The sequence below is a fragment of the Chlorocebus sabaeus genome, chromosome X (genome assembly GCF_047675955.1).
Source record: "Chlorocebus sabaeus isolate Y175 chromosome X, mChlSab1.0.hap1, whole genome shotgun sequence".
NCBI lineage: Eukaryota > Metazoa > Chordata > Mammalia > Primates > Cercopithecidae > Chlorocebus > Chlorocebus sabaeus.
Window position 1 is genome coordinate 15,480,752 of NC_132933.1, and position 144,179 is coordinate 15,624,930.

Consider the following 144,179-nt stretch of genomic DNA (forward strand, 5'->3'; position numbering starts at 1 on the left):
CTGGATTACCAGCAAGAGACTCTTGTCCTCTTACCTTTCTTTGTCTCAAAGAAATGGAGTCTCTCTCTCTATTCTGAGCCACTTAAAGTTGGAGGTGGAGTGGACATGCCACCACCATGGCCACCACTGCTAGGACCGCACTGGGTCAGACCTGAAGTCAGCACAGTACTGGGTCTTACCCAAGGCCTGCTGTAACCACTCCCTGAATATGGCTTATGTTCAGTCAAGGCCCTGGGGCTAGGCAATCAGCAGGTGGCAGAGCCAGCCAGTTCTGTGTCTCTCCCTTCAGGGTGGCAAGCTTCCTCAGGCCCTGGGTGGGTCCAGAGGTGCTATCTGGGAGTCATGGACTAGTCAAAAACCTTAGAAGTCTACCTGGTGTTCTGTTGTACTGTAGCTGAGCTGGCACTCAAACCATAAGACACAATCCTTCTCACTCTTCCTTCTCCTTTCCAAAGGCAGAGGAGCCTCACCCCATAGCCACCACAGGCCACATGGGGTACTGCCAGACTACCACTGATGTTCCCTTAAGGCCAAAGGGCTTTTAAGTCAGCTTCTGGTAAATGCTGCCTGGCCTAGGACTCACCCTTCAGGACAGTGAGCTCCCTTCTGGCCCAGGGCAGGTCCAGAAATGCCGTGCAAGAGTCAAGGCTTGGAATCAGGGACCCCAAGAGCCCACTACATGTCTTATCTCCCTGTAGCCATGTGGTATCTAAAACCAGCAAGTCTCAGATGCTTACCTAAGGCCCTCGACACAGTACCTTGGTACTGCTGTTGGTTATTCAGGGACCAATGGCCCTTCAAATAGCAGGTGATAAATGCTGCCAGGATTGGGTTCTTCCCTTCAAGGCAGTGGGTTCCCTTGTGACCCACAGTGTGTCTAGAAATGTCATCCCAGAGGCAGGGCCTGGAACGGGGGCCTCATGACTCTGACTGCTGCCCTATCCTGCTGTGCTGAGCTAGTATCTAAAATGCAAGATAAAGTCCTCCCCTCTCTTTCATCTCCTCTCATTATTTGGAAGGAAGGGGTCTCCTTTGGAGCCACAAGCTATGCAGCCTGGGGTTAGGGAAGGGCGATGATAACACTCTCATAGCCACCCCGGCTGGTGTCTCAATAGGTTGTGTGCCCCACACCCCCAGTCCATTGTCTCTGGGCCCAGTTTAGCACCGGGACTCACCTAGGAGTCACAGTCCCTGTGGCCTGGACTGCCTTTCAAGTTTACTTAGAGACCCAGAGCCCTTTGGCCCTCAGTGGCAAGGTTTGTGGAAAACTCAAGTTCCTACCACTGGGGCACTGGGAATGGAGATTCCCCTCTGGCTAGGGCTGGTTTAAAAGCTCCCTCCATGGGTAGATGTCATCTAAGTTTGGTCAGATTTTCCTTTCTGCTCGAACAAGACAGCACTGAGCTCAATGCCTCACGATTTCTGTGCTCTCTTTCCCCTAGTACCTAGAGATGTGTCCCTACCAGGCTGCCACTCTTGGGGTGGGGGGTATTGTTGGTGATTCATGACTATTTTTTCTATTTCTTTAGTGCCTCTTTCAGTGATACAAAGTTAACATCAGGTCCTATAAGGGTTCCCCTAATTTTTGTTCTTATGAAGGTGTTTTTTCCTGTGTATGTAAGTATTAAGTTGGTGTACTTGCAGGGTGAATGATCCATGGAGCCTTCTATTCTGCCATCTTGCTCTGCTTGCCTGTCCTTGTTTTTCATTGTTGATTTGTAAGAGGTCATTATCAATTATGGTTTACTAAACCCTTAATAGATATATGATTCACAAATATTTTCTTCCATTCTGTAGGTTGTTTTTTGACTGTCTTGACAGTAACTTTTGAATCGCAAAAGCTGTGAATTTTGATGAATTCTAGCTTATCTACTTTTTAATTTTGTTGCTTATGTTTTGGTGACATATCTAAGAACCCATTGCCAAATCCAAGGTCATGAAGATTTACCTCTGTGTTTTCTTCTAAGAGTTTTATATTATTAGTTCTTACATATATGTCTTTCACCCATTTTGAGTTAATTTTTGTACATAGTGGGATCCAACTTCAATCTTTTGCATGTGAATATCCAGTTGTCCAGGTACCATTTATTGAAAAGATCATTCTTTCCTAATTGAATGGTCTTAAAACCCTTGTTTAAAATTAACTGGAGATATATATGTACATGATTATTTCTGGACTTTCAGTGCTATTTCATTGATCTGTGTGTCTATCCATTTGCCAGTAGCACACTGTTTTGATTTCCGTAGCTTTGCAGTAAGTTTTCAAATTGGGAAATGTGAATCATTCAACATTATTTTTCTTTTTCAATATGGTCTTGGCTACTTGAAGTCCCTTGACTTTCTGCATGAGTTTTAGAATCTGCTCTTCCATTTCTGCAAAAAAAAGATTATAAAAGGACTTTTGTAGCAATTGCAATGAATTTGATTAACTTGGGTAGCTTTGCCATTTTAACAATAGTAAGTCTACCAGTCCAAGAGCATAGTACCCAATACTTAGTTTCTCAACTCTTACCCCCTCCCTCCCTCCCCCTTCTAGTAGTCCCCAGTGTCTCTTATTGTCACCTTTGGGCACCTAGGTTGATTCCATGTCTTTTCTATTGTGAATAGTGCTGTGATGAACATATGAGTACATGTGTCTTTTTGGTAGAACAATTTATTTTCTCTTGGATATATACCCAGTAATGGGATTGCTGAGTCGCATAGTAGTTCTAAGTTCTTTGAGAAGTCTCCAAACTGTTTTCCACAATGGCTGAACTAATTTACGTTTCCCTGAAAGTGTATAAGTATTCCCTTTGCTCCACAGCCTCACCAGCATCTGTTGGTTTTTGACTTTTTAATAATAGGGGTTCTGATTGGGATGAGATGATACCTCATTATAGTTTTTATTTGTATTTCTCTGATGATCAGTGATGTTGACTATTTTTTCGTGTTTGTTGGCCACTTGTATGTCTCCTGTGGATAAGTGTCTGTTCATGCCTTTTGCCCATTTTTAATATGGTTATTATTATTATTATTTTTGTTGGATACATAGTTTGCAAATATTTTCTCCCATTTTGTGCATTTATGTATACTCTATTGATAGTTTCTTTTGCTGAGTAGAAGCTCTTTGGTTTAGTTAGGTCCCACGTGTCAATTTTTTTTTGTTGTTGCAATTGCTTTTCAGGACTTAGTCATACATTCTTTTCCAAAGCCTATGTCCAGAATGATGTTTCCTAGGTTTTCTTCTAGGATTCTTATAGTTTGACGTCTTAAATTTAAAATCTTTAATATATCATGAGTTATTGTTTGTATACAGTGACAGGTATGGGTTCAGTTTCATTCTTCTGCATCAGGATAGCTAGCTATCCCAACACCATTTATTGAAAAGACTGTTCTTTCCCCAGTGTATGTTTTTGGAGCCTTTGCCAAAAGTGAGTTCACTGTAGATGTACAGATTTGTTTCTGGGTTCCCTATTCTAACTAATTTATCTATGTTTGTTTTTGTATCAGTACATGCTGTTTTGGTTACTGTAGCCTTATAGTACAGTTTAATGTTAAGTAATGTGGTGATTCTGGCTTTGATCTTATTGCTTAGGATAGCTTTGGCTACTCAGGCTCTTTTTTGGTTCCATATAAATTTTAGATTTGTTTTTTCCTAATTTTGTGGAAAATGATGTCGGTAGTTTCATAAGAATAACGTTGAATCTGTAGATTGCTTTGGGCAGTATGGTCATTTGAATGACATTGATTCTTCCAATCTATGAGCAAGGAATGGTTTTTCATTTGTGTCATCTATAATTTCTTTCAGCAGTGTTTTATAGTCCTCCTTGAAAAGATCTTTCACCTCCTTTGTTAGATGTATTCCTAAGTATTTTTTTCTGTGGCTATTGTAAATAGGATTGCATTCTTGATTTGGCTCTCAGCTTGAACATTATTGGTGTATGGAAATGCTACATATTTTTGTACATTAATTTTGTATCCTGAAATTTTACTTTACAAATTTTTTACTTTTATTTTCTATTGTACAAGGAATTGTTTTCATAATTTTATTTCAAATTGTTAATTCCTAGTGTATAGAAATAGAACAGATTTGTACATATTGATATTGTATTTTACAATTTTGCTGAATTCATTTATTAGCTCTAACTTTTTTGTGGATTCTTAGGATTTTAATGCAGAAGATTATATCATCTGCAAATTTCTTAATTTCCAATTTGGACTACATTTTTGTCTAATTGTCCTGGATAGAACTTCCAATACCATGTTGAACAGAAGTGGTGACAGTGGACATCCTGGTTTTATTCCTGATCTCAGAGGAAAAGCTTTTAGTCTTATGATATCGAGTATTACCTTAGCTGTGAGTTTTTCACATATGGCCTTATCATGTTGAGGAAGTTGCCTCTATTTCTACAGTTTGTTGAGGGTTTTTATTATGATAAGGTGTTGGTTTTTGTGAAATGCCTTTTCTGGGTTAATTGATAATTATGTAATTTTTTGTTCTGTTAATGTGATGTATTAGTTTGATTGGCTTTCATACGTTGAAATACACTTGGATTCTTAGGAAAGATCCTACTTGGTTGTGATGTATATTTTCTTAATATGCTGCTGTATTCAGTTTGTTAGTATTTTGTTGAGAATATTTGCATCTATATGGTAATGCAGGCCTCATAGAATGAGTTAGAAAGTGTTCCCTCCTGTTCCATTTTCTGCTTCCAGTATTATCTATAAACAGTTATAATCTATAAGTATAAATATTTATAATTATTGTTTTATATATTCATCTTTAAAATAATATAGGAAATGTAATCCTTTTTATTTCTGTAATGTATAGATAGTAATAATGCCACTTTTATTTATGATTTTGTTAATTTGAGCCTTCTTTTTTTCTTAGTCAGTCTACCCAGAAAAAAGCAGAGGAATGAATACCAATTCTTCTTGAACTCTTTCAACAAACAGAAGAAGGAACACTTTCATATGCATTTTATGAGGCCAGCATTACCCTGATATGAAAACTAGGCAATAGCACTACAAGAAATGAAACTACAAGACAATATTCCTGATAAACATGAATGCAAAAATCTTTAATAAAATACTAAAAAACAAAATTCAACAGCACATTTATAGGATTATACATCATGACCAAGTAGAATTTATCCCAATGATACAAGGATGTTTGAATCTGTATGAATCAATCAACATGATACAATATATTAACAGAATGAAAGAAGAATATTATAATCATCCCTATTATTTCTCTATTCTCTATTTTTATTTTCTCTACTCTAATATTTATTATTTCCCTCCTTCTTGTACCTTTTGGTTTAGCTTGCTCTTCTTTTTCTAGTTTCTTAACATATAATGTTAGGTTATTAACTTGGGATCATTCTCCTTATTAAATCCAAGCACTTTCAGCCATAAATTTCCCTCCAGGCACTAATTTTGTTGTATCTCATACATGTCGATTGCTGTGATTTCTTTACATTAATCTCAATGTATTTTCTAATTTTACTTGTAATTTCTTCTTCAATCCAATTTTATGATTGTGTTTTTCAATTTTCACATGTATTTTACTTTCTTACTTTCCTTCTGTTATTGTTTGCTTCCATTGTGGTTAGAGAAGATTCTTTGTATGATTTAAAACATTTTTAATTTAGTGAAACATTTTTTGTGTCCTAACATGCAGTCTATCCTGGAGAATGTTTCATGTATACTTCAGAAGAACATATATTTTCCCATTGTTGAGTGAATTCATATATATATATATATATATAGCCTAATAAGTTCATAGTTTTGTTCAATTCCCCTGTTTTCTTATTCATCTTCAGTCTTCTAGTCCTATCCAGGACTTAAAGTGGGATATTGAAGTTTCCAACTATTATTGGACAACTGTCTTGTTCTCTTCAATTATATCAGTTTTTCCCTCTTTCAACAGTATGTAAAATTCTGCTGCTTTATAGCTCTGTCTACCCTACATGTTGTTATTGTCACAAATTACATCTTCACACTTTGTATCTCCCTTAACAAAGATTTATAATTATTGTTTTATATATTTGCCTTTAAAATCATATAGGGAAAAAGGAGGATTTAAAACAAAATGTGCGATACTTTTCTTTCCCATTTATTTATGTAGCTATCTTTAGTGTTCTTCTTTATTTCTTTGTTTGGCTTTATTGTCTAATGTCCTCTCATTTCAGCCTGGAAGACTCCCTTTTTGCATTTTTTGTAGGGCAGGTCTACTAGGGACAGAATTCTTCAGCTTTTATCTGGAAATGCCTTAATTTCTCCTTTATTTGTGAAGAATAATTTGACCGATATAAAAATTTTAGTTTATAGCTTTTATAGCACTTTAAATATGTAATCACAGTGCTTTCTGACCTGCATGGTTTCTGAGATGAAAGTGGCTGTTAATCTTTTTGTTTCTCATATATGTAATGAGTTGCTTTTCTTTTGCTGATTTTAAGATTTTCTCTTGCCCTGACTTCAACAATTTAACAATAACGTTTTTTCAGTGAGGACCTCTTTGAGTTTATAATAGCGGTTCATTTAGTTTTTTGGAGGTATAGATGCAAATCTTTATCAAATGAGGGTACTTTTCAGCCACTAATCCTTCAAATACTTTTTCGGCCTCCTTAATCTCTCTTTTCTCCCTCTGAGATACCCACTAACAGCACATTCATTTGCTTGAAGGTATTCCACAGGTCTCCTAGCTTGTTCATTTTTCTTTAAATTTTTTTTTCTGTTTCTTGGACTGAATAATCTCAACTGAGCTATTTTCAAGTTTGATAATTATTTTTTCACCATAACCAAATCTACTGTGCAACCTCTCTACTACAGTTTTCATTTCAGTTATTATATTTTTCAGCTCAAATTTTTCTATTACATTTTAAAATAATTATTAACTTTTTATGATAATTCTCTATTTGGTGACACACTGTTTTGGTTTCCTTTAGTTCTTTTTCCATGGCTTCCATTGGATCTTCAAGTATTTTTAAGACAGTTGATTTAAAGATTTTGTCTAGAAAGTTTAGCTTCCTCAGGAAAAGTTTCTGTTGGTTTATCTTTTCCTACTGATGCAACCACTAATCTGTCCATTTTTAAAACTTTATCATATCATGCATGTTATACAAATAGAATCATTCTGCATGTAGCCTTTTGGAAAAGGTGTTTTGTTTTTTTTACTTTTAAGTACAAAATTGTAAGTCCCTGGAGAATCATGCAAGTTGTTTCATATATTGACAGTTTATTGTTTTTTATGGCTGAATAGTATTTCATGGTATGAATATACTAAAGACTGTTTATTCACCCATTGAAGGATATCTGGGTATTTCCCCAATTTTTGCTACTATACAGCTGCAATAAACTTTTGTGTAGAGGCATTTGTGTTAACGTAAGTTTTCATTTCTCTGGGATAAATCCTCAAGAGTCAGGCTGTGGGTCGTATGGTTTTGTTTTGCAAGAAGTTGCAAAATTACGTTTCTTATTTTTACAAATTTATGAGATACACTTAGTCTCTATTTCATTTAGTTCTACCCTGATTTGGGGTTTTTTTGTTTGTTTGTTTGTTTTTGTTTTTGTTTTTTTGCTACTTTGCTGTTTGGTTTGTCATTGCTTTTCTAGTTCCTTGATGCAAATCATTAGATTAGTAATTTGTAATATTTCTACTTTTTTGATGTAGGCATTTATTGCTATAAACTTTCCTCTTAGCACTGCTTTTGCTGTATCCTATAGTTTTTTTGTATGTTGTTTCAATTATCATTGACTTCAATAAACTTTTTTAAAATTTCCATCTTAATTTATTCATTGACCAAAAGGTCATTCAGGAGCATGTTGTTTAATTTCTATGTATTTGTATAGTTTACAAAATTCTTCTTTGTATTGATTTATAGCTTTTTTCCATTGCAGTCTGCAAAGATACTTGAAAGATTTTTGACTTTTACAATTTGTTGAGACTCATTTTGTGGAATACTTATGGTCTACCCTGGAGAATGCTTCATATGCTGATGAAGAGAATATATATTTTGCAGTTGTTGGATAGAATATTCTGTAAATGTCTGTTAGTTCCATTTCATCTAAAGTTCATTTTAAATCCAGTGTTTCTTTGTTGATTTTCTGGTTAGATAATCTGTCTAATGCTGAGAGCAGGGTGTTGAAATCCCCCACTATTATTGTATTGCAGGTAATTTCTCTGTTTAGATCTAGTAATATTTGCTTTATGAATTGGGGTGCTCCAGTGTTGGGTGCATAAGTATTTAGAATTATATTATCTTGCCGAATTGATCCCTTTATATAATGATGTTCTTTGTCTTTTTTTAAATTGTTCTTGGCATAAAGTCTGTTTTATCCAAGTATAGCTACTCCTGCTTGCTTTTGGTTTTTACTTGCATGGAATATATTTCTCCAAACTTTCCTTTTAGTTAATATGTGTCTTTACTTGTAAGTTTCTTGTAAGCAGCATATAGTTTTGTTACATTTTTAATCCATTCAGCCATTCTATGTCTTTTATTTGGAGAAAATCCATTTACATTCAAGGTTATTATTGACAGGTGAGGTTTTGTTTCCATCATAATGTTAATTGTTTTCTGTTTGTTTTACATATTATTTGTTTTTTCTTCTTGTTCTCCTATTAATAATCATTGTTGGATTTCTATAGGGTATATTTTCTATACCTTTTGACTCCCTCTGTCTCCTTTGTGTGATTTCCTTACCAGCGAGTATTAAACTTTCTTGTGTTTTAATGATGGTAAATGTCATCCTTTCACTTCTAGGTTTAGGATCCCTTTGAGCATTTCTTGTAGGATTAGTCTAGAGGTAACAAATTCCCTCAGTATGTGCTTGTCTGGGAAAGATTTTATTTTGCCTTTATTTATAAAGGATAATTTTTCTCAATATAGTATTCAGGGTGACAGTTTTTTTCTTTCCTCACTTTGAAGATAGCATCCCATTCTCATCTGCTCTGTAAAGTTTCTGCTGAGTAATCCACGGTTAATTTGATGGGATTTCCCTTACAGAGACTAGATGCTTTTCTCTTGCAGTTTTTATCTTTGATTTTAGGCATTCTGAATATAATGTGTCATGCAGAAGTTTTTGCAGTGTATCTGCTTAGGGATTGCTGAGCCTTCTGTATCTGAATGTCTAAATCTATGTCTAAATCTCTTGCTACACCTGGGAAGTTTTAGTCTAATATTTCATTAAATAGGTTTCCTAATCCTTTCTTTGTCTCTTCACCCTTGAGAATACTGATAATTTGAATAGTCAGTCCCCTCATATTGTCCCAAATGTTAGGGAGGCTTTGTTCATTATTTTTTATTCTTTTTAAAATAAGTTTATCTAACTACGTTATTTCAAAAGACCTTTCTTTGCCTGCATAAATTCTTTCTTTCACCTGTTCTAGTCTTTTTTGAAGATTTCAAATGTACTTTGTATCTTCTTCAATGAATTCTTCAGTTTCAGAATTTCTATTTGGTTCTTTTAAAAAATATCTATCACTTTGGTAAATTTCTCATTCATATCCTTAATTGTTTCTCTGATTTCTTTGTATTGTTTTTTCATTATTATTTTGTATTTCACTGAGCTTCTTTAAAATTAACATTTTGAATTATTTATCTAGGATTTTTGCGTATGATCTATTGCTGGAGAATTATTGTGTTCCTTTGGAGGTGGCATATTTCCTTGCTTTTACATGTTTCTTATGTCATTACCTTGATATCTGCACATCTGGTATAGCAATTGCTTCTTCCTATTTTGAATTTATCTTCATAGGGAATAACTTTTTCCTGAAGATATATCTATGGTGCTGGTTGGGTAGGGTACCTTGTCTTTGATTCTCAGTTCATGTAGTTGTACAGTCTCTACGATTTCTTTGCCTGTAAACAGCATTGATGGCATCTGTGATTTACTTGGTAGGTTAGGGTAAAGTTATTAGTATTGGCTATGGTGAGGTTGTGCTGGCACTGGGATGCCAGGTAGACCAGTCTCCAGGAGTCAGTGGTGGAAGCAGTGAGCTGGGCACTTTTATATTTATTATATGCCCCAGGGTGGTATACACTGGCACCTGTGTTGGCAGTTATAGGCATGACAATTCTTGAGCCTCCAGGTGATTTGCTTGGATGCCAGTAGTGAAAACACTGTATCTGGTGGGTGGGTGGGTTATTGGGACCACAGGCAGCCAATGTGGCATGGACAATGGCAATAGTAGTGGTAGAATGATTCTTTGAATCCCAAGGAGTGTGCATTGATCTTGGAGATGGTCGTGATTGTCTGGGCAGGCCAGGCTCCAGGCCCATAGGTGGTGCTTGTAGGTAGGCACCAAATGAAGTTGTGGTGTCCAGGAATTTAGGTCCAACTTCAGGCCCCCAGCAATAGTGCTTAGGTGCCCAAGGTGGTGGAATAGGTATGGCAATCCACAGGACCCTGGTCTGTGTGCTCCATCTCGGGCAGGTGTGGGGGGCAAAGCCGGTCGTGATTATATTGGCATGGCAAAATAATTGGCTTGGCAAAACAACTTTAAAGAGAATCTATACCATTTCAGATTCCTACCATCAATGTATGAGACAGATAGGTTCTCTTCATCCTCATTAGCATTTGGTATTGTCGTTATTTTTCATTTTAGTCTTTCTGACAGGTATGCAATAATGTTGCAGTGGTTTTAATTTGCATTTTCCTAATGACTAGTGTCATAGTCAATTCAGGCTGCTGTAAGAAGTCACCATAGACTGGGTGGCTTAAACAATAAACATTTGTCTCTCACAGTTCTGGAAGCTGGGAAGTCCAAGACCAAGGTACCAGCAGATCCAGTGAGAGGACACAAGAAGGCAGCCGTCTACAAACCAGGAACAGAGCCCTGACCAGGAGCCAAATGATCTGGCACCTTGATCTTAGACTTAGCCTCCAAATCTGTGAGATGAGTTTCTATGGTTTAAGCCACCTGGTCTATGGTATTTTATTATGGTAGCCTGAGCAGATGAATACAAAAAGTTTGTAAATATACTAAAAACCATAAAATTGTACACTTTAAATTGATGAATTTTATTATGTTTGCTTCTATCTGAATAAAAATGTTATTTAATATATGATAATATTGAGTGAATGATGGCTTAAGTGAATGGCTATATGGGTCACCCAGAGTATAATGTTCAGGATGTCCCTCAGAAGCCAAAATAGATGATAAATTCATCATAGTTGATGGCATGCGATTGAAGAAAATTGTGTGGGGTGGATGGGAAGCAGTGGTGATTGAAGTAGGTAGGGAAATAGAATACAGACAGCATCCAAGATAGCCAAGATGTATATAGCAAATACTTTGTGCCAGACATTGGTCCAAGAGCTTTATGTTCATCATTTCTTTCTTTCCTCATAACAACTATGTGAGGTAGTTTCTATTATTGTCCCTTCTTTTAAAAATGAAGAAACTGAATCTTGGAGAGGTTAAGTAACCTTTCCAGCATTACATAGCTAGTAAGGGTCAGAACCAGATATTGAATCAGGTTTGTATAACTGTAGTCCATGCTGTCTACATGACACTAGAGGCCTGGATCAAGAATTAGGAGAGGCTTCTCTAAGGCCTGTAGACTTATTTATGTAGCATCAGAAGACAGAGTGACAACAACATAGAGATAACACAGGAAGACAGGAAGAGGGCTCAAACATCTAGCAGTCAAGTCCCTGTTACTCAATCCTCCTGCCTCAGCCTCCCAAAATACTGAGATTACAGCTGTAAGCCACCATGTTTGGCCTATGACTAGCCTCTTTTACTTAGCGTAATGTTTTCAAGATTCATTAATTGCCAAACAATATTCCATTATGTGGATATAATACATGTTATTTATCCACTCATTAGTTAATGGACATTTGGGCTATTTATTCTCTAGCTATTATGAATAATTCTGCTATAAACATTTGAATACAAATTTTTATATAAGCATATGCCTTCATTTCTTTGGGGTATATACCCAGAATGGAATTGCTGGATTATATGGTAGGTTTAATCTTCTGAGGTAAGGTTTCCCACAGTGTTTGTAATATTTTACATTTCCATCAGCAATATATAAGGGTTCCAATTTCTCCACATCCTAGCAAACACTTATCTGCTTTTTAAAATTATAATAATCCTAGTGTATATAAAGTAGTATCTCATTATGGTTTTGATTTGCATTTCTCTTATGAGCATCTCTGGGGAAACTGTAGCAGCAGAGCACTGACCACTCTCATTCTGTTGTCATGATAATGAGATCAGAAGCTCTGGTTCAGGCCAACCTGAATGTAAATCTGGGCTGTGTTACTTTCTCACTGTGTGACCTTGGGAAGGTTAAATTGCTCTGGGTCTCCATTTTCTCATCTGTAAAATAGAGATGATGAAAATAATGATGAGGTTGATAAAAATAATATTAATAATATAAAACATGCCTTAACAGAGTGTTTATAGTAACTAAGTGAGCTAATGTATGTAAAATACGAGAATGCTTAGCAGATAGTAAATATTTCAAAAATGTGTATATGTATGTATGTATGCATGTGCATTGTGAAAAGAAAGCAAGAGACAGAGAACAGGTATGCACACGTGTCACTCATGTATCACTTGCTAGGGCTCTTTGGAGCATGGAGCCCTGTATAGCACATTTTGTGATACTAGACTCACCTGTATATAATTCTTCAGGGCTAAGAAGGATGCTAAGTTAAACAAAGCAAGAGATGCAAGAAAGAACATCTAAGGGGTTGAACAGGGTTGAATCTTAGGAAAGAACTGAGTTGAACGAATACCTTATTTTGGGGCAAGGGAAATCTGAGCTATGGGAAAAAGAGAACTGCCAAGAGATGGGTTTTATTTGAACTCAAGAGTCAGGCCTGAAGAACCAATCAGAAAGGGCACACCCTCCATAAAGTCCAGGAGCAAAAGACAATACTGTAGAAGACCATAAATCAAAAATTAAAAGCTCGGCCAGTCTCAGTGGTTCACACCTGTAATCCCAGCACTTTCGAAGGCTGAGGCAGGAGGATCGCTTAAGCCCAGGAGTTCAAGATCAGCTTGGGCAACATAGTGAGACTCCCGTATCTACAAGGAAAATTTAAAAGTTACAATTAAAAACTCAAGATTTAAAAAGATGACAGCATAAAAATGTATGAAGACTAGAAGAAGAAAGCTAGGTGCATACGTGCAGCTCCAAAGGTTTTACATAACACTGAAGTTTAGCTGTGAATTGGAAACTGTGCTTCCTAAGAAAGGGGAGGGGTAACTAAGCAAAGGGAACCTCCCTGCAAGTGTAGCTTGATGAAGCTTCATGACCATGCTTTGCGGTTTTATCTTTGGTTTGTGTTTATTTTCCTAATACCATAAAAGTTTCTTATGCTCCAAAACCAGGGTCAGCAAACTATGGCCTATAGGCCGAAACGGGGCTACCACCAATTTTTATAAATATAGTTTTATTGGAACAGAACCACATGGTTTTTATGCATTGCCTGTGATTGCTTTTGTGTAACAATAGGTGGGTTAAGTCAGACACTGTATGGCCTACAGAGCCAAAAATATTTATTGCTGGCCGTTTTTTACAGAAAAAGTTTTTCTAGCCTGGTCTGAAATCACTGACAGAACGTAGTATTTTCCCCATTGGTTAGGAGTAAAGAGTACTTAAGGAATTAAGGAAAGAGTTATATCTCTAAAGTCATCATTTAAAGAAGAGACCATCTTCCTAATTAGATGAGGACAGGCAATAAAAACACATAAACTCAAATGATGATTATCTTAAAACCAAAGCAAAAAGTTTTTAGATTCTATTATAGTACTCCTGATACCAGATATCACTCATTTTGGTTTGTCAAAGATTAAGATTAGTAGGTCTGGCCGGGCGCGGTGGCTCAAGCCTGTAATCCCAGCACTTTGGGAGGCCGAGACGGGCGGATCACGAGGTCAGGAGATCGAGACCATCCTGACTAACACGGTGAAACCCCGTCTCTACTAAAAAAAATACAAAAAACTAGCCGGGCGAGGTGGCGGGCGTCTGTAGCCCCAGCTACTCGGGAGGCTGAGGCAGGAGAATGGCGTAAACCCGGGAGGCGGAGCTTGCAGTGAGCTCAGATCCAGCCACTGCACTCCAGCCTGGGCGACAGAGCGAGACTCCATCTCAAAAAAAAAAAAAAAAAAAAAGATTAGTAGGTCTGTGGACTACTGACCTCATTTCATACAAACAAATATCTGTGATGTTGACCAGAATACCAAACTTCATTGAAATCTATATCACAACTGCTGAAGATCTGCTTCTTTGAAAATACCATCCTCCATTGGATTGCCTGACCATGTCACTCAATAGACAAGAATGACTTCCACTTTGTCCACACATTGTTTATGTTTAAATGTCACTTCTGAAGCATGTGGACAATCTATTCTCTGCAGGTTAAACTCTTCCTGTATCTATCCATGCATACCCTCTCTCCAAAAGAAACTGTCATGCTAATCAATTGCTTAGTAAACTGTTGTTCACAGTGAGAGCAAAGGAGCCCGTCAACTCAATCCCACTCAAATAATCACATGGCCCATATTAGTGAGGTCAGATGGCTGAGGTTTGCCTAACTTGAAAGTGGGGCGGGGAGGGGACACGTAGGTTCTGGCAAGCAACCTAGGTGGCAATAGTGAAAAGAAGGGATGCCAGTGGGTAGCACTCTCCGAGGAGGCTCTGGCAGGATGGATTTGACATCATGAAGCTGAGGGGTACAAAACCAGGATGACAGTTCCTACAATGAGATAAATGAAGACACCCACGAGGGAGAGAACAACAATGGCTCCTGCCCAGGGTGGCTGCGGTCTGCCCACCGGACAGGAGGAGTGCCTGACTAATTGCATTGCTGCCTGTCTCCACATAGCACCGTTTGTTTATTGAAGGTTCCCTTCTTTGTCCTGAACAAATTGACCTATTTGCTTCACTTCGTGAATTTAATTTTCATCTGTACATTTGCAAAATACCCCATCGGTGTTCATTATGGTAAATTAATGTTAGTAGTTCTGTAAGACAACCATCAGCCCTCATTTTCACTAACTCTTTCCAACCTCTCCCCCACCCCCGTTCCTTGACTAATAGATATCATTTCAACAGTTTGACTAACTGCCGTGTTATAGAAAAGGCAGTAATTTATACTGATGTAATGGCCGTGATAAAAATCATTTGTGTGCTGATTTTATAAATTAGGGTGGAAATGTGAGTGCCTCTGAAAAATGAAGTGCTACCACATGGATTCCACTGTTGCTAATGCTTCATACCTTTCTGCTTCATTAAACCAATTTCACGGGGAGATGAGTTAGAGGAAGAAGCTGTGCTGCTTATGAGACGCAACAATGGTTTATTGAAATCAATGGGGCTAAGATTAAATTAAGTGCTACTCGAGAAATATGGAAATATAAAAATATTCAGGCTTCTAGATGGATAATTCAAAAATATGATAAGTTAGCTCTTTCATGCTCCCAAAACTGGCTCATCATAATTGCATAGAACTGGATTCACAGCCTACTAATTAATATTGAAGAGTTTCTCGAAACTACCCTTATGAGTGGGAGAACCCAAGAATGAATTTATCCCATTTCCATTTTGAAATAATGTCAATTCAAAATTTTGTTTCAGATCTATTCTGATGGAGTTGGATCTTTAAAATGCTTCCTCACTAGTCTGCTCATTCTTGAGAAGTAAACACCAATGTTAGGTAAAAGGGGTGGAGCAGGGGCAAGATGAAGGTACGTGGCAGAAAGTAGGCCATTTATTGGCAACTGTCAATTAGCAAACCTCAGTAAGTGTTCTGCTCTTTTGTTTACGAATTTCAGGTGAGCACAACACCAGCTGAATACAGATTTATGCTGCTCAGCCTTTTGCTACTCCATTTTGGATAATGCCCTAAACTGGAAGTGGAGACACTATAAAATAAAGGATTGCTTGACATGCCCTTAGGAACAGGTACCAAGGAATTAGGATGGAGCAATTTCCACTGTTCATTTAAATTGCCTACTATTTCCCCCATTCTGATGAATTTCAAGTTTTCACTTTCTAGCAACTAAACCCTGTTTGTTCCCTGAATTGTGAAGGACGTAAATACAAAGGGATTCATTCACTAAATAAGAGGCTTGTGAATACTTGCTGGTTTTTTTTTTAATGCAAAATTTCAAAGTGCAGCTGAGGAGCTGCCATTTTCCTCCCCCCTCACAATGAGATCTCTGTGCATAAGTGACCCAAGTCCCGGGGTTGAGTCCAGCTCTCAGATTAGCACAGAAAACACGTACAGACAAGACTTTCAACACACCCCCTCCCACTGATGATAAAAGGAGCTCCAAAAAGTGTTTCTCTAGCATAGGAGGAAGGGATTTTGTGATTACAATCCTGAAGACTACTATGTGCCAAGAGTCAGAAAACATATCCCCACTCAAATGGGAAAATAATTTATGTGAGGTCTGCGGCTACCATCCTGGAATTTGAGGTTCTACAGACTTAGTTCAAACAGCTAACGTAAGCTAACATAGCATGCCTACAGTTGTAACAAACACTTTTCATCACACTGTCATAGAGGGGCTTGCAGCAATCCCCTTCAGAGGCTCACCATTGCTATTAGTTGACAGGCATATTCACCAACCTCAGGACGGGAAAATGCGCTGTCCAAATGCCTGTCACAGTTTTGAACATTATAAAAAATATATATACTAGCTCAAAAGTAAAGAACAAACTGAAAGAAAATTAACTTTTAAAGAAATGTCAGTATTTGGCTTAGATGCATCTGGAACAGGGCATGGTTAAAAACTTGGCCTTCAACTAACTGGTGACCTTAAGCCTCGACTTTCTGGTCCATAAAATGAAATCTCTAAATTCTATTCTGGCTAGAAGTTTCTATTGCCTGATTTGTACAGACTATCTTAGAAGAGGCCCACAACAAGCCAGATGTTAATAGAGTTTTTCCCTACCTATGACTCAGAAAAATTACATCAGTGAAAAGTATTTCATGTAAATGCCACCAAACATGTTTTAATCCTCAGAGGTACAGTTTTAAGGATAAAAAGCACTATATTGGGGTGGGGGAAAAACAGGATTCCTCAAAAGATAAAGATGCCTCTATTCATGTCCTTCCTTTGACTAGTCTCCCCACCACTGAAGAATCAAAGTTTCTGTTACCCCAAATTCTGGTTCTCTCTGGGTCCAGCAGCACTTGGAGCCAAAGAACCCTGCCTTCTGACAGAGCAGTATGTCTGTCTCCTGTTTGCACTGTAGCTAGAGCTCTGGGGAGGATGGGCAGCACTGGGAACTACGGAGAGATACTTCCCTGAGCAGACTATAGGGATAGAAGAGACTCATTCCCATTACATATGTAAACTTAGGGAAACCGCAAACACATTGAAAGATTTGCTAAAAGTCATGTCATGAGTTAGGAAGCAGATAATTGGGAAATAAGTTCCACAATTTCTTAACTTCGTTCAGGCCAGGGTCTGGTCCCAAAAGGTGACATAGTTGAAATGGCTAAGACTCACCGATTAGTAAAAACTGAACAGTCCTGGGGACACATATGCCAACTCATTCGCATCATGTAATCATTATGGTTGTCCTTAGCCCTTCTGTCCATCTTAAAGCACTACGTTCTCAAATCGCTTTTCATTTATCTCTGAGCTTGTGCTTCAAATTAAATGTTCTATTTAGCCTTTACCTCTGCTGCTTCCTTCTTCCCTTCTCTAATTTTTAATGTTATTTTCTTTCCCACTGCAGACTTTTTCTTTTTTTGTAAAAGGGAAAGCATGGTAGCAAAAAGCAGCGAAGGCATTGTATATGTTTATTTCCTACACTTATTTCATGTACTATGGCACGTAAACGTCAACAACTAAATACACTCAAAAAGTTACCATCTCTAAGAAACTGAAATTGCTGAGGAAGGCTAAGAGGCTTGCTTTTAGATGCATGTTGTATTGGCCCATTCTCAGACGGCTATGAAGAAATACCTGAGACTGGGTAATTTATAAAGGGAAGGGATTTAATTGACTCACAGTTCCACATGGCTGAGGGCCTCAGGAAACTCACAATCATGGTGGAAGAGGAAGCAAGGACCTTCTTCACATGGTGGCAGGCAAGAGAAGAGGGCATGCATGTGCATAAAGTGAAGGGGGAAGAGTCCCTTATAAAACCATCAGATTTCATGAGAACTCACTCACTGTTGTGAGAACAGCATGGGAGAAACCGTCCCCACGATCGAATCACCTCCCACTAGGTCTTGCCCTCAACACCGGGGGATTACAATTCAAGGTAAGGTTTGGATGGGGACACAAAGCCTAACCATATCACATATTTACCCACTCAATTGTAAACCAGTGATTCTCAAACTGGAGCATACATTAGAATCACCTGGTGGGCTTGTTAGACAGTAGACTGCTACCCGCTTCCCCAGATTCCTGATGCAGTAGACTTGGGATGAGGCTTCAGATTTTGCATTTCTAACAAGTTCTCAGGGGATGTTGATGCTCTCAGTCTGGGGAACACAAGACAGACAAACACTATTGCTTTACCCAGTTGTTTTCCATCTTTGCTGAATACTAGAATCAGCTTGGGATCTTTTCAAAAACCCAAAGCCCATTCTGCATCTTATATCAATTAAATCAAAATCTCTGGAGGGTGGTACCAATGGATCAATACTTTTTATGACTCCCCAGTTCATCCCAATTTACAGCCAAGTTTGAGAGCCAATGCTGTAGACAACAAAGGTGGGTTTTTAAAAAAAAACTTCGTTTTGTTTAAGCAAGTGAGGAGAATATAATAATTACCTCGTGTTTACTAGTGCTGATACTTTTTAAAGAGTGCCTTCCTATCCAAGTAATATTAATAAATGGCTTGTTACAGTTCCAAATATTTGTGTTCAATGTTACGGAGATGGTATGAGAAATAAGGACAATTAAAAGTACAGATAGTCTGAGAGAGTGCTCAGAAATTTGACAAGGCAAAATCAGGCCTTGATGTTTCCAGAAATCTCAGATCAGAATATCCAAGAGAGGGCTGTGGGAGTATTTCTCTGACAACTGCCTGAGAACTTATGCTTTCTTTTAAGCCAAAGGAGCTTCCTTAGACCCACCTTCTTGGCTCTACCCTCTTGGATCACCGTGCAGAAGTAATAAAAACTTTCATCTATCCTTGACTAGGCTGTCTCATTGCCAGTACTGGCACCAGAACAGTGGTTCCCAATTTTGCACATAAGTATCACCTGAAGAGCTTAAAAAATGCTGATGCCCATTTCCCACCCTCAAAGATTGTGATTTAGTTAGTCTTAGGTGACCTGGACTCCGGAATTTTAACAGTTTTCCTGGTGAGTCTAGCACGCAGAGATAATTTGGGAACTAATTAGAGCAATGAGTTCTGTTGTAGCCCCCTTCTGTTAGAGGTTTTTTTTGCCTGGTCTGTTCACTTTGGACCCCAGATGCTTCACTTGCCCTAGACACCTATTACAAAACTGTTTGAATACATTCTTTCACTTGAGGTTTGGTATAATGACAGAAGGGATAGCTGATAATGAAGGAAATCTCACTGTACAATGAGAAAGTTAACCTAGACAGACAACTAACTCCTTGATACTTAAATGATGGTCCATGATTAGCAGCATCAGCATCACCTGGAAAAGTTTTAGAACTGCAAATAGTTGAGGTCCATCCCAGACATGATGGCTACTCAGGTGATTTCTATACCCATTAAAGTCTGAGAACCAGTCTGCTCCTTCACCTTGGGTCTTGTCTCCTGAAAATGGTGCCCCCAGCCCTTCTGTTCATATTCTACTAAGCATTACTTTCTTAAGTCAGTTTTCATTTATCTCTAAGCTTGTACTTCAAACTAAATGTACTATTTTGTCATTACATCTTCTGCTCCCTTTTTCCCCTCTCTAACTTTCTTTGTATTTTATTTTTATTTTTTATTATACTTTAAGTTCTAGGGTACCTGTGCACAATGTGCAGGTTTGTTACATATGTATCCATGTGCCATGTTGGTGTGCTGCACCCATTAACTCGTCATTTACATTAGGTATATCTCCTAATGCTATCCCTCCCCCTCCCCCCATCCCACGACAGGCCCCAGTATGTAATGTTCCCCTTCCTGTGTCCAAGTGTTCTCATTGTTCAATTCCCACCTATGAGTGAGAACATGTGGTGTTTGGTTTTCTGTCCTTGTGAGAGTTTGCTCAGAATGATGGTTTCCAGCTTCATCCATATCCTTACAAAGGACATGAACTCATCCTTTTTAATGGCTGCATGGTATTCCATGGTATATATGTGCCACATTTTCTTAATCCAGTCTGTCACTGATGGACATTTGGGTTGATTCCAAGTCTTTGCTATTGTGAATAGTGCCACAATAAACATACATGTGCATATGTCTTTATAGCAGCATGATTTACAATCCTTTGGGTATATACCCAGTAATGAGATCGCTGGGTCAAATGGTATTTCTAGTTCTAGATCCTTGAGGAATCGCCACACTGTCTTCCACAATGGTTGAACTAGTTTACAGTTCCACTGACAGCATAAAAGTGTTTCTGTTTCTTCCCACCCTCTCTAGCACCTGCTGTTTCCTAACTTTTTAATAATCACCATTCTAACTGGTATGAGATGGTATCTCATTGTGGTTTTGATTTGCATTTCTCTGATGGCCAGTGATGATGAACATTTTTTCGTGTGTCTGTTGGCTGCACAGATGTCTTCTTTTGAGAAGTGTCTGTTCATATCCTTTGCCCACTTTTTGATGGGGTTGTTTGATTTTTTCTTGTACATTTATTTAAGTTCTTTTTAGATTCTGGATATTAGTCCTTTGTCAGATGGGTAGATTGCAAAAATTTTCTCCAATTCTGTAGGTTGCCTGTTCACTCTGATGGTAGTTTCTTTTGCTGTTCAGAAGCTCTTTAGTTTAATTAGATCCCATTTGTCAATTTTGGCTTTTGTTACCATTGCTTTTGGTGTTTTAGACATGAAGTCCTTGCCCATGCCGATGTCCTGAATGGTATTGCCTAGGTTTTCTTCTAGGGTTTTTATGGTTTTAAGTCTAACATTTAAGTCTTTAATGCATCTTGAATTAATTTTTGTATAAGGTATAAGGAAGGGATCCAGTTTCAGCTTTCTACATTTGGCTAGCCAGTTTTCCCAGCACCATTTTTAAACAGGGAATCCTTTCCCCATTTCTTGTTTTTGTCAGGTTTGTCAAAGATCAGATGGTCGTAGATGTGTGGTATTATTTCTGAGGGCTCTGTTCTGTTCCATTGGTCTATAGCTCTGTTTTGGTACCAGTACCATGCTGTTTTGGTTACTGTAGCCTTGTAGTATAGTTTGAAGTCAGGCAGCATGATGCCTCCAGCTTTGTTCTTTTGGCTTAGGATTGTCTTGGCAATGCGGGCTCTTTTTTGCTTCCATATGAATTTTAAAGTAGTTTTTTCCAATTCTGTGAAGAAAGTCATTGGAAGCTTGATGAGGATGGCATTGAATCTATAAATTACCTTGGGCAGTATGGCCATCTTCACAATATTGATTCTTCCTATCCATAAGCATGGAATGTTCTTCCATTTGTTTTTGTCCTCTTTTATTTCGTTGAGTAGTGGTTTGTAGTTCTCCTTGAAGAGGTCCTTCACATCCCGTGTAAGTTGGATTCCTAGGTATTTTATTCTCTCTGAAGCAATTGTGAATGGGAGTTCACTCGTGATTTGGCTCTCTGTTTGTCTGTTATTGGTGTATAGGAATGCTTGTGATTTTTGCACATTGATTTTGTATCCTGAGACTTTGCTGAAGTTGCTTATCAGCTTAAGGAGATTTTGGGCTGAGACGATGGGGTTTTCTAAACATACAATCATGTCATCTGCAAACAGGGATGATTTGACTTCCTCTTTTCCTAATTGCATACCCTTTATTTCTTTCTCCTGCCTGATTGCCCTGGCCAGAACTTCCAACACTATGTTGAATAGGAGTGGTGAGTCCCCTCTCTAACTTTCAATGTTACTCTCTTTCACACTGCAAGGGATTTTTTTTTTTTTTTTTTTTTTTTTTTTTTTTGTAGAAGTAAAAGCATGGTAGCAAAAAAAAAAAAAAAAAAAAAAGCAGCAAAGACACTTTATAAGTCCGTTATATTTTCTACAATTATTTCATGTACTATGACATATAAAATCAACAACATTAATTACACTCATATAAAACTAAGAGTGAATTCTAATGTAAATGATGGATTTGGATGCAAAAATTGTGTCAATGTAGGCTCACCAATTGTAACAAATGTACTACTCTGGTGGGGGATATTGATAATGGGGAAGGCTATATATGTGTTGGGGCACGGAGTATATGGAAAATCTCTGTACCTCCAGCTAAATTTTGCTGTGAACTTAAAACTGCTGTAAACATAAAGTCTACTAAAATATTTTAAAAAGACACAACATGCCAAAATACATGGAATGTAGCTTTGGCAGTGAAGACAAGAAAATTTATAACACTAAATAATTACATCAGAAAAGAAGACAGTTTCAATTAATTATCTAAGTTTCTACCTCAAAAAATGAGAAAAAGAAGAGTGAAAGACACCCAAACAAGCATAAGAAGGGAAATGGCAAAGGTGCAAGCAGAAATCAATTGAACTGGAAACAGAAACAGTAGAGAAAATCAATGAAATACAGCACTGACTCTTTACGTGGAAAATCAATAAAACTAGTAAACCTGTAGCAACACTGACAAAAAGAAGACACAAATAAACATCAGAAATGAAGCAGGGGATATCACTAAAGAACCTGTGTTTATTAAAAGGTAAATAAGAGATTACTAAAAATAACTTTAGTACCATAAATTTGACAGGAGAAATAGACCAATCCCTCAAAAACCACAAACTACCAAAACTCAAACTAAGATAAAATAGACATTCTGAGTTGTCCTATGACCACTAAAGAAACTGAATTTGTAATTAAAAACACCCCAAAAATAAAATATCCAGGCCCATGTGGTTTCACTGGAGAATTCTACCAAACATTTAAAGAATTACCAGCAATCTTATACATATTCTTTCAGAAAATAGAAGAGGGAACCCATTTTCTGAGGCAAGTATTGCCCTGATTAAAAAAAAAAGAAAGAAAACCTACAGAAAAATAGTATGATAAATTTCAATTCAAAAGTACTAAAAAAAAAAAAAAAAAAAAAAAAAAAGCAGATTAAATACAGCAATGTATTCACAGGGTTTAGGACACACAAACCCAAAATATGGAACTTTAGCATACTGAGTTATTTTAAGCTGAAGGAATTTGAGAAAATGACAGAAGCAGGAAGGGCCCTCTCATCTACCTACTCCTGCTTTTCTCTTCTGAAGAAGGTCATAAAACCTAGAAAGAATTTTTTTACTCTCCCCTGAAGCAGGTCATAAGACTGTAATGTGACAGTGCAAACTTCATAGCCAGAGGAAAGGAACTTCCTTGTCTCTGAAAACACAGAAACACAGAAGAATCTGAACAAACAGGCCTTGTGAAGCTACCCCAGTTAATTATCTTTAGATCATACACCCTTTGTCCAATCATACTTCTCCACAACTGTCTACTCTTCATTAAACCTAAGCATAAAAATACACAGGTTTCCCTTTTTCTTTGGATCATCATTTCTGAAGGCTCCAATGTCACATAATACTTATGTTAAAAATTTTGTCTACTTTTTTTTCCTTTTAATCTGTCTTTTTCAGTTTTATTTTTAGACCCAGTCAGAAACCTTAAGAGAGTTGATGAAAATCTTACTCACCTACAGTATAAAATAATTATACACCATGACTGAATTCTTTTTACTTCACCAAAGTTGCTTCAATGTTCAAAAATCAATCACAAAAAGATCAGCCAATGCAATCCACCATATCAACAAGTTAAAGAAGAAAAAACTCAAATGTCATGTAAATTGATTCAGACAAAGCAGTTGACAAAATCCAAGAGCCATTCATAATTAAAAAACAAAACAGGTGGTTCAGTGGACTCAACCATTCTAGCCTGCTGGCTCTGGGGAGTACAGGTGGTCTGGATAAGGAGGAGTGCCCCACAACGCAGCACAGCTGCTGTGCCAGATCGTTGCCAGACTGCTGCTGTAAGTGGGACCCTGATCCCTCCCTCCTTACTGGGCAGGGCTTCCCTGAGGGACTTTCACCAACTCCAGCCATGGTTACAACTCTGATCTCTCCCTGGGATGGAGACCCCAGCGGGAGGGAGAGCCACTGTCTCTGTGGTTCAGTCAACTCAGCCTTTTCAGCCTGTGGCTCTGGAGAGACCAAGTGGTCTGCATGAGGAAGGGTTCCCACAATTCAGCAAACCAGTTCTATCAAAAAGCAGCCAGACTGCTGATTTCGGTGGGTCTCTGATCTCATTCCTCCTGACTGGGTGAGACCTCTCAACAGGGGTCTCCAGACACCTCCTACAGGAGCACTCTGACGGGAAACAGGTCAGTACCCTCCTGGGATGGAGCACCCAGAGAAAGGAGTAGGCTGCCATCTTTGCTGTTTTGCAGCCTTCACTGGTGATATCTCCAGGTACAGAAAAAATGGAGGCAGCTACAGTCTGGAGCAGACCCCCAGAAAACGGAAGCAGCACTATGGAAGAGTGGCCTCACTGGTAAAAGAAAAGCACACAAACAGAAAGCAACAACAACATCAACAAAAACAACTCCATAAAAAAACCCCTTTCAAAGGTCAGCAACCTCAAAGATCAAAGGTAGATAACCCCACAAAGATGAGAAAGAATCAACAGAAAAACGCTGAAAACTCAGAAAGCTAGAGTGCCTTTTCTCCTTCAAGTGACCACAACACCTCTCCAGCAAGGGCACAGAATGAGACTCAGGCTGAGATGGTTGAATTGACAGAAGTAGACATCAGAAGGTGGGTAATAATGAACTTCACTGAGCTTAAAAAAGCATATTGTAACCCCAATACAGAGAAGCGAAGAATTAAAATAAAACTATACAAGAGCCGATAACCAGAATAGCCAGTTTAGACAGAAACATAACTGACCTGATTAAGCTGAAAAACACAACACGAAAACTTCACAATGCAATCAGAAGTACCAATAGCAGAATAGACAAAGTGGAGAAAAGAATCTCAGAGCTTGAAGACTGTCTTTCTGAAATAAGACAGGCAGACAATAATAGAGAAAAAAAGAATGAAATGGAACAAACAAAACCTCTGAGAAATATGGAATTATGTAAAAAGACCGAAACTATGACTGCTTAGGGTACCTGTAAGAGATGGGGAGAATGGAATCAAGTTGGAAAACACACTTCAGGATATCATCAAGGAGAACTTCCCTGACCTAGCAAGACAGACCAAAACTCAGATTCAGGAAATCCAGAGAACCCCAGTAAGATACTCCATGAGAAGATCAACCCCAAGACAAAAAATCATCAGATTCTCCAAGGTCAAAATGAAAGAAAAAAACGTTAAGGGCAGCCACAGAGAAAGACCAGGTCACCTACAAAGGGAAGCCCATCAGACTCACAGTGGACCTCTCAGCAGAAACCCCACAAGCCAGAAGAGATTGGGGGCCAATATTCAACATTATTAAATAAAAGAATTTCTAACCTAGAATTTCATATCTGGCCAAACTAAGCTTCAGAAGCAAAGGCGAAATAAGATCCTTTTCAGACAAGCATAATGCTGAGGGAGTTCATCACCACCATGCCTGCCTTGCAAGAGCTCCTGAAGAAGGCACTAAATTGGAAAGGAAAAACTGTTACCAGCCACCATGAAAACATACTGAAGTACACAGATAAGGGACACTCTGAAGCCACTATTCATGGTTATGAAACAAGTCTGCAAAATAACCAGCTAGCATCATGATGACAGGATCAAATTAACACATAACAATATTAACCTTAAATGTAAATGAGCTAAATGCCCTAATTAAAGACACAGAATGGCAAGCTGGATAATGAGTCAAGACCCATCAATATGCTGTCTTCGAAAGACCCATCTCACATGCAAAGACACATGTAGGCTCAAAATAAAGGGATGGAGGAAAATTTACCAAGCAAACGGAAAACAGAAAAAAGCAGGGGCTCTAGTTTCTGACAAAACACACTTTAAACCAACAAAGATTAAAAAAGACAAACAAGGACATTACATAATGGTAAAGTGTTCAAGTCAACAAGAAGAGCTAACTATCCTGAATATACATGCACCCAATACAGGAGCACCCAAATTCATAAAGTAAGTTCTTAGAAACCTACAAAGAGATTTAGACTCCCACACAATAATAGTGGGAAACTTTAACACGCCACTGACAATATTAGACAGATCACTGAGACAGAAAATTAACACAGATATTCAGAACCTGAACTTGGCTCTGGATCAAGTGAACCTAATAGATATCTATAGAACTCTTCACCCCAAAAGAACACAATGTACATTCTTTTCATCACCACATGGCACTTTAAAATTGATCACATAATCAGAAGTAAAATACTCCCCAGCAAGTACAAAAGAACTGAAATTATAACAGTTTCTCAGACAACAGCACAATAAAGCTAGAACTCAAGACTAAGAAATTCATTCAAAAACACATAACTTCATGAAAATTAGACAACCTGCTCCTGAATGACTCCTGGGTAAATAATGAAATTAAGGCAGAAATCAAGAAGTTCTTTGAAATTAATGAGAACAAAGAGCCAACATACCAGAATCTCTCGGACACAGTGAAAGCAGTGTATTAGTCAGGGTTCTCTAGAGGGACAGAACTAATAGGATAGATGTATATATAAAGGAGAGTTTATTAAGGAGTATCGACTCACACGATCACAAGGTGAGGTCACAGAATAGGCCGTCTGCAAGCTAAGGAGCAAGGAAGCCAGTCCGAGTTCCAAAGCTGAAGAACTTGGAGTTCGATGTTCAAGGGCAGGAAGCATCCAGCACAAGAGAAAGATGTAGACCAGAAGACTAACCAGCATAGTCTTCCCACGTTATTCTGCCTGCTTTTATTTTGGACACACTGGCAGCTGATTAGATTGTGCTCATGCAGATTGTGTGTGGGTCTGCTTTTCCCAGTCCACTGTCTCAAATGTTAATCTCCTTTGGCAACACCCTCACAGACACACCCAGGAACAATACTTTGCATCCTTCAATCCATTCACGTTGACACTCAGTATTAACCATCACAAGCAGTGTAAGAGGGAAATATATAGCACTAAATGCCCACATCAAAAGGATAGAAAAATCTCAAATTAACAACTTAATATCACAACTAAAAGAATGAGAGAACTAAGAACAAACAAACCCCAAAGCTAGCTGAAGGCAAAAATTAACTAAGATCAGAGTAAAACTGAAGGAGATAGAGACGCAAAATGCCATTCAAAATCTCAACGAATCAAGAAGCTGGTTTTCGTTTTGTTTTGTTATGTTTTGAGAAAAATTAGTGTAAAATAGACTGCTAGCTAAACTAATAGAGAGAAAATAAAAGAAGAATCCAATAGACACAATAAGAAATGATAAAGGGGATATCACCACTGACTCTACCAAAATACAAGCAACCATCAGAGAATACTATAAATGCCTCTATGCACATACACTGGAAAATCGAGAAGAAATGGATAAATTCCTGGACACATACACCCTCCCAAGACTGAACGAGGAAAAAATTGAACACCTGAATAGACCAATAACGAGTTCTGAAATTGACTCAGTAATAAATAGCCTACAACCAAAACAGAAAAAGAAAAAGAAAGCCCAGTACTAGATGGATTTAGAGCTGAATTCTACCAGAGGTACAAATAAGAGCTGGTACCATTTCTACTGAAACTACTCCAAACTGAAGAAAGCACTAATCAGAAAGGAATTGAAAAGAAGGGACTCCTCCCTAACTCATTTTATGAAGCCAGCATCATCCTGATACCAAAACCTGGCAGAGATACAACAAAAAAAGAAAACTTCAGGCCAATATCCCTGATAAACATCAATGCAAAAATCCTCAAAAAAATACTGGCGAACCCAATCCAGCAGCACATCAAAAAGCTAATCTAGCACTGTCAAGTTGGCTCCATCCCCAGGATGCAAGGTTGGTTCAACATAAGCAAATCGATAACTGTAATTCATCACATAAACATTACTAAAGACAAAAACTACATGATTATCTCAATAGATGTAGAAAAGGCCTCCAGTGAAATTCAACATGTCTTCATGTTAAAAACTCTCAATAACCTATGTATTGAAGGGAAATACTCAGAATAATAAGTGCCATTTATGACAAACCAACAGCCAATATCAAACCGAATGGGCAAAAGCTGGATGCATTCCCTTTTAAAACCAGCACAAGACAAGGATGCCTTCTCTCACCACTCCTATTGAACATAGTATTGAAAGTTCTGGTGACAGCAATCAGGCAAGAAAAAGAAACAAAAGGTATTCAAATAGGAAGAGGGGAAGTCAAATTATCCTTGTTTGCAGATGATATAATTCTATATCTAGAAAAACCTATTGTCTCAGCCGAGAAGCTTGCTCTTTCTTTCTTCTTTCTTTCTCTTTCTTTCTTTCTTTCTTTCTTTCCTTCTTTCTTTCTTTCTTTCTTTCTTTCTTTCTTTCTCTCTCTTTTTATTATACTTTAAGTTCTAGGGTACATACACACAATGTGCAGGTTTGTTACATATGTCTACATGTGCCATGTTGGTATGCTGCACCCATTAACTTGTCATTTACATTCGGTATTTCTCCTAATGCTATCCCTCCCCGATCCCCTGACCCCATGACAGGTCCCAGTGTGTGATGTTCCCCATCCAGTGTCCAAGTGTTCTCATTGTTCAATTCCCACCTATGAGGGAGAACATGTGGTGTTTGGTTTTCTGTCTTTGCGATAGTTTGCTGTGAATGATGGTTTCCAGTTTAATCCATGTCTCTACAAAGGATATGAACTCATCCTTTTTTATGGCTGCATAGTATTCCATGGTGTATATATGCAACATTTTCTTAATCCAGTCTATCATTGATTGATATTTGGGTTGGTTCCAAGTCTTTGCTGTTGTGAATAGTGCCACAATAAACATATGTGTGCATGTGTCTTTATAGTAGCATGATTTATAATCCTTTGGGTATACACCCGGTAATGGGATCACTAGGTCAAATGCTATTTCTAGTTCTAGATCCTTGAGGAATTGCCAAGCTGTCTTCCACCATGGTTGAACTAGTTTACACTCCCACCAAGAGTGTAAAAGCATTCCTTTCTCCACATCCTCTCTAGCACCTGTTGTTTCCTGACTTTTTAATGATTGCCATTCTAGCCGGTATGAGATGGTATCTCATTGTGGTTTTGATTTGCATTTCTCTAATGACCAGTGATGATGAGAATTTTTTCATGTGTCTGTTGGCTGCATAGATGTCTTCCTTTGAGAAGTGTCCATTCATATCCTTCACCCACTTTTTGATGGGGTTAATTTTTTCTTGTAAATTTGTTTAAGCTCTTTGTAGGTTCTGGGTATTAGCCTTTGTCAGATGAGTAGAATGCAAAAATTTTCTCCCATTCTGTAGGTTGCCTGTTCACTCTGATGGTAGTTTCTTTTGCTGTGCAGAAGCTCTTTAGTTTAATTAGATCCCATTTGTCAATTTTGGCATTTGTTGCCATTGTTTTGGTGTTTTACACATGAAGTCCTTGCCCATGCCTATGTCCTGAATAGTATTGCCTGGTTTTCTTCTAGGACTTTTATGGTTTTAGGTCTAACATTTAAGTCTTTAATCCATCTTAAATTAATTTTGTATAAGGTGTAAGGAAGGGATCCAGTTTCAGCTTTCTACATTTGGCTAGCCAGTTTTCCCAGCACCATTTATTAAATAGGGAATCCTTTCCCCATTTCCTGTTTTTGTCAGGTTTGTCAAAGATCAGATGGTTGTAGATGTTTGGTATTATTTCTGAGGGCTCTATTCTGTTTCATTGGTCTATATCTCTGTTTTGGTACTAGTACCATGCTGTTTTGGTTACTGTAGCCTTGTAGTATAGTTTGAAGTCAGGTAGCATGATGCCTCCAGCTTTGTTCTTTTGGCTTAGGATTGTCTTGGCAATGCATCAGCCCAGAAGCTTCTTAAGCAACTTCAGCAAAGTCTCAGGATACAAAATCAGTGTGCAAAAATTGCTAGCATTCCTATATACTGACAATAGGCAAGCCAAGAGCTAAATCATGAATAAACTCCCATTCGTGATTGCTACAAAAAGAATAAAATACCTAGGAATACAGCTAACAAGGAAAGTGAAGGACCTCTTCAAGGAGAACTGCAAACCACTGTTCAAGGAAATCAGAGAGGAGAAACAAATGGAAAAACATTTCATGCTCATGGATAGGAAAAATCAATCATGACAATAGTTATACTGCCCAAAGCAATTTATAGATTCAATGCTATTTCTATTAAGCTACCATTGCATTCTTTACAGAATTAGAAAAAAACTATCTTAAAATTCATATGGAACCAAAAAGGAGTCTGAATAGCCAAGACAACCCTAAGCAAAAAGTACAAAGCTGGAGGCATCATACTACCTGACTTCAAATTATACTACAAGACTAGAGTAACCAAAACAGCATGGTACGAATACAAAAGCAGACACATAGATCAATGGAACAGAATAGAGAACTCAGAAATAAGACTGCATGACTACAACCATGTAATCTTTGACAAATCTGACAAAAAACAAACATCGAAGAAATAATTCCCTATTTAATAAATGGTGCAGGGGGAACTGGCTAACCATATGCAGAAAATTAAAACTGGATGCTTTCCTTACACCTTATGCAAAAATTAACTCAAGATGGATTAAAGACTTAAACATATAACCCAAAACTGTAAAAACTCAGGAATAAAATCTAGGCAATACCATTCAGGACATAGGCGCAGGTAAAGATTTCATGATAAAAATGCAAAAAGCCATTGCAACAAAAGCAAAAATTGACAAATGGGATCTAATTAAACTAAAAAGCTTCTGCACAGCAAAAGAAACTATCTTCAGAGTGAACAGACAACCTATAGAATGGGAGAAAATTTTTGCAACATTTCCATCTGACAAAAGTCTAACATCCAGTGTTTACAAGGAACTTAAACAAATTTACAAGAAAAAACCAAACAACCAAATTAAAGTGGGCAAAGGACATGAACAGATAGTTTTCAAAAGAAGATATTTATGCAGCCAACAAGCATGTGAACAAAAGCTCAACATTACTGATCATTAGAGAAATGTAGATCAAAACCACAATAAGATACCATCTTGTACCAGTCAGAATGGCTATTGCTAATAAAAATCAAGAAACAACAGGTGCTGGTGAGGATGTGGAGAAAAAGGAATGCTTATATGCTGTTCATGGGAGTGTAAATGAGTTCAACCATTGTGGAAGACAGTGCAGTAATTCTCAAAGTTCTAGAAGCAGAAATACCATTTGACCCAGCGATCCAATTTCTAAGTATATATCCATAGGAATATAAATCATTCTATTATAAAGATACATCCATGCATATGTTCGTTGCAGCACTATTTACAATAGTAGACATAGAATCAAACCAAATGCCCATGAATGATAGACTGGTCAAAGTAAATGTGGCACATATACACCATGGAATACTATGCAGACATTAAAAGGAATGACATCATGCCCTTTGGAGGGACATGTATAGTGCTGGAAGCCAATATCCTCAGCAAACTAACAGAGGAACAGAAAACCAAACATTGCATGTTCTCACTTACAATGAAAACACATGGACACATCGGGGGAACAATACATACTGGGGCCTGTCAGGAGGGTGGGGGAGAGAGAGAATCAGGAAGAATAGCTAATGGATGCTGGGCTTAATAGCTAGGTCATGGGATGATCTGTGCAGCAAACCACCATGGCACATGGTTACCTATGTAATGAACCTGCACATCCTGCACAAGTACCCTGGAACTTAAAAGTTGAACAAAACAAAACCCCTGCAGATTAGGAATAAAGAGGAATTATCTCAAGTTGATAAAGAACATCTACAAAAACCTACAGCTAACATCATACATAATGGTTAAAAGCTGAATGCTTTCCCCCTAATATCCAGTGATGTTAGCTTTCACTACTCTTATTCATCATACTGTTGGAATTTCTAGCCCTTTAATAAGGCAAGAAAATGTGATCAAAGGCATACAGTTTGGAAAGGAAGGAATGAAACTTCCTATTTGTAAATGAAATTATTGTATACATAGAAAATCCCAAAAAGGGAGGCAGAGAAAGATGGTAAAATAAAAGGCCCCACTGATTATTCTCCCCACAAGGACACCAATGTAAGAGGTACCTACACAAAAAAGCACCTTCATAGGAACCAAAAGTCAGGTGAGTGCTCACAGTACCTGATTTTAACTTCATATTGCCAAAAGAGGCACGGAAGGGGTACAAAAATCAGTCTTGAATCACCAATGCCACCCCTCACTCATCTTCCGGCAGAGGCAGCATGGTGCAGAAAGCATTTCTGGGCTCTGGGGAGAGGGGGAATGCAAAAATTATGAGACATTGAACTCTGTGCTATCCTAGTACAACAGAAAACAAAACCAGACCAAATTCAGCTGATGTATGCCCATGGAACGAGCATTTAAAATAGCCCTAGCCAGAGGGGAATCACTGATCCCAGTGGTTTAAACTTGACTTCCCACAAACATCACCATCATGAGCTAAAGTGCTTTGGGGCTCCAAATAAACTTGATAGGCAGTTTGACCACAAGACTGAAGCTCCTAGGTTAAGTCCTATTGTTGAAATGAGCCCAGAGACAGTGAGGTGGGGAACATGTGACATACTAAGACACCAGCCAGGGAGGCTAAGGGAGCGCTGGCATCACCCTCCCCCAACCTCAGGATGCACAGCTCATTGCTTCAAAGGAGACCCCTTTCTTCTGCCTGAGGAGAAGAGAGGGAAGAATGAGGAAGACTTTGTCTTGTATCTTGGGTACCATCTCAGATAGACCAGGATACAGTACCAGTCAGAGGTGCAAGGTCCCTTTTCCAGGCCTATCTCCCAAATAACATTTATGGACATACCCTGGGAAAGAAGTGAACCTGCTGCCTTGAAGGGAAGGAACCAGTCCTGGCAGGATTCACAACTTGCTAACTGAAGAGCTCTTGGGACCTGAATGACCAACAGTGATACCCAGGTACTACATTGAGGGCCTTGGGTGAGACTCTGATACTTGTGACTTCAGGTGAGACTCAGCACATTTCCACCTGTGGTGGCTACAGAGTGAGAGTCCTTCCACTTGAGAAGAGAAAAGCGAAAAGTATGGGGGACTTTGTCTTGCACCTTAGGTACCAGCTTGGCCATAGGTGAGGGGACGGTAAGAGAACCAAGGGGGCTCTTGGGGTCCTGACTCCAGGAATCGGCTCTTAGATGGCATTTCTGGACCTACCCTGGGCCAGAGGGGAATCTACTGCCCTAAAGAGTGAGTCCCAGGCCAGGCAGCATTCACCACAAACTGACTGAAGAGTCCTTGGGACTAATGGAAACATGAGTGGTAGTCTGGAAATATTCCCTAATGGTCTGTGGTGACAGTGGCATGGAGTGAGGCTCCTCTGTCTTTGGAAAGGGCAGGAAAGAATGGAAAGGACTGCGTCTTATTGTCTGAGTGCTAGCTCAGCAACAGTACAATAGATAACCAGGTAGACTTCTAAGGTTTTCGACTCTAGTCCCTGGCTCCTGGACAGCACCTCTGGACCCATCTGGGGCCTGGGGAAACTCACCATCATGAAGGGAAGGAAAAAGGCCTGGATGGCTTTGCAATTTGCTGATTGTAAAGCTCCAGGGCCTTGAACAAACATAGGCCATAGCCAGAGAGTGGTTACAGCAGGCCTTGGGTAGGACCTGGTGCTATGCTGATTTCAGGTCTGATCCAGTCCAGTCCTAGTGATGGTGGCCACAGAGGTGGTTGTATAATTCCAGCCCCTGCTCTAGGTGGCTTAGAGAGAAAGACTCTGTTTGGGAGAAAGTAAGGGAAGAGAATAAGAGTCTCTGCTGGTACATATTCTCACTCATAGCTGGGAATTCAACAATGAGAATGCTTGGACACAGGAAGGGGAACATCACACACGGGGGCCTGTCATGGGGTGGGGGGAGGGGGCAGGGACAGCATTAGGAGATATACGTAATGTAAGTGACAAGTTCATGGGTGCAGCACACCAACATGGCACATGTATACATATGTAACAAACCTGCATGTTGTGTACATGTACCCTAGAACTTAAAGTATTAACAACAAAAAAAAAGAGTCTCTGCTGGTAATTCAGAGAATTCTCCTGGACCTTGTCCAAGACCATCAATGCAGTACCTCTATGACTCTGGAAGAACCACAGCATTACTGGGCTTGGGGTGCCCCCTAAAGCAGATACAGCTTAGATTAAAACACCCAAATCCTTTCAAATATCTAGAAAGTCTTCCCAAGAAGGATGGCTACAAGAAGCCCAGACAATGATGACTACAATAAATACCTAACTCTTCAATGCCCCGAAACCAAAGAACATCTACTAGCATCAACACCATCCAGGAAAACATGAATTCAACAAATGAACTAAATAAATCACCAGGAACTAATTGTAGAGAAAGAGAGATATGTGACCTTTCAGACAGAGAATGCAAAATAGCTGGGCAAACTCAAAGACATTCAAGTTAACACAGAGAAGGAATTCAGAATTCAATCAGACAAAATTAACAAAGAGATTGAAATAATTTTTTAAAATGAAGCAGGAATATTGGAGTTGAATGATGTAATTGACACAATTAAGAATGCATCAGAGTCTTTTATTTTATTTTATTTATTTATTATTATACTTTAAATTCTAGGGTACATGTACACAACATACAGGTTTGTTACATATGTATACATGTGCCATGTTGGTGTGCTGCACCTGTTAACTCGTCATTTACATTAGGTATATCTCCTAATGCTATCCCTCCCCCATCCCCTCATCCCATGACAGGCCCCAGTGTGTGATGTTCCCCTTCCTGTGTCCACGTGTTCTCATTGTTCAGTTCCCACCTATGAGTGAGAACATGTGGTGTTTGGTTTTCTGTTCTTGCGATAGTTTGCTGAGAATGATGGTTTCCAGCTGCATCCGTGTCCTTACAAAGGACATGAACTCATCCTTTTTAATGGCTGCATAGTATTCCATGGTGTATACATGCCACATTTTCTTAATCCAGTCTATCATTGATTGACATTTGGGTTGGTTCCAAGTCTTTGCTATTGTGAATAGTGCCACAATTAACATATGTGTGCATACGTCTTTATAGCAGCATGATTTATAATCCTTTGGGTATATACCAAGTAATGGGATGGCTGGGTCAAAGGTATTTCTAGTTCTACATCCTTGAGGAATTGCCACACTGTCTTCCACAATGGTTGAACTAGTTTACACTCCCACCAACAATGTAAAATTGTTCCTATTTCTCCACATCCTCTCCAGCACCTGTTGTTTCCTGACATTTTAATGATCACCATTCTAACTGGTGTGAGACGGCATCTCATTGTGGTTTTGATTTGCATTTCTCTGATGGCCAGTGATGATGAGCATTTTTTCATGTTGTCTGTTGGCTGCACAAATGTCTTCTTTTGAGAAGTGTCTGTTCATATCCTTTGCCCACTTTTTGATGGGGTTGTTTGATTTTTTTCTTGTAAATTTGTTTAAGTTCTTTGTGGATTCTTTTGTCAGATGGGTAGATTGTAAAAATTTTATCCCATTCTGTAGGTTGCCTCTTCACTCACATCAGAGTCTTTTAATAGTGGAATTGATGAAGCAGAAGAAAGAATTAGTGAGCTTAAGACAGGCTATTTGAAAATAGAGGAGACAAAAGAAAAAAGAATACAAACAAATGAAGCATACCTACAAGATCTAGAAAATCTCAAGATGGCACGCCTAAGAGTTACTGGCCTTAAACAGAAGGTGGAGAAAGAGATAGGGGTAGATAGTTTTCAAATGGATAATAACAGAGAACTTGCAAACCCAGAGCAAGATATCAACATCCCAGTACAAGAAGATTATAGAACACCAAGCAGATTTAACTCAAAGAAGTCTACCTCAAGGAATTTAACAATCAAACTCCCGAAGGTTAAAAAAAATTCTTAAAAGAATCATAAAAACAGCAAGAGAAAAGAAACAAATAATATCCAATGGAGTTCCAATATTACTAGCAGCAGACTTTTCAGTGGAAAGCTTACAGGCCAGGAGAAAGTGGCACGACATATTTAAAGCGTTGAAGTAAAACAGAAACTTTTACCCTAGAATAGTATATCCAGTGAAAATATTATTCAAAGATGAAGGAGGAATATTTTCCCAAACAAAAGCTGAGGGATTTCATCAATACCAGACCTGTCCTACAAGAAATGCTAAAGGAAGTACTTCAATCAAAAAGAAAAGGACATTAATGAGCAGAAGAAATCAGCTGGAGGTACAAAACTCACTGGTAATAGTAAGCACACAGAAAAACACAGACTATTATAATGCTGTAACTGAGTTGTATAAACTACTCTTATCTTAAATAGAAAGACTAAATGATGAACCAATCAAAAATAATAGCTATAAAAACTTTTCAATACATAGATGGTGCAATAAGATATAAATGGGAACAACAGAAAGTTAAATAGCAAAAAGAATAAGATAGGGAGCAGAATTTTTATTAGTTTTCCTTTTGCTTGTTTGTTTATGCAAAATATGTTAAGTCGTTATCTGGTTAAAATAATGGGTTAACAGATATAAGATAGTATTTGCAAGACTCATGGTAACCTCAAACCAAGAAACACACAATGGATATACAAAAAATAAAAAGCAAGAAATTACAACATACCACCTGACAAAATCACCTTCACTAAAAGAAGGCAGGAAGGAAGGAAAGAAGGAAGAGAAGACCACAGACAGACACAAAAAGAAAGCAAAAAATGAAACAGCAGGACCAAGTCCTTATCAATAATAACATTGAATGCAAATGGACTAAACTCTTCAATAAAAAGACAGAGTGGCTGAATTAATTTTAAAATAAATAAGAGTCAGTGATCTGTTGCCTACAAAAAATACATTTCGCCTATCAAGACACACATAGACTGAAAATAAAGTGATGGAAAAAATATTCCATGCAAACGGAAACCAAAAAAGAGCAGGAATAAGTAATACTTATCTCAGACAAAATAGATATTAAGACAAAAACTATAAAGAGAGACAAAGGAGGGTACCAGGTAATGATAAAGGGGTCAATTCAACAAAAGGATATAACAATTTTAAAATATACACACCCAACATGGAAGCACATGGATATGTAAAGCAAATATCATTCAAGCTAAAAAGATAAATAGGCCCCAATACAGTAATAGCTGGAAACTTCAACCCCTCACTTTCAGCATTGGACAGATGTTCCAGACAGAAAATCAACAAAGAATCGTGAGACTTAATCTGCACTATAGACCAAATGGATCTAATAGATATTTATAGAACACTTTATCCAAGAACCGCATAATACACATTCTTTTCCTCAGCACATGGATCATTCTCAAGGATAAACCATATGTTGTCAGGTCACAAAACAAGTCTTAAAATATTTTTTAAAAAATCTGAAATAATAGCAAGCATCTTCTCTGACAATAAAGGGATAAAACTAGAAATCACTAATAAGAGAAATCTTAGAAACTATTCAAATACATAGAAATTAAACAATATTTTCCTGAATGACCAGTGGGTCGATGCATAAATTAATAAGAAAATTGAAAAAAATTTATTGAAACAAATGATAATCTAGACACAACATACCAAAATCTATGGGATACAGCAAAAGCATTACTATGAAGGAATTTTATAGCAATAAGGGCCTACATCAAAAAAGAAGAAATACTTCAAATAAACAACTTAATGGTGCATCTTAAAGAACTAAAAAAGCAAGAGCATAGCAAACCCCAATTAAAGAAAAGAAATAATATAGATCAGAGCAGAAATAAATGAAGTTGACATGAAGAAAACAATACAGAAGACAAACAAAACAAAAATTTGTTTTTTTTTTTTGAAAAGTTAAACAAAACTGACAAACCTTTTGCCAGACTAACAAAAAAAGAGCAAAGATTCAAATAAGTAAAATCAGAGATAAAAAAGGAGACATTACAAGTGCTACTGCAGAAATTCAAAGGATCATTAGTGGCTACTAGGAACAACCATATGCCATTAAATTGGAAATTCTAGAAGAAATAGATAAATTCCTAGACACATACAACCTACCAAGATGGAACCGGGAAGAAATCCAAAACCTGAACAGACCAATAATGTGATAGAAGATGTAATAAAAGTCTCAGAGTAAAGAAAAGCCTAGGACTTAACGGCTGCACTGCTGAATTCTAGCAAATGTTTAAAGAACTAATATTAATTCTACTCAAACTATTCCAAAACATAGAGGAGGATGAAATACTTCCAAACTCATTCTATGACATCAGTATTACTCTGATACCAAGTAACAGACAAAGTCACATCAAAAAAAGAAAACTACAGACCAATCTCTCTGATGAATATTGATGCAAAAATCCTCAACAAAATACTTGCAAATCAAATTCAACAATACAATAAAAACATCATTCATCATGACCAAGTGGGATTTATCCCTGGGATGCAAGGTTAGTTCAATATATGACAATTGATCAATGTGACACATCATATAAACAGAATGAAGGATAAAAACCATATGATCATTTCAATTGATGATGGAAAGTCATTTGATAAAATTTAACATCCTTTTATAATAAAAATACTAAAAATACTAGGGATAGAAGGAACAAAACTCAATGTAATAAAAGCCATATATGATGGACTGACAGGTAGTATAATAAGAATGGGAAAAACTGAAAGTCTTTCCTCTAAGATCTGGAACACGATAAGGATGCCCACTGTTACTGCTGTTATTCAACATAGTACTGGAAGTCCTAGCCAGAGCAATCAGACAGGAGAAAGAATTAATGGGCATCAAAAGTGGAATGGAAGAAGTCAAATTATTCTTGTTTGCAAATAATATTATCTTACATTTGGAAAAACCTGAAGACTCCACCAAAAAAAAAAAAAAAGAAGCATTAGAACTGATAAATCTAGTGAAGTTACAGGATACAAAATCAACATACAAAAATCAGTAACATTTCTATATGCCAACAGTGAAAAATCTGAAAAAGAAATCAAGATATAATCCCATTTACAATAAATACAAATAAAATCAAATACCTAGAAATTAATCAAAGAAGTGAAAGATCTCTACAATAAAAACTATAAAACACTGATGAAATAAATTGAAGCAGACACCAAAAAATGGATGTTCATGGATTGGAAGAATCAATATTCTTAAAATGTCCATACTACCCAAAGTAATCTACAGATTCAATGCAATTTCAATTAAAATACCAATGATATTCTTCACACAAATAGAAAAAACAATCCTAAAATTTATATGGAACCACAAAAGACCCAGACTAGTCAAAGCTATCCTGAGAAAAAAAGAACAAAATGGAAGAAGTCACATCACCTGACTTCAAATTATGCTACAAAGCTATAGTAACCAAAACACTATGGTAGTAGCGTAAAAACAGACACATAGGCCAATGGAACAGAATAGAGAACCCAGTAACAAATCCACACACCTACAGTGAATGCATTTTTGACAAAAGTACCAAGAACATACACTGGGGTAAAGACAGTCTCTTCAATAAATGGTGCTGGGAAAACTGGTTATTCATATGTAGAAGAATGAAACAGATCCCTATCTCTCACCATATACAAAAATTAAATCAAAATGGGTTAAAGGCTTAAATCTAAGACCTCAAGCTATGAAACTACTACAAGAAGACATTGGGGAAAATCTCTAGAACTTTGGACTGGTTGAAAATTTCTTGAGCAATACCCCACAAGCCCACAGGCACAGACAACCAAAACAAAGGTACACAAATGGGATCACATCAAGTTGTAAAGCTTCTGCACAGCAAAAGATGTAATCAACAAAGTGAAGAGAAAACCCACAGAATAGGAGAAAATGTCTGCAAACTACTCATCTGGGAAGGGATTAACAGCCAGAATATATAAGGAGCTTAAACAACTCTATAGGAAAAAAAAAATCTAATAATCCCATCAAAAAATGGGCAAAAGAGTTGAAGAGATAGTTCTCAAAAGAAGACATACAAATGACAGACAGACATATGAAAAGGTGATCATCATCAGTGATTATCAGAGGAATGCAAATTAAAACTACGATATTATCTCATCCTAATTTAAATAGCTTATATCCAAAAGACAGGCAATAAGAAATGCTGGCAAGTATGTGGACAAAAGAGAACTTTGGTATAGTGTTGGTGGGAATGTAAATTAGTACAACCATTATGGAGGACAGTTTGAAAGTTCCCCAAAAATCTTAAAATAGAGCTACCATATGATCTGGCAATCCCATTGTTGGTGATATACCCAAAAGAAAGGAAATCAGCATGTTGAAGAGACATTTGCACTCCCATGTTTGTAACAGCATAGATCTCAATAGCCAAATTTGGAAGCAACCTAAGCATCCATCAACAGATGAACGGGCCAGGAATGGTGGCTCATGCCTATAATCCCAGCATTTTGGGAAGCCGAGGCAGGTGGATCACCTGAGGTCAGGAGTTCGAGACAAGCCTGGCCAACGTGGTGAAACCCCATTTCTACTAAAAATACAAAACTTAGCTGGGTGTGGTGGCATGTGCCTGTAATCCCAGCTACTTGGGAGGCTAAAGCAGGAGAATCGCTTGAACCTGGGAGGCAGAGGTTGCAGTGAGCTGAGATTGTGCCACTGTCCTCCAGCCTGGGTGACAGAGTGAGACTCTCTCTCAAAAAAAAAAAAAAAAAAAAAAAAAATACAGATGAATGGATAAAGAAAATGTGGTACATATACACAATGGAGTATTATTCAGCCATAAAAAAGAATGAAATCCTATAATTTGCAACAACATGGATGGAAGTGGAAGTCATTATGCTAAGTGAATTAAGCCAGTCACAGAAAGACAAACATCACATGTTTTCATTTATTTGTGGGATCTAAAAATCAAAACAATTGAATTCATGGAGAAAGAGAGTAGAAGGATGGTTACCAGAAGCTGAGAAGGGTAGTGGGGATGTTGGTGGGCAGAGGGAGGTGAGGATTGTTTATAAGTACAAAAAAAAGTTACAAAGAATAAGACCAAGTATTTGACAGAAGAATGGGGTGACTAGAGTCAATAATAATTTAATTGTATATTTTAAAGTAACTAAAAGAGTATAATTGGATTGTTTGTAATACAAAGTATAAATGCTTGAGGGCGTGGATACCTCATTTTACATTATGTAATTATTATACATTGCATGCCTGTGTCAAAATACCTTATGTACCCTATAAATGTATACACCTACTATGTGCCCACAAAAATTAAAATTTAAAAATTTAAATTAAAAAATCCCAAGGAAATAACACAAAAAGTCTTAGAACTTATAAATGAGTTCATTAAGGTTACAGGATAAAAAATTGACACATAAATATCAATTGTATTTTTACGATAACAAAGAACACGTGGAAACCAAAATGAAAAACCGAATACCACTTACAAGCACTTCAAAGAAAATGATATAGTTATAAATCTAACAAAACATGTACAGGGCTTGCTTATATACTTAGAATTATAAAATGCTATTAAAAGAAATCAAAGGATACCTAAGTAATTGCAGATACATATTATGTTTATGGATTGGAAGACTCAACATAGAAAAGATGTCACTTGTTCCCAGATTTATCTATAAATCCAATGCAATTCCTACCAAAATACCAGTAAGGATTTTGGTAGGCATAGCTAGACAAGCTTATTCTAAAATTTATTTGGAAAGCTACAGGCCCTAGAGTAGCTAAAACGATCTTTAAAAAAATAGGAATTATGTGGGAATAGTCACTGTACCTAATATTAAGTGTTATTACGTAGCTATAGTAATCAACACAGTGTGGTATTGGCTGAATAATAGACATTGATCTAATAGATCAAATAAATAAAATAGAGAACCCAGGAACAGATCCATATCAACATGTCCAAATGACAAAGGTACAAAAGTAATTCAATGGAGGAAGTATAGTCTTTTCAACAAGTGATGCTGAAGCAATTGGACATACATTGGCAAAAGAATGAACCTTGGCCTAAATCTCACACCTATTATGAAAATTAACTCAAAATGGATTGTAGACTTAAATATAAAATATAAGACTTTCAGAAAAAATAAAAAGCATAAGAGAAAGTCTTTAGGACCAGGGGCTTTTAGACTTTATACCAAAAGTACAACCATAAAAGAAAAAAAAAATTAAATTGAGCATCATCAAAATTAAAATATTTTGCTCAGAAAATGCTATGAATTAGTTTACAACATCACTCATTTGTTTAAAAAAAAAAAAAAGAAATGTTAACATGATCACATGTTTCCAAGTATGGCAAATAGAGATCCCATCTGATTTAGTTTATATGGAGTGGTGAGTCCACTGGTCAACTTTCCTTGGAGGCCTGGCTAAGTGTGAAGGATATGTGCTATTGTAATGCCTGAGTCACTTCCAGGGCATGCATTTCCTGTGGTTACGACTTTTCTAAAGAGTAAGTCAGCTGGAAACAACATATAATGAACGTGCACATAGAATGCTGGACTTTGGAAAAAGAAATGCATTTGGGGAAAAGGAAGTAAAGGACTCTACAGGAACCTATTTTTGTTTTTGCAATTCTTACCTAGGACTTGGTTGTAATTTCCAAAACATGGATGATAATGTGCCTGGGCTTATTAAAACCCAGCAATATGAAGAACTGACTTTGATTTTAGCTGCATTTAAAATTTCCACTGCATTGAAGAAGGAATCCAATACTCAGTGGCAGAATTTGAAACCCAAGGCTGACCTCTTTATGACAAAGTTGATGGCAATGAGCATTCTTGACATCAGCTCAAAATGTTTTATTTGTTTTTCCTGAAAGAAAAGCTTTCTTAGGAGTCTTTCAGCTTACTGACTGGGTTGGCGTTAAGTAGTGAGGTGGGTTGGGAGAAGAAAAGCTACCGCCTGGCCTCTGGAGTTGGCCATAACTAACATTTATCAAACCTACTATAGTAGGTGTGATCACTAGTTTTCTTATCTAATTCTCACCGCAGTCTTGGAAAAAGTAGACTAAAGGAAGATTATTCAAAACTAAGAGAGGAGAAGTTATGTCTATGGAATGATTATCATATGTACCAAACACTCTGCTATGCACTTTTTTCCTTAGAACATGCTATAAGGTGAATGTTATTCCCATTTTACAGATGAGGAAAAGGAGTCTCAGAGAGGTGAAGGGGCTTGTGCCTTCTTTTGGTAGTCCTATGCAGCTCAGCTCAAGTCTCTCAATCTCTCTCTCTCTCTCTCTCCTGCATCCTGCAACACAAACGTACCCCAATATGAATATTCAGTTACAAAGATGGCTGAGCAGCCATCAAGTGTCCACCAAGGAAAGGCAGCAGGGACTGGTAGTGATCCCAGGGAGCCCAGCAACAGGGCTTGCTGTAGCTCTGAAGCAGAGAAAACAGCATGGAGATTGGCACAATATCAAGGGGTGAGGGAAGCAGGGACAGAACCAGAGTCCTAACTAACATTTCTGGCGCCCAGGGCAAGCAGTGTGAAACTCGCCTTCTCTTCAATGGAAGCTGCTCTTGGTGGGGGAAGGGGCAGCCCTACACACAAAAGGTCCCCTGGCTGGTGTGCTCTGAGCCCTTGACCTCAGGCCTCTCGCTCCATCCATCTCTGCTGCTGCCAAGTGGGCTGGCCTGGGGCCAGGGTGAGGCTTCCAACTGAGACCAGAGAGGTGGTGGGAGAAAAATGTGGTGCCCTGTAAATTTCTGTGCCCCAGTGACCCCACCCTAGCCAAGGCTCTGGAAAGAACAGAGCGGAATGTTGGACAGGGAAGGGAGGTGAGGGAAGTCAGAGGGGGACTGACTGAAAGAATAAGGAGAGGCCGGGGGCTATCAGTCACAAAGATGGAGTTGAACAAGTTCACCAGAAGACAGAAAGTTTTGGTAGCTGGAAGGCATTTTGGAGTTTGAGGTCTGAGAGGTGAAGTAGGAAACTGCAAGTAAAAGCAGTGGTTGCTGAATAAAACAGGAGGACAAAATCACAGGGTCAAAGAGGTCAAAGAAATGGGAGGGCTATTATTGATTCCACAAGTTTTCACTAAGCCTACTATGTGCCAGGCTCTGTGGCAGACACTTGGGATATAATGGTGAAGAAGACATGGCTCTCACCCTTCTTCAAATGTGATGGGGCTAGTGGAGAGATGGGCAAAAAGAGGCAGACAAATACAATATGATGTGGAAGTGGTCCAGGGTTTACTCAGATGCTTAAGAACTGGCTCTCCTGCTTGAGAAAATTTCAGTTTAGAGATCTACTGTATATTCAAGAAGAAAGATGAACTGACTGTAAGAAAACACATACAAGCATGTACTTTAGGAAGATGGAAGATGAAATTATTCACTCATATTTCTGAGGGAGAGAGTGAGAGAAGAACAAAGAGAAAAAGGTGAGGTGCCAAGATTGCAGAATAGGAACACCTCCAGTCTGCAGCTCCCAGAGACACCAATGCAGAAGGTGGATGATTTCTGCATTTCCAACTGAGCTACCCAGTTAATCTCATTGGGACTGGTTAGGCAGTGAGTGCAACCCATGGAGAGTGAGCAGAATCAGAATGGGGCATCGCTTCACCCAGCAAATGCAAGGGCCAGGGGGACCTCCCTCCCCCTGCCGAGGGAAGCCATGAGAGACTGTGCTACCAGGCTGGGTGCTATGCTTTTCCCATGCTTTTTGCAATCTGCAGACCAGGAGATTCCCTCATGTGCCTACACCACCACGGTCCTGGGTTTCAAGCACAAAACTTGGTGACTGTTTGGGCAGACACCAAGCTAGCTGTAGGAGTTTTTTTCCTACCCCAGTGGCACCTGGAACCCCAGTGAGACAGAACCGTTCACTCCCCTGAAAAGGGGGCTGAAGCCAGGGAGCCAGGTGGTCTAGCTCAGTGGGTCCCACTCCCACAGAGCCCAGCAAGCTAAAAATGACTGGCTTGAAATTCTCACTGCTAGCACAACAGTCTGAAGTTGACCTGGGATCATCGAGCTTGGTGGGGGTAGGGGCATCCACCATTACTGAGGCTTTAGTAGGTGACTTTTCCCCGATAGTGCTAAGAAGGCTGGGAGGTTTGGACTGGGCAGAATCCACCACAGTACAGCAAAGCAGCTGTGGCCAGACTGCTTCTCTATATTCCTCCTCACTGGGTAGGGCATCTCTGAAGGAAAAGCAGCAGCCCCAGTTAGGGGCTTACAGATAAAACTCTCATCTGTCTGGGACAGAGCACCTGGGGGAAGGGGCAGCTGTGAGCGCAGCTTCAGTGGATTAAACCATTCCTGCCTGCCAGCACTGAAGAGAGCAGCTGATCCCGACAAGGGGGATTCTCTCCACACAGTCCACCAGTTCTGTTAAGGGACAGACTGCCTCCTCGAGTGGGTCCCTGATCCCCGTGCCTCCTGACTGAGAGAACTTCCCAACAGGGGTCGAGAGACACCTCATACAGGTGAGCTCCAGCTGGCATCAGGCTGGTGCTCCTCTGGGACAAAGCTTCCGGAGGAAGAAGCAGGCAGCAATCTTTGCTGTTTCGTAGCCTCCACTGGTGATACTCAGCAAATAGGGTCTGGAGTGGACCTCCAGCAAACTGCAGCAGACCTGCAGAAGAGGGGCCTGGCTGTTAGGAGAAAAACTAACAAACAGAAAGCAACAACATCAACATCAACAAAAAAGACCCTCCCCCACTCCCACACACACACACACAAAAACCCCATCCAAAGGTCATCAACCTCAAAGATCAAAGGTAGATAAATCCATGAAGATGAGGAAAAACCAGGGCAAAAATGCTGAAAATTCCAAAAACCAGAATACATCTTCTCCAAATGATTATAACTCCTCTCCAGCAAGGGCACAAAATTGGATAGAGAATGAGATTGATGAATTGACAGAAGTAGGCTTCAGAAGGTGGGTAATAACAAACTCCTCTGAGTTAAAGGAGCATGTTCTAACCCAGTGCAAGGAAGCTCAGAACCTTGATAAAAGGTTACAGGAACTGCTAATTAGAATAACCGGTTTAGAGAGGAACATAAATGACCTGATGAAGCTGAAAAACGCAGCATGAGAGCTTCGTGAAGCATATACCAGAATCAATAGCTGAGTTGATCAAGCAGAAGAAAGGATATCAGAGATTGAAGATCACCTTACTGAAATAAGGCATGAAGACAAGATTAGAGAAAAAAGAATGAAAAGGAATGAACAAAGCCTCCAAGAAATATGGAACTATGTGAAAAGACCAAACTTATGATTGACTGGTGTACCTGAAAGTAATGGGGAGAATGGAGCCAAGATGGATAACATACATCAGGATACTATCCAGGAGAACTTCCCCAACATAGAAAGACAAGCCAACTTTCAAATTCAGGAAATATAGAGAACACCACTAAGATACTCCTTGAGAAGAGCAACCCCAAGACACATAATTGACAGATTCTCTGAGGTTGAAATGAAGTAAAAATGTTAAAGGCAGCCAGAGAAAAAGGTCAGGTTACCCACAAAGGGAAGCCCATCAGACTAATAGCAGATCTCTCTGCAGAAACCCTACAAGCCAGAAGAGAGTGGGGGCCAAAATTCAACATCCTTAAAGAAAAGAATTTTCAACCAAGAACTTCATATCCAGCCAAACTAAGCTTCATAAGCGAAGGAGAAATAAAATTCTTTACAGACAAGCAAATGCTCAGGGATTCTGTCACCACCAGGCATGCCTTACAAGAGCTCCTGAAGGAAGCACTAAATATGGAAAGGAAAAACTCGTACCAGCCACTGCAAAAACACACCAAAATATAAAGACCAATGACACTATGAAGAAACTGCATCAACGAATGTGCAAAATAATCAGGTAGCATCATGAAGATAGTATCAAATTCAGATACAACAATATTAACCTTAAATGTAAATGGGCTAAATGCCCCAATTAAAAGGCACAGATTGGCATATTGGATAGAGAGTCAAGACCCATCAGTGTGCTATATTCAGGAGACCCATCTCACATGCAAAGACACGTATAGGCTCAAAATAAAGGGGTGGAGGAATATTTACAAAGCAAATGAAAAGGAAAAAAAGAAGCGAGGGTTGCAATCCTAGTCTCTGATAAAACAGACTTTAAACTAACAAAGATCAAAAATGACAAAGAAGGGTATTACATAATAGTAAACGGATCAATGCAAGAAGAAGAGCTAACTATCCTAAATATATATGCACCCAATACAGGAGCACCCAGATTCATAAAACAAGTTCTTAGAGAACTACAAAGAGACTTAGATTCCCACACAATAATAGTGGGAGATTTTAACACCCCACTGTCAGTATTAGACAGATCAACGAGACAGAAAATTAGCAAGGATATTCAGAACTCAAAGTCAGCTCTGGACCAAGTGGATCTAATAGAGATCTACAGAACTCTCCACCCCAAATCAACAGAATATACATACTTCTCAGTGCCACATAGCACTTATTCTAAAATCAATCACATAATTGGAAGTAAAACACTCCTTAGCAAATGCAAAAGAACTGATATCATAACAGACAGTCTCTCAGACCACAGTGCAATCAAATTAAAATTCAACATAAAGAAATGCACTCAAAACCATACAACTACATGAAAATTGAACAACCTGCTCCTAAATGACTACTGGGTAAAGACAGACATTAAAGCAGAAATAAAGAAGTTATTTGAAACCAATGAGAACAAAGAGACAACGTGTTAGAATCTCTGGGACACAACTAAAGCAGTGTTAAGAGGGAAATTTATAGCACTAAATGTCCACATCAGAAATCTGGAAAGATCTGAAACGGGCACCCCAACATCACAATTAAAAGAACTAGAGAAGCAAGAGCAAACAAATTCAAAAGCTAGCAGAAGACAAGAAATAACTAAGACAAAAGCAGAGCTGAAGGAGATAGAGACATAAAACACTTCTCAAAAAAAAAATCAATGAATCCAGGAGCTGGTTTTTTGAAAAGATTAACAAAATAGATAGACCACTAACTAGACTAATAAAGAAGAAAAGATAGAAAAATCAAATTGACACGATAGAAAATGATAAAGGGGAGATCACCACCAATCCCACAGAAATACAAACTACCAGTAGAGAATACTATAAACACCTCTATGTGAATAAACTAGAAAATCTAGAAGAAATGGATAAATTGCTAGACACATACACCCTCCCAGGACTAAACCAGGAAGGAGTCAAATCCATGAATAGACCAATAAAAAGTTCTGAAATTGAGGCAGTAATCAATAGCCTACAAAAAAAAAAAAAAAAAAAAAAAAAAAGCCCAGGATCAGATATATTCACAGCCAAATTCTATCAGAGGTACAAAGAGGCATCATCCTGATTGCAAAACCTGGCACAGACACAACAACAACAAAATTTTAGGCCAATATCCCTGATGAACATTGATGCGAAAATCCTCAATAAAATACTGGCAAACTGAATCCAGCAGCACGTCAAAAAGCTTATCCACCATGGTCAAGGCAGCTTCATCCCTGGGATGTGAGGCTGGTTCAACATATGCAAATCAATGAACATAATCCATCACATAAAGAGAACCAATCACAAAAACCACTTGATTATCTCGATAGATGCAGAAAAGGCGTTTGATAAAATTTGATATACCTTTATGCTAAAAACTGTCAATAAGCTAGGTATTGATGGAACATATCTCAAAATAATAAGAGCTATTTATGACAAACCCACAGCCAATATCATACTGAATGGGCAAAAGATGGAAGCATTCCCTTTGAAAACTGGCACAAGACAAGGATGCCCTCTCTCATCACTCCTATTCAACATAGTATTGGAAGTTCTGGCCAGGGCAATCAGGCAAGAGAAAGAAATAAAAGGTATTCACATAGGAAGAGAGGAAGTCAAATTGTCTCTTTGCAGATGACATGATTGTATATTTAGAAAACCCCATCATCTCAGCTCAAAAACTCCTTAAGCTGATAAGCAACTTCAACAACTTCTTAGGACACAAAATCAATGTGCAAAAATCACAAGCATTCCTATACACCAATAATAGAACAATCAGAGAACCAAATCATGAGTGAACTCCCATTCACAATTGCTTCAAAGAGAATAAAATTCTTAGAAATACAACTTACAAGAGATATGAGGGACCTCTTCAAGGGGAACTACAAACCACTGCTCAAGGAAACAAGAGAGGACACAAACAAATGTAAAAAAAATTCTGTGCTCATGAATAGGAAGAATCAATATTGTGAAAATGGCCATATTGCCCAAAGTAATTTATAGATTCAATGCTAATCCCATCAAGCTACCATTGACTTTCTTTACAGAATTTGGAAAAAAAAACCTTTAAATTTCATATGAAACCAAAAAGAAGCCTGTATAGCCAAGACAATTCTAAGCTAAAAGAACAAAGCTGGAGGCATCCTGCTATCTGATGTCAAACTATACTACAAGGTTACAGTAACCAAAACAGCATGGTACTGGTACCAAAACAGATATATAGACCAATGGAGGAGCACAGAGCCCTCAGAAATAACACCACATATCTACAACCATCTGATCTTCGACAAACCTGACAAAAACAAGCAATGGAATACTATGCAGCCATAAAAAAGGATGAGTTCGTGTCCTTTGTAGGGACATGGATGCAGCTGGAAACCATCATTCTCAGCAAACTATCGCAAGAACAGAAAACCAAACACCTCATGTTCTCACTCATAGGTGGGAATTGAACAATGAGATCACTTGGACACAGGAAGGGGAACATCACACACCGGGGCCTATTGTGGGGAGAGGAGGGGGGGGAGGGATAGCATTGGGAGAGATACCTAATGTAAATGAAAAGTTAATGGGTGCAGCACACCAACATGGCACATGTAGACATATGTAACAAACCTGCACATTGTGCACATGTACCCTAGAACTTAAAGTATAATAAAACAAATAAATAAATAAAAATTTTTAAAAAGACTTAAATGTAAAACCCAAACTCATAAATACCCTAGGAGAAAGCCTAGGCAATACCATTCAAGACACAGGCATGGGCAAAGTCTTCATGACTAAAACACCAAAGCAATTGCAACAAAAGCCAAAATTCATTAATGGGATCTAATTAAACTAAAAAGCTCATGCACAGCAAAAGAAACTATCATCAGAGTGAACAGGCAACCTACAGAATAGGAGAGAATTTTTACAATCTACCCATCTGACAAAGGTCTAAAATCCAGAATCTACAAGTAACTTAAAACAAATTTTCAAGAAAAAAAACACACAACCACATCAAAAGTGGGCGAAGGATATGAAGAGACACTTCTCAAAAGAAGACTTTTATGCAGCCAACAAACATATGAAAAAAAAGCTTATCATCACTGGTCATTAGAGAAATGTAAATCAAAACCACAATGAGATACCATCTCACATGAGAGAATGGCAATTATTAAAAAGTCAGGAAACAACAGATGCTGGTGAGGCTGTGCATAAACAGGAATGCTTTTACCCTGTTGGTTGGAGTCTAAATTAGTTCAACTAATATGGAAGACAGCGTGGCAATTTCTCAAGGATCTAGAAGCAGAAATACCATTTGACCCAGCAATCCCATTTCTGGGTATATACCCAAAGGATTATAAATCATTCTACTATAAAGACACACTCACACGTATGTTTATTGCAGCACTATTTACAATAGTAAAGACTTGGAAGCAACCCAAATTCCCATCAATGATAGACTGGATAAAGAAAATGTGGCACATATACACCATGGAATACTATGTAGCTATAAAAAGAATGAGTTCATGTCCTTTACAGGGACATGGATGAACCTGGAAACCATCATTCTCAGCAAACTGTCACAGGAATAGAAAACCAAATACTTCTTGCTCTCACTCATAAGTGGGAGTTGAACAATGAAAACACATGGCCACAGGGAGGGGAACATCACACACTGGGGCCTGTCAGGGAGTGGGGGACAAGTGGAGGGAGGGCGTTAGGACAAATACCTAATGCATGCAAGGCTTAAAACCTAGATGACGGGTTGATAGGTGCAGCAAACCACCATGGCACATGTACACCTATGTAACAAACCTGCACGTTCTGCACATGTATCCCAGAACTTAAAGTAAAATTAAAAATAAATAAAAATTAAAATTAAAAAAAAGAAAAAACAAAGAAATTCATGAACTTTGTGGCATGTGAAAATGGGCAGGATTTAAAAGGTGGAAGGCGGGACGGGGAGAGGATTTTAGCCTGGAGGAACAACAGCATACACATGAAGGCAGAAAAGCACAGAACACATCTGGGGACTGGGGAGCTGTTAATAGGCGTGTTTAGAGGTGAAGCTGCTGCTGGTGGTAGCAGTGGTGGGAGGGTGTGTTGGGGAAGTGAGGGAGAGATGAGTGTTGATAGCCACTAGAAATGAAGCTGGAAGAGTTTTAGCGTTCAGTCAGGATCCTGTAAGTAATGAAGACCCAAGTGAGATTTTTTATTTTTAAGGAAAGAAATGTCATGGTTTTTTTTTTTTTTTTCCTGTGGTTTAAAAAGCAACTCCCTGGTACAAGGTCTGGGTAATGGCAGTGAAAGAAAAGAGGCAGAAATACCTCTTCAGAAAATGTTACAAAGATTCATGTGTGAGCTAAGATCCAGATATAGGGCAATGGGAATGGAAAGGGAAGGGGGATGGTGGATACAAGAAGCACTGGAGATAGGGCTTACAGCACTTGTCAACCAAATAAATGTGGGAGGGGCTAGAAATAACAACATAGCTATGCCACACCTTTCTTCCCAGCTTAGGATATTTTCTTATGGACTTTTGGGTTAAAGTGGAAGCCATCTTCCTCATTTAAATTCATAGGAAAACACATAAAGATAAAGAGATGCAGTGAAATTGAAAACCAGCAAGGTATCCCCAACCTTCTGTCTTAGCCCTGGAAGAACCGTCTTTAAGCAAAGCATGGGTGGGTTCCCAAGCAGTACAGCATGTCCAGGAAAGAAAAGGTTGCTCCTACGTAATAACAATTTTTAAAATAATACGATAATGCTTAACATTTATTGAGCTTTTCCTTTGTCCTCTCAGGGAGGTGTTTCATACACACTATCTCACTTAACCTTTCTAATAATCTCATGTGGTATATATTACTATTTCTATTCCCCAATGAGAAAACAGGTTCAGTGAGGTTTAGTTCACACAGATTTAGATAATACAGCTAGTATGTGACAAATCGGAGATTTCAACTCAGGACGATCTTCCTTGCCACCAAGATTGCTTTTGAAACAAGTCTGCTTAGCTATGATGTCAGACATGAGAGTCCATTTCCAAAGCAGAAGAAAGCCAAGAAACCTTTTTTCTTAGGTAACCAGGACTTTTTTTTTTTCATACAGCTGTTCCATGTAAAATCAAAATCCATGACTTCCAACGGATAGGCACCAAATCAACTGAGAACCTGCTAGAAATAATAAAAGCATGACAGGGGATTCAGACGCTAAGTAAATATACACAAAGCAAGAACTTTCTTATATATCAAAGGTATCTGTTAGAAAACAATAAAAATAAATCCCATTCCCAACAGCTATAATAAATTTAAAACAACTAAGAATAATCTTATTAAGACGTGTGTATGGAATGGGCTGTATGAAGAAAATTACAATATGAGCAAGGTAGTACAGACACATTAAAAAGACCATGCAAGCTGAAACCATACAAATCAGTCTTAATAATCAATGGGAAAAATTATGATTGTTCAGTGACCTTTAAAAATTTTTGTCAATACACTAAAAACTCTCTCACCATCCATTCCATTATAAATGTATAAGAAAATGAAAAAAGTAAAATATTTCCTTCACTATAATTTAAATGTTAGAAATATTGAGAAAGTGTTTGTTACTTTGTAAAAAAAGTATCAATGATAGTTTAAACAGTACTTGCCTTCTTCTTGTCTTCCACACAAGCTAGTATATTTTTATGCCTTGACAAATTGTAATACTCCTTTGTAAGTTTGCATCATCTTTCAATATTGTATCCTTTGCATTTTCAATGTTGCCAAATATCTCAAGGATTTCTCACATATGTTTTGTTTTGTTTTTGTTTGTTTTTTGCTGGTATCACTTCCTCTGGATCATCTTCATTCTTTTTGTCACAACAATTTCCCACATTTATGTCAACACTTTCACCCCCATTAAGCTCCTCTGGCTACATTTCTAGGGTCTCTGGAATGGCGGCAGTGTCAACATTCTCATGGTTAATGATTTCTTCTGTGACTTCATTTATGTTTGATTCTAATTTCACTTCTAGCATTATCGCTTTTCGTTCCTTGTTGTACTTTCATCTTTGTTGGCCAATGCACTCTTTTGATTATCTATTTTCATAAAATATCACAGGGATTTATCACTGAGAGACAAAGAGGCAACATGCTTTGCGCACAGGGACCAATCACCAATTGGGTTTGAAAGAAGTGATACCATTAGTCACCAGTCATGATGCACTTCTGTTATTTACATAGTAATTTTGTGGACCAAAGAGATAGCACTGAAGTTTGTATTTTATGCAATTATTCACGCTTAACATACTGTGGTGATTAAATTTCAAACTGTGTTATTGGGGAACTGGTGTTATTTAATTAAACTATCACAAATGAAATTCATTAATATTAGAACCATGCAAAGAAAGAAATGTCTGTACCTTACATAAGGGCTCCAACATACTTTAATAAATGGAGATACATACTATACTTAACTTTTACAGAATGCCTACTATGTGTCACATGCTGTTCTACATTTCTCTTTATATGTGTTTATTTACTTAATCTAGCTGCAAACCCTACATAGTAGGCACTATTGATATCCCTATTTTACAGATAAAGAAACTAGGGTACAGAAATATTAAGTAACTTTCTAAAAGTCACACAGTTAGAAGTGGCAAAACCAGAATTTGAATGCAAGCAGCCTGACTCCCAAGGCTGAACAGTTTATCATGTGTTGCCTTATATACCAGAAGACCAAGATGTTTATTTTCCCCATAATACATTCCAGGAGGATTTTTGTAAGTAAAACTTGAAATATTCTAAATTCATTTAGAAAGCAATGGGCTAGAGAAACTAAGAATTATCTTCTTATATTAAAACACAATTTAAGACCGGGCGTAGTGCCTGATACCTGTAATCCCAGCACTTTGGGAGGCCAAAGCAGGTAGATCATCTGAGTCCAGCCGTTCAAGACCAGCCTGGGCAACATGGTGAAACCCCATCTCTACAAAACACACACACACACAAAATTAACTGGGTGTAGTGGCATGCACCTATAACCCCAGCTACTCGGGAGACCGAGGCTGGAGGATGGCTTGAGCCCAAGAGGCAGAGGTTGCAGTGAGCCATGATTGTGCCACTGCACTCCAGCCTAAGTGACAGAGTGAGACTCTGTCTCCCCCCCAAAACACACACATACACACACACAAACACACACAATTTAAAGCTACAGTAATTAAATACAGTAATTAAAACAGTGCAGCACTGGAACTAGAGTTGAGAGACACATCAACGAAATGGAGTAAACAGGTCAAAAAATACTGTTCTATCTTTAAATGCTTATGTTTTTCAATAGAAGAGTAAATTATATCCCAAATCAGAAAGAAAAATGAAGTGTATTATACAAGTGGTGTTGAGCAATTTGGTTAACTACAGTAAAATAAAGTTGGACTCTTTTTTCATATTTCACATCAAAATTAATTTCAGGTGGCTTAAAGAGTTAATGGCAAAAATGAAACTACAAATGGGTAAATAAAAATAAAAGTGAATATTTCATATAGCTTGGGGCTAGAGTAGGACTTTCGTAACATGAGCAATAGAAAAACTAAAAAAAATGAGTAAACTGTACATATTCTGATTAAAGAGATCATAAAAATCAGTAGGAAAAACTTACAGTTCAATAGAAAATAAAATAGAAAAGGCCATAAATACGGAAACCTAAACAAGATATTTAAAATGTTAAACTACATGTAATAATACAACTACAAATTTACAAAGTAAGCATTTTTGGTCTAGTAATTAGCAAGATGTTTTTGTTTGTTTGCTTGTTTTATTATAGCATTACATTTGGTGAGAGTGAGATGAAACAGTGACCCTCAATACTGCTGCTGAGAGTATACATTGATACAGGTTTTCTGGAAAGCAATCTATCAAATATTATTGTTTTTAATTCAGTTTTACTTGGTAATTTATCTTTTGGGAATATTTCCAAATAATGCTAGTACTACTTATAATATTGATAAAGGAATGCAACAGAAAGGCTTACTAAGATAAAAATGGTTAAACAAATGTTTTACAGCCTTGTAATTGTGCAGCCATTAGTAGTAGTATTTTATATATATATATGGAAATCCTCAAATACATTAAGCAAAAATCAAAAGTGGACCATTCAAAATTATACACTATGATCCCAATGTTTTTAAAGATAAAAGTAAATATATACACAGACAAAATTGGGTGGAAATATAGCCCAATGTTATCCCTGAGTGATGGGACTACAGGTGACTTTCATCTTCTTTTTAACTTTCTGTATTTTCCAATTTCTCTACAACAGATATGTATCATGTTTATAATTCAAAGGAATCATAAACATTATTTAAATGTTCTTCTCTGCATTCACCCATTCATTCACCCACCTATGCATTCCTCTCTTTCTCTTCTTCTGCCAAGTCTTATAAAAAAAACCTGTGTTCCTTCTTTTGTGATAGGCTCACTTCTCTTGTAGCCAAGGGGCATCACTTGATCAATTAATTATTGCTTTTTTAAAGTTCTGCTTCTCTCTTCTCATAGACTCTCTTCTCAGAGACTTCTCCACCCTTACACAAGATCACAGTCGTACTAGCCCTGAATCACTTTTACTTAACTCTGTGGTCATTCTGCCACCCTCATCTTTCACCATGAACACCTTTTCAGTGTAGTCTTATTTACTTCATCATCTTCTTTACTAACTACTCCTTAAACCTTCACAATCTGGCTATCAAATCCATTGCTGACATGCTCTCCTAAAGATCACCATTTTTAACTGCCTACTGCAAGTGTTTCCTACCAGTCCTTAACATCTCCACTCCCTCAGCAGCATGTGCTAGCACCCATGAAGCTCTCTTTCATGGAACCATGGCCTTGGAGACGTGGCTTTCTACTTTTTGCTTCCCCTCTCACCTCTCCCAACACCATTTTCTTCTTCCAGCTCTCCTTCTTCCACCCTATTTCTAAATGAAGTGATATTTCTGGCTTGTGATGGTTAATACTGAGTGTCAACTTGATTGGATTGAAGGATGCAAAGTATTGATCCTGGGTGTGTCTGTGAGGGTGTTGCCAAAGGAGATTAACATTTGAGACAGTGGACTTGGAAAGGCAGACCCACCCATAATCTGGGTAGGCACCATCTGATCAGCTACCAGCGCGGCCAGGATATAAAGCAGACAGAAAAACGTGAAAAGGCAGACTGGCTTAACCTCCCAGACTACATCTTTCTCCCATGCTGGATGCTTCCTGCCCTCTAACATCAAACACCAAGTTCTTCAGCTTTGGGACTCAGACTGTCTTCCTTCCTCCTCAGCTTGCAGATGGCCTATTGTGGGACCTTGTGATCATGTGAGTTTAATACTCCTTAATCAACTCACACACACACACACACACACACACACACACACACACACACACACACACACATATATCCTATTAGTTCTGTCCCTCTAGAGAACTCTCACTAATACAGATTTTGGTACCAGGAGTGGTTCTACAGAAACAGAATATTAAGGATAATGTTCTTTCATTGGTTTTGGGGTTTCCGGAGTTGGCTGCTTAATATGATTAGACCCCAAAATGTTAAGGACTCTACTTCTAAAAGTATGGAGAACACTGATAGTCCTTGGCATGAACTGTTTAGAGAGTTATGCAAAATAAAGTCATTTGACACTCCTGATTCACTGCTCATAAGAGGCAAATTACTCTATAGATAATACCTTTGACTACATGTGGAGAACCAAGGAACATAATAAAGTTGGTTGGTTGCTCCTGAGTTCACTGGACAAAGTGATGAAGGAAAATGATGAACTCAGGGATTCTATGTTCCAGCTTCAGAAGCAGATACTTAGCCTCAAATCTGCTAAGATTGCCCTGAGTGAGAGTTTTATCTCCTGTATAGAAAGAGCTGAAATTGTGAAAAAACAGACACAAGCTCTTATCATGCAAGTGGCATGGGAGAAAGATCACTGCAATGAAAGATGAATGCACAGCCTCACCAGGTGTCTACTGTTAAAGTGAGGCAATTGATTGGAAAAGAATGGGACCCTGCAACTTGGAATGGGGACGTCTGGGAGGACCCTGATGAAGCTGGGGACACTGAGCTTGTAAAATCTGAAGAACCTTTTTTGCCAGAAGAAACAGCTTCCCCATCCCCAGTAGTGGCAACATCTCCTCCCTGACACATGCTGCCCTTTCCACCTTTGTCTGTGGAGATAAACCCTGCACTGCCTGAGACAACAGTGATGGCCTCCCCTGAGGCAGCTGCCAGGCAAGATAATGTTGATTCTCCTCAGCCACCCCCAACACTGCTGTTTGCTTCTAGACCTATAACTAAAGTCCCAGTGGGCCCCTAGAGGTGAAGTTCAGAGTGTGACCCATGAGGAGGTGCACTACACTTGAAAGGAACTACTTGCGTTTTGTAATTTATATAAGCCTGAATCTGGAGAACAGGCATGGAAATGGATATTAAGGGTGTGGGATAATGGTGGAAGAAACATAGAGTTGGAACAGGCTGAATTTATGGATTTGGGCCCACTAAGTAGGGACTCTGCTTTTAATGTTGCAGCTCGGGGAGTTAAAAAAAGTTTCTAATAGTTTATTTGCTTGGTTAGCTGAAATATGGATTAAAAGATAGCCCACTGTGAGTGAGCTAGAAATGCCTGATCTCCCTTGATTTAATGTAGAGGAAGGTATCTAAATGCTGAGAGAGATTAGGATGGTGGAGTGGATTAGTCACTTTAGACCTACTCATCCCAGCTGGGAGGGTCTGGAAGATATACCCTTGACCAATACTTTGCAAAATAGATTTCTGAGGGCAGCACCTGCATCTATGAAGAGGCCTGTAACTGCTCTTCTCTGTATGTCAGATCTAACAGTGGGATATGCAGTCACTCAACTACAAAATTTAAATTCAAGGGGAATAATTGGATCCTGAGGTGGCAGGGGCCAGTTGGTGGCACTCAACCATCAAAGGCAAGGTGGACATAGCTACTGTAGTGGACAGCAGAGGCAAAGCAGCAATCGGAATAGTTTGACTCGTGTAGAGCTCTGGCATTGGCTAATTAATCACAGTGTTCCCAGAAGTGAAATTGATAGGAAGCCTACTATATTTCTACTTAATTTATACAAGCAGAAATCTTCCAGGTTGAATGGACAAAATGCTAATTTGAATTATAGAAACAGAGAATTACGGCCCCTTAATCAATTTCTAGACTTGAGCAAGTTTACAGACCCAGAACCCCTTGAATGAAGGGGAGGCTGGGTCCCCTTGAGGAAGGACCCCAATACAATACTGGTAATTTATGCTGTTAATCTTTCTCCCATCCTTCCCTAAGGAGACCTCTGGCCTTTTATCAGGGTAACTGTGCATTTGGAGAAAGGGAAATGGTCAGATATTTTGGGGACTACTGGACACTGGCTCTTAGCTGACGTGGATTCAGGGGACACAAAACGTCATTGTGGTCCTTCAGTTAAAGCAGGGACTTATGGAGGTCAGGTAATTAATGAAGCTTTAGCTCAGGTCTGACTTAGTTGGTTCAGTGGGCCCATAAACTCATCCTGTGTCATTTCCCCAGTGCCAGAATGCATAATTGGCATAGACATACTTAGCAGCTGGCAGAACCCTCACATTGGCTCCCTGACTGGTAGGGTGAGGGCTATTATGGTGGGAAAGGCCAAATAAAAGCCATTAGGGCTGACTATACCTAGAAAACTAGTAAATGTAAAACAATATCTCATCCCTGGAAAGAGATTGTGGCAATTACTGCCACCATCAAAGACTTGAAAGACACAGAAGTGGTGATTCCCACCACATCCCCCTTCAAGTCTTCTATTTGGCCTGTGTAGAAGACAGGCAGATCTTGGAGAATGACAGTGGAGTATTATAAGCTTAAACAAGTGGTAACTCCAATTGCAACTGCTGTACCAGAAGTGGTTTCATTGCTTGAGCAAATTAGCATATCTCTGGGTACCTGGTATGCAGTCATTGACTTGGGAAATGCCTGTTTCTCCATTCCTGTCCATAAGGCCCACCAGAAGGAATTTGCCATCAGCTGGCATGGTCAGCAATATACCTTTACTGTGCTAGCTCAGGGGTACATCAACTCTCTGGCTTTGTGTCATAATCTTATTCAGAGAGACCTCGATCATTTTTTGCTTCCACAAGATATCACACTAGTCTATTATGTTGATGGCATTATGCTGATTGGATCCAGTGAGCAAGAAGTAGCAAACACACTGGACTTATTGGTGAGACATTTGCATGCCAGAGGATGGGAAATAAATCTGACTAAAATTCAGGGACTTTCTACCTCACTAAAATTTCTAGGAGTTCAGTGGTGTGGGGCCTGTTGAGATATTCCTTCTAAGGTGAAGGATAAGTTGCTGCCTTTGGCCCCTCCTACAACCAAGAAAGAGGCACAACATCCAGTGAGCCTACTTGGATTTTGGAGGAGACACATTCTTCATTTGGGTGTGTTACTCCAGCCCATTTATCGAGTGACCTGAAAGGCTGCCAGTTTTGAGCGGGGTCCAGAACAGGAGAAGGCTCTGCAACAGGTCCAGGCTGCTGTGCAAGCTGCTCTGCCACTTGGGCTGTATGACCCAGCAGAACCAATGGTGCTTGAGGTGTCAGTGGCAGATAGGGATGCTGTTTGAAGCCTTTGGCAGGCCCCCATAGGCGAATCACAGTGGAGGCCTCTAGGATTTCAGAACAAGGCGCTGTCATCTTCTGCAGATAACTACTCTCCTTTTGAGAGACAGCTCTTGGCCTGTTACTGGGCTTTGGTGGAAACTGAAGGTTTGACTATGGGTCATCAAATCACCATGCAACCTGAATTGCCTATCACGAACTGGATGCTTTCTGACCTGTCTAGCCATAAAGTAGGTCATGCACAGCAGCATTCCATCATCAAATGGAAGTGGTATATATGTGATCGGGCTCAAGCAGGTCCTGAAGGCACAAGTAAGTTACATGAGGAAGTGGTTCAAATGCCCATGGTCTCCACTCCTGCCGCCTTGCTTTCTTTCCCCCAGCCTGCACCAATGGCCTCATGGGAGTTCTCTACAATCAACTGACAGAGAAAGAGAAGACTAGGGCCTGGTTCACAGATGACTCTGCATGATGTGCAGGCACCACCCGAAAGTGGACAGCTGCAGTACTACAGCCTCTTTCTAGGACATCCCCGAAGGACAGTGATGAAGGTAAATTTTCCTAGTGGGCAGAACTTCAAGTAGTGTACATGGTTGTGCACTTTGCATGGAAGGAGAAATGGCCAGATATGCGATTATATTCTGATTCACGGCCTGTAGCCAGTGGTTTGGCTGGATGGTCAGGGACCTGGAAGAAGCATGATTGGAAAATTGGTGACAAATAAATTTGGGGAAGAGGTGTATGGATAGACCTTTCTGAGTGGTCAAAAACTGTGAAGATATTGGTATCCCATGTGAGTGCTCACCAACAGTGACCTCAGCAGAGGAGGATTTTAATAATCAAATGGATAGGATGACCCATTCTATGGACACCACTCAGCCTCTTTCCCCAGCCACCCCTATCATCGCCCAATGGGCCCATGAACAAAGTGGCCATGGTGGCAGGGATGGAGGTTATGCATGGGCTCAGCAACATGGACTTCCACTCAACGAGGCTAACCTGGCTACGGCCACTGCTAGGTGTCCAATTTGCCAGCAGCAGAGACCAACACTGAGCTCTCAATATGGCACCATTCCTTGGGGTGATCAGCCAGCTACCTGGTGGCAGGTTGATTATATTGGAGCTCTTCCATCACGGAAAGGTCAGAAGTTTGTCCTCACTGGAATAGACACTTACTCCAGATATGGGTTTGCCTATCCTGCATGCATCCATAAACTCATAGAATGCCTTATCCACTGTCATGATATTCCACACAGCATTGCCTCTGACCAAGGCACTCACTTTATGGCTAAAGAAGTGCAACAGTGGGCTCATGCTCATAGAATTCACTGGCCTTACCATGTTCTTCATCATCCTGAAGCAGTTCGATTGATAGAACGGTGAAATGGCCTTTCAAAGTCATAATTACAACATCAACTAGGTGACAATTCTTTGCAGGTCTGGAGCAAAGTTCTCCAGAAGGTTGTGTATGCTCTGAATCAGCATGCAATATATGGTACTATTTCTCCTATAGCCAGGATTCATGGGTCCAGGAATCAAGGGATGGAAGCGGAAGTGGCACCACTCACCATTACCCCTAGTGATTCACTAGCAAAATTTTCACTTCCTGTTCCTGCAACATTATTTTCTGCTGGCCTAGAGGTCTTAGTTCCAGAGGGATGAACACTGGTACCAGGAGAAACAACAACGATTCCATTAAACTGGAAGTTAATATTGTCACCTGGCCACTTTGGGCTCCTCCTACCTCTAAGCCAACAGGCTAAGAAGAGAGTTACAGTATTGGCTTGGGTGATCGACCTGACCTATCAAGATGAAATCAGTCTAATACTCCACAATGGAGGTAAGGAAGAGTATGCGTAGAATACAGGAGATCCCTTGAGGCATCTCTTAGTATTACCATGCCCTGTGATTAAGGTCAATGAGAAACTACAAAAGCCCAATCCAGGCAGGACTACAAGTGGCCCATACCCTTCAGGAATGAAAGTTTGGGTCACTCCACCAGGAAGAAAACCCATGACCTGCTGAGGCGCTTGCTGAAGGCAAAGGGAATATAGAATGGGTAGAAGAAGAAGGTCGTCATCAATACCAGCTATGACCACGTGACCAGTTGCAGAAAGGAGAACTGTAATTGTCATGAGTATTTCCTCCTCCTTTTGTTAAAAACATGTTTGTGCCTGTATATACTTGTACTAAGAAAATACCTTCATTTTATTTCCTTTTTCCTTTACCATGTGACATAAGACTTATTGACTTCACATCAGCATTTAAGTGTTGTTAACTTTATGTAATAGCATTTGGGTTGGGGATTGGTGCATTTCCAGTTGTATGAAGAAATAGTTGCATTATGTTAGATGTAATTATGACTTTATTATTGTCTCTATTTGAAGATTATGTATGATCTCAGGAGATGTGTATGGGTTCAGGTTGACAAGGGGTGGACTTGTGATACTTAATACTGAGTGTCAACTTGAGTGGGTTGAAAGATGCAAAGTATTGATCCTGGGTGTGTCTGTGAGGGTGTTGCCAAAGGAGATTAACATTTGAGACAGTGGGCTGGGAAAGGCTGACCCACCCTTAATCTGGGTAGGCACCATCTGATCAGCTGCCAGCATGGCCGGGATATAAAGCAGGCAGAAAAATATGAAAAGGCTAGAATGGCTTAGCCTCCCAGCCTACATCTTTCTCCCATGCTGCTGGATGCTTCCTGCCCTCCAACATCAAACTCCAAGTTCTTCAGTTTTGGGACTTGGATTGGCTTCCTCGCTCCTCAGTTTGCAGATAGCCTTTTGTGGGATCCTGTGATCATGTGAGTTTAATACTCCTTAATAAATTCATATATATATAATTTAATTTATACATAATAAACTCATATGTATATATCTCCTATTAGCTGAGTCCCTCTAGAGAACCCTGACTAATACATGGTTTCTTTGTCTTTTTTCTTCTCCCTAGACTCTCTCAGTGCTTCAGGCTTCTAGTTTTACCTGTTGCAGGCCTTACCTCTCTCCTAAATTCAAGTCCCACATTTCCAAGGCCCTGCTCAAACTTTCCACCCTGATGCCTGGCATGGATCTTTTGGAGAAATAGCTTTCACCTCCCCAAACCTGCTCTTCTTCCATACTTGCATATTTCTATAAATGGTGTCATCTAAGTTCCCCTTTAAAACACTCACATGACTTGGAGAAGCAAACTGTCTTTCCCACACCCATTGCCAAAGCCTCAGTTTAGGCTCTTGGCATTTTTTCTGGAGAGATGGAGATGGCTGCATCCTGTATCTTTTTATTGGATTGATTCTCTGGTCAGGGAGGACCTCCTCCCTGGCTGTAGGAACTATAAGTGGGAAGTTTCCCAATAACCACTGCAAGCAACATTGGCAGCACATATTGGCAGCACAGACATCTTAAATCTATTCTAGGATATATTTTCTTCATTTTTCTTTAAATGATAGCCCACTTGGTTTCCAAAAGCGTACCACTGAGATGTAATGTCGATAACCAGAAAAAGTTTAAGGAAACAGAATGGAAGGGGCCAGAGCGATTTTGGGACAGAGACAAACAGAGAAGAGCAATCCTCAAATCAATTCCATAAGTATGGCAGAACTCAGAGACAGGTTTTATTGCCAATGTGTGCCATCAGGGAACTTTCCATTTTGCTTAGTAATTCTTGTTAACCAGGAGCTAAGCTTTGAAAAGCACTGTTTAAAATTGGTACACTCAGAATTTCATGGTCTTGGGCAAATCTATGGTCTCCACACTCTAGTGAAGGTTATGCTTCATAGCTATTGGAATTTTCTTCCTCAGTAATGTGAGCTTGTTGCACACATGCTAACAGCTGCAGTTGCCATCAATAGACCTAACAATGATTACCTTCGTTTGGGCTATACAGAAAAAGTTACAAAAAACAAACAAACAAACAAACAAAAAAGTGACTAGACTTTTCTTAAGGAAGAAAAATGAAAACATGCATGGAATTTTTCTTTAGTGCAGTCTCTGTGTTTCCCCCTTTTTTTTGAGACGGAGTCTTGCTCTGTCGCCCAGGCTGGAGTGCAGTGGTGCTATCTCGGCTCACTGCAAGCTCCGCCTCCCAGGTTCACGTCATTCTCCTGCCTCAGTCTCCCGAGTAGCTAGGACTACAGGCGCCCACCACCATGCCTGGCTAATTTTTTGTATTTTTAGCAGAGACGGGGTTTCACCATGTTAGCCAGGATGGTCTCGATCTCATAACCTCGTGATCTATCCGCCTCGGCCTCCCAAAGTGCTGGGATTACAGGCGAGAGCGACCACGCCCGGCCATTTTCCCTTTTTTTACATGACTCACTTCTCTCCATCTTCTCCACCCACATCATTTACTCCTTACACCCCTTTCCACTCTACCCTTCCCACCTATGTTAAAAGCTTGGTATATATCCTTTCATATCATTCTTCATGGCCAAATAATTATATACAGGTTACATATACCATTTAAAATATATATTAAAATGGGACATTTTTCTGCATTTTCATATTTAACAATTCTTCATAGAATCCCTTACAAATCACCTGGTAGAGCTCTATTTTATTCTTTTTTATGTTTGCATAATATTTCACTGCATTGATGTCTTATCAATTTATTCAGGCATCTTCCCTATTAACAACATTCTCTTTGTTGTCATTTGTGTGCATGTGCATGACTACAGAAAATGCTATAATAAACTTATATAGAGAGTATTGTACATTGGTGCTTATATTTCCATGGGACATATTCTCAGGAACGAGATTTCTGAGGTAAAGCATATGGCAGGATCTTTCAACATCTCTTCAGGAAGTGGCTGTATCACTTTTAAACATTTCGTCTGTCTGGTGGAAGTAAGGTGATATCGCATTATTGCTTTAATTTGAAACTCCTTGACTGTTAGTGAATTTGAGCATTTTTCATAAGTTTGCTCAGCTTGTTAAATTATTATTCTGTGAAAGTGTCTCTTCACATCCTTTCTTGATTTTTCCTTTAGGTTGTTTCTTCCCTCCTTTGCTCAATTTACAAGAGCTCTTTGTACATTTTAGATATCCTTTCTACCTGCCCTTTGCATTACTGAAACATTTCTAAAACTATTATTTGTCTGTGGCTTTTATTTATGTTTTCATTTGCCATACAGAATTTTTAAATTCATATAATGTTTAGTAAGACCCTCTTTCCTTTTGTAGCTTCTGAGTATCCAGTCTTGTCCTCTGTCTTTCACATACACTCCAGGATTTTTCTACAAGATTTTAATTTTTTAATATTTAAGTCTACATCTGGAATTTCTTTTAGTATGTGATGAAAGATAGTATTCATGCAATGTTATTTTCCTCTCAAATGATGCCAGATGTATTATCACTTCTTAAATTATCCATCTTGTTCCCACTGAATTAAAATATCATTTTGTAGTACCAGATATCCCACACATTATAATACCACCTTCATCTAATCAAATCAATATATTATTAGCACTAGACTAGATACATAGATCAGTAGGATAGAAAAGAGAATCACATACTTGCTGTATTTGGATTTATATTGCTTGCTATACATTTTCAGAGGATTTTCTCTCCCTCCTTTTAGCCCCCAAAGAACATGGTAACTTAGCACCTAGGCCTAAGATATGGGTTTGAATCTAGGAACCACCACTTGGCCTTGTGGAGCAAACCAAATTACCTTGCTTAGGCTCAGCTTCCTCATCTGAGAAACGGATATTGTCAAAGGGATATTGTGAGGATATAGGAAACAAAGGTACATGAAGCACTTAGCATACTGCCTAGCACATAGTAAGCCTGTAATAAAGGGTAGTTGCTACTTCGTCTACCCTCTTGACACCCATTCTGTCTTGTAAGCACCATGTCTACTTTTTGTAACCCCACCGTGAGCTCCCAGAGGGCAGTCACTGTCTACTAGGTTCCTCAGCACCCAGATTGCCCTCAATAAAGAATTAATCAGAATTGATCCTTGTAGACAATACTCTGTGCTTTGTCTGTTGTACCTTTCCCTATTATGCAGAATCCAGGCTCAGTGAGTCCTCCCTCCTCTGGGATGTACTTCTACCACTGGTTGCAAGGGTTGGCCCCTGTATGTCTCTCCTCTGCTGGGGCATGCTCATAGTCAGCTGTGGCTATTATTCGTTGTGCATTCTTGCACAGGGCACTTTCATTGATACAGTTACCTCAGCTTTGTCTCCCTAATGCCTAGCAGTCTGTGGCACAATGTAGGATCCACAGTGAATTATTCTGGGCAATTTTTTTTCCATTTTAATTAAATCAATCAACTAGCAGGACAGGAATTTTTATGTGTTATTTTAGAATTATTTAGTTTAGTTGAGAAAGCTTATAACATGGAAAAATAAAATTTTAATTAAGTTGAACCCTACTAACTAAGCCTTCAGTGAATCAGTTTCTCTCTGGTCTAAGCTTTAGAAGTGAGAAGAACGTAATAGATAGCAACATCAAAAACCTCATCGTCACATCAAGAATTCCTTTAAGTAGTGTTTCCATATATAATATAGGGCTCCCAGTTAAATCTGAATTTCAAATAAACAATGAGAATTTTTTGTGTAAATATGTCCCAAAGATGACATGGCATAAATTACACTAAACAATTGTTTGTTTATTTCTCTAAAATTCAAATTGAAAGAGTGCCTTATATTTTTATTTGCTAAATCTGGGAACCATATTAAAAATCTATGTTTCAGGGGACATTTGAAGAATTATAACTGATTTGTTGGGATGCCCCAAGTTAAAGCCCTGGAGATTCCTCGTGTACACAGTTGGTGTTCAATAAATGTTTGTTGACTTGACTCTAGAATAGTAATTACTAATAGCTACTTTTTGGTCATTGACTGTTTAAAGGCATGAAAATGGACAGATGTAAGCCTAGAAAGAATTTTGACAATAAGGAAGCCACAGAAAGGGAGTTTTTGATTAACCCTTTATTAACCAAATAGGAAAAACACACCCATTTGGGAGAGTGTCTCATGGTGCTGCTGGAAAGCACTTGAAAGTTATCTTTACTTGTACATGTAAGGTTTCTAATTTTTTGGCTTAGTGGTTGAATGTAACTGTGTGTGTGTGTGTGTGTGTGTGTGTGTGTGTGTGTGTGTGCACGTGGGGAAATGGTTAGAAGCAGGGGCAGAAGAGGCCAGACAAGAAACGTAATGCCAATGAATGGGAAACAAAACACTTGAAAACTTTTCTTCTTGCTACATTTCATGGAGAGCTAATGGCTTTTTTAAAGTACGTTCAAAATCAGAATTGGTCAGTGCAGAGTATCGGGCACAAATATGGCCTCTAGTGTTCTATTAATGATGGGATCAAATGAAGAAGCTCTTCTACATGCTATTTATGAAAGGGCAAGAGAACCAATGTAATGTTTAGTTTCTTGGAGGAAACTGAAAAAAAAAAATAATCCCATATTACCACAATACAGCATGAGTTCAATGCAAATGGAAAAGACTGGTGGCTTATTAATAGGCTCTCCCTGTAGCAAGCTGGCCTTCCCGGCTTCAGTTTGAAATTGATTATTTTAATACAGAATTCCTGAATGAAAGAGGTTCTTGGCCTTTTCCTGGGCTGTTGAATAATGTATGTGGGAGAAAGCAAATAGCAGCAGAGGGTCTCAGCTGCAGGAACAATGGTGCACACCCAGAGCTGAGGGGGCACGTTAGTTTATCATCGCCTTGTCAATCCTTCTAGCCTGGGAATCGCGGGGCAGCCTGGAAAGCAGCAGCTGCCCGACGTGTGGTGAACTGACCGGGGCACTTTAAAGAGACAACTCCATTTACCCATCTGAAAACAAGATATTGATTTTCCTCCAGTGCTGGAGAGAAAAGAGCCGTCCTGAAAATATATGGAGACCACCATTTATCCAGGCTCCTCCCCCACCAATCACACCACCCCAACTGCTTTCTTGGCTTCCTCTCCACAAAGTTCCATTTTTTCCTTCTTCACCTGGAGTGGGAAGAAAGCAACCCCCGCTTTTCTGCTTTCTGTGGATGCATCACTCTGAGTGCTTTCAAGCTGAAACTAGAAAAGTACGTAATAACGGGCATTGGGGGACGTATTTTATAAATTAGAAATCGATTTTTTCCATCCACATGGAAATTACATATTACAGGAAACTTCAGACTGGCACTTTACAGCTTTCTTATCTCAAGCTGTGTTCATCTTAAGTCATTAAGGCAAATCTTGTAGCAACCTAGAACAATAACAACCTTCAACTCCTTAGATGGTTTTATCACAAGATAGTTTTTTCTTCATAAATAATAGCCCAGAAGATCTGAGGACCCAGATCAGATGAAAAAAAGTGTAGCTTATATTGCCACAGTAAGCATCCATAAGTACTCCTTAGAACGGCAGGAGCTTGAAATCAACGTGCTACAAGCATGGGGAGAAGTGTAGCTCTGAATTGAGGCAGCCAGGAGGCCTGGCACCTGGAAGGTGACTGGAACTACTCCACAAGCTTCAAGAGACTGAAAGTGTGTTAATGGAGGTCAATTCTGATTTCTTTAATTGCTCATATCCACATGTGCTCAAAATTTCCACCATTCTGAGGAGAGTGGATGGTCGATGCAGCACATCCTTCTTCAGAGAGGGGAAAGGAGTAGGTGAATGAAGGATGCCTCCCTCGCCTTCAACAAGATTCAGTCACCAAAAACAGGTTAAGCAGGGACTCCAAATGTTGGATTTCCAAAATGGAATTTTTTCTCGAAAATTCCCTGTACTCACCACTACCGTGAGAAGTCTCGTGGAAAACCTGAGAAGTCCAAGGGAAAAAATGGGGGTAGGGGGTGGAAAAAATGAGAGAGGAAAAACAACTCTTGAAAAGCAAATAGGAAAACCCATCCCTAGCTGTAGTAAAGGTAGGTCGGAAATGGTAAGTGCTGGCCTTAACCCTGTGTTTACCCCACCAGTATCCAGAAATGCAAGCTGAAACTTATGAGTGGGGCCCCAGTTGTTGAGCTCTCTGTTATGCTAAACAAGCACCCGAGGTGGACTGGCCCAACCATCTGCTAGAGACATGCATAAATCGAGGGAAGGTAGAGCAGTACAGCATGTGTATAATGTGGAATACATGGGAAAAAGCAAAAGCACGTCATTAAACAGCAGCAGAAAGCGACCGGAGAACAGAATGTAGTGGGCAGAGATTAGTGTTCCAATTATTATCAATGTTAATAACCACATGCAGGGAACTCCAGGTTCTCTTGTTCATCAGACATGAAGCCTCTGACAGTGCAGGGATTAGGAGGACTAGCTCAGCCATTAGGATTTTTGTTATTTATTTGATTTCATGACACCTTTCCCATCTGGACAAGTACTGGATGACATAGAGCTCTTCTTTCAAGTGTATGCTTTCCCCCGTATAACATTAAGCTTTACAAAAATATATAGGAAACCAAAAAAAAAAAAAAAAAAAAAAAGATAAAAATTCACCCGGGCACAACCCCTGTTAATATTTTCATCTATGTTTTTCTGGTCTTTGTTGATTTTCCCCCTGCCTTTACTGTTCTTACAAATTATTGTCCATTTTTAACACAACATATAGACAGTTTTAAATTATTACATTTGAAATGTGCCCATTTGAATAACACATATATATTTGAAAGTTTTAGTGGAATTTAAAATTAAGTCTACATTCTAGGATGATAAAATATGCCTTGACTATTTAAAAGCATCCTTACTTTGAAGGCAGCAGGCAGAAGGGGGAAAAGCAGAAATTGGGTTGGGGGAATCACTGGCCCAAACGAGGAGAGTATGTACCAGAGTTGAACCATCCTAAGGGACAGCCTACATCTGGGACTTGAAATTGGCAGCCCATTTCAGTCCTCATATATGCTTTGTCTGGCTTACAGAGCTTTTTAATTTATTTCTTTATTTTTTTACAGACAGGGTCTTGCTCTGTTGCCTGGGCTGGAGTGCAGTAACATCATCACAGCTCATTTCAACGTACAACTGCAGGGTTCAACTTATCTTCCTGCCTCAGCCTCCAGAGCAGGTGGGACTACAGGCCCATACTACTCACTCCCAGCTAAATTTTTAAAATATTTATGCAGAGATGAGGTCTCACTATGTTTCCTAAGCTTATCTTAAACTCCTGGCCTCAAGCAATCCTCCTTCCTCAGCCTCCTAAAGTGCTGGAATTACAGGTATGAGCCACCATGCCAGGCCAGAGAGTTTTTCTTTAAATGTTTATTTTGAATGCCTTTAAATAGGGCATACACCCTCCATTTTGCCACAAGCCCCACCACTCCTTATCGTATTATACTCTTCTGCTTTCTGCATTTCCATTTCTGCCTGGCCCCTGAAGGCATTTGCACTTATAACCCCTGTGTCATTTAAGATATCCTGGAAGGCCCCACTTCCCTACAGAATCCTCTAAACCAGTGGATCATAATTATGCGTGATTTCTCTCCCCAGGGGATATTTAGCAGTGCTTAGACATTTTTGTCTTAACTGAGGAGGGCATTGTTGCACTACTGGCATTTAGTAAGTTGAGGCCAGAGATGGTGCTGAACATCCTACAATGCACAGGAAAGTCCCCCACAGTAACTATCCAGCCCAAAATGTCCACAGTGCTGAGATTGAGAAACTCTGCTCTAAATCAGGGCTGGATTTGCACCACTAGAGTTTCCTCCTTTCAATTTAGGATTTCAGTCCCTTGAAAAATGCAAATCCCACTGAGAGTAGTAATATTTTATGCTGTTGGCCACTTACACCTGACTATGAAGCAAGGATCTGTGAACGGGATTGGATAAATGGCTGGGTAGGGAAGAAGAGGAAAAACAGAACATGGAGGACACAAAGCACACATCCTATTGGAAGGCTTTCACCATTTCATGATAAGGATCATTCCACACAGGGAGCTCACACCAAATTCCTCTTAGTAATTCTGCCATTAATAATGATGTCACACTATATAAAGTTGATCACTTGCTTCAGGAGAAGCACTGAATTCAACCACTTTATATCTATAATCCCACTGCATCCTCATAACAATATTGTAAGACAGATAAGGAAACTAAGGCATAGAGGAGATAAGTAATGATCTCAAAGTCACACATACAGAGAGTGATAGGACTGAGACTCTGAAACTTGCATTGCTCACTCCAGAGATCAACCTCTTAGCCAAGAGGAAGGGACAACATTTACTAAAATTTTCACTGAGCCAGACACCATGTTAAGCACTTTGTCTACATGATGTCACTTAATCTTTATAAAATCCTGAGAGGTAGATATTATTATCATACCCATCAAACAAGTGAGGAAACTGAGGGTTAGACAAGTCTCACAATTAGACCTTTAACACAAGGTCTGCTTGACCTCCTAAGTTTAAAGTTAGTCAAAGCATTACTTCGGTCCATCTTGCCTTCACTGACATTGGAGGGAGTGATGTGGAATGGACAGAGCACTGACCTTAGACCAGAAGACCTAGTTTGTAGTCTTAGCTGTGTCACAATCTTAATGGGTGACTTCAGTCAAGACCCTGAGATCAGGTCCTCTGTCCGATTCCCAAGAAAAGAAAGGAGCCAGACCATCATGAGCCATGGTTTCCTATAGATAGCTTCAGTATACTTAGAAGAAATGCTCCTGCCCAATGAAAAAGCAATGAGGAAACCTAGTCAGTCTGGTGACAGCATTTTCTTTTCTTTTTTTTTTAATTTGTTTATTATTATTATTATACTTTAAGTTCTAGGGTACATGTGCATAACGTGCAGGTTTGTTACATATGTATACTTGTGCCATGTTGGTGTGCTGCACCCATCAACTCGTCAGCACCCATCAACTCGTCATTTACATCAGGTATAACTCCCAATGCAATCCCTCCCCCCTCCCCCTTCCCCCCTCCCCATGATAGGCCCCGGTGTGTGATGGTCCCCTTCCCGAGTCCAAGTGATCTCATTGTTCAGTTCCCACCTATGAGTGAGAACATGCGGTGTTTGGTTTTCTGTTCTTGTGATAGTTTGCTAAGAATGATGGTTTCCAGCTGCATCCATGTCCCTACAAAGGACACAAACTCATCCTTTTTTATGGCTGCATAGTATTCCATGGTGTATATGTGCCACATTTTCTTAATCCAGTCTGTCACTGATGGACATTTGGGTTGATTCCAAGTCTTTGCTATTGTGAATAGTGCCGCAATAAACATACGTGTGCATGTGTCTTTATAGCAGCATGATTTATAATCCTTTGGGTATATACCCAGTAATGGGATGGCTGGGTCATATGGTACATCTAGTTCTAGATCCTTGAGGAATCGCCATACTGTTTTCCATAATGGTTGAACTAGTTTACAATCCCACCAACAGTGTAAAAGTGTTCCTATTTCTCCACAGCCTCTCCAGCACCTGTTGTTTCCTGACTTTTTAATGATCGCCATTCTAACTGGTGTGAGATGGTATCTCATTGTGGTTTTGATTTGCATTTCTCTGATGGCCAGTGATGATGAGCATTTTTTCATGTGTCTGTTGGCTGTATGAATGGGTGATAGCATTTTCAATCAAAGAGGCTGAACCAGAAATACTGAGCTGCTCCAGCTCAAAGAGTAGCCATGAACCTTTAAGAACTTTCAATATGGAAATATGCATATTAATCATGACTCTATTATGCCTCAATTTTCACATTCTGTTCCCATAATCTGAGCATCTTTCAAAGTCAACTTCTACTAACATTGCCTAGCAAAGTCATGATTTTCTAAAACATAATTTGATGATGGTACCTACCCACTTTTATAATAATCTTTTCTGGGGATTTGGGGAACTTTTTCCTTGTTTAGTAATAAGAATAGCCTCCTAGATCTTTTTACCTGAGCTGATAGGGCCTTTTCTGTCAGTTCAGAGGGAAGGTAAGTTAAATTGTAATGGAGTGTCACTTAGATGACCCAAAGGGTATATTTGTTACTTTATCATAGTAACTTCCGCAAAGCCAACTTCACAAAGATACAATATTATTGAAAGGCATGTGCTGTAAGCAAACAAAAACATAAAATGGGGAAAGGACACCCTTTTCAACAAATGGTGCTGGGATAACTGGCTAGCCACATGTAGGAGAATAAAACTGGATCCTCATCTCTCACCTTATATAAAAATCAACTCAAGATGGATTAAGAACTTAAACCTAAGACCTGAAACTATAAAAATTCCAGAAGATAACGTTGGAAAAACCCTTGTAGACATTGGCTTAGGCAAGGATTTCATGACCAAGAACCCAAAAACAAATGCAATAAAAACAACGATAAGTAGCTGGGACCTAATTAAACTAAAGAACTTTTGCAAAGTGAAAGGAACAGTCAGCAGAGTAAACAGACAACCCACAGAGTGGGAGACAATCTTCACAATCGATACATCTGACAAAGGACTAATATCTAGAGTCTACAATGAACTCAAACAAATCAGTAAGAAAAAAACAAACAATCTCATCAAAAAGTGGGCTAAGGACATGAACGGCAGTTTTCAAAAGAAGATATACAAATGGCCAACAAACATATGAAAAAACATTCAACATTACTAATGATCAGGGAAATGCAAATTAGAACCATAATGTGATACCACCTTACTTCTGCAAGAATGGCCATAATCAAAAAATCAAAAACCACAGATGTTGGCGTGGATGCATTGATCAGGGGACACTTCTGCACTGCTGGTGGGAATGTAAACTAGTACTGCCATTATGGAAAACACAGTGGAAATTCCGTAAAGAACTAAAAGTAGAACTACCATTTGATCCAGCAGTCCCACTACTGGGAATCTACCCAGAGGAAAAGAAGTCATTATACGAAAAATATACTTGTACACACATGTTTATAGCAGCACAATCCACAATTGCAAAATCGTGGAAGCAACCCAAATGCCCATCAATCAACAAGTGGATAAAGAAACTGTTTTTTATATATATCATATATATATATATCTCATATATGTCATATATATCTCATGTATATCATATATATGTATCTCATATATATATATTAATACTAGTCAGCCATAAAAAGGAATGAATTAACAGCATTTGCAGTGACCTGGATGAGATTGGAGACTATTCTTCTAAGTGAGGTAACTCAGGAATGGAAAACCAAACATGGTATGTTCACACTGATATGTGGGAGCTAAGCTATAAGGAAAGGCATAAGAATGATACAATAAACTTTGGGTACTCAGGGGGAAGAGTGGGAGGGGATGAGGGATAAAAGACTATAAATATGGCACAGTGTATACTGCTTGAGTGATGAGTGCACCAAAATCTCACAAATCGCCACTAAAGAACTTACTCATGTAACCAAATACCACCTGTATCCTCAATAACTTACGGAAAAATGAAAACAAAACAAAAACAAAACTTCCCTTTATAAAGGGAAAAAAATGAAAGGAATATGTCATGATCTAATGTTGAAATTACAAACTATCTTGACTTAGTTAGTAGCTTTGGCAATGTTTAATAGATTTCTAGTATCATTGTCCTTACCTTGAAATTTTAAATTTCCTCCAGGAACTTAGGGTACTTTGGTGCACAGTTTGGGAACCACAGGTATACAATAAAAATTAGATGCCCTTCCTACTTCAGACCCCAACTCCTCATTACATTCCCTGTGGTATACAGTATTAACAGTTTCTGGTGTCTAATTCCAGAAAATCTCTATGCAAAATCAAATAGAAGCATATCATACATACTGCTTTGATTCCCACTTTTTCTGCTTACTATATTCTGGAGATCACTTCATAGCAGCACATAACAATTATTTGTTGTTTTTACAGTTTCATGGTGTAATTTATGCAATAAAATTATTGATGTACATTTAGTTGTTAGCATTACTAATGGCATTGTAGTGAATATCCTTCTACATATATCTTGGTGCACTTGCATAACGAATTCCTAGAAACAGAATTTCTGGACCAAGGGATATGTACATTTAAAGTTTTAAGAGATATTAAATTTGTTGTAATTAATTTCAATTAATTTGTACACTCCTCCTCCCCCAAAAAAAGTCTAGGTAAGAAAGAAGAAACTTGCAGCTGGCATATTAGAAAAGCTTAGATCAAAATACCCAAGTCTTTTCAAATGTCTGGAAAGCCTTCCCAAGAAGAATGGCTACAAATAAGCTGAGACAGTGACGACTACAATAAATACCTAATTCTTCAATGCCCAGACATGAAGTAACATCTTTAGTTCATTTAGTGAGATCATGTTTTTCTGGATGGTGTTGATGCTAGTATATGTAACTTTTCAGATAGAGAAGTCAAATAGCTGTATTGAAGAAACTCAAAAGAAATTTAAGATAACATAGAGAAGGAATCCAGAATTCTATCAGATAAATTTAACAAAGAGATTGAAATGATTAAAAAGAATCAGTCAGAAATTCTGGAGCTGAATAATGCAACTGGCATACTGAAGAATGCATCAAAGTCATTTACTAGCAGAATTGATAAAGCAGAAGAATTAGTAAGCTTGAAGACAAGTTATTTGAAAATACACAGCCAGAGTAGATAAAAGAATAAAAAAGAGTGAATAACACCTACAGGATCTAGAGAACAGACTCAAAAGGGTAAATCTAAGAGTTATTAGCCTTAAAGAGGAGGTAGAGAAAGAGAGAGGAACAGATAGTTTATTTAAAGAAATAAAAACAGAGAAAGTCCTAAACCTAGAGAAAGAGATCAATATCCAAGTACAAGAAGGTTATATAGAACGCCAAGCAGATTTAACTCAAAGACTACCTCAAGGCATTTAATAATCAAAGGCAAAAATAAAGGATTCTAAAAGTAGCAAGAAAAAAAAAGACAAATAACATACAGTGGAATGCCAATAAGTCTGGCAGCAGGCTTTTCAGTGGAAACTTTACAGGCCAGGAGAGGGTTGCATGACATATTTAAAATGTTGAAGGAAAAAAAAAACAAAGACAAAACCTTTTACCCTAAAATAGTATATCCGGTGAAAATATCCTTCAAAGATGAAGGAGAAGTGAAAAATTTCCCAGACAAACAAAAACTGTGGGATTTCATCAATAGCAGACCTGTCCTACAAGAAATGCTAAAGGAAGTACTTCAATCAGGAATAAAAGGGTAATGACCAGTAAATAATCACCTGAATGTACAAAACTTACCAATAATAGTAAATACACAGAAAAGCACAGATTATAACACTGAAACCATAGTGTATAAAGTATTTGTGTTAGTCCATTCTCACACTGCTAATAAAGACATACTCGAGACCGGGTAATTTATAAAGGAAGGAGGTTTAATTGACTCACAGTTCAGCATGGCTGGGGAGACCTCAGGAAACTTTTACAATCATGGCCGAAGGTGAAGCAAACACATCCTTCTTCACATGATGGCAGCAAGGAGAAGTGCAGAGCGAAGCGAGGGAAAGCCCCTTATAAAACCATCAGATCTCATGAGAATTCAATCACTGTCATGAGAACCGCATGGAGGTAACTGCCCCCATGGTTTAATTACCACCCACTAGGTTCCTCCCATGACACCTGGGGATTATGGAAACTACAATTCAAGATGAGATTTGGGTGGGGACACAGCCAAACCATATCACTATTCTTGACCTAAGTAGAACGACTAAATAATGAACCAATAAAAAATACTAACTACAACAACTTTTCAAGACATAGTCAGTACAATAAGATAAAAATAGAAACAAAAAAAGTTAAAAAGCAGGGAAACAAAGTTAAGGCATAGAGGTTTCATTAGTTTTCTTTTTGCTCTTGCTTGTTTGTTAATGCAAATAGTATAAAGTTGTTATCAGGTTAAAATAATGGGTTATAAGGTAGTATTTGCAAACCTCATGGTAACCACAAACCAAAAAACATACAATGGACACACAAAAAATTAAAAACAAGAAACTAAATCATATAACCAGAGAAAATCACCTTCACTACAGGAAGGTAGGAAGGAAAAAAAGAAGGAAGAGAAGATCATAAAATAACCAGAAAATAAATAATAAAAGGGCAGGGTTAAGTCCTTACTTACCAATGATAACATGGTAACACAGACTGGCTGAAGGGATGAAACAAAAAAGGCCCATTGATCTGTAGTCTATAAGAAACACACTTCACATATAAAGGCACACATACACCGAAAATGAAATGATGGAAAAAGATATTCTATGCCAATGGAAACCAAAAAAGAGCAGAAGTCACTATACTTATATCAGACAAAATAGATATCAAGACATGAACTATAACAACAGACAAAGAAGGTCACTATATAATAAAAAAGGTCAACTCAGCAAGAGGATATAACAATTAAAAAATACATGCACCCAACATGGGAGTATCCAGATACATAAAGCAAATATTATTAGAATTAGAAATAGGCCCCAACACAATTATAGTTGGAGAGTTCTACCTCCTACTCTTAGCATTGGACAGCATTTCCAGACAGAAAAATCAACAAAGAAACCTCACACTTTATCTGCACTATAGACCAAATGGATCTAATAGATATTTACATAACATTTTACACAAGAGCTGCAGAACACACAGTCTTCTCAGCACATGGATCATTCTCAAGGGTAGACCATATGTTAGGTCACAAAACAAGTCTTAAAACATTCAAAAAAACTAAAATAATATCAAGTATCTTCTCTGACTACAATGGAATATAACTAGAAAGTAATAACAAGAGGAATTTTGGAAACTATACAGATACATAAAAATTAAACAATATGCTCTGAATGAGCAGTGGGTCAATGAAGAAATTAATGAGGGAATGGAAGAATTTCTTGAGACAAATGATAATGGAAACACAACATACCAAAACTTACAGTATACAGCAAAAGCAGTACTAAGAGGGAAATAGAACTATAAGTACCTACATTAAAAAAGAGGAAATCTTCCAATAAACAACCTAATGATGCATCCAAAGAACTAGAAAAGCAACAGTAAAACCTGAAATTAGTAAAAGAAAATAAATAAAAAATAAAGATCAGAGCAGAAATATATGAAATTAAAATTAAAAAATACAAAAGTAACGAAATAAAAAGTTGTTTTTATGAAAAATTAAACAAAATTGACAAACCATTAGCCAGTCTAACTATGAAAAAAATAGAGATCAAAATAAATAAAATCAGAAATAAAAAGGAGATATTACAACTGATACTACAGAAACTCAAATGATTATTAGTGGCTACCAGGAACAATGTGCCAATAAATTGGAAAATCTAGAAGAAATGAAAAAATTCCTAGATATGTACAACCTACCAAGTTTAAACCAGGAATAAATCCAAAACCTGAATAGACCAATAACAAGTAATTACATCAAAGCCATAATAAAATTCTCCCAGTAAAGAATAGTCTGCAACCTGATGGCTTCACTGCTGAATTCTACCAAACATTCAAAGAAGAACTAATACCAATCCTACTTAAACTATTCTGAAAAATAGAGGAGGAGGGAACTCTTCCACTCTCATTTTATGAGACCAGTATTACCCTGATAACAAAACCAGACAAAGACACATAAAAAAAAGAATATTACAGGCCAATATATTTGATGAATATTGATGCAAAAATCCTCAACACAATACTACTAAACAGAATTGAACAATACATTTGAAAGATCATTCATCATGACCAAGTGGGATTTATCCCTGGGATGTAAAAATGGTTCAGCATGCATAAATCAATTAATATGATGCATCATATCAACAGAATAAAGGATAAAAACCATATTATTATTTCAATTGCTGCCGAAAAGCATTTGATAAAATTTAACATCCCTTCATAATACAAACCCTCAAGAAATTGGGGACAGAAGGAATACTCCTCAACATTATAAAAATCATATATGACAGACCAACAGGTAATATCATACAGAATGGGAAAAAACTAAAGCTCTTTCCTCTAAGATCTAGAGCATGAAAAGAGTGCCCATTGTCACCATTGTTACTCAACACAGTACTGGAAGTCCTAGGTAGGGCAAACAGACAAGAGAAAGAATTAAAAGGCATCCAAAGTGGAATGGAAGAAGTCAAATTATCATTCTTTGCAAATAATATGATCTTCTATTTGGAAAAATTGAAAGACTCCACAAGAAAGCTATTAGAACTGATAAACAAATTCAGTAAAGTTATAGGATACAAAATCAACATACAAAAATCAGTAGCATTTCTATAAGCCAACAGTGAACAATGTGAAAACAAATTTTAAGTAATCTCATTTACAATAGACACACACAAAATTAAATACCTGGGAATTAACCAAAAAAGTGAAAGATCTTCCTAATGACAACTATAAAACACTGATTAAAATAATTGAAGAGGACACAAACAATGGAAAAATATTCCATGTTCATGGATTGGAAAAATCAATATTATTAAAATGTCCAGAGTACCCAAAGCAATCTACAGATTCAATGCAATCCCTATCAAAATAAGATTTTTCCCACAGAAAAGAAAAACAATCCTCGAATTTATATGGAACCAGAGAAGATGCAAAATAGCAAAAGCCATCCTGAACAAAAAGAACAAAACGTGAGTAATCACATTGCCTGATTTCGAATTACACTACATAGCTATAGTAACCAAAACAGCATGGTACCAGCATAAAAACAGACACACAGACCAATGGAACAGAATAGAGAACTCAGAAACAAATCCACACACCTATAGTTAACTTATTTTTGACAAACATGCCAAGAACATACACTGGGGAAAAGAAAGTATCTTCAATAAATGGTGCTGAAGAGAATAAATATGCAGAAGAATAAAGCTAGACCCCTATCTATTGGCATATAAAAAATCAAATCAGATGGATTAAAGGCTTACATCTAAGACCTCAAACTATAAAACTCGTACAATAAAACAATGAGAAAAATCTCTAGGACATTGGACTAAAGTTTCCTGTCAGACAGACAACCAAAGCAAAAATGGACAAATGGGATCACATCACATTAAACAGCTTCTGCACAGCCAAGGATACAATCAACAAAGGGAAAGACAATCCACAGAATAGGAGAAAATATATGCAAACTATCCATCTGACAAGAGATTAATAACCAGAATACATAAGGAGCTCAAACAACTCTGTATGAAAAAATCTAATAATCCAATCAAAATGGGCACAAGATTTGAATAGACATTTCTCAAAAGAAGACATACAATGGTAGTAAACAGGCATATGAAAAGCTGATCATCATCATTGATCATCAGAGAAATGCAAATCAAAACTATAATGAGATATTATATCACCCCAGTTAAAACAGATTATATCCAAAAGACAAGCAATAGCAAATGCTGGTGAGAGTGTGGAGAAAAGGGAACCCTCGTACACTGTTGGTGGGAATGTAAATTAGTACAACCACTCTGGAGAACAGTTTGGAGGTTTCTCCAAAACTAAAAATAGAACTGCCATATGATCCAGAAATCCCACTGCTGGGTATATATCCAAAAGAAAGGAAATCAGCATGTCAAAGAGATATCTCCATTCCCATGTTTGTTGTAGCACTGTTTACAATAGCTAAGATTTGGAAGCAACCTAAGTGTCCACCAATAGATGAATGGATAAAGAAAATGTGGTACATATATACAATCAAGTACTATTCAGCCATAAAAAGTATAAGATCCAGTCATTTGTAACAACATGAAAGGAACTGGAGATGATTATGTTAAGTGAAATAAGCCAAGCACAGAAAGACAAACATTGCATGTGCTCACTTATTTGTGTTATCTTAACATCAAAACAATTGAATGCTTTGATTCAGTTGGTTACCAGAGACTGGGAAGGGTAGTAGGGGGTTGGGTGCAGGAGGTGGGGTTGGTTATTGGGTACAAAAAAATAGCAAGAATAAATAAGACCTAGTATTTGATAGCACAACAGGGTGACTATAGTCAATAATAACTTCATATTTTAAAATAACTTAAAGAATATAATTGGATTGTTTGTAATTCAACGGGTAAATGCTTGAGAAGATGGATAAAAATATGCTACAGAGCTATAGTAACCGAAACAGCACAGTACTTTTAGTGTGATGGGTGCACCAAAATCTCAGATCACCATTAAAGAACTTATCCATGTAACAAAAAGCCACCAGTACCCCAAAACTTTTAAAATAAAATTTAAAAAAACAGACACATAGATCAGTGGAACAGAATACTGAACCCAGAAATAAATCCACATACCTACAGTGGACTCAATTTTTCAAAGTTTCCAAGAACATAAATTGGGCAAAGGACAGTCTCTTCAATAAATGGTGCTGGAAAAACTGGATATTCACATGCAGAAGAATGAAACTGGACTCCTACTGTATCAGTCCATTCTCAGGCTGCTATAAAAATACATGAGACTAGGTAATTTATAAAGAAAAGAGATTTAATTGACTCACAGTTCTTTATGGCTGGGGAGACCTCAAGAAACTTACAATCATGGCAGAAGGCACCTCTTCACAGGGCAGCAGGAGAGAGAATGAGTACCAGCAAGGGAAATGCCAGACACTTATAAAACCATCAGATCTCGTGAGAGCTCACTCGTTATCACAAGAACAGCCTGGGGAAAACTGCCCCCATGAGTCAATCACTTCCCACCAGGTCCCTCCCACGACAGGCAGTGATTATGGCAACTACAATTCAAGATGAGATTTGGGTGGGGACACAGAGCCAAACCATATCACTTACCTATTGCTATATACTAAAATCAAATAAAAATGAATTAAAGATTAAATCTAACACCTCAAACTATGAAGCCACTACAAGAAAACATTGGGGACAATCTCCAGAACATTGTACTGGGCAAAGATTTCTTGATCATTACACCAGAAGCACAGGCAACCAAAGCAAAAATAGAGAAATGGGATCACGTTAAGTTTAAAAGCATTTGCACAGCAAAGGAAATAATCAACAACGTGAAGAGACAACCAATGGGAGAAAATATTTGCAAACTACCCACTTGACAAAAGATTAATAACCAGAAAATATAAGGAGTTCAAACAGATCTATAGGAAAAAAAAATCTAATAATTCGACCAAAATATGGGCACATCATTTGAATAGACATTTCTCAAAAGAAGAGATACAAATGGCAAACAGACCAGACATATGAAAAGGTGCTCAACATCATCAACCATAAAAGAAATACAAATCAAAATTACAATGACAAATCATCTCAACCCTGTTAAAATGCTTTTATCCAAAAATCAGGCAAAAACAAATGCTAGTGAGGATAGGGATAAAGGGAATACTTGTACATTGTTGATGGGTATGTAAATTAGTACAACCGCTACGGAGAACAGTTTGGAGGTTTCTCAAAAAACTAAAAACAGAGCTGACATATGATCCAACAATCCCACTCCTAGGTACATTCCCCAAAAAAGGAAATCAGTATATCGAAGAGCTATCTTCACTCTCATGTTTGTTACAGGGCTAATTATAATAGCCAAGAGTTGGAAGCAACCTAATGTCCATTAGCAGATGAATGAATAAAGAAAATGTGGTGCATATATAAAAGGAGTGCTATTCAGCCATAACAAAGAATGAGATCCTATTATTTACAACAACATGAATGGAACTGGAGGTCATTATGTTCAGTGAAATAAGCCAGGCACAGAAAGACAAACATCATATGTTCTCACTTATTAGTGGGAACTAAAAATTTCAAAATCAAACTGACATGGAAATAGAGAGTAGAAGAATGGTTACCAGAGGCTGGGAAGGGTACTGGGGAGGGAAATGTGGGATAGGTGGGGATGGTTAATGGGTACAAAAATTAGTTAGAAAGAATGAATAAGACCTAGTATTTGCTAGCATAACATGGTGACTATAGTTAAAAATAATTTAATTGCACAGTAAAAATGTATCATTGGATTGTTTGTAACACAAAGGATAAATGCTTAAGGTGATGGATTCCCCATTTACCCGATGTGATTATTATATATTGCATGCCTGTATCAAAATATCTTATGTAACCCATAAATTATATTTTGTGGGTATACCTATTATATACCCACAAAATTTAAAAATAAATAAAATAAAAAATAAATAAAAAATTTCAAAACCTTAAAATTCAACAATATGAGAACAAACATCTCAATTAAATATTTGGCAAAGTTAAACATAGTTTTGCCATGTGATCCATCAATTGTACCTCTAGGTATTTACCCAAATGAGTTGGAAACTTATGCTCACACAAAAACCTGCATAAGAATGTTTATAGTAGCTTCTAAGGTCTAATCTGTCCCCCAAAATTCATATGTTGAAACTTAGTCATCAATGTAACAGTGTTTAGAGGTGGGGCCTTTAGGAGGTGATTCAGCCATGAGGCCTCTGCTCTTGGGAATGGATTGGTGTCCTTATGAAAAGGTTTGAAAGAAGGGAGTTTGCTCTCTTTTGTCCTTCTACCCTTCTGTCATTTGAGGATGCCTAGAAAATGCCATTTTAAAAGGACGGGCCCTCACCAGACAATGAACCTGCCAGCATCTTGATCTTGGACTTCCAAGCCTCCAGAACTGTGAAAAATAAATTTTTGTTCTCTGTAAACTGCCAAGTCTCAGGTATTTTGTTATAGCAGCATAAACAACCTAAGATGCAAGTTTTATTTATAATTGCCAAAAACTAGAAGCAACCAAGGTATTCCTCAACAGGTGAGTTGATAAACTGTGGTACGTCCAGAAAATGGAATACTGTTCAGCAACGAAAAAGAAGAAACCATCAAATCAGAAAAAGACACGAAGGAACCTTAATTGCATACTATTTAGTGAAAGAAGCCAATATAAAAAGGCTATATAATTCCAATGATGTGATGTTTTGAAAAAAGGTAAAATTATAGACAGTAGAAAGATCACTGGTTGCCAGGGGTTCAGGAGAAAGGAAAGAGAGGTTAATAGGTAGAGTGCAGGTGACTTTTAAGGTGATTTTTATTTCACTGTAATCATAAGTGAAATTATTTTTATGAACTATAATGGGATACATGACATTATGCATTTGTCAAAATGCATGGAATTATACAATATGGAGAGTAAACACTAATGTAAATTTAGGATTTAATTAACAATGTATCAATATCAGTTCATCAGTTTTAACAAATGTACCACACTAATGCAAGATGTTAATACTGGGGAAATTTGCAGTGAGAGAGAAAGGATATATGGGAAGTCTTTGTATTTGCTGCTCAGTTTTTCTGTAAATCAAAAACTGCTCTAAAACTTAAGTCTATTTTTAAAAAAGACTCTACAGGATGGGACAAAACATTTATAAATGATATGTCTGCTAAGGGTCTAATACATAAAACATGTACAGAGTTCTTAAATTGATTAAGAAAAGACAAATAATCCAATTTAAATGTGGGCAAAGGATCTCAATAACTATTTATCCAATGAAGATACACAAATGACCAATAAGAATGTGAAAAATTGTTCAATAGAAAAATGCAAAACAATGCCACAATGAAATGCCACTTCACATCCACTAAGATGGCTGGAATTAAAGACAGAAAATAACTAGTGTTGGCAAGGATGTGGAAAAATTGCAACTCTCCTACATTGCTGGTGGGGATGTAAAACATTGCAGCCACTTTAGGAAACAGTTTAGGAAGCAGTTTCTCTAATTTAATTATAGTTACCTTATGACCCAGAAACTCCACTCCTAGATATACATCCAAGAGAATTGAAAACATATTTTCATGCAAAAATTTGTACATGAATGTTCATAGCAGCACTCTTCACAATAGTAAAAAAGTAGAGGAAACCCAGTGTCTTTCAACTGATGAATGGATAAGTAAAACGTAACCTATCAATATCATGGAATATTATTCAGCCAAAGAATGGAACAAGGTACTAGCACATGCTACAACATGGATGAACCTTGAGAACATTACCTTAACTGAAAGAAGCCAGTCACAAAGTACCACTTAGTGTATAATTCAATTTCTATGAAATATCCAGAACAGGCAAATTTGTACAGACAAAAATAGATTAATGGTTATCATAGGCTCGGGAGAGAGAACAATGGGGAGTGACCACTAATGGGTACTGGGCTTCTTTTTGGTGTGATAAAAATCTTACATTAATAGAATACATATTGGTCATAGTTGTACAACATTGTAACATACTAAATGCTACTGTATTACATACCTTAAGAGAATAAATTTTATAGTATGTGAATTATATTTCAAAGAAACTTATGTTGAAAATCTTAACGTAATCACAAAAGTGACATCACTTTTGGTATATTCAATTTGTTCAAAATAAATTATTAGACCATAAACAAGTGAAGGAGATTATATAAGGGCATGAATACAAGGAGGCAGCAATCACTGTGGACTCTTTAGTGTTATTCCTCATAGCCATTAAAAAGTATTATTCTTTTGGGAGGCCAAGGCAGGTGGATCGCTTAGAGCCCAGGAATTTGAGACCAGCCTGGGCAACTATGGCAAAACCCTGTCTCTGCCAAAAAATACAAAAATGAGCCAGGTGTGGTGGCATGCACCTGTAGTCCCAGCTACTCAGGAGGCTGAGGGTGGGAGGATCAGTGAAGCCCGGGGAATCAAGGCTGCAGCGAGTCATGACTGTGCCACTGCACTCCAGCCTGGATGACAGAGAGAGACTCTGTCTTAAAAAATAATAATTAAGAAATGTTATTCTGAGAAGGGGTCCAAAGGCTCCACCAGATCGATGGGATCCATGGTACAAAATAGAGTAAGAAGCCCTGGTCTATCCGGAAAAATGAGTAAGTCGATTTGCTGTTATTGGTGCTGTTGATTTTGCTGAGAAAGCAGAATCTGGCCCATGTGAGATGGTAAGAAGAAAGGGTAATACTTTTGTTCTAGAAAAGCAAACAGAGTCCAAATTTGGGCAAGTCAGAAGGAGAAAGAAACAGTCATAGCAGCACTGTGATAAAGTTGTGACTGCTCCTCATGTAACCTATGCTGTACTCAATTTTCTTTCCCCCAGGCCCAGGCCCAGGCCCATATTTGTGCCGCAGATCACTGTTTTCATAGAATGGTCCATGGAGGCCTTGCATTCCAATCCCCTGGGGAACTTCTTTAAAAGACCTACTTATTCAGACTGTCAGGGATGGGGCTAAGGAACATATAGCTTCATAACCTCATCAGGTGATTCTTATGCACATTCAGGTTTGAACTGGAGGTATAAGGACTGTAGCTCTGATAACTGACAGGTTTGAAATCTGGCTCTGAAAATTTCTAGCTAACTATGGGCCAGTTGTTTAACCCCTCTGAACTTTACTTCCCTCATCCATAAAATGCAAATATAATAATAATGCCTACCTCATAGAGTTATTTTGATGATTAAATGAGCTATTATATGTAAAGCCTTTATGACCATGCCTAGCGCTTAATGAATGGTAACTATTATTTATAAAGCACAAGACCAGATTTTTAATTGTTTTGCTCTTATAGTTCCCAATAAACGTTGGCTATTATTATCATAGGTTAGAAGGAGACCACAGAGAGGCAGTGTGGTATAGTAAAATGAGCACAGGATGTGGTGTCAGATCTGGATTCAAATCTAAGCTCTGTCCTTACAGGCTATGATCATAAACAAATCACAATCTGTGTGAGCCTCAGTTTCCTTTTCCATAAGATAGTGATAATAACAGTATCTTCATCCTGGAGTTGTAATAATTCAATGAGATAATCCACTTAAAGAACTTGGCATTCAGTAAGCACTTATTACATAATGCCAAACTTTGTCTCCCCACCCACTCCTCCCGAAGCCTCACTGTAGTAATCAAAATGATTGATTGGCTAAGGATGATACAGGTACAGCCTATGGAAAAATTCTCTAAGAAGTCTAGTCTAGTGATTTTTACCTAGTTTAGATTTTGCCATTGGTAGTTTTCTGAACTTGGATCCTTTTACTATATGATCTCCTCTTACTATGACTTCTGCATTTGCAAACCTCACCATACCGCTGCTTATTAAAACAGATGCATTTGTGGTTGGTGATTATCATTGCATCTCTTTTTCTGGTTAAAAGCTAAACATGTTCCTAGTCCAGAACTTCAGAATGATCCAAGGGTTCCACGAAGCCACATGGCAGACGTGTATAAATCATTAGTAAATCTTAAGATCTAAGTAAATCACATCAATATTTAAATAGTCACCCTTCTATCTTCTGATTTGCATATTTAATCAGCAGTAAAATACATTTTGTAAATCTCTGATGTTTCAGAAGTTGCCAGTTGCTGAAGAAAATGGTCTCACCTGATTAGACAGACTCGGGCATAGTTACCAATTGGCCAATTCCTGCCAGTATGGGAAAGAGGACACTAATATGATGGAAACCAGGAGTCTGCAAGGCTTAGGCATCTACTTTGGTCTAGATTGTCAAGATATTGACCATGTCAGCAGAAGGGCAATTAACTCTAGTCATTTACCTTGTCAAGACTAGGGTCCAAATAGAAAATTTCAGTTAGGAAGAATAAGTTCAATAGATCTATTGTACAACATGGGGACTATAGTTAATAACAATATATTGTGTTCTTAAAAATTGCTGAGAGTAGATTTTAAGCGTTCTCACCACAAAATAATAAGTATGTGAGGTAATACATATGTTAATTAGCTCAATTTAGCCACATTCCCGAATTCATACATATTTCAAAACATGTTATATATGACAAATACATATAATTATGATATTTCAACTTAAAATCAATCAATTTTAAGACAAACAAAACTCCATTAATGAATACTTCAGAGAATGACACCGGTCAGTGAGCACCTATCCTCCTACAGCAGTAGAGATATGTATGCAAGTGTATGGTAGATGCACCTGGCAGGGAAATTAAACTTAAGCATAACCTGAGAATTACCCTGTATGGCAGATGCGCCTGAGTGTGTGTTCTGAGCTAAGGAATCCAGAAATGGCCAACTAGGAGCTGCATTCCTTGTCTATACATCCAGGAGGAACATTTGAACCCCTGGCCATCCAGTGGAATGTAGAAGGGAGTGAGGCCCTTTGTTTCGGGTTAAATGAAATTTGCTGGGTGGAGGTTATTAGGGGGAGGGTGCTAAGTGAATATGTTATATAAACTGATTGCTTCTTGTAAGCTGTTGTTGTTGTCCTGCCCAGCCCACCACCACTGGACTTTCCCTGTATGTAAGGTGATTCTTCTGTCCAGCCCAGCACCACCGGACCATCCCTGTATATGTTTCCTGCTAATGAAACCCTATGTCTCATTTGCTGGCTCTGGATCTCTTCTTTGGCCTCTTGAACCTGGCGCCATCCCTGTTGAAGTTAATAGAGTCTGGCATGACAGCAAGTATCTGCAATGCAAAGTAATATCTTATTAACTATCCTGTGAGTGGTACAGACCCTACATCTTACGGGGGCTATGAGGAAGGAGAAGCATATCAGACTTTCCAAGAGCAAGTGCACTTTGGAAAAACATTTAAGATACCTACAGATTTTGTAATACAACTGTAAAACAAATAAAGATCTATAATATTAATATATTATTGGCTGGGGCCAATATATGAATGACAGACTAAGAAAGCATGGTTAGGGCCATGAGTTGAAACAGGTCAAGAATTTGACAGCCATTCTACCCAGTCAACAGATCTTTTTAAAGACACTGTTCTTGGCACTAGGGAGACAGCAGTGAACAAGGTAGATGACACCTATCTTGAGCAAGATAGTTAACCTCTCTACATCTCAGTGTCATCTTTAAAATGGGAAGAACATTCATTATTCCTACCTCATGGGGTTGGTGTGAGGATTAAAGGAGGGCAAAGAGTATAAGATGTTTTGCATTATGTACTTCAGAGTAGACACATCATAAATGAAATAATAAGCCTGCTGGGGAGAATAAGTGGTTCATCAGCTTGGCTGTGAAGATGTATATGGTTTTGATAGGCAGAGACAAAAGAAGATGTTTAAGTAGAGAGAACAGCGTTAATTAATTCACTCACGCAAAGAAATTTTTTGACATTGGCATTCATAGACATATTTTATTTACATGAATTCAGCTATACACACTAGGAGAAAATTGTTTAAATAGTACAGGCAAATTATCCCACCATTATATTCAGTTAATATATACCCTGGATTGAGTGTGAGATGAAAGGAATTAATTTGTTCTTTCGTCTCATAGTGTGAACACCTCACTTGGCTGAACATCATTCTTTTGTTTAGATATGTATTTTTCATGTAGTGTGGTCAGCCACGAGTGCAAGCCAGTTACTTAATCTGAGGGTCAAACAAAAGGAACAACCCAGTGTCTGCTCCTACACTGGAGGAAAAGCTGGAAGTGCTGAACTTTCTGAGAAAAGAATGTCATTCTTCAATGTTGCACCTTCCTAAGGCATTACACAGTCATTTGACCAGATGATTTTCATTTTACATGTTGATTTTAGGACATATCTTGTGTTTAAGGAATGACTTCACTATGTGTGTCAGGAATCGTGCTAGACGCTGGTGATAGTGATTTCAAAAAACCTGTCAATGTACAAATCTATGTCCAGTAAAAAATCTTGTAAACATAAAGGCAAATTGTGTTGCCAGCATATCTAATCTATAAAAATGCTAAGGAAAATCTATGAAAATGATAAAACAAGATGGAAATTCAGACATAAGGTAATAAATGAAGAGCACTGGAAATTCTAAATAGGTAGTAAAATATAACACATTATTTTCCTTTAAAATTTTAAAGGGCAATTGAATGTCGAAATCATGTACTAATAGCAACATATTTGAAGTGTTATAAGTAAAAGTAAAACATAAAACTATAGCACTAAAAGCAGGAAGGGTGTAAACATCATGACATAATTTCAATATTATTATACATAAATGCTATATTATTTGTTTTTTATAATTTTGACTTTTATTTTACATTCGGGGGAACATGTACAGGTTTATTACATGGCTATATCACATGATGCTCAGGTTTAGGGTATGATTGATCCCATCATCCAGGTAGAGGGCATAGTACCCAGTACTTAGTTTTTCAACAATTGCCCCCTCTCCCTCCCCCTCTAGTAGTCCTCAGTGTCTACTGTTGCCATTTTTATGTCCATGAGTACCCAATGTTTATCTCCCACTTGTAAGTGAGAACATGTGACATTTGGTTTTCTGTTCCTGCATTAATTCACCTAAGATAATGGCCTCCAGCTGCCTCCATGTTGCTGCAAAGGACATGATTTTACTCTTTTTAATGGTTGTATAGTATTCCCTGGCATATGTGTACCACGTTTGCTTTATCCAATCCACCATTGATGAGCACCTAGGTTGACTCTATCTCTTTGCTGTTGTGAATGGTGCTGTGATAAACATTTGAATGCATATGCTTTTTGGTAGTATAATTGCTGGGTTGAATGATAGTTCTGTTTTAAGTTCTCTGAGAAATCTCCAAACTTAATTCCACAGTAGCTAAACTAATTTACATCGCCACCAACACTGTATACGCATTCTCTTTTCTCCACAGCCTACCAGCAACACAATAATAGTGGGGGAACTCAGTACTCCACTGACAGTACTAGACATGCCATCAAAGCAGAAAATCAGCAAAGACACAATAGACCTAAACAATACACTAGAAAAACTGGACTTAACAGATATTTAGAAAGCATTCTACCTAAGAACTGCAGAATATATATTATTTTCATCAGCATATAAAACATTCTCCAAGATAGACCATACAGTAGGTCACAAAACAAGTCTCAATAAATTTAAGAAAATCGAAATTATATCAAGTATCCTCTCAGATCACAATGGAATAAAATTGGAAATTAACTCCAAAAGGAATTCTCAAAACTATAAAAATACATGGAAATTAAATAATCTACTCCTGAATGATCTTTGGGTCAACAATGAAATCAAGATGGAAATTTAAAATTTCGTTAAACTGAATGATAATCATGACACAACTTATCAAAACACCTGAGATACAGCAAAAGCAGTGCTAAGAGGAAATTTCATAGCATTAAATGTCTACATCAAAAAATCTGGAAGAGCACAAATAGACAATCCAAGGTCACACCTCAAGGAACCACAGAAACAAGAACAAGCCAAACTCAAACCCAGCAGAAGAAAAGAAATAACAAAGATCAGAGCAGAACTACATGAAATTTAAACAAAAAGAAAAATACAAAAGATAAATGAAACAAAAAGTTGAAGAGATAAAATTAAGAGATCATTAGCAAGATTAACCAAGAAGAGAAGAGAGAAAATCCCAATAAACTCAATTAGAAATGAAACAAGAGGTATTACAACTGGTACCACAGAAATACAAAAGATCATTCGAGGCTACTATGAAAACCTTTATGGGCACAAACTAGAAAATCTAGAGGAGGTGGACAAATTCCTGGAAATTTACAACCCTCCTAGATTAAATCAGGAAGAAATAGAAACTCTCACATGCAATGACACCCACAGGCTCAAAATAAAGGGATGGAGGAAATCTACCAAGCAAATGGAAACCAGAAAAAAGCAGAGCTCACAATCTCAGACAAAACAGACTTTAAATTAGCATATGAGATAGGTCTCTTGAAGACAGCATACCTACCATCAGGTCTTGCTTCTTTATCCAGCTTGCGACTGTGACTTTTAACTGGAGCATTTAGCCTGTTTACATTCAAGGTTAGTATCAGTATGTGTGGATTTGATCCTGTCATCATGTTGTTAGATGGTTATAATGCCAACTTGTTTGTGTGGTTGCTTTATAGTGTCAGTGGTCCGTGTACTTAAGTGTTTTTATAGTGACTGGTAACAGTCTTTCCTTTCCATGTTTATTGCTTCTTTTAGGAGCTCTAAAATGGCAGGTCTGGTGATAATAAATTCCCTCAGCATTTACTTGTCCAAAAAGGATCTTATTTCTCCTTTGCTTATGGAGTTTAGTTTGACTGTATATGAAATTCTCTGTTGGAATTTGTTTCTATAAGAATGTTAAATATAGGCACCCAATCTCTTTTGGCTTGAAGGGCTTCTGCTGAGAGGTCTGCTGTTAGTCTGATGGGCTTCCCTCTGTAGCTGACCTGGCATATCTCTCTAGCTGCCTTTAACATTATTTTTCTTTCATTCTGATCTTGGAGAATCTGATAATCATGTCTTGGAGATGATCTTCTTGTGAAGTATCTTGCTAAAGTTCTCTGCATTAGCTTAATTATAATGTTGGCCTCTCTAAATAGGTTGCAGAATTTCTCATGGATGATAACCTGAAATAAGTTTTCCAAGTTGCTTCCATTCTCCCTATCTCTTTCAGGGATGCCAATGAGTTATAGATTTGGTCTGTTTACATAATCCCATATTTCTCAGAGGTTTTTTCCCATTCCTTTTCATTCTTCTTTTTAAATTTTTCTCTGACTGTCATTTCAGAAAGTCAGTCTTCAAGCTCTAAGATTCTTTCCTTGGCTTGGTCTATTCTGCTGTTAATACACACATTTGCATTACGAAATTCTTGTAGTGTGTTTTTCAGCTGAATCAGTCAGTTATGTTCTTTACAATGCTGGCTATTTTGTCTGCCAGCTCCTGTATCATTTTATTGTGATTCTTAGCTTTCTGGAATTGGGTTTCAATTTTCTCCTGAATATTGATGATCTTTGTTCCTATCAACATTCTGAATGCTATTTCTGTCATTTCAGTCATTTCCATCTCTTTAAGAACCATTGTTGGGGACCTAGTGTGGTCGTTTGGAAGAAAGAAGACGCTCTGGCTTTTTGAGATGTCACAGTTCTGGCAATTGCTCTTTCTCATCTTTGTGGGCTGATTTTCCTTCAATTTTTGAAGTTGCTGTTTTTGGATGGGTTTTTTATTCCCTTTTATGCTATTTCATGACCTTAGGAGTTTGACTATGGTATAAGTTTTTTTCAGTCAACTGGATTCATTTCTGGAAGATTTTAGGGGGCTAAGGCTTAGCTCAGGAACCCTAGACTGCATGTCCTAACTCTGGAGGACTCGTATCAGGCCCTGGCTTTGTTCTCTGGCCACTCAAGGTAAGAACCTGCTGCACTGGAGGGGCCGAGGTGCTCCCAGACCACTGGTCACAACAGTGTGGGTGGTGCCAAACAAAGCACTTCGTAGGGCAGTGGCAACATGATTTATCTTTGTTCACCCATGGCAGGAGTGGCGTCAGTGGCACCATGATAAGGTGTCCACTTTTCAACTGCAGTGGGGTGCTAGCAGGTGCCAGGATGCTGGCCGTCATATGGGCATTTGCAGCAGCAGCATTGGCAGCATGTTGTCGGGAAGCAGGGACCCCCACTGGCATCTTTGTGTATGTTTGTGCTGGTGGAAGTTTTAGCATAGTGGTGGGGCCCTGGTGGCCACAGGACTGGATGAGCTCTTTGTGTGCATTTATGGGTGGTGGTGGCTGCTCAGGGCCAGGGCAGGTCTCTGTTCTCTGTGCCTAGTTTCTGGCAGCAGCAGTGTCAACAGAGGCAGGATGCTGGTGGCAGGTAGGGGTAATGGGCTCCGTGCCCTCCAACACTTCCATGGGAATGGCAGGGTGATTCATGCTGGCAGTAGTGCCATGGCAGGGTGCACGTGCACATGTGTGCTGGTGGGAAAGGGGAGGCAAAATCTGCCTGTGCACACACATGCCAACAAAGTGATTTGGGAGTTGGCCATAGGCTAGTATCTGCAGGCAAGTTACCACTGGGGAGGCTGCGTGGAAGGAGTGCATGTGTGGGCTGATATGTGTCTGTGGAGGCTGCTCTGCTGCTCCAGGTGTGGTCTGCCAGCACAGGGGCTATGATGCAGGCCACCAAGAGGAACACCCCTTTTGGGCACCTGAGCCTGTACTGCAAGTACCCAGGAAGAGTCCAGCAGACTGAGGGGTGTTCAGGTTGGACCAGCCCCATCTCATGGCCAAGACCACCCAGCAGAGTTCATGTATGACAGTTTCTCTAGGGCTAAAGTCTTCTACAGGAGTAAGTTGAGCCTAAGGGAATGGGTGTCCCTGGCTGTGCTCCACTACAGATGCTCCTGCATCAAACCCTCTGGGCTCCACACTGGCTGGAACTCTGTCCTGACCACTTCTGTAAGCAGCTGTCTTTGCCAACTCAAGTGTCCACAGTGGTCATGGGGACTCCTCTGGCCAGGATTCCAAAGGCCCATGGTTAGAGCAGGTTGCTCTTTGCTTCTTCAACCCATCCCTTCCCCAGGAGTTGTTGGGGGATAAGAATGAGTCCTGGTGTATGGTAGCCCTGTGCAGGGTTCCCAGCTTCCTCCCTCTTTAGCCCAACATCTGTGTCTTCCCTACATCTACTCTCAATGCCTTGCCTCTGAAGATCTGCTAAGAGTGCACCAGTCTTCCCAATGTCCCAATCCCTCAGTGGCAGATGTTCCTCCTGGCTGTGTATCTAGTTGGCCATCTTGATCACAGGTCTACTTTGCTCTCATAAACCCTGATAAAGCCTTGTTCCCAGTAGCCTCACAACAATGAGATGGAGAAGCCTCAGAGAACACACCAATGTGGTTACTTCAGGGTGATAGAGGTGTGACTCACTTCAATTTTTGTTGTTGTCACAGTTGCTTTTGAGGATCTAGCTCTAAATTATTTTCCAAGGCTGATGTCCAGAGTTGTGTTTCCTAGGTTTTCTTCTAGGATTCTTAAAGTTTGAAGTCTTACATTTAAATCTTTAATTTGCCATGAGTTACTTTTGTATGTGGTGAAAGCTAGGGGTCCTGTTTTATTTTTTCTGTATATGTCTAGCCAGCTATCCCAGCACCATTTATTGAAGACTGCACTTTCCCCACTGCTTACTTTTATTGACTTCGTCAAAGATCAGATGGCTGTTGGTGTGTGGATTTATTTCTCAGCTCTCTATTCTGTTCACTGGTTTATGTGTGTTTTTGTACCAGTATCATGCTGTTTCGATCATTGTAGCTTTGCAGTATAGTTTGAAGTCAGGTAGTGTGATGCCTGCAGCTTTGTTCTTTTTGCTTAGAAGTCCTTTGACTATTCTGGCTCTTTTTGGTTCCATACGAATTTTAGAATAGTTTCTTTCCAATTCTGTGAAAAGTGATGTTGGTCGTTTCACAGGAATAACTCTGAATCTGTAGATTGCTTTGGGCAGGATGTCCATTTGAATGATATTGATTCTTCCAATTCATGAGCAAGGGATGTTTTTCCATTTGTTTGTGTCGTCTATAACTTCTTTCAGTAGTGTTTTGTAGTTCTCCTTGTAGAGCTCTTTCACCTCCTTGGTTAGATGTATTCCTAAGTAATTTTTTTTGTGGCTGCTGTAAATGGGATTACTTCTTGATTTGGCTGTCAGCTTGACCACTACTGGTGTATAGAAATGGTACTGATTTTTTACAATGATTTTTGTAACCTGGAACTTTACTGAAGTCATTTATCAGTTCCAGGAGCCTTTTGGTGGACTCTTTAGGGTTTTCTAGGTATAGAATCATATTGTCTGTGTAGAGAGATAGCTCGACTTCTCTTCCTATTTGGATGCCTTTTCTTTCTTTCTCTTGCCTGATTGATCTGGCTAGAACTTCCATTAATTCTGTGTTGAATGTAACAAGATAAGGATGCGTATTGTAATCCACACAACAACTAAAAAATAATAATACAAAAAGCTATTATTAAAAAGCCAATAAAGAAAACAGAATTAAATACCAAAAAAAAAACCCTCAACCCAGAAGAAGACATGAAAGAAGGATATACGTGACAAATAAGAGAGAGAACAAATAGAAAACAAAAAGAAAGTGGGTACAGTTAAACACAGCCATGTCAATAATCCCACTAAATATAAATATATTAAACACTCCAACAAAAGACAGAGGTTGATGAACTTGATTTAAAAATCAATATCCAATTATATGCTGTTAACCAATAACGCACTTAAAATATAAAAACACAGCTAGGTTGAAAGTACTAGGATGGAGGAGATACACAATGCAAACAATAAGTGATTATGCAAGAAATAACAGAACTTCAAAATACATGAAGCAAAATTTCACAAAATTAAAAAAGAGAATAGATAAATCCACAATCATAGCTGTAAATTAAAACTCTCCTCTATTAATTATTGATAAATGAAGCAGAGAAATAAATTACTAAGGATATATATAGTATTTGAAAACTCCTATCAACCAAATTTGAACTACACCAAGATAAACCAAATTCTGGACCATTTCTAAATATTTTAAAATATTTAAATCATGAAATATGTTATCTGACCACAAAGAAATTAAATTAGAAACCAATAGCAAAAACATATTTAGAAGATCCCCAATACTTGGAAATTAGGTGCATTCTTCTAAATAACTCATGGTTTAAAAAGAAATTACAGGTAGTTCCAAGATGGGCAAATAGGAACAGCTCCAGTCTACAGCTCCCAGCGTGAGTGATGCAGAAGACAGGTGATTTCTGCATTTCCAACTGAGGTACTGGGTTCATCTCACTGGGGCTTGTCGGACAGTGGGTGCAGCCCACCAAGCGTGAGCCAAAGCAGTGTGAGACATCGCCTCACCTGGGAAGCACAAGGGATCAGGGAATTCCCTTTCCTAGCCAAGGGAATCTGTGACAGACGGCACCTGGAAAATCAGGTCACTCCCACCCTAACACTGCACTTTTCCAATCTTCTTAGCAAATGGCACACCAGGAGATTATATCCCGCACCTGGCTCGGAGGGTCCCATGCTCATGGAGCCTTGCTCATTGTTAGCACAGCAGTCTGAGATTGAACTGCAAAGTGGCAGTGAGGCTGGGGGAGGGGTGCCCGCCATTGCTGAGGTTTGAGTAGGTAAACAAAGCAGCTGGGAGCTCAAACTGGGTGGAGCCCACCACAGCTCAAGGAGACCTGCCTGCCTCTGTAGACTCCACCTCTGGGGGCAGAGCATAGCCAAATAAAAGGCAGCAGAAACCTCTGTAGACTTAAATGTCCCTGTCTGACAGCTTTGAAGAGAGTAGTGGTTCTCCCAGCACGGAGTTTGAGATCTGAGAACAGATAGTCTGCCTCATCAAGTGGGTCTCTGACCCCTGGGTAGCCTAACTGGGAGGCACCCCCCAGCAGGGGCAGACTGACACCTCACATGGCTGGGTACCCCTCTGAGACGAAGCTTCCAGAGGAACGATCAGTCAGCAACATTTGCTGTTCAGCAATATTTGCTGTTCTGCAGCCTCCGCTGCTGATAACCAGGCAAACAGGGTCTGGAGTGGACCTCTAGCAAGCTCCAACAGACCTGCAGCTGAGGGTCCTGACTGTTAGAAGGAAAACTAGCAAACAGAAAGGACAACCACAGCAAAACCCCATCTGTACATCACCATCAACAAAGACCAAAGGAAGATAAAAACCACAAAGATGGGGAAAAAACAGAGCAGAAAAGCTGAAAATTCTAAAAATCAGAGCGCCCCTCCCCCTCCAAAGGAATGCAGCTCCTTGCCAGCAACAGAACAAAGCTGGATGGAGAATGACTTTGATGAGTTGAGAGAAGAAGGCTTCAGACGATCAAACTTCTCTGAGCTGAAGGAGGAAGTTCGAACCCATCGCAAAGAAGCTGAAAATCTTGAAAAAAGATTAGATGAATGGCTAACTAGAATAACCAGTGTAGAGAAGTCCTTAAATGAACTGATGGAACTGAAAATCGTGGCACAAGAACTGCGTGACGAATGCACAAGCTTCACTAGCTGATTTGATCAACTGGAAGATAGAGTATTAGTGACTGATGATCAAATGAATGAAATGAAGCAAGAAGAGAACTTTAGAGAAAAAAAGAGTAAAAAGAAATGAACAAAGCATCCAAGAAATATGGGACTATGTGAAAAGACCAAATCTAGGTCAGATTAGTGTACCTGAAAGTGATGGAGAGAATGGAACCAAGTTGGAAAACACTCTGCAGGACATTATCCAGGAGAACTTCCCCAACCTAGCAAGGCAGATCAACATTCAAATTCAGGAAATACAGAGAACGCCACAAAGATACTCCTCGAGAAGGGCAACTCCAAGACACATAATTGTCAGATTCACCAAAGTTGAAATGGAGGAAAAAATGTTAAGGGCAGCCAGAGAGAAAGGTCGGGTTACCCACAAAGGGAAGCCCATCAGACTAACAGTGGATCTCTCAGCAGAAACTCTACAAGCCAAAAGAGAGTGGGGGCCAATATTCAACATGCCCAAAAGAATTTTCAACCCAGAATTTCATATCCAGCCAAACTAAGCTTCATAAGTGAAGGAGAAATAAAATCTTTTACAGATAAGCAAATGCTGAGAGATGTTGTCACCACCAAGCCTGCCCTACAAGAGCTCCTGAAGGAAGCACTAAACATGGAAAGGAACAACTAGTACCAGCCACTGCAAAAACATGCCAAACTGTAAAGACTGTCGATGCTAGGAAGAAACTGCATCAATTAATGAGCAAAATAACCAGCTAACATCATAATGACAGGATCAAATTCACATATAACAATATTAACCTTAAATGTAAATGAGCTAGGTGCTCCAATTAAAAGACACAGACTGGCAAATTGGATAGAGAGTCAAGACCGTCAGTGTACTGTATTCAGGAGACCCACCTAACATGCAAAGATGCACATAGGCTCAAAATAAAGGGATGGAGGAAGATTTACCAAGCAAATGGAAAGCAAAAAAAAAAGGCAGAGGTTGCAATCCTAGTCTCTGATAAAACAGAGTTTAAGCCAACAAAGATCAAAAGAGACAAAGAAGGTCATTACGTAATGGTAAAGGGATCAATTCAACAAGAAGAGCTAACTATCCTAAATATACATGCACCCAATACAGGGGCACACAGATTCATAAAGCAAGTCCTTGGAAACCTACAAAGAGACTTAGACTCCCACACAATAATAATGGGAGACTTTAACACCCCACTGTCAACATTAGACAGATCAACAAGACAGAAAGTTAACAAAGATATCCAGGAATTGAACTCAGCTCTGCATCAAGCGGACCTAATAGACATCTACAGAACTCTCCACCCCAAATCAACAGAATATACATTCTTCTCAGCACCACATCGCACTTATTCCAAAATTGACCACATAGTTGGAAGTAAAGCATTCCTTAGCGAATGTAAAAGAACAGAAATTATAACAAACTGTCTCTCAGACTACAGTGCAAACAAACTAGAACTCAGGATTAAGAAACTCACTTAAAACCGCACAACTACATGGAAACTGAACAACCTGCTCCTGAATGACTACTGGGTACATAACGAAATGAAGGCAGAAATAAAGATGTTCCTTGAAACCAATGAGAACAAAGGTACAACATACAAGAATCTCTGGGACATATTTAAAGCAGTGTGTAGAGGGAAATTTACAGCACTAAATGCCCACAAGAGAAAGCAGAAAAGATCTAAAATTGACAACCTAATATCACAATTAAAAGAACTAGAGAAGCAAGAGCAAACACATTCAAAAGCTAGCAGAAGGCAAGAAATAACTAAGATCAGAGCACAACTGAAGGAGATAGAGACACAAAAAAATCCTTCAAAAATCAATGAATGCAGGAGCTGGTTTTTTGAAAAGATCAACAAAATTGATAAACCACTAGCAAGACTAATAAAGAATAAAAGAGAGAAGAATAAAATAGCTGCAATAAAAATATGATAAAGGGGATATCACCACCGATCCCACAGAAATACAAACTACCAGCAGAGAATACCATAAACACCTCTACACAAATAAACTACAAAATCTAAAGAAATGGATAAATTCCTGGACACATACACCTCCCAAGACTAAACCAGGAAGAAGTTGAATCTCTGAATAGACCAATAACAGGCTCTGAAATTGAGATAATAATTAATAGCCTACCAATCAAAAAAAGTCCAGGACCAGATGGATTCACAGCCTAATTCTACCAGACGTACAAGGAGGAGCTGGTACCATTCCTTCTGAAACGATTCCAATCAATAGAAAAAGAGAGAATCCTCCCTAACTCATTTTATAGGTGAGCATCATCCTGATACCAAAGCCTGGCAGAGACACAACAAAAAAAGAGAATTTTAGACCAATATCCCTGATAAACATCGATGCAAAAATCCTCAATAAAATACTGGCAAACTGAATCCAGCAGCACATCAAAAAGCTTATCCACCATGATCAAGTGGGCTTCATTCCTGGGAGGCAAGGCTGGTTTGACATATGCAAATCAATAAACACAATGCAGCATATAAACAGGACCAAAGACAAAAACCACATGATTATCTCAATAGATGTAGAAAAAGCCTTAGACAAAATTCAACAGCCCTTCATGCTAGAAACTCTCAATAAATTAGGTATTGATGGAACGTATCTCAAAATAATAAGAGCTATTTATGACAAACCCACAGCCAATATCATACGGAATGGGCAAAAACTGGAAGCATTCCCTTTGAAAACTGGCACAAGACAGGGATGCCCTCTCTCACAACTTCTATTCAACATAGTGTTGGAAGTTCTGGCCAGGGCAATCAGGCAGGAGAAAGAAATAAAGGGTATTCAGTTAGGAAAAGAGGAAGTCAAATTGTCCCTGTTTGCCGATGACATGATTGTATATTTAGAAATTCCCATCGTCTCAGCCCAAAATCTCCTTAAGCTGATAAGCAACTTCAGCAAAGTCTCAGGATACAAAATCAATGTGCAAAAATCACAAACATTCTTATACACCAATAACAGACAAACAGAGAGCCAAATCATGAGTGAACTCCATTCACAATTGCTTCAGAGAGAATAAAATACTTAGGAATCCAACTTACAAGGGATGTGCAGGACCTCTTCAAGGAGAACTACAAACCACTGCTCAGTGAAATCAAAGAGGACACAAACAAATGGAAGAACATTCCATGCTCATGGATAGGAAGAATCAATATCATGAAAATGGCCATACTGCACAAGGTAATTTAGAGATTCAATGCCATTCCCGTCAAGCTACCAATGACTTTCTTCACAGAATTGGAAAAAACTGCTTTAGAGTTCATATGGAACCAAAAAAGAGCCTGCATTGCCAGAACAATCCTAAGCCAAGAGAACAAAGCTGGAGGCATCACGCCACCTAACTTCAAACTATACTACAAGGCTACAGTAACCAAAACAGCATGGTATTGGTACCAAAACAGAGATATAGACCAATGGAACAGAACAGAGCCCTCAGAAATAATACCACACATCTACGACCATCTGATCTATGAGAAACCTGACAAAAACAAGAAATGAGGAAAGGATTCCCTATTCAAAAATGGTGCTGGGAAAACTGGCTAGCCATATGTAGAAAGCTGAAACTGGATTCCTTCCTTACACCTCATACAAAAATCATTCAAGATGGATTAAAGACTTAAATGTTAGACCTAAAGCCATGAAAATCCCAAAAGAAAACCTAGGCAATACCATTCAGGACATAAGCATGGGCAAGAACTTCATGTCTAAAACACCAAAAGCAATGGCAACAAAAGCCAAAATAGACAAATGAGATCTAATTAAACTAGAGAGCTTCTGCACAGCAAAAGAAACTTCCATCAGAGTGAACAGGCAACCTACAGAATGGGAGAAAATGTTTGCAATCTACTCATCTGACAAAGGGCTAATATCCAGAATCTACAAAGAACTCAAACAAATTTACAAGAAAAAAACAAACAACCCCATCAAAAAGTGGGCAAAGGATATGAACAGAAAATTCTCAAAAGAAGACATTTATGCAGCCAACAGACACATGAAAAAATGCTCATCATCACTGACCATCAGAGAAATGCAAATCAAAACCACAATGAGACACCATCTCACACCAGTTAGAATGGTGATCATTAAAAAGTCAGGAAACAACAGGTGCTGGAGAGGATGTGGAGAAATAGGAATGCTTTTACATTGTTGGTGGGACTGTATACTAGTTCAACCACTTTGGAAGACAGTGTGGCAATTCCTCAAGGATATAGAACTAGAAATACCATTTGACCCAGCAATCCCATTACTGGATATATACCCAAAGGATTATAAATCATGCTGCTATAAAGACACATGCACATATGTTTATTGTGGCACTATTCACAATAGCAAAGACATGGAACCAACCCAAATGTCCATCAATGATAGACTGGATTAAGAAAATGTGGCACATATACACCATGGAATACTATGCAGCCATAAAAAAGGATGAGTTCATGTCCTTTGTAGGGACATGGATGAAGCTGGAAATCATCATTCTCAGCTAACTATCATAAGGACAAAAAAGCAAACACCACATGTTCTCACTCACAGGTGGGAATTGAACAATGAGAACACTTGGACACAGGAAGGGGAACATCACACACCGGGGCCTGTCATGTGGTGGGGGAGGGGGGAGGGATAGCATTAGGAGAGATACTTAATGTAAATTACGAGTTAATGGGTGCAGCACACCAACATGGCACATGTATACATATGTAACAAATCTGCACATTGTGCACATGTACCCTAGAACTTAAAGTATAATAAAAAATAAAAAGAAATTACAAGTGAAATTAAATATATATCAAACTGCATAAGGAAACACAATATATCAAATTTTGTGAGATGCAGCTTAAGCAGTGCTAAGTGGAAAATTTATAGCTTTATTTTTATATTAGAAAAGAAGAATGGTTTGAAGTAAATAATATAATATTTCACCTTAAGGAGCTATAAATTAAATTCAAATTGAATAGGAAAAATAAAATAGTAAAGATAAGGAACAGACATAATTGAATTAGAAAAAGCCAAAATGATAGACACAAATCAAGAAAGCTGAAGATAGTTTTTAAAAGAATAAAATTCATAAAAGCCTAGCTAAAAGTAATCAAGAAAAAAAAACACAAAACATAAGTTACCAATTTCAGAAATTACAGAGGGTGCATCATTACACATGCTACACGCATTTCAAAACTGTAAAGGGAATATTATGTACAACTTTATGCCAACAAGTTTGATAATTTAGATAAAATGGAAAAAGCCTTTGAAAAACAATTTACCAAACTAACGTGAGACTGGACTTTTTGAATAGTGTAAATACCAAAGTTAATTCAAAACATAAAAGCTTCTCAAAAGGAAAGTTTCAGGAATAGATATCTTCATGGATGACTACTACCAAATACTTAAGGAGGAAACAATACCAATTTTAAACAAATTGAACGTTAAAAAACACTGCAGAGATAAACACCTAAATAAGCAAAGAGATATATGTTCACAAATTGAAGGTCTCAAAATTGTTAAGATTTTAATTCTCCCTATATTGATTTATAAATTCATCACTGTCACAATGAAATCATAACAGGCTTTAACATTAATAGAAAAGCTGATTCTAAAGATTTTAAGAATGTATGAAGGACCTAGAGTAGCTGAAATGATCTTGTAAAAGAAGAGCAAAGTCGGATGAGCTGTGCTACCTAATTTTATGTCTTAGCATAAAATTATGACATGACATGAAATTAATCATGACAATGCAGTTTTGGCATCAGGATAGGCAAATAGATCAATGGAACAGAATAGATGAGGAGTTGGCAATCTTTTTTTCTAAAAGGACAGATAGCAAATACTTTATGTTTTGCAGGCTATACAATCTCTGTCGCAACTACTCTGTTTTAGTGTCAAAGCAGCCATAGTTGATAGTTAAATTAGTGTATCTGTGTTCTAATAAAGTTTTATGAACACTGAAATTTCAATTTCACATAATTTTTACATCATAAAATATTATTTTGCTTTTTTTCTCAACCATTTAGAAATGTAAACAAACACACACACACACACAAAACCTGTCTCAGTTTACAAACCATACCAAAACAGATACAAAATAGAAATTTGTTTGAAGGAAGTGGAATGATTCATATTTTGACTGAGAATTAAATAAGGCCACTGTACCTTGGAAGGATTTTAGAGAAGACATCCGAAATAGTAGGTCATGGTCAAGGGTGGGAGAGAACAGAATGGACCACTGGCTGGGGGTGGCTGTAGGGAATGCCTTTAAGGAAACACCACCTCCCTGCTATGTGACCCACCAGAATTGAACATGGGGAATGATGGGGGTAGCAGGTCATTTTGAAATGGACCTTCAGGTAGTATTGGGGGTGAAAAAATCCCCTTTCTCTGACCACATTTTGGCCACCCCAGCAACACCCCCCCAGAAGTGTCAGTGCTTTGTGATGTCCAAGCCACCCCAGGACTACCATTGGATAGGGGTGCCCCATTCTGACCAAACAAAGCTGAAGGGTGGGGCTCCTCGTCACCCAGGGCTGGGTATACATAAAGAGGTCAGGAGCATGGGGTAGACCACTGGGAGGCTTCAATATGGCTAAGGAGACCCACACACCAGTGAAGCCCAAAGAAAATACGAAACAACCAATTGTAAGCACGAAAAAGCCAACCCCAAGAACCAAAGAGAAGAAGGAAAAGAAGAACTCTTGTCAACGAAAGACCAACAAAGCTGGCAAGGTCAGATGACCCTATCCTTGTTCCTTCTCTCCCTCCCCTCTATTCTCTCAAGACCCCTGTCCTGTCCTTGCCTAGCACACTCCCCTCCTCAGCCTGCACTCCTATCCATGAAGCTCCCCTTGCTATACAACCTCTTTCTCTTCCCCTAAACCAATGTCCTTCTGGCTCATGTGTTGTCCTTCCAGGTGGAGAAGAAAATCACAAAGGTAAAAAAACCCCTTCAAAGGAATTCAAGAAAGAAAACTCAATCACCTCCTTCCTGCTCCAAAAAGCCTAGGATAACAATGAGACCAACAATATTTGCGTGTCACCACAAGCAGAGTAAGACGCAAACTAAAACTCAGAAGAGCAAGCACAAAATACAACGGAAAATAAAAATCCCAAGAGCAAGCCCAGAAGCCATTGGCAACAGCAAACCATCCCAAGTAACCATCTCTGCTGCCAGTAAATGCAGAGCCTGGATCAGAAATGTACAACTAGCAACAGCATCTCCATAGGCAACTCTGGGGAATCACCAATCACATAAAGGCCGAATCTGAGACCGATAGTGTTCCACCATGGTGATGAACGCAATAAAATCAGCACAATGTGAAAAGATGATGTGGACTTTGTCTGTAGTGGGGAGGGGGTTAAAGGAGAAAAACTGGTAAGAGGGAGAGAGGCAGGGTCCTGCATGGTTGGGGGCCAGACCAACAGGTATACAGTTAGCCATCGGGGGGGACAAGGAGTGGGTGAGGACTAAGAAATGAAGACTAATGAACACTTTGCCCCCACAGACAAGAAGAAAAAGGGTTTTGGTGTTTCTACATGTATTTAGGGTAGGTGTGGGTAGCAACATCAAGGTCTGAATTCCCAGAACCCCGTTAGGAAGAGGGTTTCATGTGTGATGTGCGTGGGAATAACACACCGCACAAAAAGACACTAAAACCACCTCCAGGTCACCCGTGTCACAGCGGTGTCTGTTGTACCCCACACTATGCTGTAAGCAAGTAAAGGCCCTCAGGAGGACCCAGAACTCATCCTGTCAACAGTCACTCCAGCAGCCTGAAAGACAAATAGTGGAGTCTGGAGGCCAAAAACCCAGTGCTAATTAGGCCACTTTCTTGTTAAGTAGCTTAGGATGGAGCAGTGGCCTACCAAGCGTGGGGGCAGTGGCAGAGGTCTGCCCACTTGCTGGCCATAAAGAGAAACATTGTTTTGCAGAGAATTTTTTTTTTTTTTTTTTTTTTTTTTGAGATGGAGTCTTGCTCTGTAGCCCATGCTGGAGTGCATTGTCGGGATCTCAGCTCACTGCAAGCTCCGCCTCCCGGGTTCACGCCATTCTCCTGCCTCAGCCTCCCGAGTAGCTGGGACTACAGGTGCCCGCCACCATGCCCGGCTAGTTTTTTGTATTTTTAGTAGAGACGGGGTTTCACCGTGTTAGCCAGGATGGTCTCCATCTCCTGACCTCGTGATCCGCCCGTCTCGGCCTCCCAAAGTGCTGGGATTACAAGCTTGAGCCACCGCGCCCTGCCGAGAATTTTAATATAAGAATAATAAAACCCAGTAAAAGTCAGTCTTTTACTTATTAGCATCACATACAAGTTTTCAACTTTTCTCCCCCCACATCCTCTTTTGGTCTGAGCTGTAAAAGATTGCTGTAGTTACATTTAAGCTTGAAGAAAATCTATGTAAGGTACGAATTAGCTGATTTTTAATATTTCTGTTTTAATAATCATTTGATTCTACAGGGAAGTTAATTTCGATAAATCTTTATTAAATAGTTGGTCCAAGACATAGGCTGTTCCTTTCTAAAGTAAGCTCTTAACAATTTGGAAATGTTTTGGTGCAGGACAGGCAAGCCCCACACTTGGGGCTTAGGTGGGAGGGTCTTGGCTTCACTCAGGAAAGAATTCAAGGGCAAGCCGGTGACATTAAACAGCAAGTTTAATTGAAGCAGAAGTGTACAGAGCAGCAGAGGAACTGTTCCTGCTTCTTGTAGAGCAGGGCTGCCCCATGGGCGGTGTCCCCAGAATAGCAGCTCAGAGGCAGTTCTGCACTCATGCTGATTCCCACTTTCAATTATATTCACATTAAGGAGCAATTTATGCAGCAATTTCTAGGATGAGGGTGGTAACTTCCAGGTTGTCAGGTCATTGCCATGGAAAGGGGCAGTAACTCCTGGGTGTTGCCATGGAATGGTAAATTGACATGACACATTGGTAGACAAGGCTTAAGGAAAGCCGCTTCTGCCCTAGACCTGGTTTAGCCAGTCCTCAATTCGGTCGGCTGTCCAAGCCCCGCCTCTGGAGTCAAGTCCTGCCTCCTACTTCAGTTTGAGCTTGCTTTGAGCATACTTCCAGACTGCAGTCCCTGTGGTAATATATGATACATATGTCTACACTTTCAAAGTACACGAAATTAAAAATTATAGCATGTGATTATAAAGACAAAGAACAACCCGAGTTGCCTCAGCTCTGTGATTCTGTATAATCACTTGCTTTTATTGGTGTCTAAATCAGTGAAACGAAGTGTTAAATTTAAGGAGTAAAATTTGGGGGGATAAAGACGTTTTTATTACATTTGAAAATAAAAGACTTTACTGAATTTGAATATTCTCAAGCATGAAATGTATTCTTTAATTGCTCATTAATACTACATAAAAATCAAAACGCTAAAATTTTATAGCAGTTGCATAATTTAGTTGCCTACATTTCAATTTTACGTGTTTTAATTTTCTTAAAATTGTCTTTTGACTTTTACTATGACAACTATACACAAAATGTTTTATAGAGAAAATCTATACTTTATTTTCTTTCTAGTTATAATTATTTGTGTTAATTCATGTGTATTACTAAAAACTTTCTGTTGAGGAAGGGGCATTAAAAATATACCTCACAACTCAGTGTATACACTAAAAATCATTCAATTATGCACATTTATTAAATGGTTAATTGTACATTAAATGAATGAATTGTATGGCATGTAGTTATAGCTCGATTAAATTGGCTTTGTGTGTGTGTGTGTGTGTGTGTGTGTGTGTTTGTGTGTGTATCCAGGTGAGAACTATATTAATTGTGTCATGGAGGGGAATATTTTTTATCTAAAATCTTTCATAATTTGGCCCCAGTCTCTGGTATTTTTGGTTTTCTTTTTTTCTTTTTGTTTTAAACAGCTCTATTGAGGAATAATTAACCTACAATAAACGCATTTTTGAAGCATGCAGTTTGGTAAGTTTCCACATACACATACATCTGGTAAACCATCACTTCAAATAAAATAGTGAACATATTCATTTATAATCTCCTAAAATTTTCTCAGGGCTCTTGATAATCTCTCTTTTCCATGTTTCCTGTACCCCACTTCCCAAGCAACTGCTAACCTGCTTTCTGTCACTAAAGGTTAGTTTATATTTTCTAGATTTGTATATAAAGGGAATTATAGAGTAAGTAGTCGTTTGTGTCTACCTTCTTTCACTTAGCATAATGATACTGAGAATCATCCATGTTGTTGTGTATATCGATAGTTCATTTTTATGGCTGAGTAGTATTCCACATTTTTATCCATACACCACTATTTTTTATATATTCATCTGTTGATAGACATTGAAGTTTCTTCCAGTTTTTAGCTATTACAAAGAAAGCTTCTATAAACATTCATGTACAAGTTTTTGTATGAACTTGTGCTTTCTTCTCTTTTGGGTAAATACCTAGAAGTGGAATAACTGGAACACACATAGGTGTATGTTTAATTCCTTAAAAAACAGCCAACTGTTTTTCAAAGTGATTATTCCAACAGTGCATGATAATCCCAGTTTACATTTTCACTGACACTTTATATTGCCTTTTATTTTTAGCTTTGTATTGTAATGTCTGTGTCATTATGTCCCGCTGTGGTTTTAACTAATACTTCTGTATGATGAGCATCTCTTCGTGTTCCCATACAAATATGTATATATATGCATGCGTGTGTATATATATGTATGGAGACATGAAGAGATGCTCATATACATGAGCATATATATACATATGTGTGTATATATATTATATATACATACATATACACATATACTTTTGTAAAGTTTCTCACCAAATGTTTTGCCCTTTTAATTAAATTGGCTCATTTGTTTTCTTTTTAGTTTCAAGAGTCCCTTATATATTCGGCTGTACATTTTTTACTGAATATGTGACTTGCACATATTTTGTCCTAGGCTGTAACCTTTCATCCTTCTATCAGTGTCTTTCTCATTTCCAACATTTTTAACTTTGATGAAGTCTAATATATCATGTTTTCTTTTATGAAAAGTACTAGAGGTTCTAACTTTTATAATCTCTAAGTGTATACCTTTTGCCAAATTCGGAAAATGTTTAGACACTATTTCTTCAATATGTTTTCTGCCCTACACTATTTATCCACTCCTTCTGGAATTCTGATTATGTATATGTTAAACTTTTAGATATTGTTCCACAGATTCCTGAAGCCCTGTTCTTCCCCCGCCCACCCACCGACCCCCCGAGACAGAGTCTCACTCTGTTGCCCAGGTCAGAGTGCAGTGGCACAATCTTGGCTCACTGCAACCTCCACCTGCTGGGTTCAAGCAATTATCCTGCCTCAGCCTCCCAAGTAGCTGGGACTACAGGCATGTGCCACCATGCCCAGCTAATTTTTTGTATTTTTAGTAGAGACAGGGTTTCACCATGCTGGCCAGGCTGGTCTCGAACTCCTGACCTCATGACCCACCCACCTCAGCCGCCCAAAGTGCTGGGATTACAGGCATGAGCCACCGTGCTCGGCCGCCCTGTTCATTTTTTAAAATATTTTTTCTCCCTTTTGTTCAGATTGAATTGTTTCTATTGATTTTTCTTCAAGATCACTGATTCTTGCATTTGTCATCTCCATTCTACTTTTGAGTTCATGCAATGAGTTTTTTATATTAGTTATTGTGGTTTTAAGATCTAACGTTTTCATTTATTTCTTCTTTATATCTTTTATTTCTTTGCAGACATTTTTTATCTTTCTACTTACTTCAAAAACATTTACCCTTACTTGATAGAGCATTTGATAGCTACGTTAAAGTTTTTGTCATATAATTTCAACAACTGCATCATACTGGCATTTGGCATATGTTGACGTTTCTATGGAAGTGGACAATTTTTTCTGGTTCTTAATATGCTGAGTAATTTTGGATTCTTTACTTGACATTTATCACAATTGGTCTTTCTATTTTGAAGAGAGGTGTGCTAAGATCTCTTGCTATAATTGTGGATTTGTTTAATTCTCTCTGTATATCTGTTAGGTTTTGTTTGTATATTTCAAAGTTAGGGGCATACAAATCCATGATTGTTATACCTAGTTGATGTGTTTTTATGCAATGTTTCTCTTTATTAATTATTTTCTCTTTGATTCTACTTTGATATATTATTACCTCACTAATCTCTTTTTGGTTAGAATTCACATAGCATTTATTTGTTCTATTTCATTAACTTCAATGTTCTGTTGGTTTGGTTTTAGGTATATATCTTACAAACAGCATATAATTGGACTTTGTTTCATAAATAATTAGATAATCTTTTCTTCTATATAGCTGAATTTAATCTGTTCACATTTATAATGATTGCTGACATTTTTAGAAATTTTCTCTCATTTTATGTTTTTTGTATAGCATCATTTTGTTTCATTTTTTCTCTTGACTTTCAGTTTGATTTATAAAGTTTTCTACATTTTTTTCTTTACATATTTTGAAGCTATAGATAATATTTCTAGTTTTTTACTGGTTATTTTTAATATTTTAAGGATATATAAAATTGTACCTTTTTCTAACACAACCTAAAATTATTTAGAATTTTCATTCACCTGCTGAATATGATGTAGACCTTGGCACATTATAACCTCAAACTAAATATTCTAATATTTTTCATTTTATCTTGAGCATTAATTTTGTATTTTCTCAAACATCAAAAAGTAATTCTTACATTCAATTAATTAAATATATAAATATATAATCTATTTTTGGTTTTTTTAACTTTTAGTTTCAGGGGTACATGTGAAGGTTTGTTATAAGGATAAATTACATGTTGGAGGGGTTTGGTGTACAGATGATTTCATCCCCCAGGTAATAAGCATGGTACCTGACAGGTAGTTTTTTAATTCTCACCCTCCTCCTACCTTTTACCCTCGAGTAGGCCCTGGTGTCTATTATTCCCTTCTTTGTACTGATTGATACTCAGTCAGTACCTGATACTGATTATTAGGTATCCATGTTGTATTAGTTTGTTCTTGCACGGCTATAAAGAAATGCCTGAGACTAAGTACTCTATTAAAAAAAAAAAAAAAAAGGTTTAATTGGCTCATAGTTCCACAGGATGTATAGGCAGTACGGCTGGGGAGGCCTCAGGAAACTTTCAATCACGGTAGAAGGTGAGGGGGAAGCAATCAGGTCTTACATGGCCGGAGCAGGAGAAAGAGAACAAAGGTGGAGGTACTACACACTTTTAAACAACCAGATCTCGTGAGAACTCAGTCACTACCTTGAGAACAGCAGAAGAGAAATCTGCCCCCATGATCCAATCACCTCACACCAGGCCCCTCCTCAAACATTCGAATTACAATTTGACATGAGATTTGGGTGGGGACACAGATCTACACCAGATCACATGTGTACTCAATGTGTAACTCTCACTTATAAATGAGAACATGTGGTGTTTGATTTTCTGTTCCTGCATTAGTTCACTTAGGATAATGGCTTCCAATTCCATCCATGTTGCTAAAAAGGATATTATCTCATGCTTTTTTATAGCTGCATAGTATTCCATGGTGTATATGTACAACATTTGCTTTATCCGGTCTACCTTTGATGGGCATTTAGGTTGATTCCATGTCTATGCTGTTTCAACCTGTTCTTATATTCTAAACTTGCCCTTTCTTCTTATTAAGTACATATTTTAAGAGTTCCTTTAGTGAGCCTCTCTGACCTGTAAACTAGCAGGCTGAGCATGTCTAAAAATTCTTTCATCTACTCTCATTCTTGAAATTATTTTCATCTAGCACTTTAAGATAATACTATTTTTTACTGATGATAAATATACTGTGAGTCTAATTGATTCTTTCATAGGTAATCAACATTTTCTGGTAGTTTTAAAGATAGTATCTGAATCCTTAATCCTCTGCAGTTTTATTATGATGTGTCTAACTGTATATTTTCATTTATCCTGCTTAATACTCATGTGCTACAGAACTGAGAACTCAAGCATTCAATTATGGATGTTTTTTCAGTTATTATATCAGCAAACATTACTTCTCTGCGATGCTCTTCACCACTTCTGTCATTCCTATAGAATATTTGTTGAAACCTATCAATCTATAGCTCATATGTCTTCATTATTCTATTTTTAAAAAATCATTCTCTTTGCTATATTTAGAATTTCTCAGTACTCTATCTTGCAATTTGATATGTTCTCTCTGACTATACGCAACCCAAAGTTTATGTTCTTTTGAATTTTTTATTTAAATGACTATTTTTCATGTCCAGGATTTCTAATTGGTTCTTTTATATTCAAGTGGTCTCATTTTTCATTTCTTTATGCTTGTTTATTTCATAATTTTCTATTTTCAATAAAAGTTGTTCATTTACCTCTTTCAGCATCCTAAACATATTTTTAAATGACAAATCTTTTCATAAAATCATTTCATTCTCAATGAATTCATATTCTGATTGTTCATTTCCTTGGTGACCTCACTTAAGTGTAGATACTTTGCATGTGTTTTGAAATTTTGGTGTAGAAGCTCATTTTGAATAGAATATAATTTTATTTTTCTTCCACATGTTCTATTCTGAATCCTTCCTTTTTATTGTCATTTCATGTTGCTCCTACATAGCTTCTAGGACGGTTGTCCAGAACAGGTCTTATAACAGATTTTCAAAACTCCTGTTACATAGTGATATTGAAGATATAGTAGAGTCAATGGCAGCTTGGGCCAGTTCCTCACAAGAAAAGTATATCTTTGGTCTTCTATTCCCCCACCTCCCAGGCCAATTGCTTCCTATAACATTCTAGCCCTATCGATGAGTGGTGCAGTTAAATTTTTCTTATCTCTAGACTCATATATACAACTACCTACCTTACTTCTCCGCTTGGGTATCTGGTAGGCATCTCAAACTCTACATGCCTAAAGTTGAACTCTTGGTTTTCAGTCTCGCCCAAACTGTCCCCCAGTGTTCCTCATGGAAATAAATGGCATCACCATATACCCAGTTGGTCAGGCCAAAAACCTTCAAGTCATCCTTAAATCTCTTTCTGTCACTATCCTACATCCAACCTATCAGCCTGAAGTGTCAGTTCATTCTTCACAAGATATCTAGAATCTAGCACTTCTTACCATTTCCATCACTACTTCCCTGACCCAAGATACCATTACCTTTTCATTATCATTCCAAAAGCCTCCTTACTGGTCTTCACACTTCTGCTCTTGACCCCTTTTAATCAACATTCTACAGTACATCCAGAGAACTCACTTCATGATATAAGTCAGACTGTATCACTCCACTGCTCAAAACCCTCCAATGACATCCATTCACATTCAGAATAATCTAAATTACTGTCAGGGCCCACAAGCCCCTACCTGATCTGGTTTCTCCTTATTTCTTCAAATCATCTCCTACCACTTTCTACTAATTCCATAATGTCTTGTGGAGATTAAACATTATCATGTGTGTAGAATGTCTCCCACAGAGTTTCACCATGTACATTGCTCAATATATGTATACCTATTATCATAGTTGTATAACAAAGAAGTTAAGAATGGGGCCTGGCCTAGAATGATGGGATTTTGGCAGAGAACAATATAAGTAATCATGAAAAGAAAAAACTATATATGGTGATGGAATGCTTAGAAGGGCTAATAAGAGAAGCTCAAAGTGAAGGAAGTGAGATGCTGTGCCTTGCTGCCGTTACTTTTAATTCCCTCCTGCCAACCATACACACATAACACCATGACCACTGCCCACTTTTTGTTCAATTCAGTACTCATGTGAGTCATGTGGGAAAAGTAACCATCTTTTCAACCTTTTCATATTAGAATCAACCACTAGCAAGCAAAAGCTTGCAGATTTTGACACATCAATTAAAAAGCTAGGTCTTTCTGCATTCCTATAAGGACCATTACAACCAACACCCATACAAATCTGTGTCCTTCAGTTGGAGTTGTTTCAAGTAAGAGTTAAAATGTAATATTTCAAGACGAATTCCTTATGGTAGATAGATATTCCTCCCCTCTTATAGGTCTTGCTTTGGCAGAGCAGCCGAGCACTAGTTCTTTACTAACAATTCACCGGCATTCTCAAAATCTTGCTGATTTTGGTATATAATTTCCAAATCTGTAAACACTTCAGAAGGGAGTTCTCTTGATTCTACTAAAAATAAGCATAAAATGATTCTTGCTCATTGATACTGCTAATTCCTACATAGTGATCTTCTGTCACCAGTTCTCACAAAGGAAGGTCTACACAGAGAGCCGTTAGAGCAAAATCTATTGGTATCATCTGATGGCTACAAGTCTTTTGTATTATAAATTGCTCACATGAAAAAAACAAAAGATTAAACTCTTCTTTAAAAAACAAGTTTTCACTAAATAACTTACCCATGTAAACAAATACCACCTGTTCCCCCGAAACCCATGGAAATTGAAAAGATAAAAATTGAAACAGGTTTTCAAAATACTCTTCTCAATATTATTAGAATTTTATATCATCCTAGAGATATAAGCACCGGAGTTAAAATAGCTTCAATATGTTTTGATTTGAAAAAAATATCATCATGCAAAGTTAACTTGAGGGGAAATTCATGCTAGCATGTTAAGAGAGGATTACTGCCCAATGTTGTGATAAAGCAGGCAGGTACCAAAATTCCTGACCCAGCTCAGCCCTAGGCTTGTCATTAAAGCAAATAATTGCACAGCCATCTTCACCTTGATGATGGAGGCTCAGATTAAGATTTTTCCAACTAAAAATGACTGGGCACAGCTGTCCCCTATTTTGTCTAGTCAACATTAAGCATGGCAGATAAGTGAATATTACTGCATTAATTGGAATTAATCTTTGCAGAACTTAAAGAAAAAAGGCTAAGCTCTATTTCTACGAAGATGAAAGCAAAAGGCAAGGACAAAGTGGGACCACTTGGAAGGCCAAAATCTGAGAGTTTGTGGAAAAAGGGCAGGATCTATATTTTTAATTAATAGCTTTTAGGCAAAGGCCTCTCAAAGACCTTGCATAGGAGAGGGTGGTATTTGGAGTTCACTACTGAGGTCAGTAAGCAATTGGGTTTTTTTGTTGTTGTTTGTCTATTAACTAGGTGTGTAGCAGGACATAATGAGGAGGGAAAATGGAATACCATCCAACAAATTCCCTTTCCTTTGAGACTAACTTTAATTTCCCATTGCCTCTACTTATATTGAAAGTCCCAATTATCCAACTAAATTCCAGTTAAGCAATGCCAAAACAACCCTCCAGCTCAGTTATTAAATATAGTAAATATTCAATAGAAAGTAATAGAATTCCTCATTTGAAGAAGTTGATTCATTAACAAATTCTAGTTGTACTTGTACAGTGTATATTCACCTTCCTTTGTGAAAGATGGTGAACATATACACCCTGAGACAAGTACTGATTGTATCATAATTGATAAGACCCAGTCCTTTCACACAAGGAACTCATATTCTATTGAGGAGAGAGACAAAGTGTCATTCAAATATTCCACAATAGTGCAGTGATAAAGAAATGAACATGTGCCATGGAAGCACAGATAAAGGTCACATAACACAGACTAGAGATGACAGGGAAAGCTTCCTGGAGGAGGCAAAGCAGGGTAACAGCATAAACAAGGGTCCAGAGGTGATAACCAGCAGGATAAGATTAAGGCGAGATTAGGGCATTTTGATTTGCTAGACTATAAAATGGAAGCAAGAAGTGGCAAGTCATTAATATATATAAAAACATTTATAAATATGTGTATATATACATTATTATATACACATACATTTCCTGGCTCTATCAGGTGAGAAGGCCTAGAAACAATGACACCCCAGTAGCAAAGAACACTTCCTGCATGCATATTTTGGATTCTATTACCATTCTACAATAAAAAGAATCAGGGATCCTTGGAGAAATGGCTGATTCTAGGACTGGGGCAGGAAATACTGAAGATGAGCACAGAGTATCCTATAGTGCCTTAAAGTAAGGAATTACTCAAAAGAACAAAGGAAGGAAGCAAAGAGGGAAAGAAAGAGGGGAGGGGAGGGGAGGGGAGGGGAGGGGAGGGAAGGGAAAAGGGAAGGAGGACCAATAATGATGGGATGTGTTAAAGGGATACAAAGACAACTGAAAAAGAGCTCCCAATGGCCAAAGCTGGAATGCTTTGAGCAACAAAATAAAGTAATATCAGATTATATTCTAAAGTATAAAAAGTTATCCATGAGTCCATATTGGTATAACCCAATGAATGAATGAAGGAATTAATGAATGAATGAATGAAGAAAAAGAAATAAATATCCCAGGCAGAGAATTCCAAATAATTTATATAGATATTTCACCCTAAATGAAGTGGAATATAACTGTCTGACTCCATAAGTGTGACCTTCGTGTGGTGACTTTCTTCTGAGTAAAGTATAGAAAGGGGGAAGAGTAACTTTACGGTGGAGAAACCTAACAAACACTGTCTTAGCCAGGTTCAAGGTCAACATCAACAGTGCTCTCGTATTGATAGTAGGTATCTTTGATATGATGTGATGAAAGAGCACTTTACCTCTATGGTCTTCCTCCCAGAAACCCATGTGTCTTAGTCCATTTTGTGTTGCTATAGTAGAATACTTAAGGCTTGGTAATTTATGAAGAAAAGAAGTCTATTTAGTTCACAATTCCACAGGCTTGGAAGCTCAAGAAGCATAGTGCTGGTGTCTACTCAGCTTCTAGTGAAAGTCTCATGCTACTTCCACTCATCATAGTGGAAAGCAGAAGGGGAGCGGACACGTACAAAGAGATCACATGGTAAGAGAAAAAACAAGAGAGAGAGAAGCCAAGGCAGCCAGACTGTTTTAACAACCTGCTTTCAAGGGATCTAATCCATTCCCATGAGAGGGAGAACACACTCACCACTATGGGAGGGCATTAATCCATTCATAAGGTATCCACCCCTATGACCAAAACTCCTCCCACTGGGCCCCACCACCCAACAGTGCTACACTGGGGAATCAAATTTCAACATGAGTTTTGGCAAGGATAAACCACATCAAAACTACAGCACCATAATTCCAGTCTAATTACAAGAAAACAATTAGATGAATCTCAGTTGAAGGACATTTTGGAAAATACCTGACCAGCGCTCCTCAAAACTGCCAAAGTCATCAAAAACAAGTGAGAAACTGTCAAAATCAAGAAGAGCCTAAGGAGGCATGATAACTAAATGGAATATAGTATTGTGGATGACTTCCCAGGTTAGAAATAAACATTCGGTAAAAACTTTAAAAATTTGAATTAAGTGCACACTTTAGTTAATAATATTAATATTTGTTGATCAATTGTAACAAATGTGCTATACTCATCTAAAGTGTCAATAAGAGGGGAAACTGGTTGCAGATTATATGAAAACTCTGTAATACCTTCACAATTTTTTTATAAATCTAGAAATTTGTTATATAATTTTATTAATAGTTTATTATATTTATGTTGCTATTCATATGTTATTACCATTTTAAAACTAGTTGGCTGAACTTGTGTGGTGCTACATCTGGGTTCTCTTTTTTTTTTTTTTTTTTTTGAGACGGAGTCTTGCTCTGTCGCCCAGGCTGGAGTGCAGTGGCCAGATCTCGGCTCACTGCAAGCTCCGCCTCCCGGGTTCACGCCATTCTCCTGCCTCAGCCTCCCGAGTAGCTGGGACTACAGGCACCCGCCACCTCGCCCGGCTAGTTTTTTGTAATATTTAGTAGAGACGGGGTTTCACCGTGTTAGCCAGGATGGTCTCGATCTCCTGACCTCGTGATCCACCCGTCTCTGCCTCGCAAAGTGCTGGGATTACAGGCTTGAGCCACCGCGCCCGGCCTATATCTGGGTTCTCTATTGTCTTCCACTGATATATAAGTCTATCCCTCAGTCAACACCATACAGTCTTTTTTTTTCTTTTTTAATATTTATCCACCAACTTTCACCAGTCATTGCTTTATTTTTATTTATTTATTTATTTATTTATTTATTTATTATTATTATACTTTAAGTTCTAGGGTACATGTGCATAACATGCAGGTTTGTTACATATGTATACTTGTGCCATGTTGCTGTGCTGCACCCATCAACTCGTCAGCACCCATCAACTCGTCATTTACATCAGGTATAACTCCCAATGCAATCCCTCCCCCCTCCCCCTTCCCCCCTCCCCATGATAGGCCCCGGTGTGTGATGGTCCCCTTCCCGAGTCCAAGTGATCTCATTGTTCAGTTCCCACCTATGAGTGAGAACATGCGGTGTTTGGTTTTCTGTTCTTGTGATAGTTTGCTAAGAATGATGGTTTCCAGCTGCATCCATGTCCCTACAAAGGACACAAACTCATCCTTTTTTATGGCTGCATAGTATTCCATGGTGTATATGTGCCACATTTTCCTAATCCACTCTGTCACTGATGGACATTTGGGTTGATTCCAAGTCTTTGCTATTGTGAATAGTGCCGCAATAAACATACATGTGCATGTGTCTTTATAGCAGCATGATTTATAATCCTTTGGGTATATACCCAGTAATGGGACGGCTGGGTCATATGGTGCATCTAGTTCTAGATCCTTGAGGAATCGCCATACTGTTTTCCATAATGGTTGAACTAGTTTACAATCCCACCAACAGTGTAAAAGTGTTCCTATTTCTCCACATCCTCTCCAGCACCTGTTGTTTTCTGACTATTTAATGATCGCCATTCTAACAGGTGTGAGATAGTATCTCGTTGTGGTTTTGATTTGCATTTCTCTGATGGCCAGTGATGATGAGCATTTTTTCATGTGTCTGTTGGCTGTATGAATGTCTTCTTTTGAGAAATGTCTGTTCATATCATTTGCCCACTTTTTGATGGGGTTGTTTGTTTTTTTCTTGTAAATTTGTTTGAGTTCTTTGTAGGTTCTGGATATTAGCCCTTTGTCAGATAAGTAGATTGCAAAAATTTTCCCATTCTGTAGGTTGCCTGTTCACTCTGATGGTAGTTTCTTTTGCTCTGCAGAAGCTCTTTAGTTTAATGAGATCCCATTTGTCAATTTTGGCTTTTGCTGTTGTTGCTTTTGGTGTTTTAGACATGAAGTCTTTGCCCATGCCTATGTCCTGAATGGTACTACCTAGGTTTTCCTCTAGGGTTTTTATGGTATTAGGTCTAACATTTAAGTCTCTAATCCATCTTGAATTAATTCTTGTATAAGGAGTAAGGAAAGGATCCAGTTTCAGCTTTCTACTTATGGCTAGCCAATTTCCCAGCACCATTTATTAAATAGGGAATCCTTTCCCCATTTCTTGTTTCTCTCAGGTTTGTCAAAGATCAGATGGCTGTAGATGTGTGGTATGATTTCTGAGGGCTCTGTTCTGTTCCATTGGTCTATATCTCTGTTTTGGTCCCAGTACCATGCTGTTTTGGTTACTGTAGCCTTGTAGTATAGTTTGAAGTCAGGTAGCGTGATGCCTCCAGCTTTGTTCTTTTGACTTAGGATTGTCTTGGAGATACGGGCTCTTTTTTGGTTCCATATGAACTTTAAAGCAGTTTTTTCCAATTCTGTGAAGAAACTCATGGGGATGGCATTGAATCTATCCATAACCTTGGGCAGTATGGCCATTTTCACGATATTGATTCTTCCTATCCATGAGCATGGTATGTTCTTCCATTTGTTTGTGTCTTTCATTTCACTGAGCAGTGGTTTGTAGTTCTCCTTGAAGAAGTCCTTTACATCCCTTGTAAGTTGGATTCCTAGGTATTTTATTCTCTTTGAAGCAATTGTGAATGGAAGTTCATTCATGATTTGGCTCTCTGTTTGTCTGTTACTGGTGTATAAGAATGCTTGTGATTTTTGCACATTAATTTTGTATCCTGAGACTTTGCTGAAGTTGCTTATCAGCTTAAGGAGATTTTGGGCTGAGACAATGGGGTTTTCTAAATATACAATCATGTCCTCTGCAAAGAGGGACAATTTGACTTCTTCTTTTCCTAACTCAATACCGTTGATTTCTTTCTCTTGCCTGATTGCCCTAGCCAGAACTTCCAACACTATGTTGAATAGGAGTGGTGAGAGAGGGCATCCCTGTCTTGTGCCAGTATTCAAAGGGAATTTTTCCAGTTTTTGCCCATTCAGTATGATATTGGCTGTGGGTTTGTCATAAATAGCTCTTATTATTTTGAGGTACATTCCATCAATACCGAATTTATTGAGCGTTTTTAGCATGAAGGGCTGTTGAATTTTGTCAAAAGCCTTTTCTGCATCTACTGAGATAATCATGTGGTTCTTGTCTTTGGTTCTGTTTATATGCTGGATTATGTTTATTGATTTGCGAATGTTGAACCAGCCTTGCATCCCATGGATGAAGCCCACTTGATCATGGTGGATAAGCTTTTTGATGTGTTGCTGAATCCGGTTTGCCAGTATTTTATTGAGGATTTTTGCATCGATGTTCATCAGGGATATTGGTCTAAAATTCTCTTTTTTTGTTGTGTCTCTGCCAGGCTTTGGTATCAGGATGATGTTGGCCTCAAAAAATGAGTTAGGGAGGATTCCCTCTTTTTCTATTGATTGGAATAGTTTCAGAAGGAATGGTACCAGCTCCTCTGTGTACCTCTAGTAGAATTCAGCTGTGAATCTATCTGGTCCGGGACTTTTTTTCGTTGGTAGGCTATTAATTATTGCCTCAATTTCAGAGCCTGCTATTGGTCTATTCAGGGATTCAACTTCTTCCTGGTTTAGTCTTGGAAGAGTGTAAGTGTCCAGGAAATTATCCATTTCTTCTAGATTTTCTAGTTTATTTGCATAGAGGTGTTATAGTATTCTCTGCTGGTAGTTTGTATTTCTGTGGGGTCAGTGGTGATATCCCCTTTATCATTTTTTATTGCGTCTATTTGATTCTTCTCTCTTTTCTTCTTTGTTAGTCTTGCTAGCAGTCTGTCAATTTTGTTCATCTTTTCAAAAAACCAACTCCTGGATTCATTGATTTTTTGGAGGGTTTTTTGTGTCTCTATCTCCTTCAGTTCTGCTCTGATCTTAGTTATTTGTTGCCTTCTGCTAGCTTTTGAATGTGTTTGCTCTTGCTTCTCTAGTTCTTTTAATTGTGATATTAGGTTGTCAATTTTAGATCTTTCCTGCTTTCTCTTGTGGGCATTTAGTGCTATAAATTTCCCTCTACACACTGCTTTAAATGTGTCCCAGAGATTCTGGTATGTTGTATCTTTGTTCTCATTGGTTTCAAAGAACATCTTTATTTCTGCCTTCATTTCGTTATGTACCCAGTAGTCATTCAGGAGCAGGTTGTTCAGTTTCCATGTAGTTGAGTGGTTTTGATTGAGTTTCTTAGTCCTGAGTTCTAGTTTGATTGCACTGTGGTCTGAGAGACAGTTTGTTATAATTTCTGTTCTTGTACATTTGCTGAGGAGTGCTTTACTTCCAATTATGTGGTCAATTTTGGAATAAGTGCGATGTGGTGCTGAGAATGTATATTCTGTTGATTTGGGGTGGAGAGTTCTATAGATGTCTATTAGGTCTGCTTGCTGCAGAGATGAGTTCAATTCCTGGATATCCTTGTTAACTTTCTGTCTCGTTGATCTGTCTAATGTTGACAGTGGAGTGTTGAAGTCTCCCATTATTATTGTATGGGAGTCTAAGTCTCTTTGTAAGTCTCTAAGGACTTGCTTTATGAATCTGGGTGCTCCTGTATTGGGTGCATATATATTTAGGATAGTTAGCTCTTCCTGTTGAATTGATCCCTTTACCATTATGTAATGGCCTTCTTTGTCTCTTTTGATCTTTGATGGTTTAAAGTCTGTTTTATCAGAGACTAGTATTGCAACCCCTGCTTTTTTTTGTTCTCCATTTGCTTGGTAAATCTTCCTCCATCCCTTTATTTTGAGCCTATGTATGTCTCTGCATGTGAGATGGGTCTCCTAAATACAGCAGACTGATGGGTCTTGACTCCTGATCCAGTTTGCCAGTCTGTGTCTTTTAATTGGAGCATTTAGTCCATTTACATTTAAGGTTAATATTGTTATGTGTGAACTTGATCCTGCCATTATGATATTAACTGGTTATTTTGCTCATTAGTTGATGCAGTCTCTTCCTAGCCTCGATGGTCTTTACCTTTTGGCATGTTTTTGCAATGGCTGGTACCGGTTGTTCCTTTCCATGTTTAGTGCTTCCTTGAGGGTCTCTTGTAAGGCAGACCTAGTGGTGACAAAATCTCTCAGCATTTGCTTATCTGTAAAGGATTTTATTTCTCCTTCACTGATGAAACTTAGTTTGGCTGGATATGAAATTCTGGGTTGAAAATTCTTTTCTTTAAGAATGTTGAATATTGGCCCCCACTGTCTTCTGGCTTGAAGAGTTCCTGCCGAGAAATCTGCTGTTAGTCTGATGGGCTTCCCTTTGTGGGTAACCCGACCTTTCTCTCTGGCTGCCCTTAAGATTTTTTCCTTCATTTCAACTTTGGTGAATCCGGCAATTATGTGTCTTGGAGTTGCTCTTCTCGAGGAGTATCTTTGTGGTGTTCTCTGTATTTCCTGGATTTGAATGTTGGCCTGTCCTACTAGGTTGGGGAAGTTCTCCTGGATGATATCCTGAAGAGTGTTTTCCAACTTGGTTCCATTTTCCCCCTCACTTTCAGGCACCCCAATCAGACGTAGATTTGGTCTCTTTACATAATCCCATACTTCTTGCAGGCTTTGTTCATTTCTTTTTCTTCTTTTTTCTTTTGGTTTCTCTTCTCACTTCATTTCATTCATTTGATCCTCAATCGCTGATACTCTTTCTTCCAGTTGATCGAGTCGGTTACTGAAGCTTGTGCATTTGTCACGTGTTTCTCGTGTCATGGTTTTCATCTCTTTCATTTCGTTTATGACCTTCTCTGCATTAATTACTCTAGCCATCAATTCTTCTACTTTTTTTTCAAGATTTTTAGTTTCTTTGTGCTGGGTACATAATTCCTCCTTTAGCTCTGAGAAGTTTGATGGACTGAAGCCTTCTTCTCTCATCTCGTCAAAGTCATTCTCCGTCAAGCTTTGATCCGTTGCTGGCGATGAGCTGCGCTCCTTTGCCGGGGGAGATGCGCTCTTATTTTTTGAATTTCCAGCTTTTCTGCCCTGCTTTTTCCCCATCTTTGGGGTTTTATCTGCCTCTGGTCTTTGATGATGATGGTGATGTACTGATGGGGTTTTGGTGTAGGTGTCCTTCCTGTTTGATGGTTTTCCTTCTAACAGTCAGGACCCTCAGCTGTAGGTCTGTTGGAGATTGCTTGAGGTCCACTCCAGACCCTGTTTGCCTGGGTGTCAGCAGCAGAGGCTGCAGAAGATAGAATATTGCTGAACAGCGAGTGTACCTGTCTGATTCTTGCTTTGGAGGCTTCCTCTCAGGGGTGTACTCCACCCTGTGAGGTGTGGAGTGTCAGACTGCCCCTAGTGGGGGATGTCTCCCAGTTAGGCTACTCAGGGGTCAGGGACCCACTTGAGCAGGCAGTCTGTCCCTTCTCAGATTTCAACCTCCGTGTTGGGAGATCCACTGCTCTCTTCAAAGCTGTCAGACAGAGTTGTTTGCGTCTGCAGAGGTTTCTGCTGCTTTTGTTGTTGTTTAGCTGTGCCCTGTCCCCAGAGGTGGAGTCTACAGAGACAGGCAGGTTTCCTTGAGCTGCTGTGAGCTCCACCCAGTTCGAGCTTCCCAGAGGCTTTGTTTACCTACTTAAGCCTCAGCAATGGTGGGCGCCCCTCCCCCAGCCTCGCTGCTGCCTTGCGGTTAGATCGCAGACTGCTGTGCTAGCAATGTGGGAGGCTCCGTGGGCGTGGGACCCTCCCGGCCAGGTGTGGGATATAATCTCCTGGTGTGCCTGTTTGCTTAAAGCACAGTATTAGGGTGGGAGTTACCCGATTTTCCAGGTGTTGTGTGTCTCAGTTCCCCTGGCTAGGGAAAGGGATTCCCTTTCCCCTTGTGCTTCCCAGGTGAGGCGATGCCTCGCCCTGCTTCAGCTCTCACTGGTCGTGCTGCAGCAGCTGACCAGCACCGATTGTCCGGCACTCCCTAGTGAGATGAACCCAGTACCTCAGTTGAAAATGTAGAAATCACCCGTCTTCTGTGTCGCACGTGCTGGGAGTTGGAGACTGGAGCTGTTCCTATTCGGCCATCTTGCTCCGCCCCTAACACCATACAGTCTTGATGACTGTACCTACATAAGAAGTTTTGAAATACAGTTATTCCTTTTACTTTCTTCTTTTTCAAAATTGTTTTAGCTATTCTCATTTCCTTGCCATTTCATAAAAATCTTTTCTATATTTAGATAAAACATTGCAGGGATTTTGATAAGAATTGGGCAAATTTTTATAACAATTTGGGGAGAAATGACGTCTTTACTATATTGAAACTTCCAATCCATGAACACATATGCCTCCCCATTTAGATATTCTATTATTTTTATTACTATTTTGTACTTTTAAACATACATGTTCTGTATGTCATTTTTGAGTAGTTTCATATGATCTTGTACTTTTAAAATTTAACTTAAACATCTTCATTACTGTTATATACAGTATATAAAAATGTAACTTCTTTTTGTAAGTTTATTTTGTATCCTGTGACTTTCTGAACTCACTTGTTAATTTTATCCATTTTGTGTAGATTCCTTTGGATTTCTTATGTAGATCATCACGTCAACTGCAAACAGAGATGGCTGATTTTTCTTTTCCGATTTGCATGTCTTATTTTTTTTTCCTCTGGAATTATTGAACTAGATACATCTTCCAGTCTTATGTTGAATAAGAGTTGCGAGAGCAGACATTCCTGCCTTATTGACAATCTTTGGGGGAAAACATTCTGCCTTTCACTATTAAGTGTAATGTTAGTTGTAGATTTTTATAGATATCCTTTATCTAATTGAGGAAGTGGTACTCTATTTCTTGTTTGCTGAGAGATTTTATCACAAGTAAGTTGAATTCTGTGAAACTTGTCCTGCATCAGTTGATATAATCATATAATTTTTCATCTTTAACCTGTTGATTACATTAATTGATTTTTTAATGTTGAACTAACCTTACATTCCTGGAATAAACTCCACTTGGTAATGGTGTACAATTCTTTTTATATATTTCTCAATTCTATTTGCCAATGTTTTGTTAGGGATTTTTGCATCTATATTTAGAAGGAATCTTAGTCTGTAGACTTTTTTTGTACTGTCTTTGCCTGGTTTTGATATCAGAGTGATACCAGTTTCATATGAGGAATTGAGAAGTGTTCTCTACTCCTCTATTTCTGAAAGAGATTGTGAAGAATTGCCATTGATTATTCTTTAAACACAAGGTAGAATTCTCAAGTGAAGCCATCTTACTCTGGTGATTTATTTGAGTTTTAAATTATGAATTCCATTTTTAAAATAATTATAGGGCTTTTCAAATTATTTCATATTGGGTGGCTTGTGAAAATTTGCATTTTTCTAGGAATTAGTCCACATTATCTATGTTGTCAAATGTATGTGTTTGTACTTGTTTGTAATATTCCCTTATTATCCTTTTGATGACTGCAGGTCCTGTAGTGAAGTTCCCTATTCCATTCCTGATTTTTGTGATTTTTTTTTTTTTTTTTTTTTTTTTTTTTTTTTGGCCTTCTCTCTTTTTTCCTTGGTCAGTATTGCTAAAGAAACTTTATCTGTAGGGATAGAGTGGTAGAGAATCAAGAACAGAAAGCTCATATTTTAGAGTCATACAGACTGTGTAAGACAGATGTGAAGTGCCTAGCTCACAACAGGCCTCTGATAAATGGAAACTGTTGTTACTATGAATGTCTAATGATGTTTAGATGCAACTGCCCAAAAAAATAAGATAGCTCCAAAATCCTGAGCAGGCTCAGGAGGATAGAGTCAAGGAGGTTAAGGAAGGCTGAGACACTCCTGATTTCTAGTCTTAGCTCCTACCAGTTACTCACAACATTATCTCAGACAGAAAGCCACCGACCTCCCCAAGCCTCAACTGGCTCATCTGCAAAATGGACATGGTAAAGGCTACCTACCTCTTTAGGGTTGTGGTGAAGATAAAATGAGAAAATGTATGCAAATCACCTGTCATTTACTGAGTGCTCAATAATCTGTAGTTATTTTGATTACCCTATCAAGATGAAACCATTTCCAGCCAAAGCATTAATATCAGTGATTTTCTTTATTTGATGAACCAATCTACATCTGATTCTCTTTATAAGTATCTCTTGGGGTAGAATTGCAATGTGTCCTTCACTTTCTCTCACAAGGAATATACGGCTGGAATTCTATGCAGAGGAAATTAATCACCTCCACAAATCCATTTAAATAAGCACTTCTATCACAGTGATATTAAAGAATGCATCATGGTCTGGTCCTGTCAGCACAGTAACAGAGCTGCAGGGATGAAAGCAGACTCAAGACCTGGCCATCAGTTGTTCTGAGCCTTTTTTCTCCAGAAGTCCTTTTACCTGCCTTATTTTGTTGAGATAGGCTAGAAAGCTTTTGGAAGCGAAGTGGCTGTGGAGAAAGAGCACTTAAGGAAAAACTTCCCATTCCTGAATGACAGAAATTCTGCCTGGGGACAGGAGACAAAAATCCAGCATCTCACTGAACACTGCACAAACAGACTCCAGCCTCTCTTCTTGGGACCGTGATTTCCCTTGGCTAAGTGGATACTCTTGCTCCTCAGGAGGGGTTTGACCTTCTCAAGAGCTGCAAGACACAGCTGCCCACATCCAGTTGGCCAGGTCCAAACACAGGGCACTTAGGACCTTGACTGTATTCCCAGTTCATTTTCCACTGTCTGCAGAAAGCAAATGCACACCTTTACAAAGGTCAGGCCTAGCCTTAACCTCCAGTAGCCCAAAGGTATACAGGCTAATCAAAGTCTAGTGGCACTGTAGATAAGAGTCCCATGCTGAACTTAAATGACCCATTCTGCCACATCCTGGCTGTGTGACCTTTGGTAAATCTCTCAACTTCTCCGTACTTAAATTTCTTCATTTGTAAAATGGAAGGAGTAAGAGTGTCTGCTAATAGCTCTTAAAAGTTTAAATGAGACAATGTTTAGCAAATACTGAATGCAACAGATGTTCTTAGCAATTAGTAGCTATCATGTTGATTATTAACCCAAGTTGTGTTAAAGTCAAATGCATAAAGTCAAAGCATTTTCTTAGTCAGGTCTCTGGCCTTGAAGGAGAATCTACTCAAGTATTTTCAGTGCTCAAAATATTTCCCAATTTGGGTCAACAAATAGCTGACAAAAAATTGAAGGGTTATCCTAATTTTGTTTTTTTTACAAAAGTGAATGTGAACATGCTGGAGAAAGTATACTCTCATATATTGGTGGTAAAAATATAAATTGTTATAGCCTGTCTGGAACAGAATCTGGTATTATCTGCTAAATTAAATATATAGCTACACTTCATCCTAGCAATGCCACTCTTGGGAATCTACTCCACAGAAATAAAAGCACTGGAAATGGAAGGTATGTTTGTGAGAAGGGGTATGGCCGAGTGAACTGCATATCCAAACCATGGCCTTTCATGCCAGCACTTAAAGGAATGAGGTGGTTTCCATGGTGCATTATTAAGTGAAAAAAGCAAGATGTAGTAGTATATATATGATACTTGGATGCCACTGTTGTAAAATCAAATAACCAAAACCTCCCTTTTGTATATGTAATATAAATGTTCTATATAATTATGCAAATATGGAAGAAGGCATGAAAAGATATTTAACAGGTTATTCACATTGGTTACCTTTTGGGAGCAATATAAAGGGTAGGAAAAAAAGGCTTCACATTTTTTTAAAAAGGTATCCACAGTGAAAACTTGTATTCTGTAGTACTCTTTAGGTAAAATAGCATGTGTGTGCACACAGGCACACATGCGCAGGAAGATGTGATAAAGGATGGTTGCCAAGATGTTACTGGTGTATATTTCAAGAAAGTGAAAAATAGGAAAATACTGATTTACTTATTAGTTTACTGATTTATGTATTCATTTATTTCACACAAACAGAACCCGCAAACTTTCCTTAGTGTAAATTTTCCCTTAAGAACTGACAATAGTGGTCCTTTTAGGAAGGAAACTGGACTGGCAGCTGCAGGACTGACTGGATGGAAGAAAAATGCACTTTTCACTGTCCTTCATTGCTTTTGAATTTCACACAATATGTATGTGCTACTGACTCAAAATAAGAAATAAAACTTAATTTGTGTTGTATCCCAAGAACCAGGCTCTCTTAGAGGCCAATGATTTACCATCAGTTTCTTCAGTGGGCACCACCAGCCTTCTCTTGTTCCTTTAGCACATCCTTTTCTTTTCCACCGTAGGGTCTGGGTTCCTGCAGTCCACTCTGTCCAGATAACTTCCTTCATACATGGAGGGAGGAAAGGAAGCATATTTAGTTGCCTTCTTACCTGCCCTTTTGATCTTGGCTCGAACACTATCTTCTCACGCATGCAACTAAAATAAATCTGCTGTTCTATCTCCCAGTTGTGCACTGTATATGTATGATTTGGTTTGGCTCTGTGTCCCTACCCAAATCTCATCTTGAATTGTATTCCCATAATTCCCATGTATTGTGGGAGGGGCCTAGTGGGAGATGACTGAATCATGGGGGCAGTTTCCCCCATACTGTTGTCCTGGTAGTGAATAAGTCTCACAAGATCTGATGGTTTGATAAGAGGAAATTTGTTTCACTTGGCCCTCATTCTCTCTTGCCACCGCCAAGTAAAAAGTGCCTTTTGCCTTCCACCATGATTGTGAGGTCTCACCAGATATGTGGAGCTGTAAATCCAATGAACCCCTTTCTTTTGTAAATTGCCCAGTCTCGGGTGTGTGTTTATCAGCACTGTGAAAATGAACTAATACAATGTATATTTTAATAAAGTTCCGACAGTGCTCAACACTCACATGATTTCTCTCACTCTAGATCATATGTGTGCAGTTTCACCTGTAAGAGTATTGCCCTTTGCCTTGGGGTGGACTTAGGAAAGCTCAATTCTGATTGGTTTCAGCAGAACCATACAAAAGCCCAGAAGCTGCATAAGCAGCTATGCCATTCATCCCCTCATTTAGCAGAAATGTAATAAGCCGGGCACAGTGGCTCATGCCTGTAATCCCAGCACTTTGGGAGGCCAAGGTGGGCGGATCACCTGAGGTCAGGAGTTCGAGACCAGCCTGACCCACACAGAGAAACCCCATCTCTACTGAAAATACAAAACTAGCTGGACTTGGTGGCACATGCCTATAATCCCAGCTACTTGGGAAGGCTGAGGCAGGAGAATCGCTTGAGCCTGGGAGGTGGAGGTTGTGGTGAACCAAGATCATGCCATTGCACTCCAGTCTGTGCAACAAGAGCAAAAAACTCTGTTTCAAAAAAAAAAAAAAAAAAGCATCTAGAAGGGCCCTGGCTTCGTGCTGTGTCTTAGAACAAGAGCGAGCACAAATTAAGTTACTCCTTGATCTCATGGTGGTCACAGTTCAGTGGGAGAGACAGGCATTAAAATTAGTTAACAAGTAAATAAATAATTATAAGTTGTGCAGCTGCAAAGAGAAAGGAGTGCAGGCCGGGCGCGGTGGCTCACACCTGTAATCCCAGCACCCTGGGAAGCCAAGGCGGGCAGACCACGAGGTCAAGAGATCGAGATCATCCTGGCCAACATGATGAAACCCCGTCTCTACTAAAAAAAAAATACAAAAATTAGCTGGGCGTGGTAGCGTGCGCCTATAGTCCCAGCTTCTTGGGAGGTTGAGGCAGGAGAATCACTTGAACCCCGGAGGCGGAGGTTGCAGTGAGCCGAGATCGTGCCACTGCACTCCAGCCTGGCTACAGAGTGAGACTCCGATCCAAAAAAATAAAAAAAAAAAAAAGAAAAAAAAGAAAGGAGAGGAGAGGAGAATGCAGGGAGCTATCACAGCAATATACTAAAATATGTCTTGCTCATATGTGTGCTATATTTTTAATATAGATGTAGCTATGATTGATTCACTTAAAGTGCAGTTGAATTCATAGGTTTATTCACCCATGTAGTTTTTCCTCAGTCGCTATATTCTAATAGCACAACTATTATTGATGTGGCAGTTGGGAGGGTGGGACAGGAAGAGGTACCTCATGAAAACTGAAACATTAAAAAGGGGCCTCTACACATGTCCATACTTTGAGAGAAACCTTGGGCTAAGTGAATGTTGGATTGCTATGCCACAGATCCCAAATGAATTTGAAAATTATTGTTGATATTTAAATGTCTTTATCAAGCTCTCCCAAGATCAGCTGTTTGATTTGCTCAGTAAAAAAAATGATGGTTATTTTTAAAGGAATCTTCATACTCCAAAGAATTCTGAACCAACAGCCTAATAATGCTCTGGAGCCATAAGATGCATTCATTCATTCATTCATTCATTCAATCATTCTCTCTCACACACACACACACGAGCACCTGGCAAGTATTAGTAAGCAGCAACAGTCTATGAAAGGAGATTGCAAGCTCTGCTGCTGCTCCCATCTCTCATCTCGCAAAGACAGCTAGGAGCAAGATGAAGGGAAGACCACCACCCGTTCACGCTCAGTGCTGGGCTAGTACCTGGTACAGTTGGCAGACGTGTTCTGTACTGGGGACGGGGGAACTGCCCCCGGATTTTAACCTGGGGAATGATGACCCTAGGACTAACAGTTGTGTGCTTGGCCCCAAACTGCCTCTGCAGGAGATACAGAAGAAACAAAACATTCTGTCTGTGCCCTCAGAGAACCTGTAACCTACACGAGAGTCAAGATTTGCTTGCAGGAAATATTTCGGACTGGAGTACCTCATTTGACTGGACTTGCAGAACCAAAACTTCCATTTAAATTAATTTATCCAATTAACTGATAATTTCTGTTAAGCGTTCAGATTCTTTTTATTGGAAAGCCTTCTAAACGTATTACAAATTTGTCTTATTCGACAGAACATCCTGGGTACAATTTAACCTTTTCCTGATGACTCAGGGTCATTTTTTGAATATCCTTTATTGTACCTCATCTGCTTTCGCATTATTGTGAATTCTCTTTCTTTCCACATCTGGCTGTCAGCTGTCACTGCTCATCCACAGTTAATGAGCCTGTCTCTTCCAAACCCCTCAGCTCTCGGCTAATCACTGATAATAACAGCAAAAAACGCATTGATCCACTGTTATATGCCAGGCCTTGTGCTAAGTGCTTTGCATGGATTAATTAATTAAATCCTCAGAATAACCCTGGAGGCAGGTACAATTATTATCCCCAAATTGCAGATGGGGTAACCAAGGCCCAGAAGGGTCAAGTAATTTGCCTAAGGTTACACAGCAAGCGTGTATCAGAACTAGGATTTGGACTCTGATGTGCTGGTCTCAACATTTTAAGTTCTTTAGCACCACATCAGTGCTTTTCAAACCTTTTTGACAGTGAGACATAAACAGAAATATATTTTTATTATCATCCAGTAGACAGACACATATGAAACTGAATAGAAACTCCCAACGACAACACATTTATTACGTAGAACACACTCTGATATTCTATTCCATTCTATTCCATCATTATCATCACTAATGTTGGTCGTGACCCACTAAAATGATTTCCCAGCCCATCAATGAGTTACAATCCATGGTTTGAAAAACGCTGCAGCACATTTTATGCTAATCTACAATGAGTACAGGGTAACCACTATCCATGACACCTTGATGTGAACTAGAAAAAGGTGCCCCTTCCTCAAGATGCTTAATTCTATCTGCCAAAAATTATCATAATGTGCTGACTTTGTTTGAGTAAGACACTACTGTTGTAAGGCAGAGAATGGTCAAAAATAAATCAGTAAATCTTGGTGTCAACATTATGAATGGTGTCCCAAATAAACAATGATGTTGTAAGCACCCTATACACAACTGTACATATATGCCCTGGTGGACAGAGAAGCCAGATGACAAAATCGTTTAGGAGGTATTTGTTCAATTGATAGATGATGTCAGAGTACCTGTGTACCGGGGATTTGTGACAGCCCTTTTGCCTTCTTAGGGCCTTTCTGCTCATTTCCCAATCAGAGTAGCCAGATAAAATATAGAACACCCATTTTAATTGGAATTTCAACTAAATAACAACAAAAAAGTTAGTATAAGTATATTTGGAATATTTGGAATATACTCATGCTTTAAAAAATGTATTATTTTTGGAAAATAATATTTGGAATATACTCATGCTTTAAAAAATGTATTATATATTTCAAAATTGCTAAATAGTATATCTTAAATATTCTTAACACAAAAAACAAGTATGTCAAGTGATGGATCTATTAATTAGCTTAATATAATTATTTCACAATGTTTGATATATGTAAATATATCAAAACATTACATTGTACTCTATAAATATATACAATTATTATTTGTCGATAACATTTAAAAATTAAAGAAAATTCAAAAATATTCACTGTTTATCTGAAATTTAAATTTATCTGGGCACCCTGTATTTTTATTTGCTAACTTTGGCAAACCTATTCTCAATGCGTAGTTGAATTGATGTAGTTCTTGCTGCTCTCTCTTATGCATCTGGAGCAGTTATCAAATGACACAGGGGTTTGATGGTAATTCTGCTGTAAGAGCTCTAGACCAGTCACATGGTATGACATGGTTCAGGGTCAAGTGGGTAATCCCGAGAGGAAGAGGAAGGACTGGAATTGATGAAGGATATCAGTTATAAAAGCACACACAAGCATCGACTGCTGGAGTGATCAAGAGAGGCTCCCTGGAGGAGACAGACTTAGAAGGATGGGAATAACAGGGAATACATTCGAGAGCTGTTTGTTTCATGAGAAAAAAAAATCCTGAAGCTGAGATGGATTACAAAGTACGTATCATGCTCATGGAGAGAGAATTTTGTGTACAGCAGGCTTTTGATGAAAGATCGTTTAGAGAGGGGCACGTGAGGGCAGTCTGGAGTACTTTAGCTACCATTTCTGTAAAATGTACAGAGAGTACTAGACCATTACAGGAAAATCACAATAGTACTGAACTTGTACTAAATACTGGGCATCATACCAAGCGTTTTATATACATCATCTAGGTTGATTTGCACAAGAAAACTACAAGACAGACACCACTAGCATCCTCATTTCATAGCTGAAGAAACTGAGGCTCAGAATGGATGTTAAGTAACATACCCAGAGTCACACAGTGTATAAATGGCAGACCTGGGATTTGAACCTAGATCTTTCAGACTCTGGAACCTGCACTCCTCACCACCACACTATGCTATTAGAAATAACACAGAACAATATACAGGAATGTTGTGGAACAGTTTCTGAGGCGCTCAAGGTACTTTTATGTTAGTGACAGAGGGACATGACTCAGACTAACAAGGTATCCTTTAACCCTGTGTCCCTCCTACTTTGACAAGGGAAAAAGCAAAACATGTTGTGAAGTGACAAGTCTATGCCATCCCTAAGGGTAAGCACATTTCCTTGGCCTTCTTTCCCACTCTTTCCAAAAACTACAACCTGATAAGAAAAGAAGAAAACCTGACTGAAAAAAGAAGAATCCAGAAGTGCTGCTCCTAATATATGGTGTTGCCCCCACAGGTTTAAAGTCCCACAGTAAACAGAGCAAACACTTGAGGATCACAGGAGCCATTCTCCTGCTGAACATTCTTTCTCTGACAGAAACAAAAATCCTTGGAAAGCCAAAATGCCAGTTGTGTTCTTTTAGACTCTTCTTGCTAGCTTTGCTACCCATCTGCAATCCATTCAATCTGAACCTTGTTACTAGGTTAACAGATAACACAGCTTTAATTTATTTGCCAAGACACTTGGCCTCCAAAACCTTATTATCATTTACTTACACATGATTGTTAAGATACAATGCGTGCAGTTTGCAATAGGAGCATTAGCCACAAATGGATCTATGTTAGCAAAGTTTGAGAACCGGTTGTTACTGTGATTATTTGTTGTCAGTTCCTTTTCTCCCATCCATCCACCCTCATCAGACCAGCTGTGCTAGGCAAAGTGAAGCCAGGGAATGAGCTGAGGGGCTCTGTATAATGTGCTAGTACACCAGTTCCTTGGGAGAAAAAACTAAATCCCCTATTTGGAGCATTTGCCAATTTCCACAGTGTAAATGCACTCACCACGGCCAATTTCAAGCTTCCAATGTGACCTCACTGAATGTGAAGACGGGAAAAGATGCTAACAATAGCTTTCCAGAGCCAGTGCAAGCCAAGTAGGCTCTCGCAACACACAGTCTGTGCACAGCATCAAAAAGGAGTTGGGACTTTCAATAAGGGAGAGGGCAAACAAATGACAGTTTATCCAGACTATAGGCTACTAAGCAGTTGCTAAAAATGCTGATGTGGATCTATATTTATTTATTTATACATTTGCTTTTCTAAAATAAATATATCTATATTTATTGACATAATATACTATTATTAATTAATTAATAGTATATTATTTAATTAATTAATAGTATATTATTATTGACAATAATATACTATTATTAAGATTTTCTTAAAGTCACCAATCAACATTAGTATATCATTGTAATTTTTTTAAATGTGTGTGTATCCTCATAAACAGAAAAAATGATTTAAGCATATATACCAAGATATTAACAGTTATCTGTAGGTGGCAGAATTATGTACATATTTTAATTTTCCTTTTTCAATTTTTCTATGTCACAGTTTACAATGGGCATATATTATGTGTATATGCATTTTTTTAATTTAAAAAAATGGGAACTTGAACACCTTATTTCATGAGTTCTCTTCCATTCCTTCAACCCTTCTCCAGGTTGAAGTGGTAGGGCTAGGCTAGGGCAGGACTCAAGCAAACCAGGAGAACAACCCCACCATGGGTCTTACTCCACTTTCCCGAATGCCACTCAAGTAAGGGTGGGGGTCACACGTCCAATATTACAAAGCAAATGAGTGTCAGTATCCTGATCATAGAATGATCAAAGCTGGCTGTTCAGGGCAGGTCTCCCTACAGCAGCTGCCTCATGGACAGAACTGTACCAGCTTATTCCAGTTTAGACCTTTACAAATGAAGAATAATATGGGGCAAATTGAATTTGGGGGATTTGCTAGCAGGTTCTGCTACCTAAATCGCAGCACTAACATAGATTCCTTACCACTGTCTTCTGAGAAATACGGGTCTTACTCCTCTATTTCGTTTTTTAGGCTAATTGGCCAACACCGTTGTCCTTCAATTACACCATGATTTAAATAGACTTGTAAGCTAATTCATAGTATAATTGAAAGGCAATAGTGTTTGCCAGTTAGCCTAAGAAACTAATCATCATAAATAATATTGCTTCTATGGTAAAGCATGCCCCAGGTTTCCAACTGACTTACATACTAACGTCTGGAACATGACATGATTCATTTGTAAATTGGGGGCCGCCAATTGGGGACCAGGTGGTCTGATCTAAACAGATCAGAGCCTTATGCTTCTCATATGGAAATGTCTTTACAGATGTGCTATTGTGATCAATGAATAATTTTAAGGCATTTGGGAAATGTTAATTATTGATCCTTGCTTGCCTGGCCAAAGGAGGATCTACAAAATATCACACAAATTCAGTTCGGTTTATGCGTTACATTACCAAATAACTGTTCTGGTTGTCTTTTTCTCTGTGTGGCTGTTTTCAAACTGTTTTAGTTACAGTTTCAGATTCATTCAAGGACAGCTCAGATAAAATCAGAGATTGATTACTATCTCCAGAACACGTATATGAAAAACTCAATTAAAGAGAAACACAGCTTCCTCTTAGGCAACAGAAGGGACTGAGTTATTATAGTTTCCCAGTCATAATCTACATTCTGCAATACCATTTCTTGTACCTAGTTATTACTGTGCCTCCCCCTCCTCAGCTCTCTGGTTTATTCTTGCAAAGAACTTCAAAAAACATTTTCAGGGTGTTTCCACAGGAATAATAACAAACCACTAACTGTTTTGGTGGGAAAGTGTTATTTTAACTTATGCTTCAAATGTTTATCTTTCGGTACGAAAGGTCTCTAACCTGAAGATAACATAGTTGATTTCTAGACCCTCACTAGATATGCTTCTGTTCTTGGTAAATGATGGCTATACTCTACTAGAGACCCTATTGAATACAGTTCTAGACCAAAGAGGAGACTGTGAGGACCCAAACTAAGTCTGAAGGCAGGAAGAAGCTTCACAGTATGAAACCAAAACTTTTAGCCTAGGAATCAAAAGACACAGGGGCCAGTTTTGCTTCTGTGACTAACTGGGTACATTTCCTAAAGCAAGTCCCTTCTTTTCTCTGAGCCTCAATCAATCTCCTCATCTAGAAAGTTGGCGGGATTTCAAAGTGAGTTTAGGAGGAAAGGCAGGAGCCAGCACACCTTGAAGGTAATCTAATGGGATGGCCATCTGGTTGAGCAAGATTATCCATCAAGAGGTTCATCTTCCCACCTGAGGGCAGGCCATCAGATTCGCTCTTGGAGGAGTAGTCATCAAAAATTCACAATTCCTTTTTGTCCTAGATGGCTGACAAAAGCAAAAGGGGCAGCTGACAAAGTGCAGCCAGTTCTTCCTTGAAGAGAGGGAAGCCCAGAGGGTGCTAACACCCTGAGCTCAGAGGTAAAAAGTGGAAAACAAGGAAGAGATCACTGCCCCCATCTTGCAAAAGGCTAAACTTCTGAATTGGGGCAAAGGATGGGGGAAAATTGAATATTTTATATTGTTTTTCTTCTTTTTTCAGGTTGCATTGGAAGAGATTTAATCTCTGGATTATTTTCAAGTTTTTTTTTGTTTTTTTGGTTTTGTTTTGTTTTGTTTTGTTTTTGAGACGGAGTTTTGCTCTGTCACCTAGGCTGGAATGCAGTGGCGTGATTTCAGCTCACTGCAACGTCCGCCTCCCGAATTCAAGCAATTCTCCTGCTTCAGTCACCTGAGTAGCTGGGATTACAGGTGCCCGCCACCATGCCCAGCTAATTTTTGTGTTTTTAATAGAGACAGGGTTTCACCATGCTAGCCATGCTGGTTTCAAACTCCTGACCTCAGGTGATCCACCTGCCTCAGTCTCCCAAAGTGCTGGGATTACAGGCATGAGCCACCTCGCCCAGCCTATTTTCAAGTCTTTGAGAGGAAAACTTGGTGGTAATTTTGTCTTACCTGTCTCGAATTTTTTTTACCTTGGCTCCTTGAAAGCAGGAGCCAAGCACAGAGATGCTCTAGAAGGGTTTGCTAAATAGTAGCACAGTTCCAGCAAAATTGCAAAAACGTGATCTTAACAGAATATAAATTAGCACTAAAGTGAATGAATTGCCTTAAATACTTTCTGAAATGAGGTAGAGAATAAAATAGTAAAACCAGATTAATTTCTTCACAACGGTTTCTTGACTTTTTAAAGCGCAATGTCCCTAAACTAGTATTACCCTTTGAGTGAGTTCTGGAAACCCAAAGCACTCTCTTTCTTCCATTAATCCACACCACAGATATGTAAGTAGCCTGTGAGAGCATGGCCCATGTTTTAAATTGATATATTTCTGTATAAAGTCAGTAATTTATTAAAGGAATACAGCAGAGTGGTTAAAGCTTATACCTGAGTTAGATGCCAGAATTAGCCAGAGTCCAACAGGAAGTCAGGAGCTGACCACAGTGCCTGGCCCATAGTAGACCTTCAACAAATAGCAACTGCTGCTGCTGCTATGACTGTTCTCATTATTAATTACTCCTCTCAGAAAATAATCCTAAAATCTTCTTTACATAAAGGCAGTCCAAGGAACACTATAAATGTTTTTGATCCTGACTGAAACCGTGGAGTATTCTGGACTAATCACCTTTAAAGTTCTGTAGTCTTTTCTAGCCGCAGCAAAAGAAATCCAAACATGCCTGGTAAGCTCTTGCAATCCTTCCTAATTGCTGCCTGGCTCTCTGCCACAGCTGGAGGACACACTGTTCCAAGACTCCGTCTGCTGCTGTATGATTGATCACAATATGTAATCATCAAACTCAGAGAATGAAAAAAACCATATACCTCTTTATGCAGGATTCTGATATTATTTGTAAAATAGACTAATAGAGATTCTGCTGAAACATACTCCTTTCCAGTCAGTTGCCCATTAGTAACAGGCTTACTTCAATTGATCTGTGTGTTAAGAACAATTGCTATTTGATCTGGTGGCTTCATGTCATGGGAAAATAGGAGTTATTTACTAGGCTTGCTGGATTTAGAAAATAAAACTATAGGATGCCCAGTTAAATCTGAATTACAGATAACGATTTTTGTTTTTAGTGTAAATGGATCCCAAATATTGCAAGGGGAAACTTATACTAAAAAGTTATTTTTTGTTGATCTGAAATTCAATTTAACAGAGCATCCTGTATTTTATCTGGCAATCCAATTTTTATACAACTATTCATCTTTACTTGCAACATGCCAAATATATGAATTTGATGACATTTTATTTATTATTTAAAAGGTATCAATTTAGCTGTCAGTACTATTTTCCATCACAAACACCGATTACATCTTTGAATGTTATACGATTTGACTCCTTGTTTTAAGAAATTTTAACAAAATTTCTATAAATCCATGTGATATGGCTTTTATTAGCATCAGGCATAATGGCATCACCAAATCACCAGAAACTACCAACAAATCCACGGTTAAGTATAAACTCTGGGTAGGCCACTTTGAAATGAATCTCATGTCGGAAACCAGAGCTCCAAACCATCCCACTGAGGAAGGCTTCTGCCAGTTCACAAAGGTCATATTTACCTGGAGCTAGTGGCATTTCCTTGTTCTTAGATAAGATACAACAAAGGGAAGTGTTTGGTTCCAGGTGAGTGGGAAAGGGTGTAAGAAATAAGAAGATAACAGTGTTTGGTTCAGGTGGGAATGTATCAACCAAACCACTCTGCTACACGCTCAAGAGGCCACTGACTGACTATAATGCTGCTATTATCACCCATTAAAATCTAGTCATTTTCAATTCACATTTATGTATAGAAAATTCTGACTGCACAAGCACCATAACTTTCCTTTTCCGGGGGGGAGGGGGCAAAGTGAGGTTGGTATTTATCTTTAATGTTTACAACAACTAGAGAAGTTCAATAGCATATCCTGGCCGTGTCCTCGGTGGAGTCTCTAGTTAAGAATCTGCAAGGCAGGAGTTAAAATGGGTATGTGCCACTAATGTACTCCTGCTCATTATTAAAAATCAGACAGACAGCTTTGTGGCACCATCCACAAGGCAGAGAATAACTGAGAAAGGCAAACATAAACTTGTAAGAAACACATTGAAGAGCTACAGGCTTATCCCTCTTCACACTATCACAGTGCTCCTAAAGAAAACTGTCAAGTGTTTGTGAATCAAATCGTTTTAAAACCAATAAAATGGAGCCTGGTTTTTAAAAGTGGAAATGTGAAGTTTCTCAAACCTAGATCTGCTGTTCCTTGATCTGCTGTTTAGATACATCTGGAAAAAAAAATCTGTATTAAAGAAGATTTTAACCTCCCAGTGTCCTTCCCACTTTTTTGTTGGGGGAGGAAGTACAGGAAGATGAGCTAAGTAAGTCAATACTAATGAAGATCTTCAAACATCTTATGTGAATAGGCTCTATTTTTTTCTGCATGTCACTTCTTAAAAGCCCCAAAGAGTGTGTGTGTGTGTGTGTGTGTGTGTGTGTGTGTGTGTGTTTTAATGTAATTGTGAGGAAACTGAATGATCATTAACTGTGGTCACTCGTTTACCAAATTAAACTTTGGGCTGTGAGGTATCAACTTCCTCATCCCTACTTTTCACAACTGTCTTTAAACCTTTTCTCCAGTTCCCTTGAGACAGGAAGACATGGTATCCTTTAGCTTGGAGATTTGTCAACAACACACACCCATTGGAGAAGTAATGTGTGTATGCTGGGGAAAGAACAGGATTTGGGGCCAAAATCCTAGATTTCAGTTCTGGCTTCATGACTTACTGGCTCTGCAATCACTGACAGGTTACTTATTCTCAGATAGACTAAATAGCCTTATCTGTAAAAATGGATTGTTCAGTTCTAATGATAAAATGCATGTGGAAGTGATTTGTAAATGGTAAATCAGTATAAAAATGTCGTTGATCATTCTTATTACAGGACTCAAAATAGAATTTCCACCTTGTGTTAACAGGGTGGAAACAGGGCAAAGGTGACCTTTGAAGAGGCTCCTGGTGCTTTGCTGAAGGCCATGGTCTGGAATGTTAAGCATCATTCTGGCTTTGAAACTGAAGGACTGACCCTGCAACCCTTATTTACATGCGTCCCATCAATGACTTTTCATGAGTCTAAACTAAAAAGTCAGCGCCTTTTTGCACACAACTCCTTCCTGTGCAGTTGAACCTCCCCCTCTTCTGACAAAAGATGCGTCTTTCCCAAAAGAGGACAAGGAAACACAGACAGCCTGTTCAATTTTATGTAGACTGCGTCTTAACTGCCACCAGATCCCACTGGCCAAATATTCGAGGCCATCAATGGCCTATGCCAGTTTCAAGAACACATTGTTGTAACTGCTTACATCTCACTGGTGAAAAACTGTTTTAAATAGATGAAAATCACCATCATATCTAGGGAATGAGATTTTCTCCCAGTTTAAACAAACAACATGATTACGGGCAAAAAAAGGAGTATATTGTATGTGGTACTATCTTTTTTTTTTTTTTTTTTTTTTGAGATGCAGTCTCACTCTGTCACCCAGGCTGGAGTGCATTGGTGTTACCTTGGCTCACTGCAATCTCCGCCTCCCAGGTTCAAGCGATTCTCCTGCCTCAACCTCCCCAGTAGCTGGGACTACAGGTGCCTGCCACCATGCCTGGATAATTTTTGTATTTTTAGTAGAGACGGGGTTTCACCATGTTAGCCAGGATGGTCCCCACATCCTGACCCCAGGTGATCTGCCTGCCTCAGCATCCCAAAGTGCTGGGATTACAGGTGTGAGCCATTGTGCCTGGTGGTGTGCGGTATTATTTCTGAAGTATAATAAAAAAAATAGCTAATGCTAAAAAGTGAAACACACTAATTGCATGAATGCCGTGCATATTTGGGAGCTATTGCTAGAACAAGTCTGAATATAATTTGGAGCTAGAATTTTATTTTTGAAATCACAATTACCAGTGCTAAGGGATAAATACATGTATCTGTTTGCGTGAAATGCATTCATTGTATTCCCCTAGTTGCAGAAAGCAAAGAGCTCATTGCTTTTGCAGTCTCGAGAACTTGATCATGTAGCAAATCTACACATGTACTTCCTGAATCTAAAATAAAAGTTGAAAATATTTTTAAAAAAGAAGAACTTGGTTAAGCATAAGGCTTACAAATTTCCTCTCCTATTCAGGGACTTGTAAGCACCTAAAATAAAAGAAGGCATAATTGACCACGGGATATATGCAGTGAGAATATTTTAGATTTTGTAATCTAATATTGGATTGCAAAAGTCAATATTGGATTGACATTAATCCAACATTAACTTCAAATGTTTCTATCTAGGCAAAAGACAAGGCATTTGAAACTATGACATGTATGTTGTATAGTAATTGCCATGATTGTACCTGTCAACCCCTTGCAGATATTTGAGTAATATTTTATTTGGCTTCTTAATTTTCATCCCAGAAGGAAGAATAAGAAACTTGAATGCATGTAATTTAATGTGCTTCTATAGTATTTGTTACCAGTTCCTTCACTGAATGCCTATTAGTTTGTCTTCATAGCCTCCCCTTTCCCTTCCTTTCCTTGGAATTGCCCCTCCCTCTTCAATCCTCTTGCAGCCATGTTTGTACAACACGGCCCCCTTCTTGACCACATCCAACTGGTCTAGAAGTGGGCAGCTGTCCGTGAATTTGGAATTGAGACTAAGGGAGATTTGGTTTCACTCTGGGTAGCTGGGCCTATAATATGAATATGGACACGAGGTGAAAATTCCATTTTGAGTCCTGTAATAAGAATGATCAACAACATTTTTATACTCATTTACCATTTACAAATCATTTCCACATGCATTTTATCATTGGAATTGAACAATCTATTTTACAGATAAGGCTATTTAGTCTATCAGAGAATGAGTAATCTGTATTCATAGAGATAATAGAGATAGCCATCTGCCGTCATATAGCCTGGGGAGCAGAGAAAGAAAGAATCAAGCTGACATGCAGAAAGGGGCACAGATGAGATGGAGTGAGACACGGAAAAGTCCTGACCAATAACACAGTGTCTGGTTCCAGGTCAAGCCTAGCTGCATTCTTACCCCTGGGTTCCTTGAGAACCCCAGAGTCTTTAGAATAAAATTTTCCTTTTTGCCTAAGCTAGCTAAAGTAGGTCTCTGTTATTTACAAGCAAAAGTCCAGGTGACTGCACATTCCAACTTTGACAGTCTTCATTTTAAAACAGATACACTCACCCTAAAGCAAAAAGAGTTTGCATTCAATAATCCACTTAGGCAGGAGAGATGCTGGTGTACTGCAGTGTCTAGCATATACTTTAGTGGTAGGTGCTCATATAATGTTTGCTGAATAGATGAGTGAATCAATGAATGAACGAATAGAGGCATGTGTTCCAAATAACCTGGAATGAACTTAAGCTGACATTCAGATAAGTCTCAGTGCCCATAAGTGTATGACTATTCAAATTTTAAATCTTATTGACCATTAACCTATGACTTTCAAAGCTGGTTGAAAGGCAGGGCTACATAGTGGTTACAAGTAACGGCACTGGAGTCAAACTGATTACATCCTAATCATTGCTTTGCCCTCAGGTCTCTCCAGACCTCAGTTTCCTCATCTGTAAAATGGGGATAACTTCAATATATATCACAGATATTTTGAAGATTACAAGAGATACTCCATGAACTGCACATGGTATATAGTAAGTGCTCAAATGTTAATGACTATTATCATGGGCTGGGCGCGGTGGCTCATGCCTGTAATCCCAGCACTTTGGGAGGCCGAGGCGGGCGGATCACAAGGTCAGGAGATCGAGACCACGGTGAAACCCCGTCTCTACTAAAAATACAAAAAATTAGCCGGGCGCGGTTGTGGGTGCCTGTAGTCCCAGCTACTCGGGAGGCTGAGCCAGGAGAATGGCGGGAACCCGGGAGGAGGAGCTTGCAGTGAGCCGAGATCGCGCCACTGCACTCCAGCCTGGGTGACATAGCGAGACTCCGTCTCAAAAAAAAAAAAAAAAAAAAAAAAAAAAAAAAAAAAAATGACTATTATCATGATCTGGGGGCAACTTTTAAAGACAAAGCAGCAACATGTTCAAATCTCACTTGATACACTCTTTTTGATCAGTTGCTCTTCTTATCATTTATCCAACTTTTCTTTTTGACTTCTTCTCAGCTGTAGGCTGCAGGACAGCTTAGTGGTAGACTTCTTCCAGAATATTCACCTGGGTGCCAGTACCTTTGCTTCATCTAGTGACAGTCCTCTGAAGACCCCTAAACATTCTGTTCCCTTCTGACCCCTCCAGTCACTTCTTTAGATTTTAAAAGTTTCTGTAACCCTAAAGTGTGATACCAGGAGAGCTGACACTACTCAGGATGAGATTTCTCTCTCATCACAGTATTTTCTGCCATTCTACACATCTACTTAAAGTGTTTTTGAAGTGCTAATGTTGTAGGAATATCTATTAAAGTATTCATGCATGGAATGACACATCTTAGGTTTGTTTCAAAATAGTCAAGAAGCGGGGAGGTGAGTTGAGAAAGCAATGAAACAGAGGTGGTGTGAAAACTGAATGAGAAGAACCTGAGGGCTCGTGATATCAGTCTAATGTTTTACATGTCAGAAATTTTTCTTAATAAAAAGTTATGTCTAGAAATATTCTTGAGCACTCATTAGCCCTTCCTTCTCACACTTCCTTAGCCTGAGCTGTGTATAATTTTATTCATAAGGAGTATAATTCTGCTTTTCTTACATCTCTTGCTTCAGGCAATGCCTTGAAATCATAAATGGCCACCAAAAGAAGCAGAAGGTCCATATCCTGTGCACACAGAAGACATTTGAGCACAATTTAGATATTATTTTTGAAAAGTTTTAAACTGGTTTCATTTCTGTTTTGATACTAATGAATGAAATAGGTAAGAAGTCCTAGCAGAAACTGTCTCTTTACTGGGGACCTTGGCTGATAATTTTCTGTTTACAACCAAAATGATAAAACATGTGCTGCTGTGTGATACAGGTGTAGTGTGTTAGCAAATACCCTTTAAAAGACACATGCAACAGAAGCTAAATCAAAAGCCAGATGAAAAACTGTCTCCACCTTGGACGACAGAGGGTTTTTGTTAATGCCTTGCCATCAATACACCAAATGTATCATAGCAACAGTAACCGGATGCTACTAACAAGAACCTCTTCCCAACGTTTAACCTTGTTGCAACCTTCACAGAAGGTTCTTGCCATGGCATTGCTGACAACAGCAGGCATCAGTTATGTTGTCCTAAACAACCAAGGACCATGGTAGAGCATCAGGAAGTGGCTGCCACTCTCTGACGGGGTCAGTCAGGGAAAAGGGGATAAATTAGAAAGAAAGTAATTATAATCTGTACCGTGATCATTGCCTTTATATGACCATCAGTGCCAATCATCTGTCTTCAAGGCCCAGTGGAATTGGGGATTGGTTTTCATGTGCCACCTTTTTCATACAAAGACCCAGGCTTTCAGCTGTTGCTGGTAGCGAGGGTCCACCGCCACACTCCTTCCTTCTCACCCCCCCCCCCTTAAAACAAACACGTGGTGGAAAGCCAGCTGGTAGGGTTA

The 144,179-nt window shown here is 38.6% G+C and overlaps 1 pseudogene; it reads left to right on the forward strand.

Moving 5' to 3' along the window:
• Positions 1-628: 628 nt before the first annotated feature.
• On the forward strand, positions 629-62,087 carry LOC140710903 (uncharacterized; annotated as a pseudogene).
• Positions 62,088-144,179: the final 82,092 nt, after the last annotated feature.